Genomic DNA, 144,179 nt, shown 5'->3' with positions numbered 1-144,179 from the left:
GCTAACGAAGTCGACTGTTATGTTTGGTGCTTAATCTGAGCAGTACATACTCCTTTCTAGCGAAGTTTGCTAGAGTTTATAGTTCAGCTCCTTGCTGTTGTATTTACAGTGAAAGACTGTTCTCCGAAGATGACTTGGTGTGCGAAGAAATTACTGTAAAGGGCCTGGCCGGGTAAGGGAGTAAAAAGTGCCCCCAAACCAAATCACTAGCTGAATGGCAAATATTGTAAAGGATATTAAATAAGAAATTTTGGCGGTTTATTTGAACCCCTATGTGGTTTGACGTAGGATCTATTTTGAAAAACGTATTTTTTCGTTTCTTTCACGCCATCCGCAATAGCCACATAGGGGTTCAGAAAAACCACCAAAATTTCTTATTTAATATCCTTTACAATATTCGCCATACAGCCAGTGATTTGGTTTGGGGGCACTTTTTACTCCCTTACTCGGCCAGGCCCTTTATCATTAATTCATCATATTTAATCACCGGTTAATTTTGAGTACAGTTGTACAATTATTACTGTTGATAATAATTTAATTTAATCACATTTCTGACATGTCAGTAATCACACCTTATTTTTAATTACGTGTGAATGATGTTTGTTTGCTACTGTGTTATGATTGATCTAATGTTGATAAGATTTTTTCTAATATCCGGACTAAGAATAAACGATCGCAATCGCAAAGAAGTGTGCATGGAGAATAATATAGCATTTCATACCGAAAACAAAAAGTTTTAGGCTTTCCGAATATGTTCGGGCAAGATTTCGGGGGTTTTACGTACATTCTAGACACGATTTAATTTCTTCAATACAATCAAAAGACCGAAAGGCGCCAGATGACCTAGTGCAACATTTTCTCCACACTGCACGTTTCAAATTAAAATAATCGAATCACTTTATTTTTAATCCGAAGTTTGTTTACTCAAAACAACAACAAACACTCGAATAAACATGAAATACTATCGTCCTGATTGAAAGTAGTCAACACACCTGGTGGACGTTAAAATAAACACGAGAACGATGTCCAAAAACAAAATGGATCAAGATGCAAACTAGACGATTCTCTTCACAGTTCATTTTCGCAAACGTAGTGCCAAAGAGTGGAATACGTTTCGGACCTGACAGCGAACATCAACAGATGAATTTTCCCGCATGCTGTCCGCGGGTTAACAGATGATCTCCCAGAAAACATTCGCTCTCTATGAAACGAAACATATCGACCAAATCCAAACAGTGCAAAATATAGAGCTGATCAACCCGGTGATTTACCATTTCCGAACAAATGTTCCATTATTTATATTACAAATACGCGCAAACTTTTTGCCTTCTGTTGTTGTTAACATTTTCAGCGGTTTTTAGACTGCTCGGCTCGACTCGCTGTCAGTGGCGTGAAAATGACGCCCACTCACCGCGGCTTGGGTGAAGATAGCTTGAACAGAAAAACGAACGAAAAAAATCATTTCATTCGCGTCCGACTTCCGACCGGAAAATATCGAGAAAATGGTGCAGCAAACAAGACAATGTAAATGTTTACGTTTCTGCTTTTCGATCGACCCATCATGGGATTATTATGCTCTGATTGTGTGCATTTTAATTTCGCTGGCATTTCTACTCCAAACATTAATGTTCAAGGTAACGGTGGTGACTGGTTGAAGGACAACGTGTACAAAAAATAATCTATGTTCGGAATTCGAGAGCAAAAAATAATTTAATCATCGCTCCTTTCTCCCCATTAGAACAAATATTAACTTAGCGAACGCTAAACTTCATCACACCCGGAACCCTCCTCCATTTTGGTAGCCACTAAACACGCATCGGAACGGCGCGGCGGCGTAAATATTGGCTTATTTATGTACACACAGTTTTTAATTAAGACTGCATCTCTGTTTAATGAAGGCAACTAGCGAAATGTCGCAACTTCCAGGGCATATCGTCTCTGGCCGTGCAAACTCACGATGCGGTGGTTGCGAGGTTGATTATGGCCAGTTTGTTAAATTAGACCTCGCCAGGCTAACACACTTTGTGTTATGCTAACGCCGTAAGTCATTGGTTCGTTTGTTTGGACTTCTCGTTTACAGCCTTTAGACTTTTTTTTCTCCTATGTGTATCTTTCCACAATCGATATCGCCTCCAATTACTGGCTCTCCAGCGGAAGGTAAACTTTCGCTGCCGTTGCTTGGAGTACAAAGATGTACTGATGGGAGTTCTACGAATGTAAGGATAAATGTATTATATTGGATAATCACGGAAGTAAAGAAATAATAGTTGAATATTCATTCCCTGAAAGGACTTTTCACCGTAAGGGAATTCATCAGGTTCTTTCATTTGGTAGGGTAATGATGATTTACCATGTACAGAAATAACATGGGATGGTTCCCACATTTCTCTTCAATGCGTGTTAAGACTTCAGCGGGTAGATGCCATTCGTATTTGCTCTCGTGCGCATCGGCTCTGTTTTGATGCAGCAAGCTCCTAGCTTTGTTGACGGTTTTGACCGAGAGTCGAGAAACGATTTTTAATAAACAGTCATTCTCGCGATGTTTCATTTTTATCGCTGCAACTGTGTGCATCTGTTAGACGCGTGTTTGGTGCTTGTTGAATGGCGATGCACAGAAGATGCCTCTCGTTTAATACTCGTTAAATAATGCAATGCGTGCGTTGATATAAACAAACAAATAGCGACATATGACCAATTAGTGTATTGTTCTCGCAAAGACAAGAAAGAATCGTTGCTTCTAGAACGTAAGCCATTAAACCTTTCCAGGGTCCTCGGAACTTTTTATTGAAATTTAAAAAAAAATTATGAAATTTCAACGTATTTGCAAATAATATCCGAAATGATAAACCAACAAATTAAAAAAAAAGATTGCGTAGTTCTACGTCCTAAGCGGTCGTGTCTCGGAAACAACCCCTCGAACTCCTTTTTATTTTAAAGACATGAATGTTTATTAATCTGAAGTAATGGTGACCAGCCCCGCGTCGGTCCCTGGAGACGACATCAACAAAGTTATACAGGGTGGACTCGATTATACACAGTTTCCGATTTCTGTTCACTGTATGAAATCGAATCTTGTTTTTTCTAATAAAAAGAATTTAAGCTACAATTCGTCTCCTTAAAGCCAGAAAACGTCTTTCTCACATAAGAAAAATAAATTTATCCAGATAGTCTTAGAAGATGAGTACCATATTTGATAAAAAAAATCCTTCTACGCATATGGTCACATTTCTACAATGACGGAGTTATTGAAGGACGATTCTGTTGCTTCCGTTTAAAAGACAAGAAAATTTAGCACAGAATATAGTTGTAAAACATCTAAGGTAGTAGGTTTGAATAACTTTTGGAAGTGAAAAACTTAGATAGTGATTTTAAAGGTGCTACTAATAATTTTATCCCAAAAAATCATAATTAGCTAGAAAGAAATAAAAAAATCATAATTAGCTAGATAGAAATAATCTATCAACCAAACTAAAGCTCTAAAATCGCTCTTCAATTTGTTTTTTGATACCCAACTTCTATGTTTCTTGATGCCGCTGTAATATTGTTATAAACAACTAGCTGACCCGACAAAATTCGTCCCGCCCTTCAAACATCTACGTTTTTTACTATGAGCAAGTTCATGGGTTCAATCGCAGAACTGTTCATTGATTGATCTTCTAATCGACCCCGTTGAATTTAACTTTTACTAATTATATGGGAATTTAGTTTTCCGAGTTTTCCCTTTTTCCTTCAGAGTTTTCCGAAAATTTTCAATTGTCAAGTTTGGTTGGAATATTTTTGGTTGAAATATTTGTAATAATTTAATGGGACCCCCTCTCCATCCCAGAGGAGGGAGGGGTGTCATACTATTATAGAAACATTTTTTGCACCTCAAAACCTCCACATGCCGAATTTGGTTTCATTTGCTTGACTCATTCTCGAGTAATGCAGAAATTTGTGTTTATTTGTATGGTAGCCCCCCCTCACCTACGAGAGAGGGGAGGAGTATCTAACCACCGTAAAAATATTTATTGTATCCTAAAACCTCCACATGCTAATTTTTGTTTCATTTGCTTGATTAATTCTCGAGTAATGCAGAAATTTGTTTCATTTGTATGGCAGTCCCCCCTTAGAGAGGGGAGTGGAGAGTCTGACCACCATAGAAACATTTATTGCACCCTTTAACCTTCAGATGCTAAATTTGGTTTCTAGCTTCCCACGCCTGGATACGCCCCCCCCCCAAACCATCACCAACGCGGCGCTCTGGAATCGCGGGTTGCTTATGTGGGACGGGGGATGCTGACCAACGTCGGTGCCCACTGCCGATTACTTTGAATACTGTGCGGCTGTTGAAAGACTTCATGGCTGCTGGCGCCTCGCCGAACGTGGCCGCCCAGATCTCGCACGGTCCTTGGCCGAGCCCGTCTCCCGGCACCGACGGATGGTGGTATAGATGAAATTCCGCCTCACCACGTGGGATTTCGACCGCCGGAATATGTGGCCGGATCACTCACCTCTCGCAAACAACTTTACTACGATGTCACGGTACTCCTTTATCGTGCGTGGTAAACAAACAATGAATGACAGCAACTTGACACCGTGCGCTTCGGTTAGCCTATATATGAGGCTAAAGCTGACACCAATACCAATACACATGGTGCGCACCTACACAACGATGAAAAGTTGTATTCGACATCCTGTACACTATCAACCCTTGTATCTACAATATCGAGTCTTACACGATGTGAAATGACCGTGCCAAAACCTACAACACCGAGTCTCACTCACGATGCATTTGCATATCATAGAGTGCTAAGACGGTAAGCAGAGTAGTGAAATTACTCGATGCGTGATCCATAAAATCATCCGGTGTTTGGTTCGGTGTTCTGGAAATTGAATCGTAGAACCTTGGATTTTTTTCAAACTATCTGACATCATTGGTTTTCACGCCAACTGAATTCACCAACCAATTTAAAGAGTAGGAGAACTGGGGTAAGCCCGGCACGGGAGGTAAGATCGACACCCCCGTGAGTTTTACTAGAAAACTCTGATTATCCATGTTTTTAAACATCGTACATGTTAGTATCTGTTATTTTAGACGTTTTAAATCACATCGAGCCCACCGTGATCCGTCAAGTGTCATAACAACAATCGAAACAAACGTGAGTGCCGAAGGTGCGCCATCAGGTGTAATTTTTCGGTAGCGGAGTTCAAAATTTTATTCTTGAACGAGATTTCAAATCCGTCCCCTTCGTTGGTCGTCGATAAGTTGCTCGTTATTGACAGCTCTGTTCGGGAAAGCACACAAATGGTCAGAACAAATGTATAAGGAAATGGAAACGCTTAAAGTTTTCATGAATTTTAACCATTTACAAACCAGAGCAGATTAAACAAATCTTAGGGAATTGCCGATTCCGTTCGCGGCAAAAATAGTTATTAACCTTATTCTTATTTCATAAAAACGTGACCTGTTTTCTGATTTGGCACCCTTAATGAAAGACATAGTTCTACGTCAACAAGCTTTCGGAACATTCTATTCAGATGAAGTCATAGTGTCATAAGAGAGTTAAAAGGTTTGCTATCTGTTTTCAGAATAATGGCGAGTGTATGTGCTAATGTATGAAAATTGACTCAAACTCATATTCGTACTCTGGTTGAAATTTCAACTCGATTTATAAGACGTAGAACAAATTCAGGACTCCATCATTAGTATGGTATCCCTTGTCCATTCTTCTTCTGTAGGAGCATTGTACCACTGCGACCATTAGTTTGATCTATTGTAGTGCACTCCAGTTTGCTATGTATGCAGTGTCAGTTCGTTCCATCACTCAGGGAATAAGTGATAGTCGCACCAGGACTTTGCATATCCCCCCACGAAGGTATGACTTCCGTTATGAAGTTCCTTACCTGTTTTGGTTCAGCAGACCAAATCTTGTTAGGCATAAGAATGCCCTTTCCAAGAATTCGCAGTCTTCGCTGAATTAGTGTACTGCATTGACACAGTAAATGTTTGGAAGTCTGAAACGAGTAGGTCGTTTCATGAAAATTTTAAATTGAGTTACGCCTAATGTTAGATATCAGACCACGAATAGAATCAGACGCTCAGAATAATCGATCAAGAACTTAGTAGTCCTCGACGAAAATTAAATATAAAATTAAAAATAGGATAAAAATATCAATAAATCGTGAGTTGCGCGATTATTCAAATCAAGTAGAAGTGAGTTTATTGTTTACTATAAAGACGCTTTTGTTCATTGTGTTAAATTTTATTTAGGACAATTGTACAATTGAGTACAATCAATTAGTATAATTAAAAGTTAGTGCAGCAGTGTGCTTTGCACCCAGTAAAACGGAGGTAAATTTTTATTGAAGCAACATTGGTTTGATGATTTTATAATAATGAAAGGCAATTTATACAGCCTTGGTGGCTCCGTGTACAGGTTACATTTACGTGCCCGAGTCCTAGTCGGGACTGCGCTTGCGTTCCGGCGATCAGCCATCGCTGTGAGATCTTGGTGCTACGGTAAATCCCCCGGAGTGGTCTATCGCCTCGTGGTTGCGTACCACTATAGACCATTCTGGAGCGCGTTGGTCAACGAAAGGGAAGCTCGGCCCCGTGTGAGTCGCACGCTACACGCGACCCTACTCCAACACAGTAAGCTCAGGACGGGAAAGTCCACCAACGCCAGCGAGATTTACCGGAACTCACGTCGGTGAGAGTTTTGGTGTCGGAGCGGAATAAATCATCACGCTGCTCCACCATTTGAAAACCCCACCGTTGCTGCACGGGTGAGCTCATCCCGGTATTAAAACGCCAATTAGAGTGAGTACCCTGAAACAGAACGCTATATAACGGACCACCACCACAGTTACACGTAAAACGACACCAATTAGTAGGGACAAAATATTGTGTTAGTAGGAGAATCATAGAGTTAGGAAAACACGTAATGTAAAGAGTGACGTCACAAGCAATTTGGAATTGTTGGAAAAAAGGTGTTAGGTGTTTTGACGAAAATAAGAAACAAAGATTCGGAAAATTTCTGGAAAAAGATTTGGTTAATTTTTTATTAAAATATTAGCGGTTTATTTTAAAATTAGTAACATTTTCTTATTTAGTTTCGGTTAGAAAGAAAGATTGGGTTCCTCAAAGTTACAGAGTAACTTTTCGAAATTCTCGTCAGCAAATTGGGAAGTGTGGCAAGCCGCAATTTGAAGGAGGATACTGTAGCGAGGCCTACGGTACGCGCTGGTCCGGCCTACAATCAATCCGAATCCCGACAGAGGACATTGGTCCTCTGGCGCAAAAGTCGGCGATTTTAAAAGGCTCGCACAGAACCCCCCAAAGAATCAAAACTTAATACTCGAAACGTTTTGAAACTATTTTTACTGTTACTTAAAAAAAAACTACTCAAAATAATGTCACTCGTTTTCACCAAAATTGAACTTCTTCGCTCGGCGGCTCAGAATGGAAAGGTCGATTCCTCTGTTCTTTCCGATTGCGAAACCTTTCGAATCTTCTAGTAATTTTTTTTATATTTCTGTATCTACTTCCGGATCTTTAGGAATTCTCTAATCTAGAATTTTCGTCGAGGACTACTAAGTTCTTGATCGATTATTCTGAACGTCTGATTCTATTCGTGGTCTGATATCTAACATTAGGCGTAACTCAATTTAAAATTTTCATGAAACGACCTACTCGTTTCAAGTCTCAACTTCGAAATTGCAGAAACAACAGTTATCATCTGCCAGTTTTCCGATTTTTTTAAGGTGATACCTGCTCGGACAGTGTCCGGTCAATAGACCGGTTAATGTACTCAAATCTGCCTTATTCAAGCTGAGTAGGTTGCGTGTTATTCTGTTACAAGGTGTAATGAATAATTTGGATTGTCTTGGTGTTGATAGAGCCCTCCAGTTGGCTTCAATCATTGATATTTCCCAGGTTTTGAGCTCCGATTTCATGCATGATGTAGATAATCCACAAAATGGCTCAGGCCCGACGAATTTAGTTTAAGATCCTAATCTTGCTAAGAAATCGGCTTTTTCATTACCTTCTATACCGCAGTGACCTGGCACCCAGTATAGTTTAACTTCGTTAGTAGCAGCTAGTTGTTTTAAGGATAAAATACATTCCCAAACTAGCTTTGACTGACATGTGTATGCTTTAACTGCATTAAGAGCTGCTTGGCTATCTGAGAAGATACAGATATTGGCATACCTGTATTTTCTAGTCAAACAAATATTTGTACATGTTAGAATAGCTTGTATTTCTGCTTGAAAAACTGTAGGCCACTGTCCCATTGGAATTGACATGTCGATTCTTGGTCCAGTAATACCAGCTCCCGTAGATTTACCGATTTTAGATCCATCGTTATAAAACAAGAGTGATCCTGGACGAGTTTTGGGACCACCTTCTTCCCATTCGTTGCGATTGAATTCAATCACTTTGAAGGAAACACTGAAGTTAGTCTTTGTTTCCATCCAGTCTTCATTCATGCTTACTATAGTGTTCTGTTGAAAATCTTTCAGGATTTGTAAATGCCCTGTGAGATCTCCTTCTAGAAAATATTTTATACGTTTCAGCCTAAGAGCACCTTTTTCCGCTTCAAGTTGCACATATTGGTGCAAGGGTAGAAGGTATAAAAGAGCATCAAGGGCTTTGGAAGGAGCGCTAGGCATTGCTCCAGTTATTGATAAGCATGCCAAACGTTGTAGTTTTTCGAGCTTTTTCTGAGCTGATATTTGTGTAGTTTTAGGCCACCACACTAGCGAAGCATATGTTAGTCTGGGTCTCACAATTACCGAAAAATCCAGTGAATCATTCTCGGTTTTAGTCCCCACTTTTTTCCGAATATACTACTACAACTCCAGAGAGCAGTCTGGGCTTAAGATATTACATACTCCAGTTGGTCGTTCCAATTTAGTTTTTGGTCAAGCATGACACCTAAATATTTGGTTCGTTTTGAAGGCTCCAATTGTACACCTCCCAATCTAAGAGGTAGAATCTTATACTTTCTTTTTCTGGTAAATGGAATTATGACTGTTTTTGAAGGATTAACACTAAGTCCTTCCAAGTTGCACTATTTGAGTGTGTAGTTAAGGGCTGTTTGCATTCTATTGGATATAGTATACTCACATTTACCCCTCACTAAGATAATTATGTCATCAGCAAAACCAATGACTTCGTATCCTAGATTAGCTAGCTGGAAGTCAAATTGAAATTTGATATGTAGATCAATGACCTTTCCCATCATTTTTAAGATGACAGATGTTAGACTAATTTATTTTTTTTAATTCATTTATTTTTACAGGCTCAGTTACATAAGTTTAAAGGAGCCGAATTCTTAAATATGTTTTTAAAACTATATATATACAAACAATTTTCTAAAATCTATGGTTAGTAATGTGGGAAACCGATTACTCGCGGTGGACTCGAGTTTAGAAGGGTGACATAATTTTTCAGGAAAAGGATGGGATATAAGGAAATTACTACAATGTTGATAATCACACACACTTAATTCTTAAATCTATTCGTATATCTATTGTGAATTTACATTTCAACTTGTTCTCCTGATTAAAGCAAGGGGACCAATTACTCGTAAAGGAAGAAAAGCCTTCCTCTAGCCCGAAGGGAGTTTTCTAAATTCGATCTTGCAACAAGATACAGCTCACACGACCAAACAACGTGTTCGATGTCGTGGTAACCTCGGCCACAAATGCAGAGATTGCTACCGGCCAGATTGAAACGAAAGAGTAAGCGTCTAACGAACAGTGATTGGACATGAGTCGGGAGAAGGTGCGAATAAAGTCCCGACTCAAGTCCAGACTTTTGAACCACGGTTTGAGGCTAACCTTAGGGATAATCGAGTGAAACCACCGGCCCAATTCATCTTCGTTCCATTTACGTTGCCAGTTTGCGATGGTAGTTTTACGAACTAAAGAATAAAATTCATTGAAGGCGATTTGACGCTGATAAAGTCGCCTTCAATTGCACAAACCTTTGCTAATGAGTCAACCCTCTCGTTACCCGGAATTGAGCAATGTGAAGGGACCCAGACAAAGGTAATGACATAGCAGCGTCTGGATAAAGCACTCAAAACTTCTCGTATTCTCTCAAGGAAGTACGGCGAGTGCTTTTCCGGCCTCACTGAACGGATAGCTTCGACAGAGCTAAGACTATCCGTTACAATGTAATAGTGTTCAACAGGTCGTGAGGCGACGCTGTCCAGCGCCCAATGAATTGCTGCCAATTCAGCAATATACACTGAGCAAGGATTCTGAAGACTGTGTGAGGTGCTAAAAAATTCGTTGAACACTCCAAATCCTGTGGACTCGTTTATAGTGGACCCATCAGTAAAGTACATATTATCACAATTGTTACGCCCATACTTTGCATTGAAGATCGTAGGAACGATCGCTGATAGAAGATAATCTGGAATATCATGGATTTTCTCCTTCATGAACAGATCAAAATGCACAGAGGAATTGATGTAGTCAGGAAAACAAACACGGTTGGGAATATACGAAGAAGGATCAACCTGCATGGAGATGAATTCATGATATGAACTCATGAATCCGGAGCGAAAATTTAGCTCGATCAGCTGCTCAAAATTCCCGATCACCAATGGGTTCATAACCTTACACCGGATGAGGAACCGAAGAGATAATAAGTTTTTCTGTTCCATTACATTATGGTAAATTACACAGTAGTAGCCATTTAGGCGTAAGGGTATTCTTTCTGATCTTCCATTGTTCAGCAGACCGGACAGCGGAGACAGTTGATATTGATCATTGTTGGGTTATTTATAGAACAGCAGCCCGATGTTTCTTGCAGAGCAGAGCAGTTGTATGGATAAATCGATCTTTGTTTCACCGTGGATCGATTTCCATCGCTGATGATGGTTGCGTGGACGTAGTTATTCTATAACAACACAAAGATGGTCAAATTGAGGGCCCTGAGTTTGAACTCACGATCGATCGCTTGGTAAGCGAACGCGTAACCAAGTGGCTACGGAGACCCCCCAATCCAAGATTTTAACACTCACCAAAGGGAGTCTTTTAAATTTTCCAAATCCTTCTTGTTTCATTTTACACGTCAGACCCGTTTCAGTTACCACCCCCGAGATTTCTACGTCATGGGACGGCACGTAGACACGATACTCCAGGCTGAACCTCTGGTCGATCACAATATCGTTTGCATGTTTCCGATCACCCACGATAACACGCAGTTTGTTGGGACTTTCAAAACTTCGATCACGGAGGAGTATCTTGTCAGATCTTTCGTGATCTGAATAACATTCAGCGCTTTTCCGTTTGGTTTGGGCCGGAAGAAAACAACCCAGGGACCAGTTCCAGGTGCATCTTCTGGATAAACCTTGATCCGGGGAGAGGTCACAACAGAAGGGGAGGACGAGGACGAGGTTTGCCCGGGACGGTGTCGTTAGAAGGGGGAGAGGAAGTGGATGGTTGGGGGGGTCGGAGACAACAGATGAGGAATGCGACGTCGAAGGTTGAGTGGAAACAGGAGGGTGAAGCGATTGAGAGGAGAGATTTGCGGATTTCTTGGAGGGGGGCTTTTTAGTGTTGGTTGAATTTTCTTCAGAAGATACATCTTCTGTTACGCGTTTTAACGACTTTCCGGCCCCTTTCTGGGCAACCGAGGGAGTCTCAATATTTTCATTGTAAGAGACCTCCATACTAGGAGATCCCTCTCTATTTGCCATAGTCGGCATTTACATGAAATACCACTACTATATTTTATTGAAACCTTACTTCTATCAAATCTTAAAATATATTTATTTCTAAAAATACCTAATTGCACACACCGGTGCTGCTGTACTAAGCTGTGTGCTCGGCACAAACGAGATAGTGTATCACACACCACCAAGGAGTAGTCTGGAACGCTTTTTCACACTAACGAACGGCGGGTCACACCAATACCAATTAGTGTGCGATTGACCATCGATGCCCGTAATGGCGCTGGTTCGACGAAAATCGAAAGCCAGCCACTTTGCCTGCCTTTGAGGCTAACTTTTCTTCTCTCACTGATGTTTATTCACTTTATCCACGGTGAGATAGATGCGCGGCGAAAAAAACCCAGGGAGGGGAAAAAAACTAACGGTACTCGATATTCGTGGTACTCGATTACGGTAACGGGATAGAGAGCACTTACGTCCGATTACTTGGCGTTGTCGACGATGAATGGATTTTCTCTTTATTTTGCTCCATATTTGCGACACTATAACTCACGAACGACTTAACCAAACAAAACACTGTCAAGGACTATATTATAGCTATAATACTACTATATATACCTTTCCAACAAGCTATAGTATGACTCGATACAATGAATACAACTGGAACTACGCGCTTACAACGACACCTCGCGGAAATACTGCAGGACTTTTTTGACAGCCTAATATATAAAAATGGATTTCTGTCTGTCTGTCTGTCTGTCTGCCTGTCTGTCTGATTCTTATGGACTCGGAAACCACTGAACCGATCAACATGAAAATTGGTATGTAGGGGTTTTTGGGGCCGGGAAAGGTTTTCGTGATAGTTTGAGACCCCTCCCCCTCTCTCTACCGTAAAAATGAAACACTGCCAGACAAACGAAACACAAACTTCTGCATAACTCGAGGTTTTTGGGTATGAGAAATGTTTCTATAATGGTATGACACCCCTCCCTATTCTGGAATGAAAATAAAAATATTACACATATTTCACCCAAAAATATTCCAACCAAACATGACAATTGAAAATTTTCGAAAAATTTCAAAGGAAAAAAGGAAAATTCGGAAAATTAAATTCCCATATGTTCTACAATAACATAGTGACAAGTGCTGTTAGTCCATTTGAAGTTTAAGCTAGCAAATTGATCTTTGTTCGAAACTGGAAATTTAATTTAATGTGATGAAACGCACTCCTATATATTCTTCTATCTATACAAAAAAAAGGATTGCCGGATGTGTTGATAAGAGCAGAACTCGGGGAAGGAATTGTCCGATTTTGGGCTGTCTTTATTCTATCATATTTTCTGTAATAAACATTTATTCCATGTAACGGAGAAACATGTTATTTGCAAGTGGTTGAAAAATCTTGAACGAAAATTATGTCTGAAAATAATCTGATATTATAATGATGAATTTTGTTAGAAATACTAGGAAGTTTATAATAAATGGTAAATTTAACGGGGTTGAATAGAAGATCAATCAATGAACAGTTCTGCGATTGGACCCATGAACTTGCTCATAGTACGGAAACGTGAATGTTTGAAGGCATTGATAACAAAAAACAAACGGGACGAAGTTTGCCGGGTCAGCTAGTTTACTATAAAAAAGACAATAAATTAGAAATATTTTTTTAAATATCTCGAGAATGGCCGCATTTGGAAGAAGATTTATAATGCGCTTTTTTGGTTTTAAATCTCATCGGGATTCATAATTTGTGGCTAAAAAAGATTGTTAACATACAAAAAAATCGAAGTTTCGAAAATTCGTAGCAATTCGATGTTCCACAAAGTTCGTCAAAAAAAGTTTTACCGTCTTGGACTATTTTTTTCAGTGTTCTACATAACTTCTGTTTTATATGAATTTAATTAAAAAATATGTTAATATGTTTGCAAATTAAAGTTTCTTTTGTAAATAAAAAAAGAGTACTATATTTTTTCACAGTGTATATTTTTATAACGTTTCAACATTAATACTCTATAACTCTTCCTAAGACACATTTTGGCGACTCATAGTTTTTGAGATATAGGTTAGCAAAGATTTCTCTTACTAAAATCAATAGGGCGTATTCAACGGTTACGATTGAGTCAGAAAATTCCCAATTGCTGTTGAAAACCTATATTTCCTCCAACTCAAACGGAATACAGGTAAACTTCGATATAACGTACCCTCGTTATAACGTACCCTCGATATAACGTCACTCGATATAACGTACATTTTACCTCGATATAACGTACACATGATCGAAGTCCAAAAAAAAATTTTTTTTTTAATTTTTTTTTCTTGAAGATCAATAAATTATCTGCATTTTGATACTAAAGCTTGTGTTGTAACATTGCTCAATCCCGAAATACTACTGTTTTGTGATTCCGGATTCTAAATGAATCAAACTTCAATCAACTGAACAAAGGGAAACATCATGAGAAAAATTGGCTTCGTCTTCTTATTGATTTTATTCATCAACCTTACTCGAACAGCAACACAATGAAGTAATATAAGTTACGTTTCAGAGTTCTTTATTATGCTTCGATATAACGTACATTTCGATACAACGTACAATTTTGAAAGCAAAATGTACGTTATATCGAAGTTACCCTGTATATAAACTTTCATTCGAATAAAAAATACATGTTTTTGAAATCTGCATTTTTAGGACGATTTCATTTGGAGTTACTCTATGAATCAAATTCTAAAATGATTAATTTCTCCAAATGTTTATATATTGAGAGGAGATCTCTTTTGTGCCAGTCACTGTAGCGTTTCACTCCTTCGCCCCACTAATAAACGAAGCCGGAGAACTTTATTTCCTACTACCTTGTGATCCTTTGTATTCATCAACGAATATGCAACGCAGTGGAAGTGTTGCATGTGCGTTTGAAGATGATGAGCGTCACTCTCGTGAACGGATGAAAGCACGAATTTCATCCAAAATCCATCCAACAAAGATAATCATCCCAGCTGCACAGCACTCGTCTTCGACCCAGGAGCTAATTGCAAAGGAGCAAACAGATGCGTTTTTGGAAAAATAGAATGTATGCATCATCTTCACCCTCCATGAGAATTGAGCATCACGTAACAACTCTCGCGGCAGCACACTGTCCACCTTTTTCGGCGTTTGCTGATATTAGTCCATGGGCGTGGTTCGAGGTAGCGGGGATACATTCCGCAAAAATGATGGTTCAACTTGAGCGGGCGGAAAAACATCTACTCCGATCGGTTAAACAGTGCGATTTGACGAATGAAAAGTGAAGGTAGTGAGTGATGGTCGGAAAACACGCTTCAAACAGATCGAAGTTAGGATACCGGTGCTTGGTATCGATTATGCCAGGTTAATTTTAGCCGCGCGTGTGGTTTGAATTCAAACTAAAGGTATTGTGGGAGTTGATACTTTCGGTCGGATGTCACTCATTCAAATAGAAAAAAACAGTGTGATTGATTGTCATGTAGATACCCTGGTATGAACATCTTTACTCGATGCGTTCGTGTAGTTTTCGCCTATCGACATTATGTCATCGGGTAACTCATTCACACTCCCTCCTAGTGTTCAGCACGCAATTTCTTTCGCCCACCAGAACCTGATCCCAAGTTCATTCCTACCGTAGATTAACCATAATGCATAATATCGATTAGCACTCCATAAAGAGAGTAGGTCTGGTCGGCGATGAAGAGTCAATAAAATGAACGCTTGTTACCGCTCCTTTATGGGATTTTTTATTGATATATTTACGAGCGATAGAATAAATCAATTTCAAACCATCCATCAAACGAAGAGGCATGACTTCAAACTTCAAATGACTGGTCGATTAATTGCCGATAGAACTATAAAATTACTCAGCTGATGAAGATGTGATTCTAGGTCGTAGCTGGTAGCTGGTGATTTGATTGATGGCGGAATAATGGCTTCGGAGTCATTCGGATCAAACATTGAGTGTTGCTAATAAATTTTCACTATGAATGTAATAGGCTGACAAATTCCAAGAATAAATCATTTTGGCGGTAAGGGGTATTACAAAAATATGCTGGATATTTTCAAAAATAGAAATAGACTGTATTCATGATGTCGACTGCATCATCTGATCTGATGTGAGGACCCAGTGAATTGCCAATATAAGTTCAGAAGCATCCTTCTCTGGAGGTAGAGATACATAATGAAATAGGTTCCACATCACAATCATTGAAATGTGGTTTTTAGAGTATTCAACTCGCCATGAATTCAATATCAATCAATCTGATATGCACATTGGAAAAACGCGTATCAATGCGTCTGAATATTATGCAGCAATAAGATTGTATGTCTGTGGTAAATAAATGAATGTTATGTTTCCGACGTTTCCGTCTTAAACAACAGTCGATTTGATGTTTGTGCTAACGAAATTGATCTTTGTTCGAAACTGGAAATAGATTTTAATGTGATGAAACGCACTCCTATATCTTCTTCTATCTATACCAAAAAAAGGATCGACGGATGTGTTGATAAGAGCAGAACTCGAGGAAGGAATTGTCCGATTTAGGGCTGTCTTCATTCTATCATATTTTCTGTATAAAACATTTATTCCATGTAACGGAGAAACATGTTATTTGCAAGTGGTTGAAAAATCTTGAACGAGAATTGTGTCTGATACTATAATGATGAGTTTTTTTTAGAAATACTAGGAATTTTATAGTAAAAGGTAAATTCAACGGGGTCGATTAGAAGATAAATCAATGAACAGTATTGCGATTGCACCCATGAACTTGCTCATAGTAAGAAAACGTGGATGTTTGAAGGTATTGATAACATAACACAAATTTTTGGGCGGGACGAAGTTTGCCGGGTCAGCTAGTGTAATATAAATTGCCAGTGCTCCGTTTTAACGTTCTGGCTCGTGTCAATTAGTTGCCATCGAGCGGAGCTTAAATTGCAGTGTTTTCCCTATCCACACCATCTGTTCACAGGTTGCAGTGTTTGTTCTCTGCAATTGCATTTCGAGAGCCCGAGTTGCGTGCAACTAATGCGCAATGGTATTCAAAAATAGCTCCTTTTTTCTGTGTTATAGTGACTTTCAAAAGTTTGGCTGATTCGTCACTTTACTTCCATTTTTGGAAGAATGCCTTGAGTAAGAATTGAACTGCGTGCGTGCCAGGTGTAAATATTCAAGGTCCGCGGGGCCAGCACACGCCATTGCTGTAGAACCAATCGACACGGATATTGGTCCAGCAAATTAAACACGTCTCTCCTACTTGAGAGTCTGCACTGAATGGATGGCACCACCACTGACATACCGCTGTACAATGCTGCCAGAACACGACATTAGTCATATTAACGACAGTGTTACAAGCACTCCAACTGTAGGAAGGAGGAATCTACAATTATTAAGCCATGTATGCACCTTACACCAGGTACGGATGTCACCACTACGCCAGATCGCCTACTCAAAATAGACCCTCGTCGGTGTATTTGTTGCTCGTTATTGACGGTACGGGTAGGTAACCACATAAACGGGCAGAACAAATGTATGAAAAATTTGAATGCTTCCATTTTTTTATAAATTTAAACAATTTACAGACTTTGGGAATTTTAATGTAACATATCAAACAAATCATAGAGCATTCCCGATGCGATTGGAATACAAACAATCAAAATCGGTTCGCAGCAAAAATAATTAACAACTTAAACATTATTTCATAAAAAACGTGACCTGCTATCAGATTTAACACTCTACTTCTGTAGGAGCCTTGAACCACTGCGATCAATAATTTGATCTATTGTTTGTTTGTTCTATAGTGGTATTTAACACCCTCACTGAAAGACGTAGTCCTACGTCAAACCCTATGCACGTTGGCCGTTTTGTTTCGCTCATTATCTGCATTAGGTTCCACTGTAACTTTTTATGTTGATAGTTCGGCTCGTTTCATGACTTTTTGCAGTGTTGTGTTCAATATTCATAATTTAATAAGTTACCGACGTCTCTGAGAGAGAGTTTAAGATTGAATTTGAAAAGTTGGCCGCTCTTCTTCCTGGTCGCTGCAACAACCTGGTCTCAGTTGGCTTCTGATCTTGGCTTCCTATTAGGGATCTTCCGAACATTTTCATAACCTTTGTCACATTCGATTTGGCTACTTTCAGGCTACTTATTATCACGCCTACTTGGCAAAGTAAATCGAATTTTGCTCACGCGCGAGCAAAATTTTGAAATGCTGTACCGTTTACAATTGGAAACAAGTTTTTGCTTTTTCCAGCAGCTCTAAACTTCAGTTCAAAAATCGCTTCAGCTCAAAAAAAGTCTGTATCTGTGGTTTTTGAAAAAAATACTTGGTAATGTTCAATTTACAAGATAAATATTAGATGTGCAACGTAAGAAGTTTGTCAATTTAATGATTTACGTAGAATTTAAAGGAATGGCGAAAGGTATTCTATTGACGAAAGAGGGGCGGAAAATATTGAAGATATTCAGTGAACAAAAGTTTTCTAATCGCTCGATCGTAACAAAAATAGGTTGATCTGAGAAAGTGGTATGGAATTTCTTTAAATAGTGCCAGAAATATGGGATATATCGACCAACAAATGGGAACACCAAAGTTACTTTGCGTATTAAAGGTCGAATATGACACGAAGCAACCAGGAAACGATGTCCTGCTCATACATTAAGGCAGAATCGGTTGTTCCAGTAACGAAGAGGTATATTGCGCGCATCTTGAATGAGTCACCAAACATCATGTGGAAGAAACTTCAAGGGAAGCCGAAACTGACCGCCACCAATAAGCAGAACCATCTCATTTTCGCCCGGCAATACATGGAATGGAGACTAGAATGAAGAAATGTTGTATCCTCCGGCGAAAAAAGTTCAATTTGAATGGTCCGGACTGTTACAGTTGCTATTGGAACAATTCAAGTCAACGGAATGTCGTGAGATCGAAGCGAAACTTTGGTGGCGGAAGTTTGACAGTGTGGGGAGCCGTTTCCTATCACAGCAAGCTTCCCATTTTTTTCATTTTCACCCGAATGAACTCCGAAAAGTATCAAATCTATCAATTATCTAACAAATCATTCGCTATCCAACTCTTGACGAGTAAAGTTCAGTGTCGGTATTGTGCGTTGCCACTTTTGCTATTGTGCTATTGGTACGAGTGAACCGTGTACGAGTGAAGGTCATTGCTGTCCGCTTTCGACCTGACCATTTGTGAAGTGGAACGAAGGAACAAAGGAAGCAGCTCTCTTGCAGCGAGCCGGATTGCGGCTATTGAACTGATTCGGCATAACGGGATCGCCATCGCGTGACTGTCGCAAACGGGATTCATCATCACGTGGCTGCGTAAGCTATTCTTGCGCTATTGTGTTGTCTCCGTAGCGCGTAGCCTCTGTCTCTCCCTGATTAGGGCAGTAGAGCGCATTTTATATTAAGGTACACATATTTATTATTAATATTATTATTCCATTCATTTGTTCATTGTTTGATATTATTATCATAATTTTTTTTTGCTATTTTTTTTAAGATTATTGTTAAAATCAATAATAATTTAGAAATAAGACTGACATTTTTTTGAATGGAGAATAGTGGAGGATCTCCAGAGATGGAGATCTCCGATAATGAATCTCATACAAGATCTGGGAAAAAACATAAACGAGTCCCTCATAAGGAAGATAATTCTTCTGGGGACGAATCCGCTCATCCTACCAAGCCCCCCTCTAAGAAAATTGCAAGCCTCCCTTCTCAACCCACTGTTACTTCCACTCCCCCTCTCCCATCATCGATTTCACTTCCCCCTTCTGATGCTTCCGATCCAACCCAATCCTCGTCCTCGTCCTCATCCTCATCCTCGTCCTCGTCCTCGTCTTCCCCATTTGTTGTCTCCGCTCCACGTGTCAGAGTTTATCCAGAAGATGCACCTGGAACTGGCCCTTGGGTTGTTTTCCTCCGGCCAAAACCGAAAGGAAAAAACCTTAACGTGATTCAGATCATGAAAGATCTGGCCAGATACACTTCTGTATCTGAAATTCGCAGGGTTAGACCGAACAAATTGCGAGTTGTCGTGAATGAACGGAAACACGCAAACGAGATTGTTGCTGATCAACATTTCACTCTCGAATATCGAACATTTATACCCTCCCATAACGTAGAAATTGAGGGGGTTATAACTGAAACGGGTCTGACGAGCGAACAAATAAAAGCAGAAGGAAAAGGCAAGTTCAAGAAGCTCCCCTCAATGGAAGTGAAAATCTTGGACTGTCGCCAACTCGGGAAACTTTCCCATGATGGGGACCAAACTAAATTTACGCCGTCCGACTCGTTTCGAGTCACCTTTGCTGGTGCCGCCCTCCCTGACTACGTTATGGTGGACAAATTGAGACTACCTGTGCGACTCTTCGTGCCAAAGCCCATGACTTGCAACAAATGCAAGTCAGTTGGTCACACTTCGGATTATTGTGCCAACAAGGAGCGCTGTGCCACTTGCGGACAGCAACATGAGGGGAAATCCTGCAGTGCGACTGAGCATAAATGTCCATATTGCGGCGGATCCCCACACGAGCTCTCAGTTTGTGAAAATTACAAGAGTCGCTGGGAGAAACAGAAGCGCTCTTTGAAGGAACGCTCGAAACGCACTTTTGCGAATATTTTAAAGGGCGCTTCTCCACTGGCCCAACAACAACAACCAATCAACACACAAAATGTCTTCGCCACGTTGCCCGTTGACGAAATAGAAGCGGACACTGCTAACGGGGGCACACCGTTCATTTTCCAAGGGAATCCCCGGCGCAAAAATGTGTCCACTCCCAAAGTTCAAGGACAAGCCCCTCCGGTGATACCCCCTGTTAGCATGCCTAAAAAATCGAGTGCAGCGGACAAGCAAAATCAGGTTCCTCCTGGTTTCCGTGGGAATAATTCACCTTCGAATGGCCCAGCACTCGAGGGGACATCAAAAACCCCAACTGTCCCTGTTAATCCGTCCAGTTCAACTTCCCAATCGGGATTTATAAAGTTGTCTGACCTTTTGGACCAAATCTTCAAGTGTTTTAATGTTTCCGACTCCATCAGAACCCTTGTCATCTCAATGCTTCCAGTATTAAAGACAATTTTGCAACAATTGATGCAAACATGGCCCCTCCTTGCAATAATTATCTCTCTTGATGTCTAATTCAAATAGAGAGGTCGGAGATATCACTGTTTTACAGTGGAATTGTCGTAGTCTTATCCCTAAATTGGATACATTCAAATTTTTAATTCATAACTACAATTGTGATGTTTTTGCTCTGTCCGAAACTTGGCTTTCTTCGCGAGATGATATCTCTTTCCACGATTTTAATATTATACGCTTGGACCGTGATGATAGATACGGAGGGGTGCTTTTGGGGATCAATAAGTGCCACTCATTTTTTAGAATTGACCTTCCACCTATTGGAGGGATCGAAGCTGTTGCTTGTCATGCAAACATCAGAGGCAAAGACCTCTGTATTGTCAGCTTGTATTGGCCTCCGAGAGCTGCGGTTAGCCGCAAACAACTTGATGACATGTGCTCACTCCTTCCTGAGCCACGATTGATCTTGGGAGACTTCAACTCTCACGGAACTGCCTGGGGGGAACAGTACGACGACAATCGTTCATTGTTGATATATGACCTTTGTAACAGCTTCAATATGACCGTTTTGAACACTGGGGAAACAACACGTGTACCTAAACCTCCTGCTAAACCAAGTGCTCTTGACCTCTCGCTTTTCTCGAATTCACTATCGTTAGATTGCAAGTGGAATGTAATCCAGAACCCCAACGGTAGTGATCACTTGCCAATCAAAATTTCCATCACCATTGGGTCGAATTCTTCTGAATCTATAAACATGGCATATGACCTCACAAGACACATTGACTGGAAAAAATATGCGGACGTGATTGCTCTAGTCATCAATTCCAGAGATGGTTTACCTCCATTGGAGGAGTATAACTTCCTTTCTCGTTTGATCTATGACAGCGCGGTTCGCGCTCAAACGAAACCCATCCCAGGCTCCACTATTCGTCGAAGGCCTCCCAATCCATGGTGGGATAGCCAATGTTCCAAGCTTTATGTAGAAAAATCGAATACATTTAAAGCTTTTCGGAAACGTGGAACCCCTGAAAATTTTCAAATGTATTTAGCCCTTGAGAATCAGTTCAAAAATTTGATCAAAGGGAAAAAACGTGCTTATTGGCGAAATTTCGTGGGAGGTTTGTCACGAGAAACGTCAATGAAAAAATTATGGAAAGTGGCTCGAAACATGAGAAATCGCTCTTCAACGAATGAAAGCGAAGAATATTCACATCGATGGATTTTTAATTTTGCACGGAAGGTTTGTCCTGATTCCGCTCCTGTGCAAAAAATTGTTCGAGATATACCACAAGGTAGGTGCGATCTTGATTCCGAGTTTTCGATGGTAGAATTCTCTCTTGCTCTGCTCTCATGTAACAATTCTGCTCCGGGATCGGATAGAATTAAGTTCAACTTGCTGAAAAACCTCCCTGATGTGGCGAAACATCGCTTGTTGAATTTATTCAATCGGTTTCTGGAGAATAATATTGTTCCAGATGATTGGAGACAAGTACGAGTTATAGCTATTCAAAAACCCGGAAAACCCGCGTCCGACTTCAATTCGTACCGCCCAATAGCAATGCTGTCTTGTATACGGAAATTGTTGGAGAAAATGATCTTGTTTCGCCTTGATCGATGGGTTGAAACGAATGGCCTACTCTCAGATACACAATATGGGTTCCGCAGGGGCAAGGGGACGAATGATTGTCTTGCGTTGCTTTCTTCAGAAATTCAAATGGCTTACGCCGAAAAAAAACAAATGGCTTCAGTATTCTTGGAGATAAAGGGGGCCTTCGATTCTGTTTCAATAGAGGTTTTGTCGGACAAATTACACTCTCGGGGTCTGCCGCCTCTATTGAATAATATGTTATATAACTTGCTTTGTGAGAAACATTTGAACTTTTCTCACGGATATTCGGCAGTAAGTCGGGTCTCTTACATGGGCCTCCCCCAGGGCTCATGTTTAAGCCCCCTTTTGTACAACTTCTATGTAGGCGACATCGACAATTGCCTTACACAAAATTGCAGCCTAAGACAACTTGCAGATGATGGAGTGGTGTCTGTCGTAGGACCAAACGAATCCGACCTGCAAGGACCCTTACAAGATACTTTGAACAATTTTTCAACCTGGGCCATTGGGCTAGGGATCGAATTCTCCACGGAGAAAACAGAGATGGTGGTTTTTTCTAGGAAGCATAGACCAGCAAAACCAAAGCTTCAACTTTTGGGTAAACCGATCACTCATGCTATGTCATTCAAGTATCTTGGGGTCTGGTTCGACTCCAAATGTACTTGGGGGGCCCATATTAGGTATCTGAGTAAAAAATGCCAACAAAGAATAAACTTTCTCCGTACAATTACCGGCACCTGGTGGGGAGCCCACCCAGAAGATCTTATAATGTTGTATCGAACAACTATTCTCTCAGTGATGGAGTATGGCAGTTTCTGTTTTCAATCAGCTGCCAAAACACACCTCATTAAACTCGAGCGAATTCAGTATCTTTGTCTCCGTATCGCGTTGGGATGTATGCCCTCAACGCATACCATGAGTCTCGAGGTTTTGGCAGGCCTACTCCCACTAAAAGATCGCTTCAATTTATTATCTCTTCGGTTCTTCATCCGGTGTAAGGTCATGAACCCATTGGTGATCGGAAATTTTGAGCAGCTGATCGAGCTAAATTTTCACTCCGGATTGATGAGTTCATATCATGAATTCATCTCCATGCAGGTTGATCCTTCTTCGTATATTCCCAACCGTGTTTGTTTCCCGGACTACATAAATTCCTCTGTGCATTTTGATCTGTCCATGAAGCAAGATATCCATGGATATTCAGATTACCAACGATCGAGGATCGCTCCAACGATCTTCGATGAAAAGTATGGGGGTATCAATTGTGATAATATGTACTTTACTGATGGGTCCACTATAAACGAGTCCACAGGATTTGGAGTGTTCAACGAATTTTTTAGCACCTCACACAGTCTTCAGAATCCTTGCTCAGTGTATATTGCTGAATTGGCAGCAATTCATTGGGCGCTGGACAGCGTCGCCTCACGACCTGTTGAACACTATTACATTGTAACGGATAGTCTTAGCTCTGTCGAAGCTATCCGTTCAGTGAGGCCGGAAAAGCACTCGCCGTACTTCCTTGAGAGAATACGAGAAATTTTGAGTGCTTTATCCAGACGCTGTTATGTCATTACCTTTATCTGGGTCCCTTCACATTGCTCCATTCCGGGTAATGAGAGGGCTGACTCATTAGCAAAGGTAGGTGCAATTGAAGGCGATATTTATCAGCGTCAAATCGCCTTCAATGAATTTTATTCTTTAGTCCGCAAAAATACCATCGCTAACTGGCAACGCAAGTGGAATGAAGATGAATTGGGCCGGTGGTTTCACTCGATTATCCCTAAGGTTAGCCTCAAACCGTGGTTCAAAAGTCTGGACTTGAGTCGGGACTTTATTCGCACCTTCTCCCGACTCATGTCCAATCACTGTTCGTTAGATGCACTACTCTTCCGTTTCAATCTTGCCAGCAGCAATCTCTGCGTTTGTGGCCAAGGTTATCACGACATCGAGCACATTGTTTGGTCGTGCGAGGTGTATCTGGTCGCCAGATCGAATTTAAAAAACTCCCTTCGGGCCCGAGGAAGACAGCCCAATTGTGTTGGCTCGGTTAGACCTTGATTACATGTCCCATATATATGTTTTCCTTAAAGCTATAGATCTTCGTGTGTGATTGCCCCTACATCCTTATACCCTCCTTTCCTTCCTTTGCGGGTAATTCGTCCCCTTGCTATAAATAGTAGAATAAGTTGAAATGTAAATACACTATAGATATACGAATAGATTTATAAATTGAGTGTTCATCAACATTGTTACAATTTCCTTATATCCCATCCTTCTCCTAAAAATATGTCACCCTCCTAAACTCGAGTACACCGCGAGTAATCGGTTTTCCACCTTACTAACCATAGATGTAAGAAAATTGTTTATATATATAGTTTTAAAATTATATTTAAGAATTCGGCTCCTTTAAACTTAAGTAACTGAGCCTGTAAAAATAAACGAATTAAAAAAAAAAAATTATCTAACAATTACTGGAGGACGTTTTGATTGGCCATATTGAGAATAACGCTACCGAGGATGTCGTTTTTTTCAGCAGGATTATGCATAGATCCACGTTTCCAAGCAATCGAAGGCATGGTTTGCCGAGAAGGACATTCCGCTTCTTGAATGATCTGCTTGCAGTCGATTGCAATCCCATAGAGAACCTATGGAGAATCTTGGCCCAAATGGTCTATGAAAACGGATGACAATTTGACAACATTTCCAGTCTCAATGCAGTAATTCAGGAGTGTTGGGCTATAATCAATATGGCAACACTTTAAAAGCTGTCTGACTCGATGCCAAATCGAGTTTTCAAAGTGATCCGAAATGGAGGTGGACATACTAAATATTAGCTACCGATTGGATTTGCCACACAAATTTTCTTTTATTGAAATTTTATGTTGCGGCTAAACATATTTGAATTACTTAGAAAACAAAACGTGAAATTATACTTTTTTTTAGAATAAATTCGATAAAAATAAACAATAATAGTGTTTTATGAACAAAACTGTACAAAATATTGACTTATTTTTAAAAATATTGAGGAAAAATAGGGTACGGCTAAACGAATGTCTACCACTGTATTGATTCAGGAGCTGGACAACAGGAGAGAAAACTATTGAAATTTTGGCACGGTAATACAATCTCTTGTCTAGTCTCTCTCGTCGCTACCTGCTCTAACAACACCCTGTGCTCATTTCATTCTTCACCGTCAAATGGACTTCACAGAATATTGAAGTGACTCCCTCAGACTGAATTCGTTTCTCTCTCATGTATTATGTATGCATATATCAACGTGAATAGAATACCAGGTATAATACATACGTTGTGCAGATTTTTTTTGTCAAAAATCGAAACACTAGGACATAGTTTTTTTGGAATACGAGACGAAACGTATGGTTTTGGGTGCCAATAAAAATATTTATCTCAATTTTTCATTCGGAACTTGCTGCGAAATGTTGATTTGCACGATTCTGTACCCAATGCAAACTATTAGCTCAACCGGACTTCATTTACTAGTGTCGCAGACGTTAACATGTGAGTTTTTTTTTTTTTTGAAAACGAAAATCCACCGGAAAACGAGGTTTTAAAAAAAAATTATGTCAAATGTCTTATAATTGCACAAAACGTCGATATTTACTGTTACCTCGAGAAAAAATTTGTCATTCATATATTCATTGGCACCCTACTGTATACTCATGAAGACCGATTGCATCGTAATGGACGAAGAAACATACGAAAAATCGGACTTCAAGCAGCTTCCCGGACAGGAGTTTTACACGACGAAGGTAAGAGGAAAGGTGATAGATATCTTCAAGATCGTGAAACTATCAAAGTGCGACTGAAAAATTATATTTTCATCGTCACCGGGACAAACCCGTTCTATTTTGTTCGGTTTTGCATCATGACATTACGGAAAGAAGATGATATAATGGTAATGGTATATAATGGTAGACGAATGGTATACCGAGAAAACCATTATGGTGGCGTCCGTAGATCACCCCAAGAACACCCCAGCTCCTCAGGAGCTCCGCCCCATAGAGATGTATTGGACCATCGTGAAGCGAAACTTGAAGAAGACGTTAGAAATGGGGAAAAGCAGTTCAGTTCAAAGTAAACAATGTCGTCGAGGCCACTGTACAAAACTTTGGCCGAGGACACACTAAACGGGTTGCGATGATTATATAAACAACTAGCTGTATCCTGCCACGCTTTGCTGTGGCACATTGTGGTTGCATGGTTTAGTTGAATTTTTCATTTTTTTATGTTGTAACCACAATCCTAGATGTGTTTGGTTGTTTTGTATATTGTGAAGTTTGAGCTCAATCGGTTCCGTACTTTTCGAGTTTTTAACGCGCACACAAACGAACAGAAAATGTTTATATATATAGAGATAGATGAGGGAAATCGATAAATTTTGAATCACTTCGAAGCACAATTTCAGTTCATGATTTTGTCAAACACGTGGAAAAAAAGATGTTTCCATCACATAGAACACATATTCATTGCTGAATAGTTGATTTTCATTAGAAGCTCAATTTGAGAAACGCACTCTGGTTATATATAAAATCATTTTTCTTCCCATTTTCCATTTTTTTTATGCCGTAACAACACTCCTTGAAGTGGATTGTATATTGTGTCCAACTTTGAGCTCAATTGGTTCCGCACTTTTCGAGTTTGTGACGCGTACACAAACGAACAGAAATTTTTTATATATATAGAGATTGAATTATTGTGGAATATCAGATTCTAAAATTTAGTGCAGTTTTTTAAAGCATGCACTCTTACCCAAAAAAACATTGGCAGAATATTGAAATTGAATTGAAAGTTGAGCAAATGAAACATTTTTCTCGATGTTAACTGGTTACTTTTTCCCCAGAGTCTCGTCGAGTCGCGTTAACTCTGACAGATCCTAAATTTATTTTTCTTCTTATTCAACCCTACCTAAAAAGATGTACAATCCTGCGTCTTAGTCGATCCGGATATAGTCAAAATAAATAAATAAATAAATCTGTTTGTCTTTTTCTCACATAAGCAACGGTAATGCGAAGCAAAAACATGCGCTTATACCGTCGAAAACATTTGCATTTTGTCTTACTACGATAGTTCTCGTAGTAATCTGTGTAGAAAAGAACGATCGATACTTCTTAGTGGTATGCAATGATTTTTAACACTGAGAATACTAGCAATTAATAAATCTATTTTTTCATAGTCGGTCAAATGATCGGACTTACTGATACTGATTGAATAAATGAAGTGATGATAGGAAGATAATAAAATATAACATTACTAATATGGATAAAAGTTATATATGGTCGATTTCTGTTGCAAACACGCAGAATAAGATGTTTTCATTCATTTCTCATCGTATTTTTTACATACACAATCTCTGTTATACATTTTCTGCAAACATTTTCTTTAGATTTCGTGCTTATTTTGATTATAGAACTAATTTGTGTTACAATACCCTATTTACCACGTTTTTCGTTCATAAAAATTTACAGTATATTTAGACCACGATAGATTCGTAAATGTTCTTTTTCGTTCAATTACGGACCTCTCGAAAATCTGCGAAAAAATAATTTTGCTTATTTTGTGATCGAAGAGACGGCGTATACAACATGGCGTCTAATCATGGGTCTGAGAGTGCTGCCCAGTCGAGCACCCACATTCTCTCATATGAATGAAAATATTCTGAAATAGTTCTGAATATAACTCACATAGACTATGAGTGATCGGGGCATCTTTTCCATCGGTAGTAGAGGACTAGTCATTCTAATTTTACACCGAATTAACTAGTCACACAATTAAGCGGCCGTTCCCGAAACTCAAATATTATTCCGCCATAAAATCATTATTTTAAAATCATATAATGAGTCTATAGCAACATATTTTTTAATGGTCTAACGGAGCAAATGGTTCGATAAAGGATCATAGATACAAAGGTCATGAGTTTGATTTTCTTTTTCAAAAGCTCATCAAAAGATGAACAAGTTTTATCTACACCCAAAGTTAATTTTCAGCACATTTTCTGGCATCCCGATTTATTACATTAAATGAGCTGAAAGATAACATAAAATGTTCTACTCCCCAATACATGTATATCATTTGTATAATATATATGCTAGAGCCAATATGAGGGAGTGAAACAGGAGACACATTTAAATGAAAGCTTTTCGTATAGTTTGACAAATACACGGACCAGACAGAGAAAGATATATTCTATTCATGACCAGGAAATGGAATCTTTTCTGCCAAAGATGGCATGTTTTCTGCCAACGCTAGTTTGGGTGTAGTAGCAAATTCTATGTATAGAAATGTGGTCAAAGAAAATAATGCAGTATGAAAAAGAAAAACGTTTTTGATATCACTGTCTAAGCAGAGCTGAACAGAGCTGGGTGAATTTCCATCAAATATTGGAGTCGGACAAACGTTTTCTAATTGACTTTAGATTGCCCTTAATGAACAAAATAGAGTCCGATGAGCAATAATTTTCGATTTAGATCCAAATTAACATTTCTGCAAGAAAATCTGGATGCCTTCCTCATTAAAATATCGAAGGAAATATATTTTCCCTGTGTTTTCCAAAACATTTCGAACTAGTCTTTCAATTCTCAAAGACAGCTGAGTACCAGCGCATGGCAATGTAGAAAGAAAGGGCCTTGGATGTGATCCCATTTTATTGCATAATTCCTCAAAGAAGCTTGACTATTTGTATGTATTCAGAGCTTTAGAGTTGATGTTATTAATTAGTTATTGATATTGATCCCCAATTTTTTCCACCAATGGTTCCGACAGGGTTTTATTGGATTCGGCTTGTCGGTTCATCATACAATAACTGCGATAGAAGGGTTCCAAGTAGCCTTCCTGTTCGATTTTTGGGAGTGTAAAATAACTGATCCCTTCAAAGTCATCGGGAAATAAATAAATATACAGGCAAACCTTTTTTTGTGCGGAAGATAGGGACCGCACAAAAAATGTCGCATAAAAAAACCGTGCGAAACTTCACCAGCAGCTTTAAAATATCGTGTTCGGTACACATTTTGAAAAAAACTTTTTTTGTGCGGTAGATAGGGACCGCATAAACAAAGTTTCCTCCAAGAAAATAACTCAAATCCACGCCATTCACCGTTCAATTTCCTTTTGTTTCCCTGCTTTGCGATGGGATTCTTTGTCTTTTCGGTTGCGCGTGGCTGTTTTGTGCTTTTAGTTGCATGTCGAAACGAGTTGCTGTTAGAAATCATGTCATGCAAAAACATAGAACATAGAGGAATGAATTCAGAATTGGATAATTTCGACGCAAATATGCTTTTTTCGCACTGAAATGCATATAAACCATCGAAAAAAATGAATGGACGATAACTTCGTCAAATATGCTTCTTTTCATATACCGCACAAGAACAGAAAATCGCACAAAAAAAACCGCACAAAAACAGGTTTTACTGTAAATACAAAAAAAATATTGCTAAAATGTTTCATAACATCTGATTGGCATGGCATGGTTTTCCAATAGTGTAAAATCTCGATCTCGATAAACTCGCGATGCTTGTCTGCAAGTTTTGCTTATTTTGTTTGTTTTTCTTTCAAGTGGGATAATTTTTCTTCTGGAATGGATTTTTTTCTTCTAAGTGGAATAAATAAAAAACAATTGCTGAGGGTTTGAAAAGAAAGATCTCTCTTTTCAGAATTAATTTATCAAGATGTCAAAAAATACTGGATTTAGTAAATGAACAGTTAGAATTTTTAATATATTCGAAGAACGAAAGAAATGTGATTTAGGAAAGACTGAAGAAAGTTTTTGAAAGCAAAATGTACGTTATATCAAAGTTACCCTGTATGAGATATTGTCTCGAAAGAGAAATGACCCCACTGAGTGTCTGGTATAATTTTGCCTCACGATTATTTTGGAAGTTATCTAGATACTCGATGCAATATGGTCGATAAGGATTTGGAAATACATTTTCAATACATTGATGAAGTCTTAACTGTAATATGGACAAGGACGCAGTTGAGAAAAGTGAATATAAAATCGTGAGTGAAGATGAACCGCAACTTTCTGTGGTTGATTATTTTCTCAATAAGCAAAGCCATCATAGGCAGAAGAATTAGATGACAAGATATCAGTGCCTGCTGTCTACTTTATCTTTTGAATATAGACCCAATGCAATTATTTCCTTGATTTTTTAAATAAAAAAATATAAATAATGTCCACGTTGTCAACAGGGGGAGGGGTGTAGTAAATGTCCACGCCTGTCCACGGAGGGGGAGGGGGAGTCTAAAAACGTACTTTTTCTGTCCACGGGGCCACGGACCACGGACAGCCCCTTAGAACTTCAGTAAAATTATTACTGCAAACAGTATTTGTGATACTTTTGAATACTGTTTCAAAAGACAACATTTGAAACACGGCCCAAAAATAACTCCCTTCGATTTCGTGGCAACAACCGCCACTTCGACCCTAACAGAATCGAGTAATACCGTGCCAATAAATGTAAACAAACCGTAGATCGTAATAAATTTCCCTCGCCCTGAAAGCAACACGTGTTCGACAGCGTTGTGCTGTTTCTCTCCACACTTATTCTCTCTCACGTGCTCACGCTCTTTGACTGTTGCTTCTGGAGAGTATTTCTCAGAGCCATGATTTTCCAGCGACACAACAGAAAATCCTAACCAGCGCCGTATCTATCCAGAAAAACTCTTTCCACCCCTAGTCTGGTAAGCGCAACCCGTGGAAAGCCCGCATCCCCCCAATGGGACCAAAATTTCATTCATAGACCGACCGCGCCGGATCGAATCAGTTTTATCTCGACCGGCGTCGCGATTGGTTGCATTTTCTGGCGCTAGCATCTCGGCCTTGGCGAGTCGTTGTGTAGTGTTGAAACCGTTCAGCCCAGGCCGTTTTCAAAGTTCCGCTCAGGAAGCGGGAAGTGAACATGCGAACCGCTAATCAGATCCGGAGTGAAATTCTTTCAACGTAAAAGCACATGTGAATCTGTGGTTTGGTGATTTGTGGAGTGGGAAAGGAATTCGCCGTGAGCCAAGCGAAAGTAATTAAATCCCGAAATTTAACGATCGCAACAAGTTTGGTGCCAACGATGGAGGTCGAAGACGTGTGACTTTCCATCGCGAAGACAAGGAAAAGGATGTCTCGATAGAGAACTAACAGTTGGGCAGCATTAGTCTCGATTGATCCTGTATTGTGTTTTGGGATAGTTTCAGTGGATATGCTGCGGTAGCAGATGGGCATTAGTTTACAGTTGACAAACTAGTGAAAATGGTGCTGAAGGTAGAGAAGAAGTGCTTTAAAGTCCCACTGGGAGTGTGAACTTCATCACCCTATTCGACATAGGAAACTTGAGACAAATTAATCAATTAGTCAAAGGAGTTTAAGGAGAACTTTGTCAGCAAGTTGAGACGCAGCACTAATTAGTAGTTCACTTTTATAAAAGACAACAATCCAAAGAAAGGTAAGATTTGAAAATGAAATTGTGTTTGTTAACAAGGGATTGTGATTGATGGTGAAAATTTAACATAGGGGTTGGTTTGCTTATGTGAAATGTGTGTTTATGTTGCACTATCAGAACATTAAAAAGTTACGAAAATTCGTATGAAATAAGCCCTCAATGAGTTCCTACTACAGTAACTCGAATGTATTTTTCTATTCATTGTTAAATCGTGGATTTGTGCCAGAGATTTACGGCAGACAACAACAAAATTCCATTGTCGTAATGTTGTTTGATATGTGTTCTTTTGGGTTTTTCATTGATAAAACGCTGAAAAAGAAGATAATACCATTTTTAATAAAAACAAATTAAGATAATTAAAATTCGGCCATAATTTCTCGATGGAATTCCAATCCTCACGTTGTGGTGTTTGGGATGATTTAAATATATGGATTTAGACAATGAGCAGGTGATGTCTTTAAAAATACAAGTAGCTGTTGGTTTTTCATGTTTTAATAGTTTTAGCAATGATTTAACAATTTTTTCGTTTTTTTAGGTGCAGTTATCTTCGCCTACATAAGCTAAACAGTGCGGTATTAAACTCTTCAAAACGGAGATATTATTTTTTTTAAATTTATTAAATTTTAATACTTTGAGAAATCGTAACGCGTTGGTCACTGGAACTGACAGTTACAAAATGAGAAAGTAAATAAAATATGGTTTATTTGTGGATGTCGAAATATGACTCAAATAAATCTTATGGAATAAATATCTTCGAGAGCTGAGACCGACATTGATATTGTACAAGTGCCAGCAAATTTTCGATTAATTTCAACTCTGATAAGCCTCTCCACCGGAAGCCACAGAAATGTACACGGTTAGAAACAGCTTCAAATTCACTGTAAGATTTGCAACCGATCCTTTCAAGTCCCACTCCATGATGAACGGTAACACATTCAATGCAATCACATTCATTATATCATTAGAATTAATTTTAGCGGCCTTCAAATGTCTACAGAATCTTGGTATCTGTAGCAAAAGCTGCTTTCTGAAACTTCCTAGTTGCCAGTTTGTCAAATCGTATTTTTCTGTTCGCTGTCAGATATTCATAACATGTGTCGAGCTTGAATTGCTTTAAGACGTTCGGCTTCTTCTTTAGAGGATTTTGTAATTTCCGATTAAAATGGCCAATGCCATTTGGACCGAGTCCGGAAGGTCTTTCGCCTGGTTTGCTCATCTTATGAGGAAGTCTCCTTTTAGTAGCAAATTTCTAATCGTTGGATTTAAATAAAACCTTCTTAATGGCCGTTTCGACTAGACTGTACGATTCAACAGCGATAAAATTACCAGAGCATTAAGCCTGATAACAACGTTACTCAGAGATGATCCTTTTTTGCAAATATTCTGCGCTAGATCTACTTCATGTAGTACAACGCATCAGAAGTACAGATAACACAGAAGTATTAAATCATTAAATTCTGGTAGGAGGGACTGTGCACTTGATCCGGTATTCGAGTCGCAGAATACTCCAGTGTCTGTGATCAGCCCATAAATTGGTTTCACAGTATTTTAATGAGCACTCCATCGAGTTTGCGACAATCTTTTAACAAAACAAACAGAAAACAGTTCTAAAAATGTCACACACTGTAGATTCTTAGCAAAATCATGCTGTTACTGCCCAGATAGACAAAACTAAAAAACAACACATTTTCATTTCCACAAAACACTTTATTCAACGCACAAAAAATCCTTTGAAATCTGCAGCAAATCAGCCTGAGTCCGTACCTGAAAACAAAAAGCAATTGGTATAGATATTTAACATGAGTACATATTGGTACTTACCTTTTCATCGTCGTCACGAATACCCAAAACAATCAGCTGAAAAGATAATTATTTATTACACATAATTGGACGACACAAAATACTCACCTTTGAAGACAACACAACAATGACAAACAATAACTAGCAAATTGTCAAAAGACAGGAACAGATGGAAACGAACCCGCTATAAAAAGTGTAATTGTTTATGACGAATATTCCAGACACAGCCCATACAACAATTGCGCTATTCAAATGTGTGTGGGCTAATCGTATAAATAGGGCGCGAAATGTTCAGGGCAATATTAGAGGCGAATGAACTGCAAAGTTTAAAGCCTCTTAAAAACAAAGAATGAATGATCAGGGCAATGTCAGTTGCAATAAATCATTCGAACAGTATAGATCAAATCTTCTTAGTCTATATTCGATCATATCTCATCTCTACTACACTACGGAACTCTGCTCAGATACCTCTCTGGGCGGAGACACATGTTGTCCTCATAAGCCCAAAGAGTTGTCTACAGACCCTATGGATACGGCTTTTTTTATTTTGTTTTCTCCACAAAATCTGAATTCCTTCATTTGATCCTGACATGGTTGGAGTGGTCGACAGCCTGCGAGCGGGACTTCATGAAAACTAAACCCTGACCTTCCAGTTGTTAAAAGATGTCATTATTCAAATCTGCAGATTTTCCCACCTAAAACGAAAAAACTAGGGGTGGGTTATATCTGTGATATAACGTAACGTAGGAATACCATTGGCTTAGTAACCATTTGTCTAAAGTTGCATCTAAATCAATTCTTAATAAATGGCTATTTTGCTTTCCCTTGGAACTGTCTTGCAATCTGTTCAAATATATACGAAATGATATTCTTTCGCTTGGGATCTCTTTTTGACGTTCAACATTCGAATCATCAAGACAACCTTATTCAATCCTCCATACATCCGAGTTTTTCTTCGTGATATAAAACATCATCATGGGAACACCTAGTTAACTGTCCAAATTTGTGCGAAAGCATATTTTACCCCTTGGGTGCATTAACAAGCAAACGATTTTGGATGTCCGTTCATCACGGCAGCAAAAAAGGAACTGACAGAGGTTGACCAACCGACGCATCTTGCGTCATGCAGCAACCGCAGATCAATCGAGACTGGAATGAAATTTCAAGATAAACATAAATCATTTGCATTTTTGCGCTATTGAAACAAGTTTTCATGGCCAATAAGTAAAAAACAGGAAGTGGGTTATATCTATGGTATAACCGCAAGGGTGACGTAGGACTATCGTTGATTTAGAGATAATTTGTATGAAGTTGAATCTGAATTCATTCTGAATGAATGAATATTTGGAGAACTTCGAAAACGAGAGCGTTACGTTGGAGGCACAAAGTTTTATGCATCCAATATTGGATACGGAAATATCCTACTGATGGGGAAGAATAATCTTCAGAAGCTCTCCTGTTGATTGCGATTGATTGAAAAATCACAAAACCTAATGTATTTGGTCACAGTGTTACATGGATAGAAAACATTAAAATAAACTCTTTCACATGAATATATTTTGAAAATTCCCAAAGGAACTGGCAGATTATTTTCCAGCAATGATTAGATCTTTCCGGAACTTTCTCGATGCTGAATGGCATCCTAACGGAAAGAGTTCTGCGCGTGTATGTGTCGATCCTTCGCCATCCACCTCCTCCAGCACGTTAGGCAACGATGTTGTCTTGTCGATGTCCTCACGAAAAATGAATGTGTCTCACCACCAGAATATCGCGTAAGTATGCTTTTTGTGTGTGATTGAATCGAGAGAAGGTGTGGTTTACGATGGCAATTTGGAAGGCAAACTAGAGGGGAATGAACTCTCTGAGCTCGGAACTTTCGGCGACTGAGCAATAATCGATTGCGGGCGCATACAATATTGGATACGGAAATATCCTACTGATGGGGAAGAATAATCTTCTGAAGCTATCCTGTTAATTGCGATTGATTGAAAAACCACAAAACCAAATGTATTTGGTCACAGTGTTACATGGATAGAAAACATTCAATTAAACTCTTTCACATGAATATATTTTGAAAATTCCCAGATGAACTGGCAGATTATTTTCAGTAACGATTAGATATTTCCACATTTTCCTCGATACTGGAAGCCCACCAGTGGTTAATGCTAACTCGATAACCACCTGTTAATAGCAATTGATTGAAACATATTTGGTCACAGTGTAACATGGATAGAAAACATTCAATTAAACTCTTTCACATGAATATATTTTGAAAATTCCCAAAGGAACTGGCAGATTATTTTCAGTAACGATTAGATATTTCCACATTTTCCTCGATACTGGAAGCCCACCAGTGGTTAATGCCAACTCGATAACCACCTGTTAATAGCACTTGATTGAAACATATTTGGTCACAGTGTAACATGGATAGAAAACATTCAATTAAACTCTTTCACATTAATATATTTTGAAAATTCCCAGAGGAACTGGCAGATTATTTTCAGTAACGATTAGATATTTCCACAATTTCCTCGATACTGGAAGCCCACCAGTGGTTAATGCCAACTCGATAACCACCTGTTAATAGCCGCGCGTGTATGTGTGTGTAGCGATGTCTTCCCAGGGAACCGTTTGTGGCATCACTCTCCTCCTGATAGATTCCCTTCTGGCCTAGGGTGCACAAACAGGCTCTTGGTGACACCGTTCATCCGCGCTTTCATGATAAATAAAGAGCTTCACCGCAACAGCGACAACATGCTCCAATCGCTGTTCAATTAGAACTGAGTGGATTCCCGAGCGCCGCTCGCTTATATACCGATTGGTGATTTCAATAGCCTGTTTTGAAAGCAAATTTAAGACTATTGAAACAAGTTTTTGGATCAAAAAGTAACAAGTATATAACGCGTAGACATTTTATCTTTCGAATGAAGTGTTTATCATACCATTTCGTTCAGTTGTTTAAGAGCTATTAACGCTCAAAATCTCGGTCTCCGGCGTAACGCTTTCGTTTTCGAAACTTTGATTTTACACCCCGGTATAGAAATGAAAGACGTAGTCCTACGTCAAAAAAACATCAAAACCTTGTACTTCGAACGTAACCCCCTCGTTTTCGAGACATTGAAAATACACCTCAGGACAGAAATGGAAAATGTAGTATAACGAAATGATGAACATGAAAATACCAAGAAAGATTCAATCACATTGACTTTTCCATAGTATACATGTCAAAGTCATGGGTTTCACCCCTCTAAGGGTGACACCCGAGGCGGAACGCCCCCTGCGCCCCCTACACTACGCCACTGCATACATAATATACAGATTTTTTAAAATTCATTACGTTCAAATGTTAAAATAGTGTTGAAATGTGAGCTTCGACTGTCCCATACATTTGTGTAGCCGGCAATCTATATAAGATATCCAAAAATTAGATAGGCATTTTTTTTTGTCGTTCTTGAGTTATGATTTTTCAGAGGGTCATATTTGATGGAAAAAATCCTTCTATGGTCGAATCTCAACTGTGAAACAGTTATGGAAGTACTGTTGTTGGTGGCTCTGCTTGCTTTAAAATGGCTATATTCGATGAATCAGCTCTATCTCGTTTGATTTTGGATTAAACAAAAAAGTTGATGTGTAAAAATATAGCTTATTTATTGTATTTTCAAGAAAAAAGACGGGTGGGTAATGTCGGGGACATAACCGGAGTGACGTAGGACTATACAAAGGGGACAGCTTTTTTTAAATATATATTTTAAATATATTGTTTTATTTTCTTCTCCTACGTGAATACCTACCTATCTACCTGAAAAATGGATTAATTTACTGTTTACTCTTTATGAATATGTTGATGGTTCTGAAAAGAACCTTTGGTGTTGTGTTTTTGTTATCACTCGATATTCCCATCTTGTTCGGTTAAACCTTCCTGTTTAGCTATTGCGTTTGCCACTCGCCACAGCTTTCACAGTTGGAAAATTTCTTCCCATCCAGCTTGTGACATGTTGTTCAGTAAATTACATTTAATGCGACGTGCCGGAGAAACACTTTGCCACTCACTGAAACTAATTGTTGCCTTGATGAGCGCCGAACCGAAGCTGCTCTGTTCTTGATGCGGGTTTTCTGATTGTCGTGAGCAGCTTTGCAAGCTCGAGCACTCCGACGGCCGAAGCTCTACAATCGCTGTTAGGTATACTGGTGCTCCGGGACCAACCCGTTCGGCCTAGTTACCCTTGCGGAGCAATCAGTGAATGCGACCAACAGGGAACTGGAGACCTGCACGGTTCGAGTGAGACTTTGCCTTTTCCTTAACTTGTCCTCCTTTGTTACGTCCATGATGCCGATGCCGTACAACCACACGGGTTTACGGTTTGAAAGAAAATAAGATATTTTTTTGGGGTCCGCGTGTTTTATACTCTAGCGGTACACACTCACAGGATAGAGACAAATCGGCAGACTCAGCCAGAGGGGCGAGTCCAACGAGACGAACGAATGAGCGTTAAAAGGGAGCGATGGCAAAAAAATACATTCATTACGATTTGTTCGCTCGTTGGATTCACATGCAGGCTAAAAAGGGTCCTTTTCAGGATTACAAAATTATTTTCAATCTAAAGAGTTTATTGTTTTGTTATCACTCGTCATCTCCATCTTGTTCGGCTAAACCTTTCTGTTTAGCGATTGCATTTGCCACTCGCCACAGCTTTCACAGTTGGAAAATTTCTTCCCATCCAGCTTGTGACATATTTTACAGTAAATTACATTCAATGGCATGTCGCATTACCACCACTCAGTATCGGATTGGAGGTAATTTTAACCTGTAATTGAACATTTGCGATGACAGTGGTACAGTGTCGACTTTCAATGTGGGGTCATATTTTGGACCCCGAACTCTATGTTTACAAAAATGTCCAACTAAATATGTCACATTACAGGTCCGTCCAATTAGCTAAATGTCGAGATAAGTGTAAATTAATGTACTTTCAATCTAGAAGCAATTTAAGAATTGGTGAAAATCAATAAGCTCAGAACAACTGCCAAATTCACATACTCATCATATCCTGGCAAACTAATTATGAAAAAATCAATTTGTGTTTTATTATTATTTTGGATATTGTTTTAGAAAGCATTGAACTGTATTTCCTAAACTCTTTTTTGGGAGGTTTAATGGCCCTGAAAAGCGCCTTGTTTTATGGAATGGTTCCAATTTAGAAAACTTAGTACTCGTGGTTTTGAAAAAAAACCATTTCGAACGACCTCGATGCCGCCTTGTTCTGGATTTGCCATCAAAGCAGTTTGTATAAAGAACAAACTTTTTTCTTATGCTACCTGAAGCCGTTTTGCGATTGCGTTTGCCACTCGCCACTCGCTGCAACTGCCTGTTGTCTTGATGTCCACCGAACCGAATATGTTCTGTTCCGAATGCGGGTTTTCTTATCGTCGCGAGCAGCTTTGCCAGCTAACTCGATCACTTCGGCGGCCGAAACTATATAACGCCGGCTAGGTGGACTGGTGCACTGGTACTAACGCGCTCGGCCTAGCTACCCTTGCGGGGAACTCCAGATCAACACGGTTCGAGCGGGATTTTGCCTTTCCCTTCACTTTTCCTCCTTTACCATGGTCAGACATGGCTGCTTGGGTTGGTTTGTTGATGTGTTGTGATGCGAACCGATGTGGTGCACGGTTTAGATGAGAATGATCGTTACGGCAGCGGAGCGGGGATTTTTAAGCTGACTGGCTGGCTCGAGAATTACGCATGTGTGAGACTGCGACCAATGTTTCGTTTATTTTTTTTTTATTTTTCCTTTCCAATCGTGCTTCATTCTATTTCGCTGCTGCTCTGGTTGCCCGTTTTGGTCGGTACGATTTGAGCAGCACAAAATGGACCAATCAAAAATGGGCACATAGGGCATTTGGACAATGCTTGATATTTCACAATTATTCAATAATTTATCTCATGAAAAATGAAATGTTATTCGTTATGATAGATGCGTAGATATATTTCCTATCAATTGATGCAAAAATCTTTGCGATCTATTGAGAAATGCTCGAGTTATAAGCGTTCCAAATCTTGCATTTTTTCCTACTTGTTCAGTGCCTAGATTTCCATTTCACCCCCTATATCTTCCGGTTAGACGTAGTCCTACGTCAAAAAAGTGATCCGATCTCTTATATCAAATGTCATACAGCATATGTTCTTCTTCTTCTTAAATGGCCCAAATGTTCCTTGAGGAACTTCACCGTCTCAACGTAGTATTATGTTTATTAGTACTCAATTGAGATTTCTATACCAAATGACACGCCTTGAATGCATTCTGAGTGGAAAACTCTGGAATACGCGTGACCACAGTGCAAGTCGGAGGAAATTTGACGAAAAATTCCCCCAACCAGAACGGGAATCGAACCCGAGCCCCCGGCATGCTAGTTGTGACGCTAACCACTCGGCCGCGGGAGCACACATCATTTGTTGTTTAACTCGATTTCTTCATCTCTCCATCACTGATTCTGCTTGAAACTCTTCTTTAGCCTTCATTTAACAATGAGAAGTCATTCTTAGCGTTTTTAGATATATTTTTTCTTGTAGGTAGTCGTGTCTTCGAGTATGTTGTTTTATTTGTAGCGAAAACAATGATTTTTAGTTGTATCTGAAAATTACATATCAAGAGTCTTTAACATGTTGAGCCCCGTGCCGGTCCCTAGGGACTGGCGTTGAACTTTTCGATAGAGAAACGTTGTTCACTGGGACGTAAAATATCAAAATAAAACAGTTTGTTTTCGGATGTTTTACGATATATTTGACTTATTTATTCTGACTTATTTTTTTTACAACAAATATCTTTGGGTACGACACTTATATCATGCAAAGCTTCAGCATCCGGCTTGGTCGCTTGGAGACCTACAAAAAGTACGATAACTTTCTCGCAGTACGATCATCCTGACGGTACTTTTGATGGACATGTATTATTTAGCATCCGTCTTATTTTTGTTTGACGTAAGACTACATCTTTCATTAAGAGTGCCAAATCAGAAAACAGGTCACGTTTTTATGAAATAATAAAATTAACGTTAATAACTATTTTTAATGCAAACGGATTTTGACGATTGCGTACCAATCGAATCGGAAGTTCTCTGTTTGGCTTTGTTTGATATGCTATACATTACAATCCGCTAGTGTGAAAAGTGTTTAAATTGATGAAAACTAGATGCATTCCCATTTTTCCATATATTGTTCTGTCCATTTGTGTACTTACATAACCGTGCCGTCAATAACGAGCAACTTAGGCAGCCGCGAGGATAGAAACAACGAAGGGGATAAAGGAAAGAGAATATTTGCGACGTAAACTCCACCCTTGCACAGTAAGTACGCTGTCCCTAGCATATAAATATTGTATACAGACAAACCTGTTTTTGTGCGGTCCTTTTTTGCGTCATTCCTCGTTTGTGCGACTCTTTTTGTGCGATTTTATTTTGACATCGAGTCTTGAATCACACAAACCAATCGCACAAATCATAAAATCGCACCTAAACAAATGAGAAATCGCACAAAAAGCAACCGCACAAAAACAGGTTTGCCTGTATCCTCTGAGGAGCATTTTCACTACCCGTTTGGTGGTCATTGAAGCAACATCGTTGCCGGCGAGCATCGAGCGAGAATGAATTGTCTTTCTTATTCTGCTCATTTTATACCATCTTCGTTTCCCCTCGAGCTGTGAATACTTTACTCGCTTGACTCGCATATGGCATTGCAATCAACATATCAAGCCGAGCCATGGCGATGGTTTAGTTATATTGTTTTTCGCCATATGTGCAGGGAAAAATCAAGCTGGGTCATCTTCGCCGGCTCACAAGGAAATTTGTCCTTCTTATGGAATGCTTTGTGGAATTTAGCAACTTCCTCCAGATTTTTTTTCTGATAAACAAAAAGTATATAAATATTACACATGAATTTAAAAAAAAAGGATTAAATTGAAAATTTATAGCTTTTTAGAGAACAAAATTTAGTTCCCATTATGAAACCAATCCTAATTTTAAATCCAAAATTGAGCATATTTTTTTTTCCACCCCAACGATAAATTAGATTTCTTTAAAAGAAAACAAATTTAAACACGGTTAATTTTTGTTCAGTTTGTTATTATTTATGCCAATTTATGCGATTTCAAAATAAAAAAACAAATTCTCTTGCATTTGAGATAGCGTCGATGGGGGTGAAAATGGGTCAAAAATAGTAGTTTTTGAACTTTTTGTTGAATAACTATCGTAAATCAGAGTAAAACACAATGCTGATTACGTAGAAATGTTCTCTAATGATGAACACTCGTAAGTGTTGAAGGAATTTTTGAATAATATTAATTTTTCACTGAACTACAATTAAATGAAAGTTGACCTTTGAGGTCAAAATGATTTTTGAAGATTATGCTTGAATTTTTACCAGGAATTGTTCATATTGATATTGCAGTGAAATTAAGATAGATATAAGTTGGGTGTCAAAGAACAAATTGTAGAGTGGCTAGAAAGCTTCAATTTAATTGATAGAAATAGTTCAATATGAATTTTTAGAATAACATTAATAATAACACATTAAAAATTACTAACCGTGAAGTTTTCCACTTCCAAAATGTTATTAAAATCCACAAATTTAGATGTTTCACAACTATAACCTGTACTAAATTTTCACATCTTTCTAATGGAAGCAACAGAATCGTCTTCTGTAGCGAACTTTCTAATGTGGCGCCAGTTTGAGGCAACAGAGTCCGAAACAGACAAAAAGTTCTATAACTCTGTCATTGTTGAAATTCGAACATATACGTAGAAGGATTTTTTTCATCAAATATAATCCTCTATCACCTCCCGAATGGATTCGGATTTTTTATATGAGAAAACTATTTTATGACTTTAAGGGGATGAATTATTTTTTTATATTCAAAAAACGAAAAATACATGCATGGATAAGGATAAAAAAAATTTTCTTCTTTTGACTGGATTATATACAGGATTCGATTATATACAGTGAAAATGAATCCGAAACTGTATATATTCGAGTCAGCGCTGTACTATTAGCAACACTTCAAAATTGATTTGTCAGCAGCTGGTCCGAGTTTAACAGTTAACTGGTCCAGAACGAATTCCTCTGTTGTCTGGTCTCGTATCTGGTATTAACGACGTAAAGACATGCTGCCAATGCACAATGGTCCAGGAGATGCATTTAAGTGGAAATTAACATTTAGAGCTCGACAGTTATTCTCTAGACAAAAACTGTCTTCGGCAAAGTTGTTACATATGATAGAGCGCTCATTTTCATGTTATCAAAAATAGGGTGACCAAAATTGTCGATGAAATAAAAAATCTTACTTATCTTTAAAAAAAGAGATAAGCATAGTTTGACAATGTTGTAGCACCAGTTATTTTAAACATCTTTGTAGAACAAAGTTTTTTTTCTATCTCTTGAAACAACCGATATAGTTCCTTTTTTCTTAGTTACGTTAGGGTCACCATGAAAAAAAAGCTGTTTTCTTGCTCTAACATTCATATTTTAAATTCCACATACAAACTGTCTTCGAAAAACTTTTAGAACTTACTAATGCAAACTTTTTGCGATGCAGAACTTGTCAATATCTCAACTTCACTCAAAGTTATTGCTAACTCTTCCCAAAAAAACACGCTCTTTTCATTTGTTTGTCATTCATTTTGGGGCAAACATAAAAGATGTTTGTTGACAGAATTTGAAAGAACAAATTTCACTCTATATATAATTCGTGATTTCTAAAACTATGTTATTTTTCATGTTTGAGTAAATTAAAAATGAAATCATGAGTTTTTGGATGAAAACCCATCAATAACTTTGAGCAGGATTAAGATATTGACAAATTCTGCATCGCAAAATGTTGGTATTGATAAGCTCTAAAAGTCGTACAAACGTACGTTTTGAAGTAGAATTTTAAATATACAAGTTAGAGTGAAAAAAACCCGTTTTTTCATGGTTACCCTTATGTAAATTAGATGGAAAGCACTAAAATAACTTTTAAGGAGATATTTCTTCTTTAGATAAAAACGTTCTTCGACAAAGTTGTTACATATGATAGAGCGCTCATTTTCATGTTATCAAAAATAGGGTGACCAAAATTGTCGATGAAATAAAAAATCTTACTTTCTTATCTTTAAAAAAAGAAATAAGCATGGTTTGACAATGTTGTAGCACCACTTATTTTAAACATCTTTGTAGAACAAAACTTTTTTCTATCTCTGATATAATCAAATTAGCGTTTTTTCTCTAAGTTGCATTAGGGTGACCATGAAAAAACGGGGTTTTTTGCTTTAACTTTTATATCACAAATTCTACATCAAAACTGTCTTCGTACGACTTTTAGAGCTTATCAATACCAACATTTTGCGATGCAGAACTTGTCAATATCCTCATCCTACTCAAAGTTATTGATGTTTTTTTACCCAACAATTCATGATTTCAATTTTAATTTATTCAAACACGAAAAATAACATAGTTTTGGAAATCACACATAATGTAGAGTGAAATATGCTCTTTCAAATGCCGTCAATAGAATTTGTTTATGTTTACCCCAGAAAGAATGACAAACAATTGAAGAGAGCGTATTTTTTGGGAAGAAATATCAATGACATTGAGTGAAGTTGGGATATTGACATGTTCTGTATCGCAAAAAAAAACTCTAAAAGTCTTTCGAAGACAGTTTGCATGTAGAATTTGAATTATAAAAGTTAGAGCAAGAAAATAGTTTTTTTCATGGTGACCCCAACGTAACTTAGAAAAAAGACACTATATCGATTATTTCTAGAGATAGAAAAAAAACTTTGTTCTACAGAGATGTCTCGAATAACTGGGACTAGAAAATGTCTAGAAAAATAACTGTCGAGCTCTAAATGCTAATTTTAACTTAAATGCATCTCCTGAACCATTGTGCAATGATTTATAAAATTCATCTCAGCCCAAAAATGAAATTAAAATGAGAATTCATTCGTGTGATGATTACATGCAACATTCACCATGTCAGTATTGCGTCGATCTACTCGTTAAACTGGGTCTCCATAAATATTCTTTCTCGATGGATCCGCACATTTTGACAAACACTTAAACAAGTCTTTTTTTGTTATGGCGCAAGCGGTTCGAATGTTGGTTTGAGAGTAAGTATACGAAATTTATTGAGAAATATATAGAGAAAATTTTGCGAAATTATAAAGCCATCCAAGCATACAGAGGCCTTCACTTTTCGATACACTATTGCACTATGTATTTCCGCCGGACCGGTACTTGTCATGTCCTGCCACGCTGAGCTAAAAACGAATGCCCCGCAAAATTCACTTCTAACGTGATGCTTTTTCCTTTGAAGTTGGTGAAAACGATCTTGTGACGACTGTTTTTTTTTCCGAGGTGAAGTTTTCGGGTACAGATTTTTCATCTGTTTTCGATTAACACTCTCCACTTGGTGGCAACTTCAAACGTCTCTACTGATATGCGTTTTCTCTGTTTGTGCATATCAGACTGATTGATATTGAATCCAATCGACAGACCACATTTCATGGGAAACGGGCCAATAGTTCCGTGCGTCTCCATCCAGAGGAGAATGCTTTCGAACTAATGGAGTCACTTGACCATTCATCGTATATCAAATTATGTTTTGCTCTCTTTATCCAGAATACCGTCCATATCAACCTTACGAAAATCCACTTTCGTCATGAAATTTAATCGAATTTATTAGTTATCTTGCTATTGCTGGGAATTTTTGATTATGGGAGCAAACAACAAACATTCCGACGAATTAATACACATCACGAGGAACAGGAAATGTTGAACATGTCAAAAATATGCTCATTCGACCAGCAGAAGCGGGTGCGTATGAATTTAGTCATACCCCATTATTACCATGCCGGAGAGTAATAAGGCTCCATTTCCTTTCCCCGAATCGCTGACAGATATGCTATTGCATACTTCATTATACCGACAGCGAAGGAACGACGATGCACATGTTATCCGTATCCTCCGGATAACACGCCATAAGCAGCGAAAAATGTAATTAAAAACGCTCCACAGCGGAGGAATGCGAAAAAAATCTTCCCATCGCCATCTTCTCATACACTCGATCGGAACCTAACATGGAGCACGAATGCGGAGCGAGAGTGGGATGTGGAAAGGACTAATCTAATTCTCCTTGTCTGGGGATGTCAACATCGCGCTTACTGGGAATGTTGTTCCGCGCTAATGAAGCTTAACAAACGGTGATAAAGTGAGTGTTGTTGTCAGGCGCAGTGAGCCATCCGTAGGGAGGAGGATATTTGTTTGTCTTGTCTATATTGTTTGTGTCCGCTTGGGACATGTTGTTTCTATGACTATATGGCAACTGCGGAGTTTGAGTCAATATGGTGGTATTAATCAACTGCCAGCAGTCACAGTAGAAGTCATTCGTCAGAGTGCTCATATTTCCGTGAAATCAAATAACCCGCTCGAACTCATACGACCCGACGCACAATTCTGATGAACGGTGCCTCATTGTAATTAAAACAACAGAGCATAAATTTGCGGGAATTTCATTCATTTGTAGTTTACAGGATTCTTGAAATACGATTACAATCATTCACAGAAAATTTTAGCAAACAAGAGCGTCAGCTAATTAATGGTCTCTCTGCTGGTTCTTAGTGTGCACCCGTGGCCGAGTGGTTAGCGTATCACATTATCATGCCGGGTGTTCGGGTTCGATTCCCGTTCTGACCGGGGGATTTTTCGTCAAAGAAATTTCTTCCGACTTGCACTGTGGTCACGCGTATTCTAGAGCTTGCCCCTCGGAATACATTCAAGGCGTGTTATTTGGCTTAAGAAATCTCAACTAAGTATTAATAAATGACGCTGGTTAATGCATACGTTGAGACGGCAAAAGTTTCACAGGGAACGTGAACGCCATTCAAGAAGGTGGTTCTATAATTGCCTCAAATTGAGAATGAATCATTCAAGCTGTACGAAAGCTTGAGCTTGGATAGACTGTACAATTAGTAGTTGCTCTCCGTGATTGACCTGAACCCACCAAATTGAACAAAGAACACAGAATGGTGCTTGGGACTATCAAATCATTCTCGTTGTGCAATTTTCTGCGATTCGAGTTTTAAATGGTCAATAACGACGCCACGTCCTTTACAGTCACCAGGGGAAGGGAAGGAATGTTAGTATGATATTCGCCGCCCGACGGCCAGAAGGGTCGCCTCTATAGCGTGGTTCCCTAGCGTTTATCATGGAAGGGATAGTTGTTAGTGGGAGTGGTTAAGAAAAATCAAGATTCACTGCGGTAAGTGATGTGATTCTAAAAACGTGAACTCTCAACTATTCGGCGAAATGAGATTTGGAGAAAATATACATTCTTATTGGACCGGTCATGCATTTCGTTATTCATCGTGCGTACGATTGTTTCGAGTTAGAGTGGCGGAGATTGTTAACGGCTACCTGAGCAGGTAACTGAAAGACTTCTATGATGGTTTCAATCGAAGATATATTTTGAGGTCGTTCGTGCGTAGTGCTCTTATGTGTTCGCTGAAGGTTATGAATCGGCTACCTCAGAAGATAACAAAAAACTCCTATACAATAACTTCAATTGGCGACTTATTATATGACTTTTCGCGCGTAATACTCTTTTGTATTGTAAATAAAAAAAATCCTTAAAATAGGAATCCAAAACCTAAAATTCTAAGCGTAAAATCTCGAAAATAAAGTCTAATCCAATACTTGAAATTCACATCACTACTGCGGAATTCGCTGTATCGACCACTCGACGTAACGGAAATACGAAAACTTCACAGGTCACCACAACAACAAATAACATATTATTTTAGGTATCCTGAGAAGGAAAACCTATAACGTAACCTCTAAAACTAATTGGACCAGCGCTGTATTGAACGCGCATACTCTTTAAAAAAAACCTGAGAAGGTAACCAATTCCTCTAAAACCAAGGAAAAGAACGAAAATCTGTTTTTATCTAGTTAATCAGGAACCTCTAGAACACCAAATATAGACTACCAGCATAATATTTTAATTCTGATACGATGTTCTAAATTCCTGGAATCTGAACACAAAACAAAAACATGTCAGTCACCATTGTAGATCTAACGATGTCAAGTCCAACATTGTTCGACACCACCACAGGTGCGCCACACCACACAAAAAACCACTCACACAAAAACAGTGTACAGAATCACGTCGTTCCGTTAGCGGAAAAACGAGCCTAAATAAACAAAAATCACCAAACTGCCGCAAATTTAGAACAAAACGTCGCGACTCCGCACCATTCTTTCTGCACGAACCACTCTGCTTACGATACAAAATCCCACTCATCTGCAACATATGTCAATCCACGTTATGTCAAGTCAAAGAACAAATACACACACAAAATAGTAATGAAGCATACTAACATCAGCTCGTATATATAATAATGACCTTAATGACGAAGTTACAGATAGTTTGCGAAAACAAATGAAAGAGAAAGAGAGAGGAAACAAGTTGAGTCGCATGTGGCGATCAACCAGGCTCATTCTGCTGAGCGTTACTGTGATAATATCACTATACGTAATAAACGGGCGACCACTAAACGCAACATTTTCAAACGATCAAACGATCGATGGTATGGCATATGCACTACAAATGACATGAACCTCTCAATCACTCAGAACATCACATAAATCCCAAACTGCTATACTCATTTGCGACGTCAAATTAGACATGCAGTAATACACTAACACCACTCGCGCGAGAACTGAAACACAATGAAATCCAATTGGATTTTAGCCACGATATTGGACAGAAATTGGATTTCATACACACTCACTATCGCATAGCAAAGAATGAAGTCACTCTATACCCGCTTACCCGCTTGAACAATAAATTTTGACGTAGAACTACGTCTTTCATTTCTGTACCGGTGTGTAAGTTCAAAGTTTCGAAAACGAGAGAGTGACGCTGGAGTGCAAGGTTTTGCACGTTAATACCTCTTTACCGGCTGAATGGAGCGGTATAATAATCACTTTAACCGAAAGATAAAATGTCAACGAGTTATATGATTGTCACTTATTGGTCCAAGAAATCGTTTCAATAGCTTAAAAATTGCTTTGAAAGCAAGCTATTAAAATCATCATTGCTCATTGATGATGATTGGTGATCGCAGGATTTGCGTCCCGAACACGGACGCAAAACCTAGGCACCTGGAGAAACCGTCATAGCGAATACATGCAAGCGGCGACTTCTTTTGCTCGCTTGCATTAGTGTTTGGGAAACCATAGCGGACACATGCGAGGCGTGAGTACTTTTACTCGCATCAGTTTCTGTTCTGCTTTCGCATGGAACAGTAATGAAAAATTGTTTGCGTGTGAATGCGTCCAAGCGAAGGATGCATGACATCGTATTTATGCATTCGACTTGGTGTTCCCGTGATACAATCTAATTGACGAATTTACGCAAAGCTGAATCAGCTCATGCGACACCTACATTAGAGTTCAGAACCACAAAAGTGATGATGTTTGTTTATTCTACGCACTGAAAAACAAGATTCGTTCGTGATTATTCATTTTATTTCTATTTAGATTCATTTCAACCATTAAATGTCTTCAGTATATGGTAAGAAAGTTAGGGCTTTGTATTTTTACGATAATTTCAACACGCGATTGGACGAAAATCGATGATAATCTTCGAAAATTTTGAGTTTGGTAATGCATACAGGTTTGGTTATCACCAAAACTGTAGATAATGGTGATGAAATCGATATCACATTAAGTTGGATTATATCATTGATAATGTAAGGGCCGATACAAGAAGGATTTGCAGTATTTTTAGCGCAACACAACTACTCATCGTTTATCTAGTTGAAAAATAAATTAAGTTACAACACTTATACCAAGCCATCCTTCAAAATATACATACCACATTGTAAAATGGCGAATTTTATGCAAGATTATATAGACTTTATTTTGTTTTCACCGTGAAGTGGCGCCCTCAGTTTCTATTCTGTGCATGGATTGATCATGAAAAATCTCGTATTGTTCTCACGAAAACAAAAGTGAATCATGTATCAAACATCTTCAGTTGATTTTACAAGGCCACTCAAATTCCAATGGTTCGTTTCAGCACCACCAACAAGTTCGAAAGAGTTGACTTTTATGTTAATAATAATTCCATACTTTTACTCATAAAACCACAAACTAACAAGAAAACTTTCAGCATCTTTCAAAATATGCATTCATTCATTCATTTATTTAGAATTGATTCAGATGCATTTTCAAATAAATGATTATCGAGCCAACGGTAGTCCTACGTTTACTTTTCGGTTATATCACTGATATAACCCACTTCTTATTTTTCCACCGAATTAATCACTATAATCGACACCCTCGACAATTATACATCGAATCCAAAATAAACTGCACCACGACATCTCGAAGCAGAAATTCACTCAACACCGTCGAATCAAACAAAACGCGGAACATGTCGGAACAAACACCTACATTCGAGAAGAGAAGACAACGCGCAAACAAACACGTCAAGCCCAACCAGTTGCTCCGGCACTACCATAAATAAACCGCACTAAACTTCATTTATTGAAATTGTTTATATGCGTCCACTAAAACAGTAACAGCACTATTTCTCACGAAATTATTACACCTCCTTAAAACGCATACGGAAAAAAGATTCGAACGCGGAGCGAAGCAAAAACCCGTCCGCACCCAACGGCTGCCCGATCGGCCTCTGAATAATTCAAACTGTACGAGAAGTTAATTATTCACTTATTTATTTTCATCATGGAAGTTATGTTATTTCGCAAATAAATTAAATACATAGCCACTGAAAAACATTTATCATTATTCGCTCATCTATTGACCCATGGAAAAGTTTCCGCGGTTTACAGTTCAATTTTTGAATGATTTTTTTTTAACTTTAGTAATCATTCCATACCAAACCTATATAGTGGCTCTCAGATTTTCGAGAAAAGTGGTAGTTTTAGACCTTATCGCAAAATATTAGATCGATTTTTTTCATTAGGGTGGCCATTTCCATTTTGGGGTGACCCGAGAAATCATTTCGATTTTTTCCCTTTTTCCAAGAATGAAAGATTTTTTTTCAAAAATTCATAGTTAACCGATGGCCTTAAAAACTATCCAGAAATATTTTGTTTTCAAAAATTCAAAAAGTTTTGAACTACTAGACCAATTTAGATGATAAGCCAATAAGTCCTTTGGAAAAATATTACACTACGTAAAAGTTTGATTCAAGACGCATAGATCTAGTATTGTCGCATAAGAATATTGAACAACGACTGAAAACATGTTAGCTTTGACAAATAATAGCTCAAAAACGAAAAGAAACACCTGTCTGATTTTTGGATATATTATGTAAATAAAAACCTCAGCTTTCATGAAAAAAACAACAAAATAAAGCCATGTAAACAATATAAAATTAATACAATCAATAACTACGAAAACTAAATCCATTTTATTCGCAAGTGTAATGCTTTCGTAAAGAATACTAACTAATTATCTTCAATTTGATATGTCGATCATCTCAATTGGTTCAGTAGTTCAAAAGTTATGAATTTAAAAGAAAAACATTTTTTGGAAAAAAGAGGAAAAAAAAAGATCTTTCGGTCCACCCAATAAATAAATGGGCATTCTAATCGAAAAATAAAAAATGCGGATCTAATATTTTGCTACTAATTTTAACGAAAATCCGATTAACGGTTATCTTCCGTCCATTGCGATTTGGCCGAGGAAACAATGTTGATGGTTCCTCTGGACCTACTTAAAATCATTGCACTTACGATTCTCGATATAAATCCATTTATCGTCGCTAGTCACAAATGACGTCCTTTTGTATCTGGTGAACAACATTTCATATGTGATTTTTGGTTTCCTATTGTCTTTCGATCAACATCAGCATGAAACCTATTTTGGATTTTGTGGATCTCTGCGAGTTGTTGTTGCGACTGATTGTCACCTTCATTCATGAGTGCTTACAGTTTACTGTTCTCGAATTTTCTAGGAGGTTAACGATCTTCGTTTCTCAACTCAATTTTTGGATTGTTTAAACCGCTCAAAGCACTGCGATTTTTCATAGGCTTGTTCACCATAAGCTTCGAAAGAATTACAAGACAAGCGCTAGCTTGGTTAAGATACGATTCTGCCGCGGTTTTGTGTGAATTGCAGCAAAAAATTTGAAGCTGACCGCAAATGGTAATTTTCGGGCACGAAATTCGACATGTTCAAAGCTCTTCAAACCTATTCTGCAAAGTAAAGCTTGTTTTGTTTTGTGATGAAATGCATTGTGATGAAGATTACTCCATTTGTTGCCGAATTTCGGTTTCATATTCAGCCATTTCATGCCAAACCAATATAGTGGTTCTCAGGTTTTCACCAAAAGTGATAATTTTGTTCTTTACCGCAAAACATTAGACCCGTTTTTTATATTAGGGTGCCTATTTCCACTTTAGGGTGGTCCGAAAAATCAATTTTTCCCACTTTTTTTCAAAAATGACTGTAACAAAAATTCAGTCACTTTTGAACCACTGAACCGATTCAGATGATCGATATACCAAATTGAAAGATAGCCTTTTATTAAAAAATATTGAACTTGCACAAAAATCTACATTATTTTCGTAATCATGGATTGTAGTCGTTTTTTATTGTTTTCATGACTTTGGACTAGAAGGCCCTATTTTTTTATATTTTTTTCTTAAAGCTGAGGATTTTTACGTAACATATCTCGATATCAGAGATGAATTTTTTTTTTCGTTTTTGAGATATTATTTTTCAAAGTTAACCGGTGGTCCGAAAATTCATTTTACCCCTTTTATCCAAAAATTACTTATTGCAAAAATTCATAGCATTTGAACTACTGGACCGATTTACACTTGAGGGTAGATTGGTTTCTAGTCGCATAGGTCTAGTCTAGTATCATAGGATTACTGAACGAAGACTTAAAATATGTTAGATTTGCAAAACAATAACTTAAAAAGAAAAACAATACCTCTTTGATTTTTGGATATACTGGTCGGACTCGATTATCCGGGATTCGATTAGCCCGAATTTTAAACTCGATTATCCGGAGTATTTTATTTTTGATTTTCAGAAATTTTGAATAATTTGTATAATAATTCCATAATAAATAGCTAATTTGGGTATCAACTAGTAGCATTCTACTTGACTAGTAGAATGCAGTTATTTATGAAAAATGCAAATCCAAGATGGCGGCCACTACAAAATGGCGGATTTCATATTTTCTCAGAACCTCATCAATATGGGTATCAAATGAAAAGGCTTGACTAGTAGAATACAGTTATTTATGAAAAATGCAAATCTAAGATGGCGGCCACTACAAAATGGCGGATTTATATATTTTCTCAGAACCTCATCGATATGGGTATCAGATGAAAGGGCTTGATTAGTAGAATACAGTTATTTATGAAAAATCCAAATCCAAGATGGCGGCCACTACAAAATGGCGGATTTCATATTTTCTCAGAACCCCATCAATATGGGTATCAAATGAAAGGGCTTGACAAGTAGAACACAGTTAGTTATGAAAAATTTCAAATCAAAAAATCACAAAATGGCGCCATTTTTTTTCAAAGCCCCATTAATATGGATATCAAATGAAAGTGGTCGACTGGTAGAACACAGTAGATCATGAAAAATCCAAATCCAAGATGACCGCAGTTCCCAAATAAACAATTACTTTTTAATGGTCCCATTCAGCTTGACCTGTTTGTATGTATGTTCGAGTGTTTGTAGGGTTGTTCCACATTAATAGAAAATTTACTCTGTTCCTGTTGACTGATTGATCTGAAATTTGGAACATATCTTTAATTCTACTGTCATAATAAAACTGCGTTTTTCATGATCTAGAAAAATTGAATTCGACCGGCGCCAAAAAATGGCTGAATGGCTTGACTTGGAGAATACACTACACTATAAACAACATAAATTCGAAAAAAAATTTGAAAAATCATTTTTTGAATGGTTCCAATGTAGAGAAGTATACTGATTTTACAGATAATTTACAAAAACTAGAAAAAAATAAGTAAAAAAACCTTTTAAGTTAAACGGTTTAATGTACTAGAAAGCTAGAAAATAATTAAACAAGTAGCAGTTAGTAGTTATCACATTCGTTTCTTTATTAATCTAGGGCAATGATGAGACTAAAATAAAATTGTGGGGTATATGATGAAACAACTAACTATGGATAATGGAAATCTAACGTTTATTTCTTACATAATTTTCTTCGGAATATGTTCATGTGTACTGTATTCTATTAGTCAAATCATTCCATTTGATACCGATATTGAGGGGATTGCAAAAAATTCATAGTCGACCATTTAATAGCGGTGACCTTTTTGAATTTATGTTGTTCATTATGTTTTGTGTTCTCCAACTTAAGTCATTCAGCCATTTTTAGCGATGGCCAAATTGAATTTTTCAAGATCATGGAATACGGAGTTTTATAATGACAGTAGAATTAAAGGTGTCATCCAAATTTCAGATCAATCTGTCAACGGGGTCAATTTTTTTAATGTGGAACAACCCTACAAACATTCAAACATACATACATACAGGTCAAGTTGAATAAAACCATTTAACAAGTAATTAGTTGTTTGGGGACTGTGGCCATCTTGGAATTGGATTTTTCATGATCTGCTATGTTCTACTAGTCGAGATCTTTCATTTGATACCCATATTGATGGAGTTTTGAAAAAAAAATATATATGGCGTCATTTTGTGGTGGCGGTCATTTTGGATTTACATTTTTCATGAATAACTGTATTCTACTAGTCAATCCCTTTCATTCGATATACATATTGATGGGGTTCTAAGAAAATGTGTTATCCGCCATTTTGTAACGGCCGCCATCTTGAATTTACAGTTTTCAAAAATAACTGAAAAAAATAACTTCTACTAGTCAAGCCCGTTCATTTGATACCCACATTGAAGTGGTTCTGAGAAAATATATAATCCGCCATTTTGTAGCGGTTGCCATCTTTCATTTACATTTTCCATAAATAATTGTGTTCTACTGCCCTTTCATTCGATACCCATATTGATGGGGTTTTAGGAAAACCCATATTGATGGGATTTTGAGAAAATATGTACATAATCCGCCATTTTGTAGCGGCCGCCATCTTGGGTTGTCAAGATCATGGAATACGCATTTTTATAATGACACTAGAGATAAAGATGTGTTCCAAATTTCAGATCAATCGGTCAACAGGAATGGGATTAAATTTCTATTAATGTGGTACAGCGCTACAGACAAAGTTACAAAGTTACAAAGTCACAAACATACAAACGGGTCAGCCTAGATAAAACCGTTTAATAAATAAGTGCAAATCATTATTATATTATGTTTACCGAGAGAAAATTCGTTTTTTATGACTCGATTATCCAGAGTGAAAAAAAAATCAATACTCCGGATTATCGAGTCCGACCTGTATTATGTAAACAAACCTCAGCTATCCAAAAAAATATTAAAAAAAATATAGCGCCTTCTATCTTCAACCGAGAAAACTAAAACAAACTCAAACAATAATTACAAAAACGAAAACCCACATTTCTCGCAAAAGTAATATTTTTTCAAACAAATCTAACTTATATTAAATTTGATATGTCGATCATCTAAAACGGTCCAGTAGTTCAAAAGCTATATTTTCGTAGTGGAAAAAGGGGCAATTGTTTTTTTTTCAAGCTATCTGATAACTTGGAAAAATCACAACTCAAAACGAAAAAAAAACATCTTTGATGTCTTGATATGTTATCTAAAAATCCCCAGCGTCCAAGAAAAAATATATAAAAATATAGCGCCCTCTAGTCCAAAGCCATGAGAGCAATAAAACACGACTACAACCGATAATTACGAAAATAAAACCCATTTTTTGCAAGTTCAATATTTTTTATGAAAGGCTAGCCTATTGTCGATCATCTAAATCGGTTCAGTGGTTCAAAAGTTATCAAGTTTTGAAAAAAGAGCATTTTTTGGACCACCCTAAAATGGAAATGGGTACCCTAATAAAAAAATTTAAAAAACACGGGTCTAATGTTTTGCGATGAAGAACAAAACTACCACTTTTGACGAAAATCTGAGAACCACTTTATCAGTTTGGCATGGAATGGCTGTATAATTGAATACTTTATGGCGACATTAAATCATTCTCCTGAATGGTGTCCTACTTTTCTCTTTTTTCTTCCTGCGGCATATAGTAGCAAGATTCAACTAACGACTTCTTCTCCTTAACGTGCCATTCGAGAAAAAAATTATAGGAGGTTGTGTCCAAGATACGACCGCATTGTTGACGTAGAACTACGCTGTTATTTTATATAAGTCGCTTGTTTATACCTTCGGATATTATTCTATAATGCTTTGGCGCACCTTAACTTCTGCTTCGCTATAACATCAGCTTAATGCATTGATGCATTCTCAAAGGCACCAACGAAGCCCTTATGATGACGGAAAACAAACAATGTTAACTGCTTGTAAAAAGACTGAATTGTGCCACAGTACTCTGCTGTAACACCCATCGATGCGAATTCGCTGATGAGTTTGTCAAGAGCGACCGCCTTCACCACCTGCGGGGGGAGCTTGATTTTGGTTGCTGCCTGGGTAACGGCGTTTACATTTTCGACCGACGCGCCGAAATCGCCTACTCCGCTGTTATTCGATGCGGTGTCCCACTCGCGAGGGCTCGGTTCAGTGCGAGCGCTTTTCACTGCACCAACATCGCGTGCATCATTAGATGACGCTTGCCTCGAAATTTTATTGCCCCTGGCAATGCGTTCGTTTTTTGCAGGGCTTGAGCTTGCCTTCCTCTTCTTCTTGATCATCACACACTACGCGAAGCGTCCAATTTATGACGCGGAAAGAAAAACACACGATCCGAATAACGCGAAAAACGAACAGAAAAACCAAACGACGATATCCAAGTTGGATTCTGGTGGGGTCCAATCTTAGATCGAAGCGTAGCGAAAGCAAAGTGAACTGGATTGCGCAACAGTCCGATGCCGAATGAAAGTTTGCCTCAGCGAGATCCACTGTTTATACTCTAGGCAAGTATTCCCCTTCAATCTTCTTCTTTTCCTTTGTTCACGGAGACTTTAAATCCTACGATTTCCCCTCCGTTGGTCGTCGATAAGTTGCTCGTTATTGACAGCTCTGATCGGGAAAGCACACAAATGGACAGAACAAATGTATGGGAAAATGGAAACGCTTAAAGTTTTCATGAATTTTAACCATTTACAAACCAGGGGATTCTAATATATAGCATATTAAACAAATCTTACGGAATTTCCGATTCGTTTAGTATGTAAATCGCCAAAATCCGTTCGCGGCAAAAATAGTTATTAATATTAACTTTATTTTATAAAAACGTGACCTGTTTTCTGATTTGGCACCCTTAATGAAAGACGTAATTCTACGCCAAAAACCTTTAAACATCCGAGAACCACTCAAAGTGTTCTACCTAAGTGGCCCCAGATATGTGTAAGAACAGCGAAACATTGTAATACCGCTTAAGCCTCGAGCCCATCGACGAAGTTTTGTCGATCGACAAGCTTATGTCACAGCAAAGAAAGAGAATCCTCCAATCAAACGGGTCGCATCGTGAAGCATCTAGAAGCATCGTGTAATTAGAGATTATGTTCTCTCAGCTGGCTTAAAGCGGATTAGAAGCCTCAAACTTCGTTAACTTTCTGAACACTAGGTTGTCTCGAGTGATCTATACTCAATCAATGCGATTTCGGTTTTTTAAAGGGAAATTACATACCAATCAAGCCGGGTATAATTTTCTCAAGCAATCACAGAAATTGGCATATTTATTTGAGTACATTGGCCTCACAACACGAGCTGTTATCTCAAACCGAATTTGTTTTTCCTCTTCTCCCCTTCAGCACAATGAAACATGAGTACTATTCATTCAGATATTACGGAGTGCCACTGAATGGGAATCTGTTCCAATTATGTCCACCGTGCGCTGCGTAGCATCAGGGCTATTCAACCTTAGTCGACCTTTCTGGAAAGAAAAATTTTTTCCTAATAATTGAGCACCCATCGTTGAGTCGAAGGAAATGGGACACTTGTTATTCGCCACCGCCAGGGAAAGGATATCATTTGTGGAAAATCTCCATACAACCGTCCGTTTTCTTGCAAATCATCCACATTCCGGGAAGTGGTTATTCGAAAGAAAGTATCATTTTTCAACATACGCCGCTCTTATCGTCAAACGGAATGTCGGAATCACATTCCCGTGCATGTTTTGTTAGGAGCGTCGACAAAAATAAGAACCATTCGCATTCCCTTTCATATACACAAACGATTCTCGTTGTTACGCAAATACGCGCCCACGCTCCCATGTCAAAAAGCCAATTTCCGCTTTCGCTTGGCAGATTAATGGCTTTCTCGGTGTTCGGAAAACTCCACCGTAACAGTGAATACAACATGAGACCACCTACCACCACCACGACCACTTGAAATATTTGCCGCGCCCAGAGACGAAATGCAAAATTCCTCCTTCTGACCCGACGACAAAATGATGAATACTTGAAATATGTTCACTGCGGACTTGTGGTTCCCTTCTGGGAGCACCAGCGAAGAAACGCTCACTTTCCAGCCGATTTTCCGACGCGTAGTGGATTCGTTTCAGCTGTGGTCAAGACTCACTCGGTGATTGTGATTTATTGTTTTTGGCTTCGGTCGGACATTTCCATAAGCCAATGACCGTCCGAAATGGGTTTGATGGGGTAATTTGCTGCCGGTGATGATTGGGCCCATTTGGGGGGGTGAAGGAAAGAAAAACTGAAGGATTCCTGAAATGCCCATGATTAGGTAAAACGTTTCGGGTCATGCTTGGGTCATTCTGGTGTCATAAAAACATGCTGCGATAAATTACGAGGGGCGGGGAAACAATGTGCGATTATTGAGTCACTAAATTTTCGGGGTTTTTATGAAATAATTCAGAAGCACAAATTCAGAAAAGCCTTCTGATTTGTGCCTCACATTTTATGAAATGAGTTTGATGGTGTGTTTATTTTGATGACATTGACAAATGATTAAATAATGGGAGTGGATCCTATCTTTTTATTCAAAATTTCGTATATCATTAATAAATAAGGTCCGACGAATTTGACGACGATTTTTTAACCAGTTCGCGTACGTTTTTAAAAGCATGGATCAAAAGCAAACGCTTCGATGGGTAACACATCGAGTAATTTCACTACTTTGCTAAGCGTCTTAGCGCCTTGTGACATGTGCGCGCCACGAGAGAGGATCGATAAAATGCGATTCGGCATTTTATATCAACTTGGATTTTATATAACCTTCATGAAGGCAATAGATAAGGTGATAAGTAAAATCCTCCAAGCTAAATGGGCTAGATTTATGCGTTTTTTTCGTCCAAATTTTTTCAAATCATATCCGATTTAGTAGGTAAAGGTATGAAATAAACTTGGTCTATTCACCTAGAGTCTCAATTCAAATTTTCTCACGCATACAAAAACGTTATAAGAAACACATAACGTTCCGCATAATGAGGTATGGTTTAATTGAAGTGGCATATTTTTCCAGGGTTAAAGCCACAAAAGAAACCTCTTTAACCCTTTCGTTACGAGCGTCGTCTATAGACGACATCCGCGCGACGAGCTGTGTGTACGAGCGTCGTCTTTAGACGACATGAAATTCATACTGCTCTTCCAAAGTACGTAGAATAGAAGGTAAGTGATATTACCTGTGTATACACACGGAGCGCGCACACAAAGAAGATAGTAATAAACAATCCTCAATTTGTTCGATGTTCGGAAGTTTTTGCAATATTTCTTATTTTGAAAAGTTCAAAAAATCGTAAAAAGTGACCAAATCGTTGGTCGAGCCAACGATAATCACGATAGTGTACCGCATTTTCACTGCAGGTAAGGTTTGATGTGATTTTTTATCGATTCCATACTGAACAGTGTTTGTTTACTCCAGCAATATGTCGAAGTGCAACGTCCCGCGATGCCGGAGCTGAAAAATTTTGAAGAAAATCGGACAACTTTCCACCATTTTCCGACCAACAAATTGTTGAGACGGAAATGGTTAAACTTTTTTGAATACAAAAGCTCGTTCGATACGCGAAACATATTTGTTTGTTCGCTTCATTTTTCGCCGGATTCTTTTGGGGATACTGTTTTAACCTATAATCAGCAAAGAAGACGTCTTCGTACTGGAGGTAAGTGTGTTTTTTATATAAATTGTGATGAGATAAACTAATCGGAGATGTTTTCAGCTGTTCCATGCATTTACTTCTTGGATCTTCCAAAACGTTCCGTTTCAATGGTTTCATACGCAATTCCAAATTTATACATTCACTTCTTGCGAAAGTGCAAAATATTTATTTGCAATCACTTCGGAAGATGATCCGGGATGGAGAAAATGTTTTTCTCGTTTTCCAGAAACGCCAATTTGGTCCCTTAAGTGGCCCCACTACGGCTGAACACTCCAAACTGAGACCAATGAAAGCGTCGCGATGATTCATGATGGATGCTTCAATGAAAGACAAAAAAATCAGCAGTGTTCATCTTTCATCATATTATCAAATTGCGGGAACGACACTGCTTCGATATAACCTCTCCACACATTTGTTCATCGTTTTTTGCGTTATTTTTATAATACAGATGCGATAATTTCACTGTTTTTAATTTTAAAATGATTAACTGTTGTTTCATCCCCTGGAAACATATTTTGAGACAGTTCTTTTGTTACAATTTAAAAAAATTCAAAAATGTTCGAATTTATATGAATTCAATCAATGGTTTATTACAATTTTTTGCTTTTTTTCTTTGCCTACCACTACTTGAACAAAGCAGGGAGGAGACTACCTTCTATTCTACGTACTTTGCTGCTCTTCGACCAGCGCGATGTGCATACTTTGCGGCGCAGTGCTCCGTACAGGGGTAGCACTTCGGCGGAGCACACTGCCATAATGAAAGGGTTAAGAGCAGAATGTGATGAGGTATATTAGCTTTAGTAAACAGAACATTGTAAGTCGTTATGCACCTATGACCACTTTGCCCCCAAACATCAAAGTAATTTCTATGCTAATTAATCGCTGAGATTAAACAAAATATCTGTTCACCTCCTAGAATATGTGAACAGTTGTCCAAACTGATGATTTGTCCAATATATCAGATTGAATAAACTAAATTTCACGAGAAATTCCTTAGATACCATGCGCACAGAACTACGGTCTAATGACTATCGAGAGAGCAATTTCTGTTTTTATTCATATATCGACATGCGACAGCTCTACTGAAGTACAGGGTGACTCAAAGTCCATTAAATTCTTCAAACATAAGATACCTATCAATACGGTGTCAGTACTCAATAGTTATACTACCAAACAAGCAGGTGACCACTTGGCCCCCACTACCCCTATATTTGTGCAGAATTTATTGGGGTTTTCAAAACTGTCTTTCGATTTGCGGTGCGATGGTTGTTTATTGAATAATCCATCATCAAGGATGAAGGGGTAATTTCTCATTCAAACTGAAATATCTCTGTATGGGAAGGAAGATTCTAGGAACCAAATGAAAGCTGGTTGATAAGGCTAATTGAATTTGCTACTGAGTTAGTCAGCAAAAAATTGTGTTAGTTTTTTTTTTATATAAATCGTTTATTTTTACAGGCTCAGTTACATTAGTTTAAAGGAGCCGAATTCTTAAGTATATGTTTTAAAACTATACATAAATAATTTTCCTAACACTATGGTTAGTAAGGTGGAAAACCGATTACTCGCGGTTTACTCGAGTTTAGAGGGTGACATCTTTCAGGAAAGGGATGGGATATAAGGGAATTGTTACAATGTTGATGATCACACTCGATTCTTAAATCTATTGTATATTTACATTTCAACTTATTTTACTGTTTATACCATGGGGGCCAATCGCTCGCAATGGATGAAAAGGAGGGTATAAGGACATAGGTACAATCACACACGAAGATCGATAGCTTTAAGGAAAACATATATTTGGGTCATGTAATCAAGGTCTAACCGAGCCAACACATCTCTCACCGGCACATTGGGCTGTCTTCCTCGGGCCCGAAGGGAGTTTTCTAAATTCGATCTGGCGACAAGATACATCTCGCACGACCAAACAACATGCTCGATGTCGTGATAACCTTGACCACAGACGCAGAGATTGTTGCTGGAAAGAATGAAACGAAAGAGAAGCGCATCTAACGAACAGTGATTGGACATGAGTCGGGAGAAGGTGCGAATAAAGTCCCGACTCAAGTCCAGACTTTTGAACCACGGTTTGAGGCTAACCTTAGGGATAATCGAGTGAAACCACCGGCCCAATTCATCTTCGTTCCATTTGCGTTGCCAGTTAGCGATGGTATTTTTACGGACTAAAGAAAAAAATTCATTGAAGGCGATTTGACGCTGGTAAATGTCGCCTTCAATCGCACCTACCTTTGCTAATGAGTCAGCCCTCTCATTACCCGGAATTGAGCAATGTGAAGGGACCCAGACAAAGGTAATGACATAACAGCGTCTGGATAAAGCACTCAAAATTTCTCGTATTCTCTCAAGGAAGTACGGCGAGTGCTTTTCCGGCCTCACTGAACGGATAGCTTCGACAGAGCTAAGACTATCCGTTACAATGTAATAGTGTTCAACAGGTCGTGAGGCGACGCTGTCCAGCGCCCAGTATATCGCTGCCAATTCAGCAATATACACTGAGCAAGGATTCTGAAGACTGTGGGAGGTGCTAAAAATTTCGTTGAACACTCCAAATCCTGTGGACTCATTCATAGAGGACCCATCAGTAAAGTACATATTATCACAATTGATACCCCCATACTTTGAATCGAAGATCGTTGGAGCGATCCTCGATCGTTGATAATCTGAATATCCATGGATATCCTGTTTCATGGACAGATCAAAATGCACAGAGGAATTGATGTAGTCAGGAAAACAAACACGGTTGGGAATATACGAAGAAGGATCAACCTGCATGGAGATGAATTCATGATATGAACTCATGAATCCGGAGTGAAAATTTAGCTCGATCAGCTGCTCAAAATTCCCGATCACCAATGGGTTCATAACCTTACACCGGATGAGGAACCGAAGAGATAATAAATTGAAGCGATCTTTTAGTGGGAGTAGGCCTGCCAAAACCTCGAGACTCATGGTATGCGTTGAGGGCATACATCCCAACGCAATACGGAGACAAAGATACTGAATTCGCTCGAGTTTAATGAGGTGTGTTTTGGCAGCTGATTGAAAACAGAAACTGCCATACTCCATCACTGAGAGAATAGTTGTTCGATACAACATTATAAGATCTTCGGGATGGGCTCCCCACCAGGTGCCGGTAATTGTACGGAGAAAGTTTATTCTTTGTTGACATTTTTTACTCAGATACCTAATATGGACCCCCCAAGTACATTTGGAGTCGAACCAGACCCCAAGATACTTGAATGACATAGCATGAGTGATCGGTTTACCCAAAAGTTGAAGCTTTGGTTTTGCTGGTCTATGCTTCCTAGAAAAAACCACCATCTCTGTTTTCTCCGTGGAGAATTCGATCCCTAGCCCAATGGCCCAGGTTGAAAAATTGTTCAAAGTATCTTGTAAGGGTCCTTGCAGGTCGGATTCGTTTGATCCTACGACAGACACCACTCCATCATCTGCAAGTTGTCTTAGGCTGCAATTTTGTGTAAGGCAATTGTCGATGTCGCTTACATAGAAGTTGTACAAAAGGGGGCTTAAACATGAGCCCTGGGGGAGGCCCATGTAAGAGAACCGACTTACTGCCGAATCTCCGTGAGAAAAGTTCAAATGTTTCTCACAAAGCAAGTTATATAACATATTATTCAATAGAGGCGGCAGACCCCGAGAGTGTAATTTGTCTGACAAAACCTCTATTGAAACAGAATCAAAGGCCCCCTTTATGTCCAAGAATACTGAAGCCATTTGTTTTTTTTCGGCGTAAGCCATTTGAATTTCTGAAGAAAGCAACGCAAGACAATCATTCGTCCCCTTGCCCCTGCGGAACCCATATTGTGTATCTGAGAGTAAGGCATTCGTTTCAACCCAACGATCAAGGCGAAACAATATCATTTTCTCCAACAATTTCCGTATACAAGACAGCATTGCTATTGGGCGGTACGAATTGAAGTCGGACGCGGGTTTTCCGGGTTTTTGAATAGCTATAACTCGTACTTGTCTCCAATCATCCGGAACAACATTATGCTCCAGAAACTTATTGAATAAATTCAACAAGCGATGTTTGGCCACATCGGGGAGGTTTTTTAACAAGTTGAACTTAATTCTATCCGATCCTGGAGCCGAATTGTTACTTGAAAGGAGAGCAAGAGAGAATTCTACCATCGAAAACTCGGAATCAAGATCGCACCTATCTTGTGGTATATCTCGAACAATTCTTTGCACGGGAGCGAAATCGGGACAAACCTTTCGCGCAAAATTAAAAATCCATCGATGTGAATGTTCCTCGCTTTCATTCGATGAAGAGCGATTTCTCATGTTTCGAGCCACTTTCCATAATTTTTTCATTGACGTTTCTCGTGACAAACCTCCCACGAAATTTCGCCAATAAGCACGTTTTTTACCTTTGATCAAGTTTTTAAATTGATTTTCAAGGTCTAAATACGTTTGAAAATTGTCAATGGTTCCTCGTTTCCGAAAAGCTTTAAATGCATTCGATTTTTCTACATAAAGCTTTGAACATTGGCTATCCCACCATGGATTGGGAGGCCTTCGGTGAATGGTGGAACCTGGGATGGGTTTCGTTTGAGCGCGAACCGCGCTGTCATGGATCAAACGAGAAAGGAAGTTATACTCCTCCAATGGAGGTAAACCATGTCTGGAATTGATGGCTAGAGTAATCGCGTCCGCATATTTTTTCCAGTCAATGTGTCTTGTGAGGTCATATGCCATGTTTATAGATTCAGAAGAATTCGACCCAATGGTGATGGAAATTTTGATTGGCAAGTGATCACTACCGTTGGGATCCTGGATTACATTCCACTTGCAATCTAACGATAGTGAATTCGAGCAAAGCGAGAGGTCAAGAGCACTTGGGTTAGCAGGAGGTTTAGGCACACGTGTTGTTTCCCCAGTGTTCAAAACGGTCATATTGAAGCTGTTACAAAGGTCATATATCAACAATGAACGATTGTCGTCGTACTGTTCCCCCCAGGCAGTTCCGTGAGAGTTGAAGTCTCCCAAGATCAATCGTGGCTCAGGAAGGAGTGAGCACATGTCAACAAGTTGTTTGCGGCTAACCGCAGCTCTCGGAGGCCAATACAAGCTGACAATACAGAGGTCTTTGCCTTTAATGTTTGCATGACAAGCAACAGCTTCGATCCCTCCAATAGGTGGAAGGTCAATTCGGAAAAATGAGTGGCACTTATTGATCCCCAATAGCACCCCTCCGTATCTGTCATCACGGTCCAAGCGTATAATATTAAAATCGTGGAAAGAGAGATCATCTCGCGAAGAAAGCCAAGTTTCGGACAGAGCAAAAACATCACAATTGAACTTATGAATTAAAAATTTGAATGCATCCAATTTAGGGATAAGACTACGACAATTCCACTGTAAAACAGTGATATCTCCGACCTCTCTATTCAAATTAGACATCAAGAGAGATAATCATTGCAAGGAGGGGCCATGTTTGCATCAATTGTTGCAAAATTGTCTTTAGTACTGGAAGCATTGAGATGACAATGGTTCTGATGGAATCGGAAACATTAAAACACGTGAAGATTTGATCCACAAGGTCAGTCAACTTTATAAATCCCGATTGGGAAGTTGAGCTGGACGCAAAAAAAGGGACAGTTGGGGTTTTTGATGTCCCCTCGAGTGCTGGGTCGTTCGAAGGTGAACTATTCCCACGGAAGCCAGGAGGAACCTGATTTTGCTTGTCCGCTGCACTCGATATTTTAGGCAAGCTAACATGGGGTACCACCGATGGGACTTGTCGTTGAACTTTGGGAGTGGACACATTTTTGCGCCGGGAATTCCCTTTGAAAATAAACGGTGTGCCCTCGTTAGCTGTATCCGCTTCCAATTCGTCAACTGGCAGTGAAGCAAAGACATTGTTTGTTGGTAATGGTTGTTGTTGAGCCAGTGGGGAAGCGCCCTTTAAGATATCCGCGAAAGTGCGTTTCGAGCGTTCCTTCAAAGAGCGCTTTTGTTTATCCCAGCGACTCTTGTAAGTTTCACAAGCTGAGAGCACGTGTGGGGATCCCCCGCAATATGGACACTTATGCTCAGTCGCACTGCAGGATTTCCCCTCATGTTGCTCTCCGCATGTGGCACAGCGCTCCTTGTTGGCGCAATAAGCTGCTGTATGACCAACTGACTTGCATTTGTTGCAAGTCATGGGCTTTGGCACGAAGAGTCGCACCGGCAGCCTCAATTTGTCCACCATAACGTAGTCAGGGAGGGCGGCACCAGCAAAAGTGACTCGAAACGAGTCGTACGGCGTAAATTTCTTTTCTACTCCTTCCTGGGTAACTTTTCCAAGTTGGCGACATTCCAAGATTTTGACTTCCATCGAAGGAAGCCTCTTGAACCTGCCAACTCCCATACTTTCTATAGTTTTGCACGTCAGACCCGTTTCAGATATAACGCCCCCAATTTCTACGTTATGGGAGGGAATAAAAACTCGATATTCGAGGATGAAATGCTTATCAGCAACAATATCGTTCGCGTCCTTTCGGTTAGTCACGACAACTCGCAGTTTGTTCGGTCTTACTTTGCAAATTTCCGAAACAGAGGTGTATCTTTTCAGATCTGTCATAATCTGTACGACCCTCAAGGCTTTACCATTAGGTTTGGGCCGGAAAAAAACAACCCAAGGACCAGCGTCAGGCGCATCGTCCGGATAAACCCTGACACGGGGAGCGGAAACAATAGGAGAGGAATTCGAGGACAAGGTTTGAGTGGGGACAGTAACATCAGAGGGGGGAAGGGATGTCGATGATTGGGTGGAAGTATTGGAGGAATCAGGGGAAAGGTTTGCAATCTTTTTTTTGGAGGGGGGCTTGGTAGTGTGAGTTGACTCGTCCCCAGAAGAAGAATCTTCGGGCATAGGAGTCCGTTTAAGGGACTTACTACACCCTGCTTGAGCAAGCGAGGGGGAGTCTGAAATGTCCATGTCTAGACCCCCACCCTCCTCCATTCTTAGAACGAACGATTATTATCTTTACAATTTTTTTATCTCACTTGTAAAAAAAAAACTTAAATAAAATAAAAATAATCACATAAATTTGTTGTTCCGATATGCGCTCTGTTACCCTATTAAGGGAGACACAAAAGTCACGCGCTACGGAGACAACACAATAGCAGAAGTTATTGTTGTACTCAACTGAGCGTCAACCACGTGTTGACGATGCCGTTATGGTTATTGATCCACTACAGACGCCGATCCAGACCACTGCAGAGGCGCTGCTTCCTCGGTTCTGGCTGCTTTGGGCACTTTGGGCACTAATTCACCACAGAACACACGAGAAAAAAAAACCAACTCGTTGGGGAGAAGAGAAAAAAAAACTTCGAGAACAATGCTTGAGGAGTGATGAATAGCACATCCAGCTCCATCAAGTTGTTAGCGAGGAATGAAAATTGTGTTAGTGTATTCATGAAAAACCAAAGAAGCCATTCCATGCCAAACCGATATGGTTTTCAGATTTTCGTGAAAAATGGTAGTTTTGTGGTCTTTTCGCAAAATATAACACCCGTATTTTTTAATTTTTTCAGAAGGGGGCCCATTTTTATTTTAGGGTGGTCCGAAATATCGACTTTTCCATTTTTTTCCAAAAATTACTTTTTTCAAAAATTCTTAACTTGTGAACTTCTGACCCGATTTGGATCGTCGGCATACCAAATTAAAGCTAATTAGCTTAGCTTTATTGGAAAAAATGTTAGACTTGCTTAAAGTTAACCCATTAACGACCAAGCTGTAAAAAATATTTTTTTGACGAAAGCCGTTGGTGTAATTTGGATTAAAGGGTGTGTCACATCAAATTGCATCACGGAAAAAACGCTGTAGAAATTTAATTTTTAGAATTATATCTTCAGCTTTCGCTTATAATCAGATAAGAGTGTATAGATCACGTTGGCCATGCTTCACTGTCAATTTTTCGTAAATTTGGCAAAATGTCGTCGAACGAAAAAGAGCGTCGTGAATCAATCCTGCGCATTCATTTCGAGAATCCGGAGTTGTCACATCGGGACATCGGTAAGATGCTGGGAATCGTCCAATCCACGGTCAGCAGAGTACTAAAACGATACTTCGAGAACCTAACCATCGACCGGAAGGTGAAGAACGGCAAAAATGGATGCTCCGTCAGTGAAAAAGATCACAAGCGCGTAGTTAAGCAGTTTAGACGTGATCCGAGAAGTTCGGTCCGGGATGTCGCCAATAAGCTGAATTTGTCAAGTTCATTCGTCCAGCGGACCAAGCAGCGGGAGGGCCTGCGTACATACAAGATTCAGAAGGCTCCTAACCGCGACGAAAGGCAAAACATGGTGGGGAAGACGCGAGCCCGGAAGCTGTACACCGAAATGCTGACGAAGCCGCATTGCCTGGTAATGGACGACGAAACCTACGTCAAAGCGGACTTTCGTCAGCTGCCGGGCCTGTTGTTCTTCTCCGCAGAGGACAAATCCAGCGTTCCGGAGGAGATTCGCAAGCAGAAACTATCCAAGTTTGCCAAAAAGTACATGGTGTGGCAAGCGATCTGCTCTTGCGGACACTTGTAGGCACTCCTTAAAATAAACGGACAGGTTTATTTTAAGGAGTGCCTACAGAACGCTTACTGCCACTATTGAAGCAGCACGAGGGCCCGACCATCTTCTGGCCGGATATCGCTTCGTGCCACTATTCAAAGGACGTGTTGGAGTGGTACGAAGCCAACGGGGTCACCTTCGTGCCAAAGGAAATGAACCCGCCCAACACGCCGGAGCTTCGCCCAATAGAAAAATATTGGGCGATTATGAAGCAGGCCCTCCGGAAGAACCCAAAAGTTGTAACATCGGAGGCGGACTTCAAGAGAAAATGGATTTCTGTTCAATAAAAACTAAAACCTGACGTTGTACAGAACCTTATGGACGGGGTAAAGAGGAAGGTGCGAGCATACGGGCTTGGACTCGAAGTATGAATAAAAAGAAATGCCAAAAGTTGTTTAATAGTTTTTATTTTACTGTCTAAAATTTTCAAAAGGATCGGTCTACTGGGCGACTTTATTGATGGTAAAGGTAAAGATGGTAAAGAAACCCCAATGTTCAAGAATTATTTTTTTCCCATTTTCCATTTTCTGGGAAATGACTGTTCGAAAAATCGAACATTGGTCGAAACCCGCACTTTTTTTTGCAAGCACAAACATACTGCGAACTGAAAATCAGTTCAATTAGCAAATATACGGTATTCACAATTGCATCAATTTTATATTCACGAACAAACAAGCACAGGAGGATAGAGGTCTCTGAGTATAAACCTAAGTTAATCCACCTAAGATGAGATGTGATATTTCTTATTTAATGTAATTTCAACTTATTACTGGCAGGCATATGCTGTTGTTTTTATTGTTGGTCGTGGACAAATGTCTATACATAAGAATTATTTCTTTCTAAGTATCCATTTCCCGAAAAAAACATTTTCCAATATCTGCAAAGTACCAAAATGATGCGAAAAAACAATGGAATCGAGGATTGGGTGGTTATTATTCGGTCCGGTGAAAAAATATTCACACCAGCAATCTCATTAGAATCCTCGTTATACGTACTGATGATTTCCTCCAGCTCCTCTACACACGAAATTTCACGGGCCACCATTACATAAGGTTATTACGGACAAAAAATCATACATATTTTCGATAATATTTACTGAATTAATTGATATTTGCAAACATTCACAAATGAGAATGCAAAAACAAATGAAAAACCTTCCGTCTTCCAAAGTAAATGAACCACAACGCACTGCAGAGGTTAGATGTGTTGGTATTAATTCATCAGAAAAAAATGTTCGTTATGGCCAACGTTCGATTTTTCGAACAATCAAATTTCCCGGTTGTTATTTTCCTGTATGAGGCTCAATCTAACGATTTTTGTCCCATATTGCAATGTATGTTCTTTTATAAAAGTTCACACAATTTTGTCTTTTATTGGTTTTTTTAGTTGAATTTATTGCCCAATATAGTTATACAAAACTGAGTGAACTTAATAGTAAGTGGTTGCTAATAAATAAAGCTATCTTTTGGTGCAAAAACATTACCATATGGTAGCTTTCCAAAGACATGAAACATTATCAAAGTTGCTGTTCGATTTTTCGAACGCTTGGCCTAAAATGGGTTAAGGTTTTGATTTTGTCATTACTGATTGTATTTGTTTTTTTTTTATAGTTTTCATGGTCTCGGGACTAAGGACGCTATATTTTTTTCTTTTTTTTTTTTGAAAGCTGAGGATTGTTTACATAACATATCCAAAAATCGGGAAGGCGTTATTTCTTATTCATAAATTATGATTTTTCAAAGCTCGTATCACTTTTTTCAAAAAATTCATAACATTTGAAGCCAATGAGTTGTTTTTTCCTAAAAAGATACCACACTTGCGTAAAAATTGGATTCTAGTTGGAAAATCAAAAGCTAAAATTTTTGTCTAACATTTTTCCAATTTGTTTTTAATTTGATGTATCGAGCATGTAAATCGGGTCAGAAATTCAAAAGTTATGAATTTCTGAAAATTGTCATTCTTGGAAAAAAGGGGAAAATGGGCACCCAGTTGAAAAAATAGAAAAATACGGAAAAATACGGGGATTTCTTTAAAACCCCCATCAATATAGGTATCAAATGAAAGGGCTGGACTAATAGAACTAGTTATTTAGGAAAATTGCAAATCCAAAATGGCTCTCACCACAAAATGGCGGACTACACATTTTCTCAGAACCCCATCAATATGCGTATCAAACGAAAGGGATTGATTAGTCTTCCAATCCATGTCAAACCGATATACTGGTTCTCTGATTTTCGTCAACTTTATTAATTTTGTTCTTTATCGCAAAACATCAGACCCGTATTTTTTTATCGTTTCGTTAGAATGACCAATTGCTGGTTCGAAAAACATTTTTTTCCACTTTTCATCAAAAATGACTTTTTTCAAGAAATTATAACTTTGAACCACTGAATCGATTAGATGTTCGACATATCAAATTGAAGCCAATAAGCTATCCTTTTATAAAAATTATTGAACTTACAAAAAAAAATGATTTTATTTTCGTAATTATTGATTGTAGTTGTTTTTTTATTGTTTGCATGGCTTTGGACTAGAGGGCACTATATTTGTTTACATTTTTTTTCTTGAAAGCTGAGGACTTTTTACATAACATATCTCGATATCAGAGATGCTATTTTTTTCGTTTTTGAGATATGATTTTTCAAAGTTAAGCGATGATTCGAAAAAAACATGTTTTCCACTCTAGTTCAAAGCCCTGAAAAAAATAATTAAAAAATTATTTGAGTGCAAATAATTACGAAAATAAATTTTTTTGAAATTCCAATAAAAGACTAGCTCATTGGCTTCAATTTGATATGTCGATCATCTAAATTGGTTCAGTGGTACAATATCCATGAATTTTGGAAAAAAAAGTACCAGTCTAATGTTTTTCAAAACAAAAAATAAAGAACAAAATTAATGTTTTACAAAAAAATAAAGAACAAAATTACCACTTTTCACGAAAATCTGAGAACCACTATATCGATTTGACATGGAATGGCTTTTTTTTTTTGAATTACCACACATTCTACGAAGCATACAACTAGTCCAAAGCGCCAACAGTCACAGTTAACTATCCTCACATCTTTCTCTAAAGCGAAAATCGCAGCCCGAAATACTAGATATAGTTTGGCTGTAGTTACCGAATCCCGGATTTTACTGTTCATAACCGCAATAAATATACCTTTCGTGCGGTTTTGATACGTTCTGTGAACTCATCTGCGATCAGTGCCACAAATTATCAAAGTATATTCGCGAATGAAGGAATTAACTTTTTCCCAGTGTCGGATGAATTTGCTTCTGTTGGAACTCAACATCATATCTGTCATAATGAGTATAACAAAACAGTCGAGACGCGTGAACTTTACGTGGTATAATGAATTTCGAAAAGCCTGCATTCAGGCACTTTCGCTACTGTCAATAATTTCTGATGATTATCACGAAACCCAAATTGATCTTCATCGGTTGCAGTGAATTTTTATTGAGAACGTGTTTTATTTCCATATTTAGAATAAAAGCAAGGACCAGGGATCCGGAAAAGGCAACATTATCGGCTTCGTTGAACGTTGATCGTTGTGCGGCGGTGAGCGGTTGAGCGGCCAAAATAGCATCGGAATACGATATTCGTATTCCAATTGCCATTCTTCTGCTTTTGCAGCCATTTCACCCAATACGCATTACGTAGGGACTTTCTATCAATATTGATCATTTAAAGTCAGTATTATTAAACCCGAAATCAAAACAAGATTAGCTTCATTTTTCGTTCGTTTATTCTTTTCACCCATTGCCCATATGATTGGGGCTGTATATCGTTTCCGGACAATCGGAAGTAGATTCATAAAGCATAGTAAAAGTCTTATATTTCAATGCCGAAAAACAAGAATTTTGAACGTCAACAAGAACGTCACTTCACGGTGAAAACTAAATGATTTGTATGCAAAGTTATATGAACTTCATCTCGTTTTCACCGTGAAGTGACGTCCGTGATCAGGCCCTTTATGTAATGAATGGCCTTTTCTTACCATTAATCGACTTCACTCTCAATTAGTTGACGTTGAATTTTATGCATTGATTTTCACTCACACGCAGTGATATTCAATTTCAACGTTTTGAATATCATGACGGAAATGAAGATGTAAATGAAAAATGAACTTCATGGCATGTTGATGTTGATGTTCATCCCACTTGTAAGAAATCAAAAGAATTTGCCAATTGAATTTCAATATCGTAAACGATCGAAAGACAGACAGAAGCAAAATACTATACGATAGTAGCGAAACGTGTGAACGATCCTAAGCTAATAATCTCACCTATCGGAAGCGGGTGCAATAAAACCTGATGCAAGAAATAACGGAAAGGAAAGGGACCAAAAAGATCGTACACATTTCTTATCGCGCTAGGCTCCGTTGACCTTAGAATGCAGTTATGAGTCAAAGATAAGCTTTAGGCAGAAGTTGCATGTGGTGAAGCACAGATAAGCGATAGGTAAAGGAGTTATATGCAAAGGAGTAAGAAAGTATTTAGTTTTCTCTTTCTTTCGCACGTTAGATTTGAATTTAGGATAGAATTAGGATAGAATGAAATTGTATATAAAAACCCAAGGTTCTCTGAATAAAGTAAGTAGTCTTTGGAATTGTGTCGTGACGAATACATCCGAAACACCTATTTTGAATCGACTGACGAGAGTTCTTCAGATTCAAGTCTTCCAACGTTCGCAGCAATAATTGTATAATTTGCGCTCGGAGTTCGTGAAGATCTTGTACTCGTTGATCCTCCCGCTTAGTTGGTATTCGATAGATTGTCCAGCTCCCGTTCGTTACTCGTTCCGTACGGAATTAGTGCGAAGGCAGTCAGTTCAATTTATTGAAAGGAATCATTCTGATTAGCTTCCGTTCGTGGCCGGTTCCGTAGGGAATTAGTGCGAAGGCAGTGAATTCAGTTTGTTCGAGGTTAGGCTGATTCTTGCGACGCTTCTACTTCAAATCTGTAAAGTGCCAATCCAGACTCATTACGGTTGATTCCTTCGCTCAACCGAGTTTGCGCATTGGGCAACTTTTACACCACTCGTGTTCATTGATAGTGTTGTTGATTTATCAATTCTCGCTTGAGCAGTAGGTTATCAATACAAGGTAATTCGTCCCATTTGAATGTCGTAAACGTGAATAATTTCGGCACTGTCTGCGATGAACTATGAAACCATGTAAAAGCCATTCAATCCGAGCCATGAATTAAAGAATATTCATATATTTTGTGTTAAAAAAAATGAATAGCTCACCATGAACCTAAAGTTTGCATAGCCACCGCTCAGACTGTTCCAATTATACGGAACTTTTTTTCCAAACGAAATTTCAGAGCATACAAGCCCAGCGTGTGCGTTATTGTAAAAAAAAAAGTTTGAAACACATGGTGCACACGCTTATAATTGCGTAACCGCGCGCGAAAAGTTAAAAAAAAACATCACACCACAAGTGATCCTATCAACGTGAACAAAAGTAGCACAAATCCAGCAATTAATCTTCTATGGTTTCCTGCTGGCTTATTCAGATACATTGCATTCACGTTTCACGTTTTTCAGGTACTATTGAAATTATATAGCGAATTTGCGGCTAACAAAAATCAAATTTACAAATGGAAAAATATAGGCGGTTCAACTTTTAAATAATGAATAATCTATATAAACAAAAATGGAAGGCCAAATGTGTTGCTGAGCGCAAAACCCGAAGAAGGAATGGTCCGATTTCTCCATTTTGTTGTATTTGTTTCTGTCCATAGATCAAGATAGTGGAGAGAAAAATCGGAAAATTTTCGAATAAAAAACTTTGAAGGAAAGTCGGAGAATTCGGAAAATTGAATACCCATATGTACAAAAATTACATCATAAAGCGGGACAAAACTTCGCCGGGTCAGCTAGTGACTTCAATAAATATTAGTGAGAATCAGTGGTCAGAGCAAACTATATTAAATTGTTATTGAGTAAAATAGATTTCTCGTTATTTGATCCGAAGCCACTTTGATTTTTCAAATTTCGTCACCAAGATTGAATTCGGAAATAACAAACAAATATGCATATCATGTTTCCTCTTTTAAATTGATAATTGAGTTACAACCTGATGCTGATGTAGTTTTATATCCATTCAATTATATTAAAATGATATTTTATGGGTCTGTCTATTCAGTAACTTTCTCTTTTATCTAACAAGACGTCGAACGGATTCGACTCGCACTTGTCTAATGTTTAACGACTTCAAAGCCGTAATTAAATTATTTCCGCACACAAACCATCGCCATGTGAACACAGCGTTCTGCCAGGCGATAGAATCGAGTCAATATTGTTGTTATTCTTCGTTTTTTATCTTTTAATATAGGGTAAATGATGATCAATTGTCCGATTTCGGGTGTGTTCACGCAACTAGTAAATGCAAATCGATTTTGCTTCATGAAAATCACATGTTATTTTTATTTGTTTTTTCTTATTGGTTTTTTTTCTTTCCAATTCATTTATTTGTAAGGTTCAATCGCATGAGCTTTGCGGAGTCACTAAATCATGATTTGTTTATACAGAATTTCAACTTATATCTATGTGCAGTAGGTTTCGACCGATTACTCTCGGTTTACTCGAGAGGTTAGAGGGGCAACAATTTTTGTGGGACGGGTCAGGTTAGGGATATGGATATGAGGTTTCGTTGTCACAAACGTGGGTTGTCGCACGCACTGTAGCATTGTGCATATTGACCAGGGATAGCATCTGGTGTTCGACTATCTGTCGAGGGTGGGCGACGGTGAGATGAGGGGACAAGACATACAAGCTAATAACGAAAAAGAAAAAAACACAAAAGCATTGAATTCTTATACTAGACCGTTTCACAAACATATAGATCAAAAGGAACATAGGGTTGTCTTCCATGGGGCTAAGGGCATTCAAAAGGTACTCTCTGGCTGCGTAGTTATCCGTACATTGCCAAACTGCGTGATCGATGTCATCGTAACCGTTTCCACACCGACAGGCATTGCTTTGGACAAGATTTATTCTGTGGAGATACACATCTAGCGAGTAGTGGTTGGACATAGGTCTACTCATTACACGAATGAAGCCACGACTTACGTCCAAACGTTTGAACCACGCTCTCGAAGAAACATTTGGAATAATTGAATATAACCACCGCCCAAGACTTCCAGTGTCCCAATCGGTTTGCCAACTCAAGAGGGAACTCTGAAGCAGTAATTGGAAAAATTTATCGTATGAAATCTGTCTATCGAACAATTCGCCTTCCTGGGCACCCACCTTTGCGAGAATATCCGCTTTCTCATTGCCAGGAATTGACCCATACAAAGGTTAACTTATGAGATCTTTCGATCAGTGCACTCATCTGCTGCCTCACTTTTGTGAGGAAATAAGATGGGCGCCTACTAGTTTTCATCGACTAGAGAGCCTCAAGCGAACTGAGACTATCCGAGAAAATGAAGTAATGGTCTGCAGGCTTGTTGGAGATCATCCCCAATGCGAAGTCGATTGCTGCCAGCTCAGCAACATAAACGGAACAAGGTTCGTGCAGTTTACGAAAGGCGCTCGAATTTTCATTGAAAACACCGAAGCCAGTGGATCCATTAAGGCGAGACCCATCAGTGAAGTATCTTTTCATGCAATTGACTTTTTGGTACTTTCGGTTAAAAATATGGGGAATAAAAGCTGGTCGAAGCTGATCTGAAATCCCAAGTATTGCTTGTTTCATCGACAGATCGTATTCAATTGAGGAACTGCTGATGGTGAAGTGAGCACGGTCTGGAGTAAACGATGGAAGACAAATATCTGACGAAATACCGAGATTGTATATTTAGATGAAACTTTTTTTCAAAGTTTTCAATCACAAGTGTGTTCGTGACTCCGCATTTCACCAGTATTCTGAGGGAATGTTCCCAGAATCGGTTCTGTAGAGGAGTTACTCCTGCCAGAACCTCGAGACTCATGTTATGCGTTGAGTGCATACAGCCAAGGGCTATACGCAGGCAATGATATTGAATTCGTTCCAATTTTAGAAGGTGACTTTTAGCTGCTGAGAGAAAGCAGAAATAGCCATACTCCAGAATAGATAGAATAGTTGTTTTATAAAGCGTTATGAGATCTCCCCGATGACCACGTGCCGCAATTCTAACGGAGAAAGTTGACCCTCTTTTGACATTTTTGCTTCAAATACGTAATGTGGGTATTCCAAGTGCATTTTGAATCAAACCAGACACCAAGGTACTTGAAGGTCAATGATTGGGTAATGCTTCTGCCCAAAAGCTTGAGTTGCGATTGGGCTGGGAACCGCTTTCGAGTAAACACTACCAGCTCTGTTTTCGGCGGCGAGAATTCGATCCCTAAGTTCCTTGCCCAAGAAGACAAGTTATCTAGGGAAATTTCCAATGGTATTTGCAAGTTTTCGGCATGGGGACCTCTGACGGAAACCACACCATCATCTGCAAAGTTGTCTTAGCGTGCATTGTTCTGCCAAACAACTGTCAATAACATTCACATAAAAATTATAAAGAAGGGGGCTAAGACATGAGCCTTGGGGTAGACCCATACAACTATTTCTGGAAGTTGTCAGTTGTCCAAGGGTAAAGTTCATTCGTTTTTCTGACAACAAATTGTACAAGAAGTTATTCAAAATTCCAGGAAGTCCACATCTGTCCAGATTGTCTGACAGAATTTATTTGGAAATCGAATCAAAAGCTCCCTTAATATCCAAGAATGCTGAAGCCAGTTGCTCCTTGTGCGCAAAGGTCAGTTGAATATCTGTAGAAAGCAACGCTAGACAATCGTTTGTTCCTTTGCTCTTGCGAAACCCAAATTGTGTACTTGATAGCAATTTATTTGTCTCGACCCATTGATCGAGTCTTCGAAGGATCATTTTTCCCAACAATTTTCTAATGTACGAGAGCATAGCAATCGGACGGTATGAGTTATGGTCAGACGCTGGTTTGCCAGGCTTTTGAATTGCTATCACTTTGACCTGTCTCCATTCGGGTGGCACAATATTGTTTTCTAGTAGGGTATTGAATAAGTCTAGCATGCGTCTTTTCGCGATATCGGGAAGATTTTTTAGAAGAACGAATTTGATCATATCGCTTCCGGGTGGAGAGTTGTTCGATGAAAGCATTGAAAATGGTCTGTCCAGAGGTCCGCCGCTTGGAGACGTTTCTCTAATATTGGGCTGGAACTGAGTCTGGACAGGCCTTTTTAGCGAAATCGAATATCCATCGGTTGGAGTATTCTTCACTCTCGTTGGTAGATGAGCGGTTACGCATGTTGCGAGCTACCCTTCACAAGGTACGTGAAAGACCTTCTATGAAATTGCGCCAGTAACCGCGTTTTTTTGCTTGAACTAATTGTTTCAGCTGTATTTCAAGCATTGAATATTCCTCGAAGTGTGTGGATGTTCCATGTCTACGAAAAGCTTTGAAATCATCAGATTTTTTCAAATACAATTTTGTGCATTCGTTGTCACAGTCAGGAGTGGCTTGTTTTCTTTTAAACGGAGCACTTGGAACTTTTCTTTTTTGTGCTTCCAATGAGCTTTTATACATCAAATCTACGAAGAATCGAAATATTCCAATGGTGGAAGTATATCTATTGATTCGTTACCGCCGTTGCAAATTTTTGCCAGTCGATGTTCCTTGTTAGATCAAATGGAACTCGTGATGGTTCAGTGGATTGTGGACTACACTTGATTGATATATTGATTGGTAAGTGATCACTACCATGGGGATCATTGATGACCTTCCACTGACAATCTAATGATAGCAAGCTTGAGCAAAAAGATAGGTCGAGTCGACTTTCTCGAGCCGGAGGTTTTGGAATTCGTATCGCTTCACCAGTGTTCAAGATAGTCAAATTGAAATCGTCACATAAATCGTAAAAAATAGCCGCTCTAGCGTCATCATAAGGATCACCCAACCCATGGGACCATGGGAGTTCATGTCACCCAGTATTAGAACTGGGGATGAGAGAATCGAGACTAGATTTCAAAGTTGACTACGGCTAATGTTAGTATTTGGAGGAACGTATACTGAAGCTATGCAAAGTTCTTTATTCTTTGCCGTTATTTGACACGCGACAGTTTCGACGTCTGATAGAGCTGGGAGAGGAATTTTATAGAAAGAGTAGCACTTTTTGATCTCCAAAAGTACTCCTCCGCATGAATCATTTCTATCCAGGCGAATAAGTTGAGTTCTGTGTCAGAAGAAAGTCATGTTTCAGAAAGGGCGAATATATCATAGTCATAATTTTGAAACAAAAATTTGAACGAGTCTAGTTTAGGCACTAGACTACGGCAGTACCATTTCATCATGAGCGGCTGATGCGGCCTTGAGCGTTTTTGCATAAGTCCGGTTGGAGCGTCCTGTGATAAAACGCTTCACTTTGTCGGAGTGCTTTTTGTACCTTGGGCACTCCTGTAGTGCGTGAGGATTCTCGCCACAGTGGATACATTTTTCCACTGTTTGTTTACAAGAATCCTCACTGTGTTTTTCACCACATTTACCGCAGCGGAACTTGTTGCCGCAATGGCTGGAAGAAAGTCCCAATTTTTTACAGATGGTGCAATTGTAGACCCGTGGTACAAACAAGCGCACCGGAAAAAAAACACTATCTACTCTCACATAGTTCGGGAGAATATAACCAGCGAAAGTCACCCGAAACGAGTGTGAAGGCTTATAGACTTTTTGGTTGTCTTCCAAAGATGCTGCATGTAGTTGCCTAACATCCAGAATCTTCAAAAGCTCACCAATTAGGGAGTTTTTAAAACAACCCGATGCTTTTTCAATTCTTCAACACTCAGACTCGCATCGGAGACTACGCCTTCTATCTCCACATCTCGAGAAGGGATGTAAATGTGGTACTCCCTGTTGAAAATCTCGTGGTCAACAATCTTGTTCTCCACATCAAAAGTCGGTGCTTCTACACGCAGTTTGTTCGGTTTCTCTTTACGTATCAAGACATCCGGATACTTACGCAACAAATTTCTTGAAATATCAAAAGTTCTCAACGATGAAATCAACCCATGGTGCTTTTGAGGACTGTAGGTAATAGCGCGTCCGCGCAAAAATAGCATCAGCAGACGCCATAATGAAAAACAAAAAAAAATTCTCACACACACACAAATACACAAACACGCGCAAAAACGAAACTCAAAACTAATTATTATATATTATTTTATTAATTAAAAATTTAGACTTAAAATTAACTTAAACTAAAAAAATATTTCAAAACTAAAATTATTTTCTAAAAAAAAATCTTCAAAAAAAACTAATTTTAGGTGTCCGAACAACCTTGAACACCCCTATTCAGAGAGCAATACAAAGCCGTGCGCTACGAGGTAAACACTATAGCGCGACGGCAAAATCTATTATTTTATACTTCCTCTGTTTTGTTGAATGCGTTCAGTGGAACGAATGAACAGGCCACCGATCCGGGCTTGCCAGAGAGGCGCTTCCTGTTGCTTTTGGTGCACTTCACTTGCGACGAAAGCAGAAAAAACAACTAAAAACCACTTTAGCGGAGAAAATGGAAAAAAACAGCTTCGATTTATTGCTAACAGAGCACGAAAAATAGACGTCCGGCTCTTACAATTGATCGATGAGGAATCCCTATGATCATGGTTTGTTCATCTCTGATCATGGCTTGTTCGAAAAATGATCATGGTTTGTCCGGTTTTAGAAATCACCATTTTTGATTGAAGAAGTTCTAATTTTCAAGTTTACTGTCCTCATATTTATCCATTTATAATTTAGGTTTTTGACGTAGAACTACGTCTTTCACTAAGGGTGCCAAATCAGATAACAGGTCACGTTTTTATGAAATAAAGTTAGCGTTAATAACTATTTTTACCGCGAACGGATTTTGGCGCTTGTTTAGTCACCAAGAAAGTAAATGTCGTTCTGGAATTTTGTATGTGATTAGGTTTCACTTGCCAGTAGCAAAACTTCCTCCACTAAGGGTGACGAGCATGAGAAAGTAATGTAACTTTGTTCGAGGCCAGTAATATTAATAGAAGCGTTTCTTTTGAGAATAGCGCAAAATGATGAGTAGTGTTTATATTCCTAGTAGTTTCAAACCACCAATGTATGGCTCTGTATGCATGCAATGGCGAACGCTTGTTTGGCGCTTGGTTTATGTTGTACGAACGATGCCTAGAGGTGCGATTCCTTTGAGGCAATACTAAATAACATGTAGTATGATATTTGATACTTGCAAGTGTTGTCATTGTTGTTGTTTCCATGTGGTGCCAAAGATATATCGATGTAGTTATAAGATTTGTAATAGTGATGCTGGTGCAACATGTATATAATCTACTGTAGCCGTGTCTATGTCAATTACGAAAAGGTCACCGGAATAGCGTTCGAGGTAAATTGCATTGACATGAAATAAATTGCGACATATGATCAGCTAGTGTATTGTTTTGCGAGGGCAAGAATGAATCATCAATCAATTATCGTCAACTGATTCAACAATGAAAAAACCATTTCAGAGATTATTCTACTAAGCAGTTCTTTCTGAAATTTCACAGCATTATAGAATAATATCCGAAGGAACAAGCGGCTCATATAAAATAACAGCGTAGTTCTACGTCAACAATGCGGTCGTATCTTGGACACAACCTCCTATATTTTTTTTGTCAGAATACAGGTTGGACTCGATTATATACAGATTCGATTGTATGTGATTCGATTATATACAGTTTGAAAAAGATATTTTTTTATATTTCAAATATGACTCATTTCGAGAATAAATGTAACCTTTCAACGTTAAGGTGAAATTCAAAGGGCTATTATAAGTACAGGGGGTAAAAATTGCGATTTTTGAATATTTAGCTTGAATTTTCATCAGGAAATGTATATATCGATATTGCAGCGAAATTGAGAGAGACAGAAGTTGAGTGCCAAAGAACAAATTGTAGAGTGATTTGAGAGCTTTAATTTGATTGATAGAAACAATCGAGTTTAATAAATATTTTTGGGATAAAATGAACGATTACACATTAAAAATTACTAACTTTTCAATTTTCACTTCCAAAATGTTATTTAAATCCACTAATTTAAATGTTCCACTACTATATCCTGTACTAAATTTTCACATCTTTCAAATGAAAGCAATAGAATTGGCTTATGTAGCGTACTTTTTAGTGTAGAGCCAGTTTGAGGCAACAGAGTCCGAAACAAAAAAAAAGTGCAATAGCTGTGTCATTGTTGAAATTCGAATATACGCGTAGAAGGATTTTTTCCATCAATTATCAATCGATCTCCATTCCTCGCTAACAACTTGAAGGAGCTGGATGTGCTATTCATCACTCCTCAAGCATTGTTCTCGAAGTTTTTTTTTCTCTTCTCCCCAACGAGTTGGTTTTTTTTTCTCGTGTGTTCTGTGGTGAATTAGTGCCCAAAGTGCCCAAAGCAGCCGGAACCGAGGAAGCAGTGCCTCTGCAGTAGTCTGGATCGGCGTCTGTAGTGGATAACCATAACGGCATCGTCAAAACGTGGTTGACGCTCAGTTGAGTACAACAATAACGTTATTCTTCTGCTATTGTGTTGTCTCCGTAGCGCGTGGCTTTTGTGTCTCCCTTAATAGGGTAACAGAGCGCATATCGGAACAACAAATTTATGTAATTATTTTTATTTTATTGAAGTTTTTTTTTAATTTTTTTTTTAACAAGTGAGATAAATAAAAAAAGTGTAAAGGTAATAATCGTTCGTTCTAAGAATGGAGGAGGGTGGGGGTCTAGACATGGACATTTCAGACTCCCCCTCGCTTGCTCAAGCAGGATGTAGTAAGTCCCTTAAACGGACTCCTATGCCCGAAGATTCTTCTTCTGGGGACGAGTCTACTCACACTACCAAGCCCCCCTCAAAAAAAAAGATTGCAAACCTTTCCCCTGATTCCTCTAATACTTCCACCCGATCATCGACATCACTTCCCCCCTCTGATATTACTGTTCCCACTCAAACCTTGTCCTCGAATTCCTCTCCTATTGTATCCGCTCCCCGTGTCAGGGTTTATCCGGACGATGCACCTGGCGCTGGTCCTTGGGTTGTTTTTTTCCGGCCCAAAACTTATGGTAAAGCCTTGAGGGTCGTACAGATTATGACAGATCTGAAAAGATACACCTCTGTTTCCGAAATTTGCAAAGTAAGACCGAACAAACTGCGAGTTGTCGTGTCTAACCGAAAGGACGCGAAAGATATTGTTGCTGATAAGCATTTCATCCTCGAATATCGAGTTTTTATTCCCTCCCATAACGTAGAAATTGGGGGCGTTATATCTGAAACGGGTCTGACGTGCAAAACTATAGAAAGTATGGGAGTTGGCAGGTGCAAGAGGCTTCCTTCGATGGAAGTCAAAATCTTGGAATGGCGCCAACTTGGAAAAGTTACCCAGGAAGGAGAAGAAAAGAAATTTACGCCGTACAACTCGTTTCGAATCACTTTTGCTGGTGCCGCCCTCCCTGACTACGTTATGGTAGACAAATTGAGGCTGCCGGTGCGACTCTTCGTGCCAAAGCCCATGACTTGCAACAAATGCAAGTCAGTTGGTCATACAGCAGCTTATTGCGCCAACAAGGAGCGCTGTGCCACTTGCGGAGAGCAACATGAGGGGAAATCCTGCAGTGCGACTGAGCATAAGTGTCCATATTGCGGGGGATCCCCACACGTGCTCTCAGCTTGTGAAACTTACAAGAGTCGCTGGGATAAACAAAAGCGCTCTTTGAAGGAACGCTCGAAACGCACTTTCGCGGATATTTTAAAGGGCGCTTCTCCACTGGCTCAACAACAACACCCATTACCAACAAACAATGTCTTTGCTTCACTGCCAGTTGACGAATTGGAAGCGGATACAGCTAACGAGGGCACACCGTTTATTTTCAAAGGGAATTCCCGGCGCAAAAATGTGTCCACTCCCAAAGTTCAACGACAAGTCCCATCGGTGGTACCCCATGTTAGCTTGCCTAAAATATCGAGTGCAGCGGACAAGCCAAATCAGGTTCCTCCTGGCTTCCGTGGGAATAGTTCACCTTCGAACGACCCAGCACTCGAGGGGACATCAAAAACCCCAACTGTCCCTTTTTCTGCGTCCAGCTCAACTTCCCAATCGGGATTTATAAAGTTGACTGACCTTGTGGATCAAATCTTCACGTGTTTTAATGTTTCCGATTCCATCAGAACCATTGTCATCTCAATGCTTCCAGTACTGAAGACAATTTTGCAACAATTGATGCAAACATGGCCCCTCCTTGCAATGATCATCTCTCTTGATGTCTAATTTAAATAGAGAGGTCGGAGATATCTCTGTTTTACAGTGGAATTGTCGTAGTCTTATCCCTAAATTGGATACATTCAAATTTTTAATTCATAACTTCAATTGTGATGTTTTTGCTCTGTCCGAAACTTGGCTTTCTTCGCGAGATGATCTCTTTTTCCACGATTTTAATATTATACGCTTGGACCGTGATGACAGATACGGAGGGGTGCTATTGGGGATCAATAAGTGCCACTCATTTTTTCGAATTGACCTTCCACCTATTGGAGGGATCGAAGCTGTTGCTTGTCATGCAAACATCAGAGGCAAAGACCTCTGTATTGTCAGCTTGTATTGGCCTCCGAGAGCTACAGTTAGCCGCAAGCAACTTATTGACATGTGCTCACTCCTTCCTGAGCCACGATTGATCTTGGGAGACTTCAACTCTCATGGAACTGCCTGGGGGGAACCGTACGATGACAGTCGTTCATTGTTGATATATGACCTTTGTAACAGCTTCAATATGACCGTTTTGAACACTGGGGAAACAACACGTGTTCCTAAACCTCCTGCTAACCCAAGTGCTCTTGACCTCTCGCTTTGCTCGAATTCACTATCGTTAGATTGCAAGTGGAATGTAATCCAGGATCCCAACGGTAGTGATCACTTGCCAATCAAAATTTCCATCACCATTGGGTCGAATTCAGCTGAATCTAGAAACATGGCATATGACCTCACAAGACACATTGACTGGAAAAAATATGCGGACGCGATTACTCTAGCCATCAATTCCAGAGATGGTTTAACTCCATTGGAGGAGTATAACTTCCTTTCTCGTTTGATCCATGACAGCGCGGTTCGCGCTCAAACGAAACCCATCCCAGGTTCCTCCATTCGCCGAAGGCCTCCCAATCTATGGTGGGATAGCATATGTTCCAAGCTTTATGTAGAAAAATCGAATGCATTTAAAGCTTTTCGGAAACGTCGAACTCCTGAAAATTTTCAAACGTATTTAGCTCTTGAGAATCAGTTCAAAAATTTGATCAAAGGGAAAAAACGTGCTTATTGGCGAAATTTCGTGGGAGGTTTGTCACGAGAAACGTCAATGAAAAAATTATGGAAAGTGGCTCGAAACATGAGAAATCGCTCTTCATCGAATGAAAGCGAGGAACATTCACATCGATGGATTTTTAATTTTGCACGAAAGGTTTGTCCCGATTTCGCTCCCGTGCAAAGAATTGTTCGAGATATACCACAAGATAGGTGCGATCTTGATTCCGAGTTTTCGATGGTAGAATTCTCTCTTGCTCTCCTTTCTTGTAACAATTCGGCTCCAGGATCGGATAGAATTAAGTTCAACTTGTTGAAAAACCTCCCCGATGTGGCCAAACATCGCTTGTTGAATTTATTCAATAAGTTTCTGGAGCATAATGTTGTTCCGGATGATTGGAGACAAGTACGAGTTATAGCTATTCAAAAACCCGGAAAACCCGCGTCCGACTTCAATTCGTACCGCCCAATAGCAATGCTGTCTTGTATACGGAAATTGTTGGAGAAAATGATCTTGTTTCGCCTTGATCGATGGGTTGAAATGAATGGGCTACTCTCAGATACATAATATGGGTTCCACGAATGATTGTCTTGCGTTGCTTTCTTCAGAAATTCAAATGGCATACGCCGAAAAAAAACAAATGGCTTCAGTATTCTTGGACATAAAGGGGGCCTTCGATTCTGTTTCAATAGTGGTTTTGTCGGACAAATTACACTCTCGGGGTCTGCCGCCTCTATTGAATAATATGTTATATAACTTGCTTTGTGAGAAACATTTGAACTTTTCTCACGGAGATTCGGCAGTAAGTCGGGTCTCTTACATGGGCCTCCCCCAGGGCTCATGTTTAAGCCCCCTTTTGAACAACTTCTATGTAAGCGACATCGACAATTGCCTTACACAAAATTGCAGCTTAAGACAACTTGCAGATGATGGAGTGGTGTCTGTCGTAGGATCAAACGAATCCGACCTGCAAGGACCCTTACAAGATACTTTGACCAATTTTTCAACCTGGGCCATTGGGCTAGGGATCGAATTCTCCACGGAGAAAACAGAGATGGTGGTTTTTTCTAGGAAGCATAGACCAGCAAAACCAAAGCTTCAACTTTTGGGTAAACCGATCACTCATGCTATGTCATTCAAGTATCTTGGGGTCTGGTTCGACTCCAAATGTACTTGGGGGGCCCGTATTAGGTATCTGAGTAAAAAATGCCAACAAAGAATATACTTTCTCCGTATATGGTGGGGAGCCCATCCCGAAGATCTTATAATGTTGTATCGAACAACTATTCTCTCAGTGATGGAGTATGGCAGTTTCTGTTTTCAATCAGCTGCCAAAACACACCTCATTAAACTCGAGCGAATTCAGTATCTTTGTCTCCGTATTGCGTTGGGATGTATGCCCTCAACGCATACCATGAGTCTCGAGGTTTTGGCAGGCCTACTCCCACTAAAAGATCGCTTCAATTTATTATCTCTTCGGTTCTTCATCCGGTGTAAGGTCATGAACCCATTGGTGATCGGAAATTTTGAGCAGCTGATCGAGCTAAATTTTCACTCCGGATTCATGAGTGCATATCATGAATTCATCTCCATGCAGGTTGATCCTTCTTCGTATATTCCCAACCGTGTTTGTTTCCCTGACTACATCAATTCCTCTGTGCAATTTGATCTGTCCATGAAGCAAGATAGCCATGGATATTCAGATTACCAACGATCGAGGATCGCTCCAACGATCTTCGATGAAAAATATGGGGGTATCAATTGTGATAATATGTACTTTACTGATGGGTCCACTATAAATGAGTCCACAGGATTTGGAGTGTTCAACGAATTTTTTAGCACCTTACACAGTCTTCAGAATCCTTGCTCAGTGTATATTGCTGAATTCGCAGCAATTCATTGGGCGCTGGACAGCGTCGCCTCACGACCTGTTGAACAATATTACATTGTAACGGATAGTCTTAGCTCTGTCGAAGCTATCCGTTCAGTGAGGCCGGAAAAGCATTCGCCGTACTTCCTTGAGAGAATACGAGAAATTTTGAGTGCATTATCCAGTCGCTGTTATGTCATTACCTTTATCTGGGTCCCTTCACATTGCTCCATTCCGGGTAATGAGAGGGCTGACTCATTAGCAAAGGTAGGTGAAATTGAAGGCGATATTTATCAGCGTCAAATCGCCTTCAATGAATTTTATTCTTTAGTCCGCAAAAATACCACCGCTAACTGGCAACGAAAGTGGAATGAAGATGAATTGGGCCGGTGGTTTCACTCGATGATCCCTAAGGTTAGCCTCAAACCGTGGTTCAAAAGTCTGGACTTGAGTCGGGACTTTATTCGCACCTTCTCCCGACTCATGTCCAATCACTGTTCGTTAGATGCGCTACTCTTTCGTTTCAATCTTGCCAGCAACAATCTCTGCGTCTGTGGTCAAGGTTATCACGACATCGAGCATGTTGTTTGGTCGTGCGAGGTGTATCTTGTCGCCAGATCGAATTTAGAAAACTCCCTTCGGGCCCGAGGAAGACAGCCCAATGTGCCGGTGAGAGATGTGTTGGCTCGGTTAGACCTTGATTACATGACCCAAATATATGTTTTCCTTAAAACTATCGATCTTCGTGTATGATTGTCCCTATGTCTTCATACCCTCCTTTTCATCCATTGCGAGCGATTGCCCCCCTTGGTATAAACAATAAAATAAGTCGAAATGTAAATATACAATAGATATACGAATAGATTTAAGAATTGAGTGTGATCATCAACATTGTAACAATTCCCTTATATCCCATCCCTTTCCTGAAAGAATATGTCACCCTTCTAAACTCGAGTAAACCGCGAGTAATCGGTTTTCCACCTTACTAACCATAGTGTTAGGAAAATTGTGTATGTATAGTTTTAAAAAATACATTTAAGAATTCGGCTCCTTTAAACTAATGTAACTGAGCCTGTAAAAATAAACGATTTATAAAAAAAAAAATCAATCGATCTATCATCTCCTATGAGATTCTGGAAAAAATCGCCAATCACGATTTGTTTCAAAACAGAGTTTTCGTTGCGTTTGTGTTTTGAACTGAGGATTATTTTTGGTCAGCGTCTCGTTTTGATTAAAATCAGTGACGGCAGGAACATCCTAGACAATCCAATAGAAGCAGTATCCATAAAATATCAAATTTCAACGAAGAAGAGCATCGTTGCTAGGAACACTTCTCTTAAATTAGTGCACTCATGAAAAAATAGTTATTCTAGAAAAACAATGTCGTGTGTTTTTAATATTACAACATTCTTACATGCTTTGGTGGAGTATTAATTCTGCCGGAATGCATGATTTTCTCAAACCAATGAAAATAAATCAATCACTCTTTATGTGCGTTGCTTTCGAAATACATATTATAGCAAAACAACTCAACGATTTGAAAAAATACGGATTTTAGAACGATAAATACAATGGACAAGCATGGATTTTTTCGTAACACCTACCCCCCTAAAGTTTGTATGTGGACAGCCCCAAAGGTGCGTTGAACTAGAGCATTCAAAAAAGTGGACAAACCAAGATCATATTATGGACTGAACAAACCAACATCATTTACCCTATCTCTCGCCAAGATTCGCATCTCCCAAACAAAATTGTTTATAACCTACCGCGAATCGCGCAGATGGTCATTCAAATTGGGAATATGCCGAACGGAATTTATTTGACGAGTGGTTTTGCGGTCGGTCAATTTATGATTCTATCGTGCTTCAGCGAGTATTAGTTTCTGCAGAACCGTCAGATAAACAGATCGTTAATTTTTCCAGCAATTATTAGCATCGACCTCCCGGCGGGAAACTCATTCGCAAACCCACACGTGGCACCACTTTTCAATGCATCGGATGCTCCGCACGAGACACGATGCAATGCGGGCGTTGGATTGGCTTTCCATTCGATCGGCATGTGGTTGAACACTTTAAATGATGACGGTTACATTAGTTTAAATTAATTTTTCACTCTCGTGGGTGCGTCTCCACACGATTTTCTCCGACGGAGGCGCTGGATATGTTTTTCGTTTTCAAGGAAAATTCCGTTCAAATTCAAGCGGATTTTGAACTCACAAATTTGCTTCATACACCGAGATCATAATACATCCTCCACACTAAGTTGCTTCCAGTGAACAAATTGTCCGCCCTCAGAGCACAAAGACTATGCCATCGGATGCCATTATTCACATATAAGCGACACATGAAGCCGACTTAAGGGATTTCACCAAGCTGTCTGTTCCATGTAATGCTTCCCTCCCAAAGTAAGCCTCCGTGAAGTGAGCATCCGTGGGTTCATTACACCCAGCGTCGTTAGAAATCCACGCTGGGGCATATGGTAAAATATTCTCGGAATTACGAGATATTTTCTCCACAGTTTACCAGTTTACCTAATGATGTTTTGAGTGTGTACCAGACTGTACGGAATACGATCGGTTGCACGACAGCACCTTTCAACGAATTTCTCCCAAGAAAAGCTCTTCCAGAAAAATAAAGCATTTCATGTTTCCAGGATTTATTTGGAAAATCGAAGCTGTTACGGGCAAAAAAGAAATCGAAGCAATTGAAAGCTTCTCGGAAACCATTCCTTGATCGGCCTGAATCACGAACGCCAGCGAAGATGATAATCCGTAAGAGCTCCAGTAATTGAGCGAAGCTTATTAGTAAAAGGCCTGTCGAATCGGGTTCATTCCTTTGTTGCTTTTGTTGTGCCCCCATCCCTCCTTGACGTCTCCTGTTGCTTCTATGTTGTTGAGTTGAACCTTCCGAAGGTTACGGTTCATGCTTTCGATATAGACTGCAATGGCATAAAAAATGAGTCAGAATTGAGAAGGAGATGAGAATTGGAATTGCATAAACTTAGTGGTGATTTATATGGAGATTGTTGAGAGAAAGTTTCGTCGGAGTGCAGAAATGTTTTATGAGCAATTCAACTTTGTGTTCCTTTTCCTGTACTGAGAAATATTCATCCATCGTACGAGTGTAGAGGGCGAAAATGCCCTTTTCTTTTCCGCATTAGCTATGGAAATTGCTTCTGATTTCATGCAAAATAAAAGAAAAGAGTTTATGTCTATTTTAAAATCTTACGAATCAGTAATATCTTTTTCTGATACTGTATGTACGGTGGTAGTATACAGGGTGAACTCAATTATATACAGTGTCCGATATTTCACTGTATAGAATCGAGTGAAAAAAATTATTTTATGTGTTTTTTATACACACACTTTTCATTTTTTGAATATAAAAGAAGAATTTAATTTTTACTTTTTTCAAATAAAAAAAAATTATCCAGAATCTTTCAGGATGTGATAGACGATCATATTTGATGAAAATAAAACTTCTACGCATATGGTCGAATTTCAACAATGACAGAGATATTGAACTTTTTCAATTTTTTTTTTTGGTCAAAAATCGAATTTTCAGTCCAAAAAACTACCATGTGCCAAAAAGGAGTAATGAAACGGATAGAAGTTAGGCCGGATATAGCTTCGATGCAGATGACCGGATATTCGGCAGCCGGAAGACATTTGGCATCAACCTTTTTTTTAAATCCCCATTTCATGTACTGCTCCCCTTAGATGATTTTTCGGTTTTCAAAAAACATAAATTTTGACATCTGCGACACTAGTAAATAAATTCCGAATGAGCTACTATTTTGCATTGGGTATTTTATCGTGTAAATGAACATTTGATTTGATTTGATTTTTATCCATGTAACTTAAGGAAAAATCCTTTTTGCATGCGATCAAGTTCCCCAAAAGGTCCTCTTTTGAAGTTTTGAATAAGCGATTCCAACATATAACATCTCTCACTAACATTGATTGCCCATAGTAGACAGATGAATGTTGTGAAATTAAAAAAAAAACTCATGGTTCTCGTGTTTCTCATAAAACGGAGTTGTTCAAATAGGTACTGTGGCACGCAAGTGCGAAAAATTTTGTATATGTACGATACAAATAAAATTTCATGAAACTACATCCTAATAAAGTGCTATGTAAGTGTGAAACACTAGAATATTTCGATAAATTGTAGACAGTTCTCACAAATGAATTCAAAGCAACTCTTAAGGTGCAGCCCCACGGACGGTATTTCTAGTGTATAGTGAGCTATGTGATAGAAAACTAAGGTATAGCATCGTAGAAACACCAAAACCTTATAGGTGATAGTTAATAGTTATCACTTGCAAGTAATAGTTTTTAGCTACAACATAAAGAAAATAATGTTATCGTGTGAACACTCTAGTACTAGTTTTCATGTCATAGCTGCGAACTATCAACTATTCCGTCATGACGGAATAGTTCATAGTTTCTATGTCATAGCTATCTAATAGCGAATTCGTTTTCGTACAGTTCCAACCCCAGTGCCACACTAACTGCTGTCAAAACGTTTTTTTATTCACTCAGTTTCAACCCAGTTTCGCACTAGGTTCACCCCGAAAGCTGTTAGTTTCGCACTGAGGTGTTTCACGGGTTCGCAGTCGGGTTCACCAATACAACTATTCTGAACTGTCATGTTCCGAGTATTGTTTTGGAAAATCTAAAAAAAAAAGACTATGAAAAATGGAAAACCGGCTGCTTTTGCTTTTTTTAATTATTGGAATCGTAATCCAATTCGGATTCGGATTTTGAGGAGTATATTCGCGTAGACGGCATTAAGCTTCATGTGCTTTCATTGAGAGGCGAAAATAATGATGGAAATTCAGGTGGAATAAATATGCTATCAAAATCAAATCAATATACTTTAACGTATGGACACTGTACATTTGTCATCGCAAATATAAACAAATCAGACTATAAAACGCACACCAACAAACCACCGCAATCGTGAAACTGAAAACGTTTTTTATTACAGAGTCAGTTTGGCACTAACTCAGTTTTAAAAACGAATTCGCTTCAAAACATATTATGATTTTGCGCGTTTTTGTGATGGACCGGGAGCAAAAGTTCCGATTGGTTGAATTGTGGGAGCAGCACCCCGACGGTTTGCGCAAAGGAGCACAAAAAACCCCGGGAAGTCATAGCTGCCGTGCTGGGGACTAAGGAAGAGATGGTCAGAAAAACCATCAACGATTTAAAAAATTGATTACTTTTTTTTAATGTTCAATGAACTTAACTGATTCTAGAAGAGTGTATTAAAGTGCGCAAAGGTGGAAAGAGCGGTGCTGGTGGCAGCGAGTTGTATGTACGCAAATTGATATATTATTCTGCACTACAGATCCTCGTCCGAGGAAAATCGGGATCGGGAGAATTTGACTGGTAGACAACATTATTTCGGATTTAAACACAGAATGTGTTGAGAAATTTCGATTTTCAATTACGTAGCATATGACAACACCAAGAAAAAGATTTATTTCGTGTTCAACAGATCCAATTGAGTGCTCAGTCTGATGGAAAAATTAGTTACCAATTTGATATTTTTAAGTGTTAACTCGTTTATTTGTACAAGTCTCACAGTAATTAAATTGAAGTATTTGTGTTCAAACTGTTTTAGTGCTGAAAGAGCAATGATTGATGTTACCAACATAACATTATTACTTATCGAGACTTTTCAAAAGTCTTACAAAACTCCCCTGAATCAGAGATCCTTCCGAATCAAAAAAAAAAATTATAGGAGGTTGTGTCCAAGACACGACCACATTGTTGACGTAGAACTACGGTGTTATTTTGTTTAAGTCGCTTGTTAATAACTTCAGATATTATTTTCCACATACACACACACACACACACACACACACTTATCTCCGCTTTGCGCTCTTCTCAACACAAGCCCTTTCCGATTTCAGATTTCGATTAGTTTAGCTGTCATCCTTGGTGGAGATAGTATTGCTACTGTCATGCGAAATCAAATCACACACAAAATTCCTGAACAATTATTTTCTTGGTGAGCCGATGATAGCCTAGTTTGATGATTCCCTTACACAATTGTGCAGCTCAGAACCTTTATAGAATGGCGTCAGATTGATGTAAATATTGCAATGCCAGATACATCAGCGAGTAAGTAGTTTGGTCGCGTCCACAGCTCAATCCGAAACGAAGACATGTGATGACGCAAAACAAGGAAGAACAAGCGATATTCATTGCTTCGTATCTAGAACGATACTGGAAGTTCACCTCAGCGAGATCCAATATTTATGCACCAGCCAAATATTCTCCTTCTTTCTTCTTCTTCTTTACTTTGTTCACGGTGACTTTAAATCATTCCCCTTCGTTGATCGCCAATGAGTTGCTCGTTATTGATGGCATGGGTAGGAAAGCTCACAAATGTATGGGAAAATTGAAGTGCTTCTTGTTTTCATCAATTTAAAGCGTTTCCCCATCAGAGGATTGTAATATATAGCATAAAAAACAAATCTTAGAGAATTCCCGATTCGTTTGGTATATACATCGTCTAAATCCGTTCGCGACAAAAATAGTTATTAACGTTAACTTTATTTCATAAAATTTCATAATGTGAGTGCGGCTTGGAGTAATTACTATGCTTATGATTTTCTGTTCTTCTTCTTGAATGGCGTTAACGTTCCCTTGTGGAACTTTTGCCGTCTCAACGTATGTATTAACTAGCGTCATTTATTAACACTTGGTTATGATTTCTTAAACCAAATAACACGACTTGAATGTATTCCGAGGGGCAATGATTTTCTGTGCGAACCACAAAAAAAATGGTTACATGCCAGGGCATTGGTCAAAACGAACGTTTGTTTTTATAACCTATGTAACGAATATTTTTTCCTGTGCATATTGCACCAATTATTGCTTTCACAATTTTTGGCAAAATTCTTGTAAAATATGACATGTTAGTGTGATTTTTAAGTGTGATCATAAAGTTCAATGATTCGTTGTGGAGGTAGAGTGTAAATATCTAAATATTTAAACATTGACTAACCGCAAAATCTTAACAAGCAACCATGAATATTTACAGAAAAGGCAGATGCATTAGTTTTTCTCAATTTGTATCTTATTTTATTATGATGGGCATGTTTGTTTACTGTGAATATGTGGAAGAGATTACTGCGAACTGAAATGAGTAAAGTAATACAGGGTGGGCCATTTAAAGTGGAAGCATCTGGCAACCCCATAACTTTTGACAGAGATGTCAGATTAACAAATGTCATACCGCGTTGGAAGCGTCATTTTAGTACAATTTTAACCATGGAACAATACACACCTAAACAAGGCGCTGAAATTGTTAAGCTGTACATTCAAAATAACTTCTCAATTGTGGCTTTTGGCAAAAAATCATAATGTCTGATGAGGCGCATTTCCCCTAAATGAAATCTCCGAACAAAAAAGGTAAAGAAATCAACGAATTGAATAATTTTGTTTTCGTAAATGTTTCAAAATGCCTAGTCACCAAAATTAAACGTTTTAACGCGCCGTAGATCTCACCACATTGAGAGTTAATGGATACATCCCATGACAAATTAGATGTGAATATAACACCCAGATTATTGAGTTTATTGACATACTCAACAACTTGTCCATCAAAAATTATTGGAGGTGTTATAGGTGTAGTTTTATGTTTGCAAATAAGCATTGCTTTTGTTTTCGAAGGATTTACTGAAAGTAGGTTTGTCCGGGACCATTACAGAATATTCCTCAAGTCATGATTTACTTTCCTAATTATGTCCTCCAAATTAACATTGACAGAAGCGCACAAACACGGCTTACAGAGACAAGGCTAGCTACTCCGGATCAGTCATTTTTTAGTGACGTCATCTGAGTCGTTGAAGTAAACAATGTGTTCTTTTTTTTATTTTTCGTGCTTTGTAAGTTTGTGCGTTGATAATATAGTTGATTATATTTAACACCATGAATAATTTGATAAAACATTTATCCACAAAGAACATAATTCTCGGTTTTTCGGAAAGCGAAAGAATCTCTTTTTTGGCCCGATAATGCCATTTTCATAATTTATACACCCGCTCACAGCGCATTGAACCATTTTCGATTTTTCATTTCAGGAACATTTACGCGTAAGTCGGAAAACAAAATACAACTGGCGACTGTTTACACTGACAATTCGGATGACGTCATCAAAAAAAAAGTTTACTCGCTAAAGAACTAGCCTTGTCTCTGTAAGCCGTTTTAAGGTACAATAAATGTTTCTATGATGGTTAGACTCTCCACCCCCTCTCTAAGGGGAAGGGGAATTACTCGAGAATTAATCAAGCTAACGAAACCAAATTCGGCATGTGCATGTTTTAGGATGAAATAAATGTTTCTATGGTGGTTAGACACTCCTCCTGCTCTCTAAGGGTGGGCTATCATACTAATGAAACACAAATTTCTGCATAACTCGAAAACTTATCAATCAAATGGAGCCAAATTTGGCATGTGAAGGTTTTACGGGGCACGAAACGTTTCTATGGTGAATACACTTCTCCCCTCTCTAAAGGGGGCTGCCATTCAAACGAAACACAAACTTCTGCATAACTCGAGAACTAATCAGGCACAATTAGGGATGTGAGGGTTTTTGGGCATGAGAAATATTTCTATTATGGTATGACACCCCTCCCTCCTCTGGAATGGAGAGGGGGTCCCATAAAAATATTACACATATTTCAACCAAAAATATTCCAACCAAAAATGACAATTAAAAATTTTCGGAAAACTCTGAAGGAAAAAGGGAAAATTCATAAAATTAAATTCCCATATGTTCTACAATTACATAGTGACAAGTATTGTTAGTCCATTTGATGTTTGCGCTAGCGAAATTGATCTTTGTTCGAAACTGGAAGTGGATTTTAATGTGATGAAACGCACTTATATATCTTCTTCTATCTATACCAAAAAAAAAGGGTTCGCCGGATGTGTTGATAAGAGCAGAACTCGAGGAAGGAATTGTCCAATTTAGGGCTATCTTTATTCTATCATATTTTCTGTATAAAACCATTTATTCCATGTAACGGAAAAACATGTTAATTGCAAGTAATTGGAAAATCTTGAACGAGGATTGTGTCTGAAAATAATTTGATATTATAATGATGAGTTTTGTTAGAAATACTAGGAATTTTATAGTAAAAGGTAAATTCAACGGGGTCGAATAGAAGATCAATCAATGAACAGTTCTGCGATTGGACCCATTAACTTGCTCATAGTAAGAAAACGTAAATGTTTGAAGGTATTGATAACAAAAAACAAATTTTGGGCGGGACGAAGTTTGCCAGGTCAGCTAGTAGGCAATAAATCTAAGTAGATGAATACAATTCATGATCACCACCACCAGTGTATAATTGAATCGTTTGTTTGAGAAACCCCATAAGTCCATTTTACGCACTTGCGAGAAAACAACAAAAAACTATTTTTCTCAAAATTTTGACCGGGTCCCACAATTCGTTGGTATGAGGCGAACCTTTATTAGACCCAAAACTTATTTTTATTATTATTTTTATATTTTTTTTCGTTTTTGAGATATGATTTTTCAAAGTTACCCGGAGGTCCAAAAAATCATTTTTCCCCTTTTGACGTGGGACTACATCTTACCGGAGTATATGGGGGTGAAATGAAAACCTAAACACAAAAAAAGCAGGAAAAAGTGAAAGATTCCGAATGCTTATAACTCGAACATTTCTTAATAGATCGGAAAGATGTTTGCATCAATTGATAGGAAATATATATACGCGTCTATCACAATAGATAAAATGTTATTTTCCATGAGATAAAGATTTGAATAACTGTAAAATGTTAAGCGTTATCTAAACGCCCTAACTTCCAAGTTTTGATTGGCCCAATTGACGGTTTCCCCAACACAGACTACATAACCTGTGGGAATTCGCTTTGCAAATATACAGGGTTTTCCAACTTTAAATTCCGAAAGTAAATTGAAATAAAACACACTTAGAATTCAAATTTCGATGAAACTTTTATTTCAAATTAAAGTTTGGTTTATGCCATTATGTGTGAAATACAACATCATTCAAATGTCCACCTAGGGCTTCCTCGCACACCTTGATCCGGAACAGGTAATTTTCGATTACTATTCGGCACATATGGGGCGGTATCTCGGTCATAACTTCACGAATGTTGTCTTTCGAATGTTCAAGAGTTTGCGGAGAGTTGGCATAGACACGGTCTTTCGCATAACCCCACAAAAAAAAGTCTAGCGGGTTCAAACCGCATGATCTGGACGGCCAATTGGCATCACCAAAACACGAAATTATGCGTCCCTCAAATTTCGTTCGCAATATGGCCATGTTCGGTCGTGTTGTGTGGCACGTGGTGCCGTCCTGCTGAAACCACATGTCATCCGTATCCATATCTTCAATTTGTGGCAAAAAAAAAATCGGTTAACATGCGGCCATAGCGCTCACCATTCACAGTTACCGTCTCGCCGTCCTCATTTTCAAAGAAATACGGCCCGATGACTCCACCAGACCATAATGCGCACCAAACAGTGACTTTTGGCGGATGCAATGGCCTCTCAACAATCACGTGTGGATTTTCTGAGCCCCATATACGGAAATTTTGGGTGTTCACATAGCCACCGAGCTCGAAATGTGCCTCATCGCTGAAAAAAATTTGATGCGAAAATTCAGCATTTTGCTGCTGTTGTTCGTTCACCAAATCCATGTATGCCCGACGCATTCCATGGTCCCCACGCTCTAATTTTTGTACCAGTTGGACTTTATATGGATGTAGGTGTAAGTCCAAATGCAAAATTCGCCGCAATGATGTGTTTGACAAGCCCAATTGCTGAGCACGCCGTGGAATTGAAACATTCGGGTCATCCTCCACACTGGCAGCAACAGCAGCAATATTTTCGGCCGAACGCACATTACGATGATGCACAGGTTTCACAATATCCGCTACGGATCCAGTTTGTTCGAATTTACGCACTACATTAGCGATTGTGTGCTCTGTAGGCCGTCCATGACGACCAAAATCCGTCCGTAATGCTCGAAAAACATTTGCCGGTTTTTCATCATTTTTATAGTATAATTCAACAAAATTAACACGTTGTGCGATGCTAAAACGATCCATATTGTAAAATGGCAGACATTCAACTAACGATATGATGCTTTGGTTGACAGCTATGTCGAACGGTTGTCAGCACAGGGCTGTATACTTTCGGAAGCCCGAAATGGAAACCCTGTACATGCAATTGGGGGATATTTTTGTTTCCACCGAGCTGTGTTTCCCTAACACGGGCTTCAAAATCAATGCGCTTGGGAAATAGAAATGAAATAAGTTGCATTGAGAGTAGAGATGGGCAAAACAGTTCACTTTGATGAACGGTTCAGTCACTAACCGTGCATCTAAGTGAATCAGTTCTTTTGAGCCGTTCTTTCGCTCTTTCATTCAGCGGTATTAAAAACAATATAGAATGTTTGAACCCAACATCAATAGACAGATATTGATTGATATCGTTTGATTAGATAATTTTTTTTTTATCCGTGTGCGATTCATACTTTTGATAATTAGTGGGGAAATATAATGTGGTTCTTCTTTAAAAGTCGCCAACTGTATGTGAAAATATGTTTATCGGCCGACAATAGTATATGTAATCAGTTGATGCGCACAAAATATGTGCAATTTTTCATAATAAATATGAAAACAGGTTCCTTGTAAGATCATGTTTCATAACAGTTCATTCAAAGAATAAATCCAACAGCTATTTTGTTTTAATTTTTACTAACAATCAATCATACAAACAATCACGATATGACGTACACGCAATAGGCCAAAAAAAGGATTGAAAGCAAACAAAAAAACTTTTTTTCTCAACTTGTTCCCAATAGATGATTTTCATGAAGATTTTTCTGATAATCAAGAAGTACGAGAATGTTACGCGGAATTAAAAAAAAATCATGAAATTAGAAATATATAGCTTTCCCTTTAAAACTAGGAACATCTGATTCAATTTTTAACCCAAAACTGCGTGAACATTAACAAAATAAACCCTGCGCTCGTTCGTTCGCAAGCAGTTCGCCCGACAACGCTTCGTTTTCAAACAGTTCGTTCTCAAACAGTTCACTCTCAATCAGTTCTTTCCCATACAGTTCACTCGCAAACAGATGCTTCTGAACCAGTTCGTTCACAAACAGTTCAATCGCAAACCGTTTTTTCGGAATCAGTTCGTTTACAAACCGTTCACTCGCAATCAGTTCGAGGGGCGAGCTACCGTTCTTTAAAAAAGAACGACCGTTGGTTCACTCTTTTTTGCGAACTAGTTCTTTCGTACCGTTCGAGAACGGTTTGCCCATCACTAATTGAGAGAAATAGATGTACACATAGTCCGTTCTGTGGTTCAATGATATCATTAGATATCATATCAAATTGAAGCCAATAAGCTAACCTTCTTTGAAAAAATACCACACTTGCGGGAAGATTGGATTCAAGAAACAAGAAACATTTGTGGAAAGGAATCATGGAAAGTTATGGAAAGGATTTGAAAAGCTATTTGGAAATTTTTGGCTTGGTTTTATTAATTAAATCGTTGACGTCGTAAACTGGTTCAGCAACAGTTCCAGTAACAGGTTGAACGAAAACCATTCCCTGTCTGGCGAAAACTTTTGAAAGTTTTCCTCTATTCTTCATCTTAATCGCCTGCGTACATATCAAGCTTTCTGTGTCAGGTTTTCTCTCAAATAAATCCTCTCATCACTATCGAAACCTATGTGTCGCAACGAGTTTCAGCTTAATCGGACATGATTTACGGGTGCCCCAAAGCGCTCAAAGTTTTGATTTTTTCATTCTCGAAAATCTTCCAAGGGGGGAGTAAAGGAAATTTGAAAAATCGAAATTTTATTTTCGATTACAAATGACTTAAAAATGCATGAAACGTCTAGATGTGACCGACCGACCATGTACATTTTGTTTATTGGTCCAAAAAAATCACCTGTGCAAAATTTTAGCTCAATCGGACATGATTTAGGAGTGACTCAAAGCACTCAAAGTTTTGATTTTTTGGCCACTCAGGCTAGAGATGGGCGAGCGCTCACGAGCCGCTCATTTTAGCCGGTTCGTCAGAAAGAGCGTAGGATCCACGGTTCTTTAAAAATGAGCCGCGGCTCTCAAATGAACGGCTCTTAAATGAAGCATATTTCACTGAGTTGATCTTAATTTTCATCCAAATTGTTTTTTTTCCTTGCTGCTGTTTAGTTTCGAGACTGCCCCAGCGTCAGTGTTGATATTAAATGGTACGCAACGAAACGATTTGATAATTATTTGACTTATGAAAGACGCAAACGAGGAGAGAATAGAGTACGCGCGGAAGCGGTAAGAGGGAAACACCCATTGTTATACTTGGACAAAAATTACTACTCAAGATATCCTGACGACGACTGTAATTATTATTGCGTGGCCAAAATACGAAAGTAGCTTTTTCACCCTCCCAACCACCCAACAAACAAATCTTTCCGCGAAGTTAGAATTGAAGGGGAAAAGCCAGAAGTGGGCGGCGACGTTCCGGGGGTAGTGTGGTAGGTTATATCGAAGGAAAATAGCGATACTGGGATGCTGTACAGAATACCGAAATGAAAACAATGGCGCCTCGGAAGTGCGGAGAAGGCAGGCGAGAGTGAAAACGTTTTTCACTTCCTCATTCACGTTTGGTGAGATTGTGATAAAAAATTAATTAAGGCAAAGTACAGGCTTGGTGGTCGTTGTCGCTATCGTGTTGACTAGTAGAACACAGTTATTTATGAAAAATGCAAATCCAAAGCCATCCCCAAAATGGCGAAATATGTATTTTTTTCAAAACCCCATCAGTATGGGTTTCTAATGAAAGGTCTTCACTAGTAGAACACAGTTATTTATGAAAAATTTAAATCCAAAATGGCGACTGTTACAAAATGACAGACTACATTTCTTCTGAAAACCCGTTCATATGGGTATTAGATGAAAGGGCTCGACTAGTAGAGCATAGTTATTTATGATAAATCCAACTCCAAAATGGCCAATTACTTTTTTCGTTTTCGATACCCCGCATATGGGTATCGAATGAAATAATTTGATTAATATAATACAGTTAATCATGAAAACATTCCATTCCAAACATTTTAAAAATTTTTGGGACATTATATGAATCAAGAGCAATCAGTTCTAGTGATTATAAAAAAGCTCTGTAATGAATTAATTTCGGAGCTGGTAATGTTTTTTACAAATCTTAAGTCAGACGAATTAGTAGCCTAACCAATACTGCTAGATCCTCGCTTCAAGCAGCAAGGTTTTGGGGATAACAGAAAGTACAACTATGCACACTAGTTGTTGATAAGGACGCTAAAATCGACATCCATGGAATACACGCCTACGAAACTACTAAAAATCGTTGGTAGTGAAGCGCGGTCATTTGTATGAGTTTGATGCATTGGTTGGCAATCTTCGATTCTCGCATGATCCAAAAGTTGTTGCAATATCTATTGTAGATAAATATTTAGCGGGACCACATTTGCTGAGAATAAACGACCCTTAGCTTTGTTGGAATGAAAGGAAATCTATCTCTCCGCGGCTCTACCATTTTTTTTTGCAAATATTATGTATTCCGGTGACTTCAGTACCATGTGAGCGAGTTTTTCCGAAAGCAGGACAAATTTGCAGTGAAAGATGTAGTAGACTTTCAACAGATAACATTGAAAGATAATGTTTATAAATTAAAAATAAATAAAGAAGATTATTGTGATGGAAATATATCAGAGAAAACCTTCAGTAAAGTAATATTTTTACTATTCTCTGCACTGATTATTGTTTTGAACTTTATTGTTTATGTCTTCCATTCTTTACATATCCGAATAAACCATTTCTTGAAAATTGAGATAACACCATATCTCGACGTTTAATGTCATTTCGTATTGAAAAAAATCTATTTCACAAATTTCCTTTACTCTCCCCTTGGAAGATTTTCGTGGATCAAAAAATCAAAACTTTGAGCGCTTTGGGGCACCCCTAAATCATGTTCGATTGAGCTGAAACTTTGCACAGATCATTATGTTGGGCCAACAAACAAAATGTACATGAACGAGAAAATTCGAACTCAAATCGAAATGGTTTTAGTATTATGTATATTTTTCAAGTTCAAATTTTCGATGTACTAGATTTAGAGCAAAATTTGTCTCGTAGAGAAAAAATAAAATTTTTGGGTTCGTATACAAAGCTGGTCAAAGGCATGTCAAAATGGTCGAAACGAAACAAAATCACCCGTTTCGAAATGCGCAATAATGTCATCCCTGATTTCGCACCCTTAATGTAAGACGTAGTCCTACGTCAAAAAATCGATGTTCATAGTGTGCTACCCCCTTAAGTTAACAATTGAGTCATTTGGTATTCAATACTCCAGTCAAAGTATCTCAATTACAATGCAAAAACTCGAATTGGAAACGGTACAGGAAGGACAGACACACGACAAACGATTTTGAGCGACAACTGCCCCGAATACTTTCGGGTTATGCAGAGAATATTTTTCTGTCTAAACATCCTAACAAAAAATAATTTTGAAATGTCTGGAATTTGTCTGGAATCGAAGCACGATGATGGAACGATTGAACTCTTACTGCTGGAGGCTAATGCTTTGTGCTGATATAAGAATAACTTCTGCTAGTCCAGAATGGCAGAGTAGACCACTGTTTGAAATAAAAACAACAAAAAGGCCAAAAAAATACAAAAATTTCCCGGCGGCAGCAAATAAGTTTCAAGACATTGGTTGCGTTGGGAAAGTTTTGCATAATCTTTTGTGACGAAGCGCAAAATATTATTCTTGTTTATAGCTGCTTTCCTCCCAACCTCCACCGGCAATAACATCGGATGTGAACCGGGAAATCTGTGGAGTAAAGGGAAAATGATCTTGCGAAAGGGGAAAATGATCTTCTTCAAACCACTCCAAGGTCACTTGTCGGAAAAACAAAACTTCTTGAGGCGGATGAAAATTGAATGATATACCCAGCTTTTCCCGGATGTCTTCCGGGACTGAGCGCTAAACATGAATCATTTTTTGTGCACAATAATATCCGGCATCCCAGATTTATACCATAATCTTCTTATCTATTTATGGTATAGTGTAACCACTTGAAGCTGAAAGTGGGTAGGAAATACTGCTCCCGCATGTTTGCTTTCTTACATGCGCAAATTTTCTCAACCATTCTTTTCTCAGAATTAACCTTTAATATTACGCAAGACGAATGATTTTTCAAGTTTCGAAAAATCGCGAAGCGATATCTACGCACCAACAAATCGGAATGATATTGTATTGTGCAACATAATGACAATTCACGAACGTGTCAAATCGCTCCATCATCTGGAATAAGATTTTCGTAAAAACTTCATTCGAGAAAAAGTCTTTATCATTGTTTGAAAGGATTAACAACCCCAGCGTTCGGTTGGCAATCAACACACAACCTTTCCTCCAAATCATCACCTCTCCCTGTCACGATTCCGGAAAAACTCGAAATTGATTGGTGCGATCCGGGTAGGGTTGGGTTTTATTTGAATGGGAGCGGAGGATGTCAAAATGTGTACGAAACTGATCGGATTTCGTGGGATGGCTTGTACTTTTCGAGAGTCATGGCGGATCTCGCTCGGTTCGAGACGACGCGTCATTCGTGGCTGCTGAGATGAAATAGAATCAAACAGTCGGAATATTGTGTCTGGGACAGATAGATAAGAAGATTAAAATAAGAATTGAAGAATGTGTTTCCGACGGTAGAAAAAATTTCGTCAGAAAAGTTTTGAAACAGGGTGAAAAATTCGTGACAGCGTTATTTAGGAAGCGGTTTATCCAGCATTGAATAAGCTCCTAACGATGTCATACTTTTAGACGGTCCCGCGAATGACGATGTGAGATATGTTTATTTTGCTGCTAAGAGAAACACTCAAGTGGGAGTCCTATCGCAAAATAAAAGTTCCCTTCGAGGTGACCTAATATGCTCCCCTTTATTCCGCGCGGCGAATGACGTTTCTCGCTTTATTATTGAAGCCACCTTTCTTTTCAGCTCGTATTCGATACTCGAATCGATAACATATGAGGACACGACTATAACTATAACAAACTATGATCACGCCATTCGCCTGCGGGAACACCGTGACTTGAACAGTATCACGTCATTCGCCGCGCGGAATAAAAAAGACTGTTTCGTTTCGTTCATATCAATAATATCGGTCTTTCATTTATTTTCCCTTTCAGAATGCACGCAGCGGATGGAATTGCCTATCATTATGCAAACAACAACTCACTAAACACGAGTGATATAGAGATCGTGAAAGAACAAGGTGAGTGCTGTCAGTTGCGCATGATGTAGGTTCAGATTGAGAGCGGCTTGTTACGAACCACAGAACCAAAAAAAAATATAGGGGAAGTGGGGGCAAAGTGGTCACCCTAAGGAACATGCCCATTCGCTGTGTCCACATACCACTAAAATTCCCGTTCTTCGAAGAAAATTGTAGCTCAACTTATTGTAGTTAAAGATAGTAAACGGTTTTTATTATGAAAATTGAAAATAGTACATTTTTCATTATCAGTTTGTTCGTTTGTTTGTTTATTACCTGGTAGCGTAAAGGAAAACCTTTTTCACTTGCTACCTGCGAATTTTCGGAGGATATAACTACACTATAATTATCTTAATGCATAAAATTTAACAAATTCAACATAATTAACATTATTAGCGGTTCAAAAACTCGAGACAGCCCCTCTTAAAAACTGCTACCGATGTCGAGCGTCTGACGATAGGAGGTAAATAGTTGTAGTTTATTACACCTCGAACGAACAACGAATTTGAGTAGCTGGTTGAGTTGTTGGGTGGAATAATGAGACTCTGAAGGCGGCGTCCTTGGGAAAACAACAGCTTTTGAAAGAGAACGGAGACTGCGTCATTATTATTTTGCGCAGGAATATGCATGAGCGATACACGTAGAACTTCTCTAGTGGACATCCGATTAAATTTTTCTGTAAATGGCTGACGTGTGCGTAGCGGGTCAAGCCGTAGACAAATCTTACACAGGAAAACAACGCTATCCTCAATCTTTCCATAGCATGGGAACTTGGTTTGACATGTAGGAGTTCGCCAAACATAAAGTGAGGTAGGATCAGTGCTTTGAACAACTTCAGGCGCGTTTCGTTGGGAGCAGCAGAAGCAAAACAGTAGAGCGAACGAAGGCTTGCATATTTGCAATTTTCTCGCATTGCTGATCGATCAAGCCATCCCATTCTAGGTCCGATTGAAAAATGTAACCGAGGATAGTCGCGCTTTCCGTCCACTCTATAGTCTGCCCATCCATAGTAATCGAGGGTAGCAGATTCAATTGAGCAGCGTTCCTACGAAGGCCCTTAAAAACATGGCTTTGCTCTTTGGTGGATTCACAAATAGCTGGTTTTGACAAGACCATTCCATGATTAGTAAAAAGGTTGAAAATCGAATATTTTTTAGTGTGGAGGTAAAGTTGTAACCTGTGGGGGGCAAAGTGGTCCCTCTCACATATCACGCTAGTAGAGATAGATTTATGCGTGTTTTCTTGGCCAAATTCGTTTAAATCATTATTGAAGTAGTAGTAGTGTAGTAGTGTTATTGAAGTAGTAGTACACCCATACCTCGCTATGCGGCCACTCATCATACGGCATTTCGCTATAACGGCCCTCTTCAATTAAGGCATGTTTTAGATTTACGGTCTAAAATGTTTCGCTATAACGGCAAAAAAAATAACCTGGCTCTCTTCTCAAAATGATCTCTCTTTCCACGATTTTAATATTATACGCTTGGACCGCGATGACAGATACGGAGGGGTACTATTGGGGATCAATAAGTGTCACTCATTTTTTAGAATTGACCTTCCACCTATTGGAGGGATCGAAGCTGTTGCTTGTCATGCAAACATCAGAGGCAAAGACCTCTGTATAGTCAGCTTGTATTGGCCTCCGAGAGCTGCGGTTAGCCGCAAGCAACTTGTTGACATGTGCTCACTCCTTCCTGAGCCACGATTAATCTTGGGAGACTTCAACTCTCACGGAACTGCCTGGGGGGAACAGTACGACGACAATCGTTCATCGTTGATATATGACCTTTGTAACAGCTTCAATATGACCGTTTTGAACACTGGGGAAACAACACGTGTACCTAAACCTCCTGCTAACCCAAGTGCTCTTGACCTCTCGCTTTGCTCGAATTCACTATCGTTAGATTGCAAGTGGAATGTAATCCAGGATCCCAACGGTAGTGACCACTTGCCAATCAAAATTTCTATCACCAATGGGTTGAATTCTTCTGAATCTATAAACATGGCATACGACCTCACAAGACACATTGACTGGAAAAAATATGCGGACGCGATTGCTCTAGCCATCAATTCCAGAGATGGTTTGCCTCCATTGGAGGAGTATAACTTCATTTCTCGTTTGATATATGACAGCGCGGTTCGCGCTCAAACGAAACCCATCCCAGGTTCCACTATTCGTCGAAGGCCTCCCAATCCATGGTGGGATGGCCAGTGTTCCAAGCTTTATGGAGATAAATCGAATGCATTTAAAGCTTTTCGGAAACGTGGAACCCCTGAAAATTTTCAGACGTATTTGGACCTTGAAAATCAATTTAAAAACTTGATCAAAGGGAAAAAACGTGCTTATTGGCGAAATTTCGTGGGAGGTTCATCACGAGAAACGTCAATGAAAAAATTATGGAAAGTGGCTCGAAACATGAGAAATCGCTCTTCATCCAATGAAAGCGAAGAATATTCACATCGATGGATTTTTAATTTTGCACGAAAGGTTTGTCCCGATTCCGCTCCAGTGCAAAGAATTATTCGAGATATACCACAAGATAGGTGCGATCTTGATTCCGAGTTTTCGATGGTAGAATTCTCTCTTGCTCTCCTTTCATGTAACAATTCTGCGCCGGGATCGGATAGAATTAAGTTCAACTTGCTGAAAAACCTCCCTAATGTGGCGAAACATCGCTTGTTGAATTTATTCAATCGGTTTATGGAGCATAATATTGTTCCAGATGATTGGAGACAAGTACGAGTTATAGCTATTCAAAAACCCGGAAAACCCGCGTCCGACTTCAATTCGTACCGCCCAATAGCAATGCTGTCTTGTATACGGAAATTGTTGGAGAAAATTATCTTGTTTCGCCTTGATCGATGGGTTGAAACGAATGGCCTACTCTCAGATACACAATATGGGTTCCGCAGGGGCAAGGGGACGAATGATTGTCTTGCGTTGCTTTCTTCAGAAATTCAAATGGCTTACGCCGAAAAAAAACAAATGGCTTCAGTATTCTTGGACATAAAGGGGGCCTTTGATTCTGTTTCAATAGAGGTTTTGTCAGACAAATTACAATCTCGGGGTCTGCCGCCTCTATTGAATAATATGTTATATAACTTGCTTTGTGAGAAACATTTGAACTTTTCTCACGGAGATTCGGCAGTAAGTCGGGTCTCTTACATGGGACTCCCCCAGGGCTCATGTTTAAGCCCCCTTTTGTACAACTTCTATGTAAGCGACATTGACAATTGCCTTACACAAAATTGCAGCCTAAGACAACTTGCAGATGATGGAGTGGTGTCTGTCGTAGGATCAAACGAATCCGACCTGCAAGAATCCTTACAAGATACTTTGAACAATTTTTCAACCTGGGCCATTGGGCTAGGGATCGAATTCTCCACGGAGAAAACAGAGATGGTGGTTTTTTCTAGGAAGCATAAACCAGCAAAACCAAAGCTTCAACTTTTGGGTAAACCGATCACTCATGCTATGTCATTCAAGTATCTTGGGGTCTGGTTCGACTCTAAATGTACTTGGGGGGCCCATATTAGGTATCTGAGTAAAAAATGTCAACAAAGAATAAACTTTCTCCGTACAATTACCGGCACCTGGTGGGGAGCCCATCCCGAAGATCTTATAATGTTGTATCGAACAACTATTCTCTCAGTGATGGAGTATGGCAGTTTCTGTTTTCAAACAGCTGCCAAAACACACCTCATTAAACTCTAGCGAATTCAGTATCTTTGTCTCCGTATCGCGTTGGGATGTATGCCCTCAACGCATACCATGAGTCTCGAGGTTTTGGCAGGCCTACTCCCACTAAAAGATCGCTTCAATTTATTATCTCTTCGGTTCTTCATCCGGTGTAAGGTCATGAACCCATTGGTGATCGGAAATTTTGAGCAGCTGATCGAGCTAAATTTTCACTCCGGATTCATGAGTTCATATCATGAATTCATCTCCATGCAGGTTGATCCTTCTTCGTATATTCCCAACCGTGTTTGTTTCCCTGACTACATCAATTCCTCTGTGCATTTTGATCTGTCCATGAAGCAAGATATCCATGGATATTCAGATTACCAACGATCGAGGATCGCTCCAACGATCTTCGATGAAAAGTATGGGGGTATCAATTGTGATAATATGTACTTTACTGATGGGTCCACTATAAACGAGTCCACAGGATTTGGAGTGTTCAACGAATTTTTTAGCACCTCACACAGTCTTCAGAATCCTTGCTCAGTGTATATTGCTGAATTGGCAGCGATACACTGGGCGCTGGACAGCGTCGCCTCACGACCTGTTGAACACTATTACATTGTAACGGATAGTCTTAGCTCTGTCGAAGCTATCCGTTCAGTGAGGCCGGAAAAGCACTCGCCGTACTTCCTTGAGAGAATACGAGAAATTTTGAGTGCTTTATCCAGACGCTGTTATGTCATTACCTTTATCTGGGTCCCTTCACATTGCTCAATTCTGGGTAATGAGAGGGCTGACTCATTAGCAAAGGTAGGTGCAATTGAAGGCGATATATATCAGCGTCAAATCGCCTTCAATGAATTTTATTCTTTAGTCCGCAAAAATACCCTAGTTAACTGGCAACGCAAATGGAACGAAGATGAACTGGGCCGGTGGCTCCACTCGATTATCCCTAAGGTTAGCCTCAAACCATGGTTCAAAAGTCTGGACTTGAGTCGGGACTTTATTCGCACCTTCTCTCGACTCATGTCCAATCACTGTTCGTTAGATGCGCTACTCTTTCGTATTAATCTTGCCGACAACAATCTTTGTGTTTGTGGCCAAGGTTACCACGACATCGAGCACGTTGTTTGGTCGTGCGAGCTGTATCTTGTCGCCAGATCGAATTTAGTAGTCACCCTTCGGGCCCGAGGAAGGCAGCCCAATGTGCCGGTGAGAGACGTGTTGGCTCGGTTAGACCTTGATTACATGTCCCAAATATATGTATTCCTTAAAGCTATCGATCTTCGTGTGTGATTGTCCTTATACCCTTAGTTTTTCCTTTTCCTTTTCCTTTGTGAGAGATCGGATCCCTTCTTAAGAATAAGATGAAATGTAAATACATATTAGATATAAGATAGGTTTAAGAATTGAGTGTGATGAGTGTGATTGAGAGTGTGAGTGTGATCATTGTCAACATATCCTCATATCCCCTCCTTTTCCTGAAGAAAATATGTCACCCTTCTAAACTCGAGTTGACCGCGAGTAATCGGTTTCCTATATTATTAACATTAGAATTAAGGAAAAATGTTTATATACTAGTAACAATACAGTACGGAGTTCGGCTCCTTTAAACCTATGTAACTGAGCCTGTAAAAATAAACGATTTAAATAAAAAAAAAAACGGCAAAAAAAATATTTTCGACGTCGATATACAACTGATTCTTTATACGGCTTTTCGCTTTGCGGCCAAGTTTCGTGGAACGTATCCAGGCCGTAAAGCGAGGTATGGGTGTAGTGTATTAAATGAGCTTGGCCTATTTACCTAGAATCGTAATTGAAATTTTCTCATACGTACAAAAACGTAGTAGGAAACACATCATGTTTTTCAAAATGAGGCTTGGTTTCGGTTGGGGTGGCATATTTTTCCTGGGCCAAAACCACAAAACGGACTCCTTTAAGAACAGAAGTTGATAAGGTATATCAGCTTTTGAAAACGGAACATTGTCAGTAGTAGTCCTCCACTGACCATTTTGCCCCCCAAACAACGAAATGCGAAATAATCGCTGAAATTGAACAAAATATCTGTTCACCTCCCCTAGAATATATGAACAGTCGTCCAAACTGTTGATTTGTCACAAATATCAGGTCAAATAAACTAAATTTCACTAGAAATTCCTTAAATTCGAAACGCACAAAACTACGGCCGAATGGCTACCGAGAGAGCGTTTTTTGTTTTTATTTATTCCTTGACTCAAACTTCATGAAATTCTTCAAACATAAGATGACTATCAATACGGTGTCAATAGTCCATAGTTATACAGGGTTTTCCATTTCGGACTTCCGAAAGTATACAGCCCTGCGCTGACAACCGTTTGACATAGCTGTCAACCAAAGCGTCATATTGTTAGTTGAATGTCTGCCATTTTACAATATGGATCGTTTTAGCATCGCACAACGTGTTAATTTTGTTGAATTATACTATAAAAATGATGAAAAACCGGCAAATGTTTTTCGAGCATTACGGACGGATTTTGGTCGTCATGGACGGCCTACAGAGCACACAATCGCTAATGTAGTGCGTAAATTCGAACAAACTGGATCCGTAGCGGATATTGTGAAACCTGTGCATCATCGTAATGTGCGTTCGGCCGAAAATATTGCTGCTGTTGCTGTCAGTGTGGAGGATGACCCGAATGTTTCAATTCCACGGCGTGCTCAGCAATTGGGCTTGTCAAACACATCATTGCGGCGAATTTTGCATTTGGACTTACACCTACATCCATATAAAGTCCAACTGCTACAAAAATTAGAGCGTGGGGACCATGGAATGCGTCGGGCATACATGGATTTGGTGAACGAACAACAGCAGCAAAATGCTGAATTTTCGCATCAATTTTTCTTCAGCGATGAGGCACATTTCGAGCTCGGTGGCTATGTGAACACCCAAAATTTCCGTATATGGTGCTCAGAAAATCCACACGTGATTGTTGAGAGGCCATTGCATCCGCCAAAAGTCACTGTTTGGTGCGCATTATGGTCTGGTGGAGTCATCGGGCCGTATTTCTTTGAAAATGAGGACGGCGAGACGGTAACTGTGAATGGTGAGCGCTATGGCCGCATGTTAACCGATTTTTTTTGCAACAAATTGAAGATATGGATACGGATGACATGTGGTCTCAGCAGGACGGCGCCACGTGCCACACAACACGACCGAACATGGCCATATTGCGAACGAAATTTGAGGGACGCATAATTTCGCGTTTTGGTGATGCCAATTGGCCGTCCAGATCATGCGATTTGAACCCGCTAGACTTTTTTTTGTGGGGTTATGCGAAAGACCGTGTCTATGCAAACTCTCCGCAAACTCTTGAACATTTGAAAGACAACATTCGTGAAGTTATGACCGAGATACCGCCCCATATGTGCCGAAAAGTCATCGAAAATTACCTGTTCCGGATCAAGGTGTGCGAGGAAGCCCTAGGTGGACATTTGAATGATGTTGTATTTCACACATAATGGCATAAACCAAACTTTAATTTGAAATAAAAGTTTCATCGAAATTCGAATTCTAAGTGTGTTTTATTTCAATTTACTTTCGGAATTTAAAGTTGGAAAACCCTGTACTACAAACAAGCAGGTGACCATTTTACCCCACGTGACAACATTACCCCCACTACCTCCACCGTCAATTAAGGCTATTTGGATAAACTGACCAGACGTCCCGCGTTACGCGGGACAGTCCCGCATTTCAACACAATGTCTCGCGTAAGATTACGTCCTGCGAAATGTCCCGTATTTGGCAAAAGAAACGAAATTGTCCCGCGATATCAATATATTTCAATATCACAATATGGTGATATTGATTTTCTTAAATGGATGAACCTCAAATTTTAATTCTGTTCAAGAGGGCTTCTAATGCATTCAAAGATTGATACGTTGAGCTGGTTTCGTCGCACCGATAGTGGGCTTTTTGTTTAGAGAATGTCAACTGGAAGCGACAGCAACAAAATTGGAAACGATTTTTTATAAAAGTCTCCTATTGATCCGCAGGGACCAACGTGAGCCAGAAGAAGAGTTCATATTTGTTCCCCTAGCTCGGTCAGGGCTTAACGTTTTAAATAAGCCGGAAAAACTAGTGTATACTCGACAGGAAGAGGCAGGGTTGTTTGATGAAGTATCGTAAATGAAGCGCTGGGCGGTCTTACGGAAATTGGCCGGAACCTCAACCATGGCCGATGAAAAGATGTATGTCGGCGTATTCTTTTACCTTTTCATGGCTTTGGTGGTCGACAGTCTCTCCATTTTGGCCATCGCCCAAAAGTTTTCTATCGGCTGCAGCTGAGGAATGTTGGGACAATGTTTATCAATGTTTATCTCCAGCCGATCCATCCTCCAGTGACCTTTGGCATAATGGGTTGATTCCAAGTTCGGCATCAAGACCACATCACCTTCGCAACTTCCGGTAAGCACTTCGTATTATATATCTCCCCGTTCACCATATGACTCGAAAGAAGAGTGGCTTGGACATTCACGCCTGTCAGTGAAGGATCTTCTTCGAGAACTTGATGTGGATGATATATTCGACATCATCGCTTACCTGAGAAACGTAAAGTACCCGGTCCCCTGCCATTCGTCGAACTCTAGCATCAAGTACGTCTCATCTTTCATTATGAGCACGAATAGAAGTTTTTCACTTCTTTCGCCGGAAAGAAGTTTTTCACCAGCACCTCAAGCTACTCCTTCTGGGTGATTGCCTGCTGCTCAGATACGGCCGGTCTCGTCTGACGCTTCCGCATAAAAATGTCCATTTTGGCCAGATTCTCCTAAACCCTTTGGCCGGTTGCTTCGATCTCCCGGCTTAAGGAGCGGCAGGGGGATGAGGTTGTAAATACCAGATCGGCTATATCTGGCGGACACAAAGTGCCTCAGGATGTCCAACTTCTCCACTGTGGGGTGGAGCATGCAGTATGAAAAACTCATCAGGTTGCTTGACAGTGCTGCATCTGCGAATTAACAGCCTTGAATCATTTTTGTTGTAGGCCTTATAAACGTAAGATTAAGGGAAAATTTGTTCCATTAAATTATCTTCCATCGCCATCCAAAATTGGTCTATTTTTTTGAATGCATACGTTAACACTAAAATCGATGAAAAATGAATTGGAATTTTCGAGCATTCCATTCAGTAGTTTGAAGAAAATTGTAGAATTTGAATCGTGCTTGCCAGGCGTAAATGCTCTGATTGAGCGAGTGATTTTCAGGCGTAAACAAAATCTAAACCGCCGAAAAATCACAACTGAATGCCGATAGGGGAGAACTGTACAAAACGCACCGATGAGGTAAAATGGTCCAAGCCATCAATTGTGAAAAATCTTTAGATTAGTCATGTAAAATGATATATTACTTTACTCATTTCAGTTCGCAGTAATCTCTTCCACATATTCACAGTACACAAACATGCCCATCATAATAAAATAAGATACAAATTGAGAAAAACTAATGCATCTGCCTTTTCTGTAAATATTCATGGTTGTTTGGTAAGATTTTTCGGTTAGTCAATGTTTAAATATTTACACTCTACCTCCACAACGAATCATTGAACTTTATGATCACACTTAAAAATCACACCAACATGTCATATTTTACAAGAATTTTGCCAAAAATTGTGAAAGCAAGAATTGGGGCAGTATGCACAGGAAAAAATATTCGTTACATAGGTTATAAAAACAAACGTTCGTTTTAACCAATGCCCTGGCATGTAACCATTTTTTTGTGGTTCGCACAGAAAATCATTGCCCCTTGGAATACATTCAAGTCGTGTTATTTGGCTTAAGAAATCTCAACCAAGTGTTAATAAATGACGCTAGTTAATACATACGTTGAGACAGCAAAAGTTCCACAAGGGAACGTTAACGCCATTCAAGAAGAAGAACAGAAAATCATAAGCATAGTATTTACTCCAAGCCGCACTCACATTACGGAACAAACAAAAGGAATTTGACAGCATGACTGAATTGACCACAATCACATTACGAGAAGAACAAAAGAAACTTGTACGTTTGAGCCCTTTCTATGCAGCCTACGCTCAATTTGTGTTGGTTGGGATAGGGATGTCAGCCCTTTGGTTCTGACTTTCTCTCTTCGCTTTGATGATATTAGTTGCATAGTGGGTCTAATTGATTGCATAATGTGATAAAATTGCAACAAGTTTATTGGTTTTACACTATTTATTTGAAATTTTATTCATGTAATGAATTTTCAATAAGCTGTATCTAGCATCGAATATGTTTTTTTTATGAAATATAACAAATAGAAGTACTTTTATTAACTTATCGATAAAAAAAAAAACATTGAAATTTCGGGCATCCTGCAAGCCCACTGTGTGCGCTGTGCTCGTTTGTTTTGATACGTCTAACCAAGTTGTTATGATGCGTTCTGCCCATGGATAATGGCATTTCACCCAACCATATGTTTTGAACTGTCCACGGAAATATTAAAAAATCCTTGCAAATTCGAGTATGTTATATCAAATTACATCAGGGATATAATTGGCAGTGATGGAAGAAGTATTCTAGATGTTAAACAGCATGAATCAATTACAAGAAGTGCGGTAAATGACTGATTTGCTTAAATGGTGCGTTTTGTACCACTCTCTCCTACATACAAAAGAAATAATACAAATCAGTTTAGACTCGCTATACTATGGTTTATATTAACATAACGTATATACATAACGTTTTGTTTTTTGTATCCCGCGTTAGAACTTTGACCATCTGGTAACTTTATATTTGGAATAGCATGCAATAAGGACATTTTTGTTAAGAAATCGATTTGAATTTCTTCCAACGTATAAATACATTTAATAAGGCGGTATAGAGTGTAATCTCTGGTTACGTCTTCCTTCGGAGCGGAAGTAAAAGAAGTTGGCCCGGCTCATGAGTTGTTGAGTCTGATAGGTAGGAACAGGTGGAGTCGCCTCCCTGATGTCGGTGATTGGCACTAAAGTGGCGGAAATAGGCCGACGAAAAATAAGCGAAGATAAAAAAAAAATGGGTTGAGTCGATCTTCAAACGGCGTAAAGCGTTTTATCTTAACTTCATGAGAGAGCCCGGGAGAGATTCCCACGTTACAGAGTTCAGGGAAGCTGCTACGTATGGAAGGGGAGAGTGAAGGTTGGAATATGGTTTTTCGAAATCAGAATGATTCGGCCAATGACAATCTTCAGATTTCCGAGGATAGCCGACAAAATTTTGGGAAATGACGTACTTTCTGTAAGTACGTTTGATTTCACTTTCCCTGATCTGAGGATGTCTAGGCACGCTTACTTTGTTCGTGACTGCGGAAAATAGTGCGCGTGCTCGTTTGATTAATTCCAAAAAGGTAGCTAAGTTTAAGGCAGCATAAAACTCGTTCCTTTTTTTCAAAATCTTTGTTTTTTAGGTCTATGTTAAAATGAGAGGCAGTGATTAGGAAGTAACGTGTTGTGCGTGTGTGTGCTTACGAATCACAGGTGATTTGACCTTCTCTTTACGTTGGCGATCAAATGTGCTATGTGCTAACATTCCATCGCACAGCTACCTATTCTCCCGCAGGCAGTAAGGAGTAGCCACTTCATCGCGAAGATAATTCGCTGGCTCGGAGAGCCCGTCATCAACATCCGCAGCACGAACAACAATATCGCCCGTAGGAAACGAATCATCAGTAGCAGTCAACAATTTCAAATCAATAGCTGGTGAGTCCGTTTCAAGCTAGTTTTTGTACGGAGGGTGACGTCCGGTGATGACGTCAAGGAGTTTTTTTTATCTACTGCCCTAAGTCGGGATGAACCGAACGGCGAGAAGAAAATCGCGTCCGAGATTTTTTGTCAAAAGCCAAATGGAATTGCTGGGCATCATTGTTGACCCCTCCACACAAAGCGCTCAATAGAATCAAAAGACCCCGGGGCCACAAAAGCTCAATTTCACGCACACACCTCTCATAGAAAGCTTTCAAGCTATAATTCGAATGGAAGATAATAGGATAGCAGGATTAACCGAATAAATGTATGTTGCAATATCATTTATGTAATATTTAATTAAACGGTATTAAAATGCAAACATATTTAGTTATCAAATGTTAGCACAGACTGAAGCTTTAATACTGTGAAAGTATTTTATGTTGCACATCATAAATTGTATCGCGCTCGTTTTTCGTTTTATGTGGAACAATAAATCTTTTTAGTGTTTTTGGCGCTCTCTATGGCCTGGCCTATGATGATAATTAATCGGGTATGAGTGAAATCTACCGATTTCTTTGAAGCTTGAATTCGATTGATGGGGGTCTGATTGAATGTTTCGTTTTGGTTAGAGTTCCGTGACCTGGCTGGAGCGATCCGTACTTCTATTTCGGAAGTAGAGTACCTGAACTCGCCCTTACAGGGAGTCTCAACCGGACAAAATTGTTCTTGGCGGGCAGTCTCCTTAGGGAGTGGCGCTTAAGCTGCGCGCTTTTATAGGATCGGCCAGCCCACGGCTACAAGATGTGATATTGCTTTGGCATTCTAGCCGTTCTAGCGTATTCTAGAGCTCAGCACTCCAGAACTCATTCAAGGCGTGTTATTCGGCATAGAAAATTTTAACTAAGTACTGCTTATAAAAATGACGCAAGTAACATCTACGTTGAGAAAGGCAAAAGTTCCACTGGGAACATTAGTGCATCCATCGTAACCATTATTCTTTTTCTTGGTGTTATACCTATAACAGTTTTCAATAACACTATGCGACAATGATTTCACATTCGGTAAGTACCATAGTCGTTACTAGTATCCGCAAAGCTGTTGGTCATGGCTCTCATGAGCGACACTGAAACACTGATGAATTTATTGATTATCCAAGTGGTTTCCCAGTATCTCTTCCCAAAATTACCCACAACACCCCAAAAATCCTAAGAAATGATCCAAAAATTATGCTATGCAACTATGCAACACCTTTCGCAAAGTGGCAACAGAAAATCCACACTACATCGGTCGTGTGGTGGCTGCGAAGGTGACAACCACAGAAGCAGAACAAAATTTCACCATGAGTTTTCACCCGAAAAACACAGCTAGAAAAAATTTGTAAATTTGGAAAATCGAAATTTTTTTTCGATGCCATATGACTTAAAAATGCATAAAACGTGGAGACCTGAAGTCTTCTCGAAAAAAAATTTTTGGCCGAAAATCGACTTTCTGGGACTTAGCCTGAGTGGGGATGAAAGTATGGAAAAGAACCGGCCTTGTACATTTTGTTTATTGGCCCAAAAAAATTACCTGTGCAAAATTTCAGCTCAATCGGACATGATTTAGGGGTGCCTCAAAGCACTTAAAGTATTGATTTTTGCCATGCAAATGAAGCATACATTTCTGCATAATTCATTAACTAATCAAGCAAACGGAACCAAATTTGGCGTGATGAGGGCAAGAAACATTTTTAAGGTGGTTCAAAACTCCTCCCACCTTTCTAAAGGGGGGGGGGGCTGCCATGTAAATGAAACACAAACTTCTGCATAACTCGAGAACTAATCAAGCAAATGGAATTTGCTATGTGAGGGTTTTTGGGTACGAGAAATGTTTCTATGATGGTATGACACCCCTTATTCCTCTGGAAAGGAGAGGGGATCCCATAAAAATAATACACATATTTCAACCAAACATATTTCAACCAAACATATTCCAACCAACCATGACAATTGAAAATTGTCGGAAAACTCTGAAGAAAGATGGGAAAATTCGAAAACTTCTATTCCCATAAGTTCTTTAATTAGAAAGTGACAAGCGTTGTTAGTCCATTTGATGTTTGTACTAACGAAATTGATTTTTGTTCGAAAGTGGAAATGGATTTTAATGTGATCAAACGCACTCCTATATCTTCTTCTATCTATATAAATAAAAATTTAACACGTTGAGCCCCGACCGAAATAGAGGACCGACAATTAACTTTTCGTCTGGCCCGTGTCGGTCCCAGCTAATCGAGAGTGGACTTTTCTAAATATCATTTTGTAACTTTGATGTTGCCGTTCCCAATACCGACACTCTCCGAATGAAAAGTCTACTATCGGTCCTGTAAAATCGGCACAAAAAAGACGGAAAATTCAGTGTCAGTCCCCAGGGACCGGCGCGGGGCTCAACGTGTTGATGGATAGAAGCAAAACTCGAGGAAGGAATTCTCCGATTCAGGGCTGTCTTTATTCTATCTTATTTTCGGTATCAAACATTTATTCCATGTAACGGAGAAACATGTTATTTGCAAGTGGTTGAAAAAATTCTGAACGAGAATTTTGTCTGGAATTAATCTGATAATCTATTTTGATAGAAGTACCAGGAATTTTATAGCAAAAGGTAATTCTAAAGGGTCGATTAGAAGATCAATCAATGAATAGTTCTGCTATTGGACCCATGAACGTTCGCTTGGCAAGAAAACGAGAATGTTTGAAGGTATTGATAACAAAAAAATAATTTTGGGCGAGACGAAGTTTAGTGGGTCAGCTAGTTTATAATAAAAGTAATAATGGTAATGAATTAACTTTTTTTTTGCTCGGCGATTTTTGATATAAATAATACTATTGGTCGAAGATATAGTGTGATTTTTGTTGTTGTTGCAAACAAAAGTTTCTTGTGCCAAAACGTTGAAAATGTTGCAAAATACATTTGGTGACTCAATTTTATCGAAAAAAACGGGTATTTAAGGCATTCAAATACGGTCGAGAAGAGATGAATTGTTTGCCACGTCAAGGACAATCATCCACCTTTTCAACTGATGAAAACATCGTTAAAATAAAAGCTTGGAAATCCTAATTTACGTTTGAGAGAACTAGCTCGTGAATTAAACATCTCTCGCGAGATCGTTCATCATATTGTTTTTCTGGGCATGAGAAATATCGTTGCACGACTAGTGCCAAAGAAGTTCTTCGAAAATTTCATCGCAATCGAGTGGCCGAAGACATACTTGTAACTGAATACAGCTAGAAGAAGTGTTTGGATAACTGGATTTTTCCTTAGAAAATGTGTATTACTTGAGAAGAGGCCTATTCCGAAGGCGATAATACACTGCGTTTCACAACTATAGAACCACTAATTTTTTTTTGATAGATTGTTGCGTGGACGAAGCTATTCTGTAACAACACAAAGATGGTCAATGAGGGTCCTGAATTTTGAACTCACGATCGATCGCTTACTAAGCGAACGCGCAACCAATGTGGCTACGGAGACCCCCCAATGTCTCTAGTTGTGCATGAAGAATTTTGTTCGCCGTTTAAAACGCGTTATCGAAAAAAGGGGTGGTCACATCGACAATGTCCTAAAATAAGCTTTATTTTCGTATTTTAAAAATAAAAATCGGTTCACTTTTGTAAAAGTTATTAAAATTTGTTGCGTGAGCGTTTAATCTGAAAGACCCTGTATATTATGGAATTTTAAAATCTGTTGTTCTTTCAGTCGTTATACGAACTTATTGAATGGTATTTAGCCAAGAGGCATACATGAGTTTCAGTTTACTTTTTGAAAACCATCAATGATTGGATTTACTTTTGCTCATAAAAATTTCCATTTTATTTATCTTTTTTTTTTGCATAATATATTGTTTCACTGCCCAATATATTTTTAATTATATCATTGTATCACAACTGGTTGTTCCAATTCCCATGTGTGTTATGTATTCATTCTTTCCTTCCACAGACGCACTGTACGATGTTCCGGTGGGTATAGTGGTGGTGCTGTCGCTGTTCTACGGTACAATCAGTATTCTAGCTGTGATAGGCAACTTGCTGGTGATATGGATCGTCCTTACGACGAAGTACATGCAAAATGTCACGAACATGTTCATAGCAAATTTGGCTCTGGCGGACGTTACGATCGGGATGTTCGCCATCCCGTTCCAGTTCCAGGCAGCGGTGCTGCAGCGTTGGAATCTTCCAGAGTTCATGTGCCCCTTCTGTCCGTTTGTGCAGCTACTCAGCGTCAACGTGTCGGTTTTTACGCTGACCGCCATCGCGGTCGATCGACACAAGGCCATTATTAATCCACTTAGGTAAATAGATGTTGTTCATAACATTAGTGTTTGATTCATGTTAAAACATTCCAGAGCTCGTAAATCGAAAAATGTCCCCAAATTTGTACTCAGTGCCATTTGGGTGACGTCGTTTGCGCTGGCCGCACCGACCATTTTCGCTCTGCGGGTTGTTCCCGTGTCAATAGTTAGTCTGGGTAGGTACTGGCTGAACACAACAGCATCATCGCACATCATCAAATCCTGTTCTAATCACTTTTCAGGCAGTACGAACGAAACGTACACCAACATGACAAAACCCTTCTGCCAGGTGGTCAATTTTGAAGAATCGGAGATGCTGCTCTACCGGTATATTTTGACTCTGGTGCAATACTTCATTCCCCTGTGTGTCATCAGCTTCGTGTACATCCAAATGGCCTTCCGGCTGTGGGGTTCCCGGATGCCTGGCAATGCACAGGACGTGCGCGACAACACAGTGCTGAGGAACAAGAAGCGGGTATGGCTCCAAACCAAGTGGAGATTTTTGTGGAACGTCTCCCAGTAACATGTTGCTTCCTTTTTTCACAGGTCATCAAAATGCTGATCATCGTGGTGGCCCTCTTCGCCATCTGCTGGTTCCCACTGCAACTGTACAACGTGCTGCATGTCACGTGGCCAAGTGTTAACGAGTGAGTGTTCGATTGCGAGCCCCATAAAAGTTATTTCTGCTATTTCTGAACATAGTTTATTGGTCGTTCGTCGATTCTACACAGCAAAACCGCACCGCCGTCTGCTAGATAGATGATAAGTAATAATATACTGTTACAATTTATTTCGCTTCACAGATATCGATACATCAATATCATTTGGTTCGTGTGCGATTGGCTGGCTATGAGTAACAGCTGCTATAACCCATTCATTTATGGAATCTATAATGTAAGTATTGTATGTGTATGATTCTATCTACTCTCGAATGTGATAAATCATATGTCCTCCGGAATGACACCACTCGAGTCTGTTGCGGTTTGGCAGTCTGCATTATATCATGTTCTTGGTCTCGGAAACTCATCGCTAGTGGAGCTTTGCTTGGGAAAATTCCTCGTTCATGATGGTGGTCTCATCCCATTCCTATACAATGTTTTGAGTTGGACGTGACATTTTGTGACTATATATAAATATGGAATTATAACATACGAAACAGAGAAATCACTCCACAATCATCTGTTGAAAAAATGAATTCACTAGTATTTTATCTGAGCTCCGTTCCACTAGAGCTCTTCACATAATGATGTTTGATTCAAAACACGTTTCTTTTTTCTATCAGCTTATCAGCACCTGCGGCTTTAGAACTGCAACCATATTCCTGGTATGGGAAGTCACAAAAGCAGTGAGGATAAGATGGACAAGTTAAGAAAATCGTTAATTGTATCTTTAGAGGCTAATATTTACAAAAATGCATTTCTTTTTATGTTTAACACTAAACCTACTGATGTTTCATGTATACCTATTCCTACCACTGCGGGTCAAGTGACCCTTTATAAATAGTTAGTGGTAAGTAACTCGATTTATTAAAAACAAAAAACTCGGATAGCCAATTTTCACAGACCTCTTTTGTGGCTAACTTCTGACTACCTAGCTCGTTCGCCATGGACAAAAACAGGTGATAGTCACTTGGTGCAAGGTCCGGACTATACGGCGGATGCAAAAGAACCTCCCATCCGAGCTCCCGGAGCTTCTGGCGCGTCACCAAAGAAGTGTGTGGCCTGGCGTTGTCCTGATGGAAGGCAATGCGGCCTCTGTTTATCAAAGATGGCCTCTTCTTCATGAGTGCTACCTTCAAGCGGTCCAGTTGTTGGCAGTACAGGTCCGAATTGAGAGTTTGGCCATAGGGAAGCAGCTCATAATAGATTATTCCTTGACAATCCCACCAAACACACAGCAGAACCTTCCTGGCCGTTTATGAGGGCTTGGCCACCGTCTGAGCCGCTTCAGCGGGCTTCGCCCACGACCGTTTGCGCTTCACGTTGTCGTAAGTGACCCACTTTTCATCGCCAGTCACCATCCGCTTCAGAAACGGGTCGATTTTGTTGCGATTCAGCAGCGATTCACATGCGTCGATACGGTCAAAGATGTTTTTTTTTGCGTCAACGTGTGTGGCACCCATACATCGAGCTTCTTTGTGAATCCAAGCTTCTTCAAATGGTTAATAACGGTTTGATGACTTATCCCCAGCTCTTGGCCGATGCTACGGCTGCTACTATGCCGGTCTTTCTCGGCTAATTCAGCGATTTTGTCGCAATTTCCGACGACAGGCCTTCCGGAGCGTGGCGCATCTTCGACGACCTCTACACCAGAACGAAAACGTTGAGACCATCGTTGTGCGGTGAAAATGGAAACTGTATCGGGTCCATAAACTGCACAAATTTTATTGGCAGCTTGAGATGCATTTTTGCCTTTGTCATAGTAGTACTGTAAAATATGTCGGATTTTCTCTTTATTTTGCTCCATATTTGCGACACTATAACTCACGAACGACTTAACCAAACAAAACACTGTCAAGGACTATATTATAGCAAAAATACCTTTCCAACAAGCTATAGTATGACTCGATACAATGAATACAACTAGAACTACGCGCTTACAACGACACCTCGCGGAAATACCGCAGGACTTTTTTGACAGCCTAATATTATAGCATCCATGGATGGTGTGATGTGATGTGTATCACTTATTACTACTTTTCACATGCTATAAACGAATGAGATTTTCCAATATACGTAATCTTAATTAGAGCATAAACGGAACATTAAAAAATGGTTGTTCAGATATATATTCATTAAATTTTACCAAAACTTCATTGGTGAACTTTAACAATTGAACATATGAACTCCATGCCATTGGTGTTTGAATTGTTCTTCTGATCAAAGAAGGACACGGATGAATATTCTTCCCCACAAACATAATATAAAGAAAAAAAGCAATAATCGCAATCAACGCTTCAGGCCAAAATGAAATGGCACATGACCTCAGAAAAAAGGCAATCATATATCGGATATTTTCAGGGGGTGAATATCACAACCAGGGGAGTGTGCTGTGTAGGGAAGAAACAGTTGCAATGTATCTCAACTGGGATTACTTTCTGATATGAGCTGATATAACCACAACAACAAAAAATCCCGCCCTTTGTTTACTAGCGATGATATTCCGATTCATACTTGATCTTATTTCAGCTGGTGCCGCTCCCAGAAGTAGAATCCATCAGCGTAAACTTCTCTTCTGGAAGCAATATGTCACACAAAATAAGAAAAAGTTTATCAATTAACCTCACTTTTTGTGATACGAAGTTTGCGTTTCAGACATTTCATAGCTCTCCTTTTTTCCTGTATCTTTTTTTCGTCTATATTTCTTAGGAAAAATTCAAGCGCGAGTTTCGCAATCGCTTCACATTTCGTGGCAAGACGCTCAACCACGACCAGGCGACCGATAGGACGATATCGATGTGTACCCGGGTGAGCTCGATACGGTCCAGCTACGCGACATCTTCGATACGCAATATGCTGCACACGACCAAGCCCATGACGAGCACCTTCAACAAAGGCGGTGGGGGTGGTGGCTGTCGTCGGAACCACACCCAGAACTACAATTCTCAGCAGCAGCAGCAGTTTTACAGAAGCACTGTTCCACAAAACTCGGTCCGTTTCACAAACAGCACCATCGATTGCCGCCGGTCGAACAATCCGCTGAGGGAACCGAAAGCAAACTCCCGCCAACAATCGCGGGGAAGCTCACCGGGTTCGAGCAACAACGACGAACTGATGCAAAATCTTCTACTCAAAACGGAAGAGGCGTGTGGCGGAATGAAGCCGGAACAAGTCTCCTTGAACCATCCCCATCCGGACAGCTCGGATGAGGATGGGGAGCGGGAGCTGGTAAGCCACCACCTCTCGAGTGCGAACATCATCGACAGCAACGGAAAACAGAAACGAATCTCCTCCTCGTCCTCCTCCGCGTCCCGAGTCAATAACGGTCGCTCGTCGGATCGACTCCATCTGTACTCTAACAATTTGCAAAGTGTCAAATTGTACGATTAAAAGTTTTTGATCGTGTTTGGATGTTAACTATTTTTACAAAATAAAGAAAGTGGAAGGAAAAAAAACTAAGATTTAATGAAAGTTTATTCATTAGTATTTGCAGTGATACCAGACAGCATGAATAAAGATAAATGAATTGAAATTATCAAGCTTGACTCGTGTTGACACGTGTGATGACAGCCTTCTCCTTATAAATATTATATATTAAACAAACAACGTTCAAAATTGAGAGATTCTGGGAATGAGCAATAAATTATTGTTTCCTCTGTACACACATCTTATGATCTTAAAATTAACATTTTACAAAGTTCGTAAATGCTGCAGTATTCACAAAGAAACCCAAGGAAAGTTCATCCGGAGTGCACGTGTACAGCTATGTGTACACCTGGGGCGTTGTGTGACACGAGCCGCCCTGACGATTAGGATTTTGTTTTTCCCATGAACATATTAACATTCAGCACTCGTAAACACCAATCATCAGCAAATGGTGTCGTTCTGCAGCGGGACGGAGGGGAGGGGTGCGCTGTAGGATCCATTAGGCAATCAGTATGGCAAACAAATTCTTCAACACGAGTTTGGATGTCACCCGGGTGAACCGTACGCAAATCCATATCCAGATAAGCTTCTGCAGCAGTCGTTGGATGAAATGGAATCTGAAACGAAGGGAAGAGATGTTAGACCAATGATCTGTTGCGAAGAACTCATGTTGTGAGTTATGGATGCTGAGTGGGGATATGAGACATAGTTTTCGAATTAGTGCATTACTTGAAAAGTTTAGTTTGAACAAACCAGGCAAAACTATTACTTGGCAGGCATGTTATGTGTCATAGAGGGTCTGTTTTTGAGGTTGTGAGACAGTTAGGGGAAGACGGGGTAAGAACGCCCCCCCCCCCCCCCAAGGAAACCCGTTTTCATTTAAACGTCCTTAAGCATTTCCCCTATTTGTTGTACTACATACAATTGAGTAGATAATAATCAAACTACTAAAAAAATGTGTAACTGTTGATTGTATAACTTTTGACATAGGACTATGTCTTTGATTTCTATATAGGGGGTCACTCTACGAAAAATGTAACGATTTATTAAGAGTTTTCAAACGCATACTACTCAAAATGGTTATTGCGACATATGTTGTGTTATAAAGGGTGTGTCACATCAAATTGCATCACGGAAAAAACGCTGTAGAAATTTAATTTTTAGGAATTATATCTTCAGCTTTCGCTTATAATCAGAGAAGAGTGTATAGATCACGTTGGCCATGCTTCACTGTCAATTTTTCGTAAATTTGGAAAAATGTCGTCGAACGAAAAAGCGCGTCGTGAATTAATCCTGCGCACTTTTTTCGGAAATCCGGAGTTGTCACATCGGGACATCGGTATGATGCTGGGAATCGTCCAATCCACGGTCAGCAGAGTACTAAAACGATACTTCGAGAACCTAACCATCGACCGGAAGGTGAAGAACGGCAAAAATGGATGCTCCGTCAGTGAAAAAGATCACAAGCGCGTAGTTAAGCAGTTTAGACGTGATCCAAAAGTTCGGTCCGGGATGTCGCCAATAAGCTGAATTTGTCAAGTTCATTCGTCCAGCGGGCCAAGCAGCGGGAGGGCCTGCGTACATACAAGGTTCAGAAGGCTTCTAACCGTGACGAAAGGCAAAACATGGTGGGGAAGACGCGAGCCCGGAAGCTGTACACCGAAATGCTGACGAAGCCGCATTGCCTGGTAATGGACGACGAAACCTACGTCAAAGCGGACTTTCGTCAGCTGCCGGGCCTGTTGTTCTTCTCCGCAGAGGACAAATTCAGCGTTCCGGAGGAGATTCGCAAGCAGAAACTATCCAAGTTTGCCAAAAAGTACATGGTGTGGCAAGCGATTTGCTTTTGCGGAAAGCGGAGCGCCCCCTTCGTGATTACCGACACGGTAAACGGGCAGGTTTACCTTAAGGAGTGTCTACAGAAGCGCTTACTACCACTATTGAAGCAGCACGAGGGCCCGACCATCTTCTGGCCGGATCTCGCTTCGTGCCACTATTCAAAGGACGTGTTGGAGTGGTACGAAGCCAACGGGGTCACCTTCGTGCCAAAGGAAATGAATCCGCCCAACGCGCCGGAGCTTCGCCCAATATTTCTCTATGAAGCAGGCCCTCCGGAAGAACCCAAAAGTTGTCAAATCGGAGGCGGACTTCAAGAGAAAATGGATTTCTGTTCAAAAAAAAACTACAACCGGACGTTGTACAGAACCTTATGGACGGGGTAAAGAGGAAGGTGCGAGCATACGGGCTTGGGCTCGAAGTATGAATAAAAAGAAAATGCCAAAAGTTGTTTAATAGTTTATATTTTACTGTCTAAAATTTTCAAAAGGATCGGTCTACTGGGCGAATTTCTACAGCGTTTTTTCCGTGATGCAATTTGATGTGATACACCCTTTATATAACTTTTTCTGAGATACTATTTCAGTACGACTCATAGTTTTTGAGATATGAATTATCAAATATTTCTGTTACTAAAACCCAAACGGAATACAAACTTTCATTCGAATAAAAAATATAGGTTATTAAAATATGCCGTTTTAGGACGATTTCATTTGGAATTACTCAAAAGTTATTTTCAAAGAATTTTTTTCGCGAAAATTTCTCCTTCCTCCAAATGTGGTCAAATTAAAATAAATTCAGTGTTAATTTTTAATTTTAAATTCTTAGTGCTTTTTTACGCCAAGGCTTATCTGAAAGCCAAAAAAAATCTTCCCGTACGTTGAAAATACTGAGTCCCCCGAACCAAATGCTCGTGCAACGTTTCATTCAAATTAACAATAACTCGATAAAAAGCTCATATGTTTTCATGACATTCTGACTGGAAACGCTCAAATGTTCAAACAAAATGAAATATTGTTCAAAGAAATTTTCTGGAAATCAGGTTCAGTGTGTAACGATTAACATTTCATGAGAAATTGTGAAATTGAAAATTTAATCAGTTTAATATTGAACACGAAATGAAAAATTCAATGGCGGCAAAAAAAAAAGGCAAAAGGCAAATTTACAATTTACGAGTAAATTCGTCCATATTTGCCATTTCCACCCAGCAGAGGCTTAACCCGGCATTTGCTATTTCGCACTTCAACTTCCATACAAACCTCCGATTGAATGTTGGACTCCAGCGGTCGCCACGCACCAGGCGTTCCTCGAAACAGTGCCGCCTGATTCCGGGAATGTACGTTCGAAAGTATTCACTCCAGCGGATAGTGGCCATGTCGAACTCCAGCAGGCGCGCCTCCTCACCCGACAGCAACCCCCGCAGCCTCCGCACATTCCCGTTCGCGATGGTCCACTCGCGCAGTCCGAAGTACGACATCATCTCCAGGAACTGTGTCGTTTTTCGCATTGCCTTGCGGTAGCTACCACAAGTTGCCGGGGGTGGAAATGAACAGAAAATCAACATTGAATGGGTGCTTAACGTTTCATATTTCTTTGGGAAATGGATGGATGGATGTTTTTTGCTCTCTCGGTCGTTTATGAATGCGAAATCAGCAGGCAACATTGCACAAAAATTGAATACTGCCGTCCCTTGGGCATGCGATTCAATGTTTTTATTCTACACGGAAATTGAAGTTGGGTAAATAAAATGATAAAAAGTGGAAGAGTGGGTGCAGCTAATGTTTCAGTAAGCTGGATGAACAATATCACTTAACGTAAGTGACTCAACTCATCGCTCGCCAGTTGAGGAGACAGGAAAGTTAATTTGAAATATTATTAAATATTTACCCCGAAAAAAGGCCATACTCACAATGGTTTTTTCCTGCGAATTCTTCGAACAACATCCAGGAGGGTGACTGGTACGATATGTAAGCAAAACGAGAGCACCCGGAACACAGGCCGATACGAGGTTATTATGTAGGAGTAATTCCTGCAGAAATGATCCAACAAAAGAAAGGTGAAATAAATTATTCAACGAGAAGGGTGTGTCTTGCAAAAAAAAGCAAACACTAACGAAGAGGCGCGCCTTTCGTGCTAAATTTGTATACTACCTGTTTTATATACTACTCTATACAAAATTCAGATGATTCTATTTGGCCTATATTGGGAATAAGGGGGAAGTGAACCTGAAACGCTAAAGACTAAAGCTTGAAATTATTGCTAGAGAGGCATTCCACCAATCAACACGAAACCATTTCAATTTCATATTTCCGAATTAGCTAAAACTTTGCCGACTTGTTCTAGGTACTAGGTACAATGTCATTTTGCGATATTAGTGTTTTAAATACGATCACGAAAAATTTTTGAAAAAAGAGTAAATCAAAAATGGTGTCATTTCAGAAAATAAACCATAACGCATTGGCGTTATTTGATCGAAATTGTGTCTTAGGCAAAGTTATAGATTACAATTTTGTAGTTCTGGAAAAAGTACATACTGAAAAACAACATTTCTTTTTCCGAAAAAAAATCGAAAATAAAGTGTGATAATGGGATATCTCAAAACATACTCTTTTAAATAATATAAATTTGTGACACCATAAAGCCCAAGTCCAGCAACTGATTTTTCATTTGAACTTTTTTCCTGTAGCAGTGCCCTTCTTCCGATGTATAGATGACTTGTTGGTAATTGTATGGGCAATTCATACATATTTTTTTTCAGATTTCGAAAAAAAAATTGTTAAGAAAAATGAATTTTCATTTTCAAAATAGTTTCATTATTTTTTTTTAATGTTTGATTTTTTGCTGAAAACATACATTATTCTCGGCATTTCTTTCATTAGGGCTTATAGTTTTTGAGAGAGATTTTTTTCGAAATTTTTAGTTATTTCACCTTTTTTTCGAAATTTCTCAACGCGTTTCCATTCAAAAATATTTAAAAAAATCCATTGAAAAAAATATTTTAACCCGTTTTATGGCAAGCGTTCGAAAAATCGAACAGCAACTTCGATAATTTTTCATGGCTTTGGAAAGCAACCATATGGGAAAATTTTGTCATCAAATGATAGCTTAGTCTATTAGCTACCACTTACTATCACTTTCATTCAAATTTGTATCACTTTATTGGGCATAAAAATCGATTTAAAGTAACTATGTGCGGAAAGTACATAACCTCACATAACCTAACAAAAAACGAAATCTAATAAAATGTAAAAATCCGTAAACTTTTCTACAGGATTTCTTTGATAAAAGAAGGCACGATGTAGGATGTAGGAGAAAAACCACCGGATTGAACCTCCTATAGGAACAAAAATGTTGGTTTTGGCCAATGTTTATGTTTCGTTATTTTTCGATTTTTTCAAAATTACATCAAAATTACACCAATGGCTGTCATTAAAAAAATAATTTTTAAAGCTTGGTCGTTAATGGGTTAATGGGTTAAAAAATTAATCAGGAGTCTTCATACGAAAACGCCATATATTCTAGAAACTTTAAAAGATAGAAAGTTGATGAATTCGACAAGAGTTAATATTTTGAAAAGACCTAAAACTCGAATACGCTGTCTTGGTTTTGAACAAAATTAGGATTAGTTTTATTTTTTTCAAATCAAACATGAAAAAGTAGTTAGAAAAACTTTTTTCTTGTAAAAGGGCCAATCTTCCGATGTATGAGTGACTTGTTGAAAATTATAAGGGCTATTCACATAATTTTTTTTTGAAAACTAAAAAACGTTTAAAAATGTTTACGTTTACGTGAATTTCAATTTTTGGAAAAAAGATCAAGTGAAATGTCCTCGGGCATGTTTATTTATTTTAAACAATTCTAAATCTATGTCAGTTACCGTTTTGTCTCAAATTCCGAACACTTAAGCTTTGATGGCCATTGAACAGTGTCTCATTCCTCAAAATGGTACTCTTTCGCAAAATAAATTGATTTTTGGATACAATAGAGCCTTCTTTTTCATTTGACTACAATCAAATTGATTTACAAATACATATTCATGGTGAAAAACTAAAAATATGTTTAATCACTTTTGACTCAAATTCCGAACACTTTTATCCACTTGAACTTCACCTTAACGTTGAAAGGTTACATTTCTTCATTAAATCATATTATAAGTCATATTTGAAATATAAAAAAAATATTTTTTTCTAAACTGAATATAATCAAGTCCAAAATTGTATATAATCGAATCACATATAATCGAGTCTGTATATAATCGAGTCCGACCTGTACTGTATTCTATTAGTCAAATCATTTTTTCAATTGATACCAACATTGAGGGAATCGCAAAAAATACATATCAATCAGATCAGATTTCAGATCAATCATTCAACAGGAACGGGGTCAATTTTCTATTAATGTGGGACAACCCAACAAATATTCAAACATACATAGAATCAGGTCAAGCTGAATGAAACCATTCAAAAGGTTATTAGTTGTTTGGGGACTGCAGCCATCTTGAAATTGGATTTTTCAATATCTGCTATGTTCTACTTTCTTTTGCTACATTTTATGGTATTTTTCATAAATAACTGTGTTCTACTAGTCGAGCCTTTTCATTTGATACCCAAATTGATGGGGTTCTGAGAAAATAGGTAATCCGCCATTTTGTAGCGGCCGCCATCTTAGATTTGTATCTTTCATAAAAAATATATATGGCCCCATTTTGTGGTGGTGGCCATTTTGGATTTGATTTTTTTATAAATAACTGTGTTCTACTAGTCAAGCCCTTTCATTAGATACCCATATTAGCTATTCAATGTAGAATTATTATACAAATTATTCAAAATTTCCAAAAATCAAAAATAAAATACTCCGGATAATCGAGTCTCTGGATAATCGAGTCCGACCTGTATATCATAAAATAACAGAGATGATTTTTGGACGTTAAAATTTGATGCGTGGTGATTTGGACCGTCTGTGAGATGATTTGGTCCAGTGTGTGTTTCATCGGAAAAAACTTACTTATGTTTATGTAAAGTATTTTTGGATGATGTTACAATCAGTAACAGTGTTCTGGGATCGCTACCAGGTGTCTTGGCCGAATTCCAGACCAGAAAAATTGTATTGAGACCATCTCGAATTCCACATGGATCTTTTCACTGTTTTTCGAGCATTTTCAAACACTTTCGATGCTTGGTCAGAGAAAATTCGTTCTTGATGGCCTGCGTTGCTCTTTCAAGCTCTCCCTTCTTCCAATGTTGTCTGCCTTTTTTTCTTTTTTGTAATTCAGCGGCAATTAGACCAAAGAAAAGCCTCAAACCTCAAACCAATTCACCTCACAGAAACGTGTCCATGTCACCCCACACAACATGCAAAAATTAAAATGCAATTAATTTCATTTATTGTTATCAAACTTACAGTTTCGCTACATTAAATTGTTTCTCTTCTGTAGATGAACAGAACTTTACTGCACAATACACGAAAAGTTTGTTTAATCAGCGGGAAAAACCTTAAAATCACGATCGGAAAATTCACATTTTTTGACAATCAAAGTGCTTGCAGTGTCCATGCTGCTGTTCCTTTCCACCTGTCGAATTTTACCAAGGTTTTTTTACGTTAGGTACATACAGTTCAACAATAGAAGGTGATGACATTATGAAAAAAGCCAAGTTGAGCCGTACTTTTTGAGATAAAGGTGTGGTCCATATCACCCCGTATATCCAACTCACCCCGTGTTACCCTACGTGATGTCAAAATGAAGCCTATACCTCAAAGAATGTGATGTTTAGAACGAAAATTTTCATCAATGAAATATTATGGTTTTGATTCAATTAAATCCTAGCTAAAATTTCAATATATAAAAAATACAGTGAAAAATTGCTACCGCATATAACACATATCACATATAACGACAATTTGCGCAGTTTTGCGCTACAGCGGACAGTGTTCATTTGAAAGCTTGTTTTTACCTAAACTTAGCATGGAGTCACAATCGTGGCAAACTGCGGCAACATAACTATTCAACTAGTTTTCTTGAAAAAATCTCTTTTTTCATTATTTTTTTCAAATGTTTTTTAATGTAAACGTTACTTTCATTCGAAAAATTGTCAAAAAGTCAGTATGCCAGTCTTTGAAAAGTCATGGAAATATCAGATTTCATAACTTTGCGCCCAAATTTCGGATTTAAGCACTTGAATATTATAGCAAGAAAGGAAACAACTGAGGCAATTTTCATTTGTTGGCCGGGTGGCCAGCGATTCCCCACTGTGCAATGTCGGAAATTTCCAATATAACGGAAAAGTACTATTCTCAGACTCAACATTTACGTATACTCGCACTTACCACACCATCTGATGCAGCCGACTTTCAAAACCGAGCGACACCATTTCCATGTACCGCCCCCACGTCAGGCTATGCTCTGGATACATAAAATTATATATGGCTAGTGACCACTGGCGTGAGGTGCATTCGTCCAGCTGTCGGTTCCCATCGGTCGCCGTCCCTGAACAGCCACCCACGTCATCACCGCGCGTTCGATGTTCGCTATTTTTATCATCTATCAACGCTGTTTCCATTTTGGAGGTCAAGCTCAAGCCTAATTTCTCTTGGTGCTCGCGATATCTAGCGCCTATGTCGTATGCCGCCACAATCATTGCATTCACGCAGCAGTCAACTGGAACGAGGTTTGCTTTTTTGCTAGCATCTCCCCAAATCGTGTGGATGAAACCCTTGACAGTCCACATGCACAGTCCGGATGGGCCGTTCAGATTATCCGTCCATCCCGCTAATGGTTCCTTATAGGTGGAAATCACTGCCAGGGGGGAAACGCGGATAAACACTATTAATGATTTCCTCTAAAAATCGTGTCCTTGCGTTCAGCTATCCTACCTATGGGCGGTCGAAATATTCCGATTGGCAGATGGGAAAATTGTCTCTGGATCATAACCTCGGCACATTTCTTGCTGAAAGTGTATGTATTGGGCATCGATCCAAGAAAGCAATGCTGGAAATGGACCATTTCCTTCTCACACATCGTCGATAAGAGCTGCGAAGAAAGTAGAATAATCGGATATAAAAAGGTCCCCGACAGGATTGAATTTGCGGACGGAGATTCATTTTTGTTCAACCAGATTTACGCTCGAGGGAGCGCTTGAATGCGGAGTTTTCATGACGCAAAGATAAGATCCACCTAATCAAGCGAAATATCTCCATTAACTCACCTGCAGCAGCATATCATCCCTCAGCGGAACGTCATCGTAGATCTTCTCCTCTATCGCCGGTCGGTTGCAGTTGGAGTAGAGGGTGGACACGTGTACGATGGCTCGCAGACGCACCATGTGCTCGGCCAAGAGGAGCACCTTCCTGGTACCGGCTACGTTCGTTACCAGAGCATTACGGATGGACTCGTTGAATTTGACCGAAGCGAGCACATTGAACACGATCTCCGTCTCCTCTAGAAGACGATTTTCGGAGAACTTTTCCCCCTGGCACAGAGTTTCACTGTCGAGATCAATTTCCACCGCTTCTATCTTGCCGAAGAGTTGCTGCTCGTTTGGATAGCTGCTGCGTGCCTTCTCGAAAATCTGTAGGTTATAGTATAAAAACTCAATGTGATACACCCTTTAATGGATATTGGATATTGGTTGGTTAAAATATTTTAAACACTCAAAATTGTCTGTTTTGTATGTATCGTGCATCGTGTGATTGAAAATATTCCTATCAGCAACTCTTTCGGTTTTTTTTTCGTTTTTCATCAAAATCATAAAGTCAGAAACACAAAAGAAAGGCCTGATTCTCGAATACACTTCTCGGTGGAAACGAAATGAAACGTATTCGCGATGACAACGGTACGGTGTCGACATCTGGATACGAAATTAGTTTCCCATTAAAACTTATCATTATAATAACAAATTATCTTCAGATAAAATTTTTGTATAAGATTATTATTTATTTATTTATTCAGTCTTCGCCAAGAAATTGTCGGACAGACTAAAATTCAATTATTGAATCCTTATAACAAACACATTTCTGGACATATCGAATTCAAACAAATGATGCACTTCATTGAACCGTTGGCAACAAACATCCAAGGGATTATTCTGTCCGTATAGAGTACGATGTGCTGCTTGCCGGAAGAAAACAAATTGTCTGGTTGTTCTACCTGGAGCGTTGATTCGAAGATTGCCCAAAACTTCAGCACAGTCAAGATTGTTGTTAAGAAGGTCGAAAATCAGCAGTCTCTGGAGAAATTCTCGTCGTTTAGCAGTGTCGGTAAGTGAATCAGTGCGCAGCGTTCTTCATATGTGGTCAGATGTTGGTCGTTGCGCCAGGGGAGATGACGAAGAGCATATCGGATAAAACTCTTCTGCACACGTTCCAGACGAGCGATGTGAACAGCGTGGTATGGGGCCCAAACAATAACACCGTATTCCAATATACTGCGTACGAGCGACACATACAATGCTTTGAGGCAAAAGACATCTCTAAATGCCTGAGTGTGGCGTCTAATGAACCCAAGAACGGTGACCGTTGCAATATGCTGCGTAAATTTTAGCTTGTTGTCGAGCACGATACCCAGGTCTTTGACGGCTGCAACTCTTTCCACTTCGGTCGACCCCATCGTATATTCAAATGTGATTGGTGAGCAAAGTCGCGAAAATGTTATCGCATGACATTTCCTAATATTCACCTCCATGCCATTTATTGAGCACCATCCCAGCAGAGTATCTACATCCATCTGAAGAGCACAGCAGTCCATACTTGATGTTACTACACGAAACAATTTCAGATCGTCTGCATACATCAATTTAGGCGATTTGAGAACAGCGTAAATATCGTGAATAAAGAGTACGAAGAGCAGAGGACCCAAGTGACTGCCCTGCGGCACGCCAGAGGTGACAGAAAAGGGCGATGAAACTGACGAGCCAATCCGTACGTGTGCACTACGATCAGTCAGATACGAATTAATCCAATTGGTTAGCCAAAGTGGAAACCCGTATCGCTTCAGTTTTTCCACAGCAAGGGCGTGAGGAACGCGGTCGAAAGCTTTCGAAAAGTCCACGTAAATGGCGTCAACCTGCTGCCTTTTCTCAATTTTGTCAATCAGCAGAGAAACGTAGCTCATGAGATTTGATGTAGTAGACCGTTTTTTTGACAAACCCATGTTGTTCGTTTGCGATGATGTGGCGGACAGATGGGTATATGAGATCCAGCAGCATACTTTCAAAAACTTTCGGCATGCAGCTCAGAATCGATATTCCTCTGTAATTTTGCACATCGTGGACGTCACCTGATTTATGAATAGGGATTATTGATGCAGTTTTCCATAATGCGGGAAACTGCCCTTCTCTCAGCGAACGGTTGAAAAGCAAAGTAGACGGCAAAGCCAACGAGGAGCTGCATGCCTTGATGAAAGAAGGTTGCAACTTATCCGGTCCGGCTCCCTTCGAGGCTTCGAGACGGCTCAGCTTCCTGTAGACGTCCTCTTCGGTGAATGAAATAAGCCGCAAGTTCAGGTCATATGACTGCAGATTACTCAAGTACCGTTCAGACAAAGGTGGTGAGTTATTACTTAACACACTTCGAAAGAAGGACGAGAATAAGTTAGCTGAGTCAACTGATGATGACGATGTACTGCCTTTGTAGAAAACGTTCTGAGGAATTCCATTGGACGATAAATGTAGTTTGATGTGTCTCCAAAGCTGTTGTGGTTTGATCCTGACGTCACTCTGCACACGGCTTATGTAAGATCTAAAGCATGCTTGGTTCAAAGAGTTGAATTGGCGCTCTAATTCCCGCACAACAGTCTTTTGATCATCGCCTCTCAGTTGGAAATACCGCTTTCGTGCCTTCCTAAGTCGATTTCGAAGATTCCGAAGATTATACCACTTGAACAAAACATAGTTTTCCATTCATATTGAACACCAGTTTAATACGAAGAAGTTAATTTTCATTAATGATTTTTATTAGAAAAGTACTCATTCTGCCTGAAAACTCATTATTATCTTCGACATTTCACTAACTCGTAAAACGTAGTTCAATGGAGTGCCGTTTATTTCGTTTCCACCGTGAAGTGTATTCGAGAATCAGGTCCGAAGACAAATTTTCGTGTTGTATCAGTGCGATCTATACAAAATGAACCTCACTCACTAACCATTTTCATACTTTTTTTAGTTTGGTCGCCTTCTTAACATATTGAGGACCGAACGTTTTGGGGCAAGCTTGTGTGCTTCATTTGTTCGGATTCCACGAATGAGATCGTTTCCTTCGGTGTGGATGAGTCGAAGGCAAACCACCGGTAGGCCTTGTGAGATTCTTGGCAGACCAAGGACTTAACCATCAAGTGTAGAAAACAAGAGTTATTTCGTGTTCCATCCGTAACAGACAGAAAGCGAAACACGAGAAATCTCGTGAGCGGTCCGCAAAGTGTAAATCAGTACGGAGTGGTATACATAAACGCAGATTACACCAATTCAGTATCGACCGATAAAATAGTTTGATGGGTTTCCCGATTCTCTTTAAACTAAAGGCAGCCCGGTAGTTTAGTTGGCTCAGTATGTGCACTAGCAGCCCAATCCGACTAAATTATTGGCCCGTTTGTGATGGCGATAGGGGTAGAGGTGATAAAATCAACACCCTATGGTATATGTCCTTTTACAACGTTCACATACCGCTACAATTGCTACAGTTTTCCGAAGAATATGCTACCCTAACTAGTTCAAGATATCGAACGTTTTTTACTATATAAAATAAAAATTGTACATTTTTCATTAAGTGAAAAAGGCGTTAAATCGAACATATTTTTTATGTGCGGTTAAAATGCTCATATGGTGCTAACTAAACTAACAATCGCACATATCATGTTAACACTAGAAAGACTGAAACTTTGTATAAACCTCGATTTCCCAGCAGCAGTCAAAATGACTGCACTGTGAAGGAATAACTAGTGAATGAAGAAATTCGTTTGAAATTGTTTTCAATATTTTTTACATTATTTACAGTTATATGACAAGTTATTATTAACAATGACAAAAACATCTGGAAAAAATTATGCATTTTCATTTGAACATTTTTACAAAGGAAAGTGGAGATATTTTTATGTGTAAACTAGCTGACCCGGCACACTTCGTCCCACCAAAATTTATTTTGACGTAGGATTACATCTTTCGGGAACATATTGGGGTACAAATTGAAAATCGAAAATCGAGCACATCGTGAAAATTGTGCAACTTCAAACGCTTATTGCTGAGTCATTGCATGATGGATTGATTAAATTTTTGCGTCAATCGGTTTCGGAACTCCATGACAATTTTTTATATTGAAGAAAATAATATATGTCATGAAATTAACTATCGAACAATTGAAAAATATCAAAAATATCTAAAATATTGTTGTTGTGTTGTGTTAGTTGTGTTAAAAATGACTTGATATATGAAATGATTTATTTTATTGAGCTTGAGCTTGGGTAGACTGTACAATTCGTAGTTGCTCTCCGTGATTGACCTGAACCAACCAAATTGCACAAAGAACACACAGAATGACGCTTGGGACTAGCAAATCATTCTCGTTGTGAAATTTTCGGTGATTCGAGCTTTGAATGGTCAATAACGACGCCGGCCACGTCCTTACAGTCACCAGGGGAAGGGAAGGAATATTAGTATGATATTCGCCGCCCGAAGGCCAGAAGGGTCGCCTCTATAGCGTGGTTCCCTAGCGTTTATCATGGAAGGGATATTTGTTAGTGCGATAGGTTAAAAATCAGGATTCACTGCGGTAAGTGATGTGATTCTGTAAACGCTAACTCTAAACTGCATATATATTCATGAATCATCGCGTGATCTATAAAATTCCTAAAATTTTTCTTTTTTTTTTTTTGATAGAAACCTCACGGAAACCTTACAAGGTAACCGAGAAAACACCTTTACAGTAGAATATATATGTCGTAATTCGTCACGTCGCAAATTATTACTACAGGCAAACCTGCTGTGATTAATCGCGTAGTGAGTTGTTTTAGATTTATGGTGTCAATTTCCTGACTTTTTAATTTTTAGACCTCAGAATTTGAAAGTTTAATTTTTTTGTGGTTTTAGTGGTTTTTCGATATTTTTTTTAAATTTTCTTAATTTTCTGATTTTTAGATTTTTAAATTTTTGATTTTTCGCTTTTCAACTATTTGAATTTTTAATTTTCTGATTTTCCAATTTTTCGATTTCAAAATTTTCAGTTTCTTACACAGACCATTAGATTTTCAGTTTTAGAATTTTGAAAATTTTGTTTTTACTTTTTAGATTCTTAGAATTTTGGATCATTATATTTTTTGATTTCCGAATGCATGGATTTTTAGATTTTTAGATTTAGGATTTGAATTTTTGAAGGTCTTCATTTCTCACTCTATTCTCTTCGGATATGCAATTAATTGGCGAATCATTCACCGATCGACTCAAGAAACGACCCCACAATAGCACCGACAACAATATTGCTATATCAGTGAATTTTAAAATAACACCCCATCACACACATTTAGCAATGCCACCAACAGCGAGCAGCTAGAAGTCAAAATAATCATCCGTTTATGAGAGACATACATGTTCAAGGCAAAGAGATAAGTTTAGGTTAGCTAAGTTAAAACTATTAATAATGGAGTGAATCTAGCAGAGTAATATTGTAGCATGTCTCAAAAAAAAAAAATTCCCCGGAAGGTCTGAAAAACATTATTTATGTATGATGGAATGAAAGAAGGAAACGTATCTGCCATCACTGCCCGCTCGGCTCGGCATGCCGATGTTTTCCTCTGTGTGATATATTCACTACACAAACTCGTATTTTGCACTCGTATGAAAAATAAGAACCAACACTTATACGTTGACGGACGAACCGTTCGCCACAACACATACACACGCGTCGACAAGAGAAATACGATATACACGCGACGATTGAGAGAAAAACAAAACGGTAGTTTTCATCGCCACACAGAAAAACATAGGAATGGCTTCATCAGCATTTCACTGTAGCTATCCACCTCCATCCCAACTCAAGAAAAAACACTATAGGATTTAATATTACAGATCATGAAGCAGACATGAAAGACCACTCCAATTAGGGAGTGACAAACACAGCACACAACGCGGACATCTTGTTCCCCCGCTCAACAATTGGAATAAATCACGCGCGAAGCAAGAAAAAACACGTCCGCATCCGACGGCTGCCCGACTCTATATGAAATGATTTATTTTATTTTTCATAAATAATAACCAAGCTGTTTTCCCGCTCGAGAACGGGTCGTTTGGTTTGAGCTGTCTGTTTTGGTGTGTTCATTTTCACCCAAGAAAAGTTTATACGGCGAGAAATTGGAAAAGTGAAGAAATATTAGAAAAAGTGATTGTTCTACATATAGTATTAGGTGTTGTAAGTCCAATTAAAATTCGCATTGGGTTGCATAAACACTCAGAAATTAAAAAATATAAAAGAAAATTACCTTTTCTATTTCAAATATGTTTTCTCTATATTGAAGTAACATGTTTTTACTGATGTGGAATTGATAATTGTGTTCGGTATTGGTAATTATCTTATATTGGTTGTTACATTGGTGAGCTTTTTTCTTTATTTCATCCATACATAACACAGGAGGCATTTCGTCTATGTTCACAGAGGGCGGTTTTCATCATATCTCGTTTCACTTCGGTAAATTTTATCTGAAACGCACCATCCAACGACTATTTACCATTCTTCTGTCATCATCACTCGGTAAACACTGGTGGAGTGAACAAACAATACTCAACAACCAAACAAAACGGCCATTTTCAGGAGGCAACCAAAACATTATCAAAGAGTTTAACGATTTAATTCATCAAACATATTCAAAATCAACAGATAGCCTAACGGAATCCTACGTCAACTATGCGGTCGTGTCTCGGACACAACCCTCCTGTGACTTATTCGTTTCGTTTTCTTACTAAGCGCACGTTCATGGGTTCAATCGCAGAACTGTTCATTGATTGATCTTCTAATCTACCCTTTAAAATTACCTTTTACTATAAAATTATTAGTACTCTAGCAAAACTCGTAATTATAATATAAGATTGTTTTCAGACACAATTCTTGTTCAAGATTTTTCAATCATTTGCAAATAACATGTTTCTCAAATGTTTGATACATAAAATATCATAGAATGAACACAGCCCCAACTCGCACAATTCCTTCCTCGAGTTTTGCTCTTATCAACACACTGGGCCATTTTTATTTATATAGATAGAAGACGATATAGGAGTGCGTTTCATTACACTAAAATCCATTTTCACTTTTGAACGAAGATCAATTTCGTTAGCGCAAACATCAAATGGACTAACAACGCTTTTCAATATGTTATTGTGGAACATATGCGAATCGAATTTTTCGAATTTTCACATTTTCCTTCAGAGTTTTCCGAAAATTTTCAATCGTCATGTTTGGATGGAATATGTTTGGTTGAAATATGTGCATCATTTTTATGGGAACCCTCTCAATTCCAGAGGAGGGAGTGGTGCCATACCATCATGGAAACATTTCACGTACCCAAAAATCCTCACATCCCAAATTTGGCTCCATTTGCTTGATTAGTTCTCGAGTTATGTAGAAGTTTGTGTTTCATTTGTATGGCAGCCTCCGCTTAAAGAGAGGGGAAGAGTGTCGAACCACCATAGAAACGTTTATCGATTCGTAAAACCTCTCTATGCCAAGTTTGATTCCATTTGCTTGATTAGTTCTTGAGTAGCCCCTGTAGAAAGGGAGAGGAGTGTCAAACCACTAAAAAAACGTTTCTTGCCCGTTACTTTTACATGCCAAATTAGGTTCCATTTGCTTGATTACTTTTCGAGTTATGCAGAAATTTGTGTTTCATTTGTATGGCAGCTCCCCTTTAGAGAGAGAGAGGGGGGGGGGGTGGAATGTCTAACCCCCGTGAAAACATTTAGTGCACCCTAAAACCTTGATATTCCTAATTTGGTTTCATTGGACTAATTCTCGAGTAATGTAGAATTTGTGTTTCATTTGTATGGCAATCACACATCACACATCAACTATGAAGGTCAATTCACTGCCCACAGTAACCTTATAAACACAATCGAAACAATCTTTGTGTAAAACAAATATAATTCGCTTGATTTTGACTTTTTAAAAATTGTTTTCTTTCGAAATAGGGCAATTTTCCTCTATAGCAACACTGGATCTAAAACAAGGAAGGAAAAGTATTAAACTCTATTCGAAGACAACGCTGTAATAACCAAATTACGTATGTCTGGGTTCCCATGAGTCTCTTTTATTATTCATTAAGCCTCAATGATTAGCTTGTATTGGATCCAATGATTGAGACATCAAAATAAATACTCAAATGCACAGTCCATAATGTTCAGATACAGGGGTAGACATTCGTTTAGCCGCACCCTATTTTTCCTCAATATTTTTAAAAATAAGTCAATTCTTTGTACAGTTTTGTTCATCAAATACTATTATTGTTTATTTTCATCGAATTCATTCTAACAAAGTATAAATTCACTTTTTTGTTTTCTAAGTAATTCAAATATGTGGAATCAGGGTGAACATTCGTTTAGCCGCATCCTAAAATTTCAATAAAAGAAAATTTGTGCGGCAAATATCGAGTCCAATCGGTAGCTAATATTTAGTATGTCCACCTCCATTTAGGATCACTTTGAAAACTCGATTTGGCATCGAGTCAAACAGCTTTTAAAGTGTTGCCATATTGATTATAGAAAAACACTCCTGAATTACTGCCTGGAGAATGGAAATGTTGTCAAATTGTCATCCGTTTGCATAGACCATCTCGGCCAAGATTCTCCATAGATTCTCTATGGGATTGCAATCGATTGCAAACAGGTCATTCAAGAAGCGGAATGTCCTTCTCGGCAACCCATGCCTTCAATCGCTTGGAAACGTAGATCTATGCATTATCCTGCTGAAAAAATGACATCCTCGGTAGCGTTATTCTCAATATGACCAATCACAACGTCCTCCAGTAATTGAAGATACTTTTCGGAGTTCATTCGGGGAAAATAAAACAAATAGGAAGCTTGCTGTGATAGGAAACGGCTCCTCACCCTGTCAAACTTCCGCTTCGATCTCACGACATGCCGTTGATCTAAATTGTACCAATAGCAACTGTAACAGACCGGACCATCCAAATTGAATTTTTTAGTCGGAAAATACAACATTTCTCCATTCTAGTTTCCATTCGATGTATTGCCGGGCGAAAATGAGATTCTGCTTATGAATGGCGGTCAGTTTCGGCTTCCCTTGAAGTTTCTTCCACATGGTGTTTGGTGACTCGTTCAAACTGCGTGCGATATGCCTCTTCGTTACTGGAACAACCGATTCTGCCTTAATGTATGAGCAGGACATCGTTTCCTGGTTGCTTCGTGTCTTATTCGACCTTTAAGACGCAAAGTAACTTTGGTGTTCCCATTTGTTGGTCGTTATATCCAATATTTCTGGCACTATTTAAAGAAATTCCGTACCACTTTCTCAGATAGACCAATTTTTGTTACGATGTTGCGATTAGAAAACTTATGTTTACTGAATATCTTTATTATTTTCCACCCCTCTTCCGTCAATAGAATACCTTTCGCCATTCCTTTAAATTCTACGTGAATCACTAATCTGACCAACTTCTTACGTTGCACATCTAATATTTATCTTGTAAATTGAACATTCGCAAGTATTTTTTAAAAAACACAGATACAGGCTTGGTGATCATGCGAAACTCGATTTTTATGCCCTGCGGCTAAACGTATCTCTCGGGAAAAAACCACGTTTGAATGTTTATATCCACCGATGCCGCCTAGTGTGTGTGTGATTGTGACGCACGTCCTTTCAATAAAAGTGACTTAAATATACTATCACTACAGCAAATAAGTATGACGATAAAAACAACATTCCTAGTTGTTTTGTAAGTATTTCAAGTTTTTTTCAAGTGCGACTAAACGAATGTCTACCACTGTATAAACAATGAGATTTGAAGTGAATTCCCCTTGGAAGATTCGAACGTTATCTTCGTTTGATTGGAAAATGGTGATCCGTAATTTGAATATCATCGTCAGCTTCAATTTTGCCCCAGAATGAACACTTGCTCCAATCAATAATATTGAACCAATATAAATTGAATGCGAACACCGATCAAATCGCATCTCGCACTCGTTCTACGAACCAAATGAATATTATTTCACACTGCTAATCAAAATCCACGTGAAAGAATCAACCACCCACCGCATCCTTCAGCAATTTCACCAGCCGTTCCTGCGCAGTTTGGCCGTCTTTCCGTCGGATGAGAAGAAATATTTTCTTAACATTCAGACAGCGCAACGTTTTCTCCAACAACACTTTACCCAGGAATCCAGTTCCACCGGTAATCAATATCGTAGCGTCCTTATACATCGCAAGGATCCGATTCTGCTCCACACCTTCGTTTGGGTTGCATTGTTTTCGTATGTTTTCACACTTTTCCGGCTTTTCAGCCTCACTTGCGCTGCTCACCGAAACCGGGATGGTTACGTTTTCACTCATAGCGAAGCAGCAGGACCTCCGGAAACGCGTGACACACAATCAACGACGCTGGAAGGAAACTGAAAGTGCTTCTTCATGTGTGTAACGTGATCCGAATGAAAATGCACCACTAGGTGGGAGAGCAGGTGAGTGTTCCCACCACCAGGAGTCAATTACTAGGGAGATATAAGTGTTTTTCAATTAGCTATTACCAACAACCGGGAGTTGGCTTCCTGGTTGTTATATGAAGGTGGTTATTTAAAGCGGATATCACTACGACAAGAACCTTCCACACATGGGTAATTGATGTGGGATTGCTGTACAGCTGTTGTAAAGTCCGCATCACACCTATGTGTATTGACTATCGATCTGCGCTGAACTATCGATTGCCAAGAATAAATTTGATGAATTCATGTCCAACACATTAACGCGGATGTTAGTAATGTGTGACGTGGTTAATACGAGAAAGCGAGGGTGTTTCATGGAGGTGCAATGGAAAAACGCTCCCGTTCTTCGACCATTCTTGCGGCTTTATTTCATCAATGATACGATGCTATATCCTTGACTATATTATTAGGTTTACAATTCTGCTTCAACGCCTTTTTTCTCTAAATTCGAGGCTTTCTTGTGAGACAAATTGATTACACATTTATCACTCCAAGTATTGTTCATCCCTGGTCACTCCTTCCCCTTATTTTTCGGCCAGCGTAATAATCCTGTACCAAAAAATTGGTCATCTTTCATCATATCTTAAGTTCATCTACGAATCGACAACATGACGTGTAGCATTGTCATACTGTAAAGTGTATCAAGTCCCTCGATGTACAATAGCCGCCTTACGCGCCCCAATAGCGTTCAATATTCGGTCTAGCGACCAGACGAAATCGTTCATAGAGGGTTGAGTAAAGGGTCTTTTTCAAAGCCGGGAGTTTTTTTGAATTGACTTTTTTCAAGGCTGGAGGTGAATTAACTACAAAAGTTAAAAGCATCTATTAAATCCAACTACTACCTCTTATTTTCATTCGAGTCTCACTCCAACCAGCGATCAGGCACCATCTTTACTCATAATATTGAGAGTTAACTTTTTAATCTGCATTTTCA

At 39.1% G+C, this 144,179-nt stretch overlaps 2 protein-coding genes across 3 annotated transcripts; one reads left to right on the top strand and one right to left on the bottom strand.

The window, feature by feature from the left end:
• The first annotated feature begins 31,170 nt into the window (after positions 1–31,170).
• On the top strand, positions 31,171–123,818 carry LOC129769358 (neuropeptide Y receptor type 1). Of its 2 annotated transcripts, none has more exons than XM_055771579.1 (8): positions 31,171–31,820; positions 103,859–103,944; positions 119,295–119,646; positions 119,701–119,822; positions 119,889–120,121; positions 120,193–120,293; positions 120,450–120,540; positions 123,015–123,818. In XM_055771579.1, the coding sequence occupies exons 2-8, from the start codon at positions 103,860–103,862 to the stop codon at positions 123,693–123,695; spliced, it is 1,665 nt and encodes a 554-aa protein (XP_055627554.1). In that variant the 5' UTR covers positions 31,171–31,820; position 103,859; the 3' UTR covers positions 123,696–123,818. The 2 variants fall into 2 exon arrangements, with proteins under 2 accessions (XP_055627554.1, XP_055627555.1); XM_055771580.1 differs by lacking the exon at positions 31,171–31,820 and adding an exon at positions 94,724–94,835.
• On the bottom strand, positions 123,789–143,142 carry LOC129769357 (fatty acyl-CoA reductase 2-like). The gene is made up of 7 exons (XM_055771578.1): positions 142,803–143,142; positions 132,770–133,132; positions 132,438–132,594; positions 131,892–132,360; positions 127,477–127,596; positions 126,827–127,087; positions 123,789–124,348 (listed from the first exon to the last, which is right to left on the bottom strand). The coding sequence occupies exons 1-7, from the start codon at positions 143,097–143,099 to the stop codon at positions 124,231–124,233; spliced, it is 1,785 nt and encodes a 594-aa protein (XP_055627553.1). The 5' UTR covers positions 143,100–143,142; the 3' UTR covers positions 123,789–124,230.
• Between the last annotated feature and the right edge of the window lie 1,037 nt (positions 143,143–144,179).

Source organism: Toxorhynchites rutilus, chromosome 2 (genome assembly GCF_029784135.1).
Source record: "Toxorhynchites rutilus septentrionalis strain SRP chromosome 2, ASM2978413v1, whole genome shotgun sequence".
NCBI lineage: Eukaryota > Metazoa > Arthropoda > Insecta > Diptera > Culicidae > Toxorhynchites > Toxorhynchites rutilus.
The sequence above is the reverse complement of the archived record's forward strand: the minus strand, read 5'-3'. Positions and strand labels throughout refer to the sequence as shown.

Bases quoted from the DNA above. Each gene is read 5' to 3' on its own strand.
- LOC129769358 (XM_055771579.1), top strand. From the start codon at position 103,860: ATGCACGCAGCGGATGGAATTGCCTATCATTATGCAAACAACAACTCA. The intron at 120,122-120,192 runs GTATGGCTCCAA...CTTTTTTCACAG, and splicing joins TGCTGAGGAACAAGAAGCGG to GTCATCAAAATGCTGATCAT. The intron at 120,294-120,449 runs GTGAGTGTTCGA...TTCGCTTCACAG, and splicing joins ACGTGGCCAAGTGTTAACGA to ATATCGATACATCAATATCA.
- LOC129769357 (XM_055771578.1), bottom strand. From the start codon at position 143,099: ATGAGTGAAAACGTAACCATCCCGGTTTCGGTGAGCAGCGCAAGTGAG. The intron at 127,597-131,891 runs GTAAGTGCGAGT...TCATTTCTGCAG, and splicing joins CGGCTGCATCAGATGGTGTG to GAATTACTCCTACATAATAA. The intron at 127,088-127,476 runs GTGAGTATGGCC...AACTTGTGGTAG, and splicing joins ATTCGCAGGAAAAAACCATT to CTACCGCAAGGCAATGCGAA.